The sequence below is a fragment of the Lepidochelys kempii genome, chromosome 2 (assembly GCF_965140265.1).
Source record: "Lepidochelys kempii isolate rLepKem1 chromosome 2, rLepKem1.hap2, whole genome shotgun sequence".
Lineage (NCBI taxonomy): Eukaryota > Metazoa > Chordata > Testudines > Cheloniidae > Lepidochelys > Lepidochelys kempii.
Genome location: NC_133257.1, coordinates 58,291,394 through 58,435,572, shown reverse-complemented (window position 1 = coordinate 58,435,572; position 144,179 = coordinate 58,291,394). Strand labels below are relative to the sequence as shown.

Sequence of the window (144,179 nt, the reverse complement as noted above, 5' to 3'; positions counted from 1 at the left end):
TTCCAGCACAAGCAAGTTTTTAAGAGTGAGCTATAAACTATGAAAGTAAAGGCTTGTAACAGAACCTTAGTTAGAGGGACATGAATGAAAGTGGTAAACATTACAAAAAGGAAAAACTAGGTCCCTGCTCAATGCACTGTGTTGTACAATCACTGCTATGCTATATGTTGCAATACTGTATGCAGGAATGTGACACTTTATTATGTAAGTATACTCAGTACAGGAGGTTGTAAAAGAAAATAATTTTCAACAGGATCTCACAGACACTGGCATTTGCTCCCTATAAGGTACCCTAATTTTCAATATGCTCTTATATGACCGAGCTTCTGATGCAGCCAGAAAAACACATCAAAGCTGGAAGGTATGATCTAAGCCACATAAATATATAACAAAAGAAATCCCATCAACTAATTAAACTATTTTAAAGTTTTTCACTTCATATCTACTTATATGAATGACACAATTCTCAGGATTAATTCTGGGTATCAGATCTCATGAGAGGGACAGACACCATAGAAGGGGTTATGGAGAAGGAAAGGAAGAAGAGAGAATTGGGCGTGGAATGCATTTGGGGTTAGAGAGAAGTCCTACCATGAGTGCGGGGGACTGGACCAGATGACCTCTTGAGGTCCCTTCCAGTCCTATGATTCTATGGTCACAGAATAAATTGATATTTTGGGAGTGAGATGCAGCCAGGATTAAAAAGGAGAGTCATAAGTGAGAGGGGAACATTTGGAGACCAAAGGTATCAAGCATCTCAACAAAGTAGGTGTGCAACAAACCCATATTTTGGGGATTAGAAAAGTAGCAAATACTATTTGAGGTTTTTCTTGATTAGACAATGATGTCATGATCTCTTACTACTCACCAGTGATTCTTGGAGACTACTTTGATCAAGAGGGATGCTGGAGTATAGGAGGCCATTTCATTGACCTGCAAAGACATCCCCTAATTTCATTATGGGCAGTTTGACATTTCCTCAAGTTAAGGAAGGACCCATCCCATCAAAGCAGGAAAAAAAGCTGGTTTTCTAATTCCCTAGCTCTGTTCAAAGATCTGCATAAGCGTCTCCTGGGCTCTTCTTAATTATGGCAATACATTAATGACTGTTGATTCCCTGTAAGGTCTACAGATATTGTGCCTGGGAAATAAAGGGAGAGAGAGTTCATAAAGCCAGAGATGGCAGGCCAGCACTGAGCAACTATTGAAGGTGAGCAAAGGGGCAACATTTCATTTCAGACACAACTCTGAAATGTTACATTTAAAAAATGCATGTTAAATTATCCAAAATGTCACCTACCTAGTTTCCAGGACCCTGAATTTAAATTATATTGGAACTGATCTTTCATACACCATGCCTTAGGTCTTTAATGCACATATTAATACAAGTGAGATGAGGTTTTTTTATATGACTATGCAAATGTTTATTTGAATCTGAAGCTGAAAAATATCATCTAAACCCACATTTACCTCTTGAGAATTCAGCTCAGTTATATCAACTACACTTGGCTACACTAAGCACACCTTTCAAGCAGAGGTCCAGAGACCATGCACATCCAGAGCCATTGTTTTCTATTGAGTTGAGGCCCACACAAAAGGTGGTCCCCCGTAAGTCTCTCTCACCTCAGGTACAGACCATGCACAATCCAGTCCACCTTCACCATGCTAAAGCACCATGCTTTATTATAATGTTCTAGCAGGCGACTGCCTGTAGTGCTATTTACATATAGACACATGCTTGACAGCTCCCGTCTTACTGCTGGGGGAAAAGGGAATGATACTAGCAGCAGCCAGCTCTGCAACCCCTCTTTCCAGGGCATCCTTCCTCTCTATCTGCTCCCAGCTGCTGGAGTTGCATCTCCCTCTTAGCTCTTCAGCTGTGGCCCTACTTGTTAACTGATCTTCCACTTAGATTAATAGAATCATAGAAGATTAGGGTTGGAAGAGACCTCAGGAGGTCATCTAGTCCAACCCCCTGCTCAAAGCAGGACCGACACCATCTAAATCATCCCAGCCAGGGCTTTGTCAAGCTGGGCCTTAAAAACCTCTAAGGATGGAGATTCCACCACCTCCCTAGGTAACCCATTCCAGCGCTTCACCACTCTCCGAGTGAAATATTTTTTCCTAATATCTAGGTTAATTGGAATTAACCTAGATTGGTGGGGGTTTCAGTGGTAAATTGCTGAGTCAGAACCCCCCTGAGTCACAGGGACTGCAAGAAAGGATGGCAGAAATCACTGCAAGAGTGAAAAATGTGTGTGTGAGTCGGGGCGGGGTAGGGGGAAGGCAGACAAACATCTTGCACTAGAGCTGGGTTCCCACAAAAAGACCATTATAAAGAAGGGAACATCCACAGCCCGTCATTCATCATTAAAGCTTTTGGGCTGTACCACAGTGTCATGTGAAGTGGAGATGGTGACAACTCAGCATGGAAATATCTCAAGCCATGCATATTTGATGGCTGGTTTTAAAAATCCAGAGCCCAATCTGCAAGTCTGCCTTACATTCTTACTCACACAGGAAGTCCCATGGCCCCCCTCCCCCGACAGAAGTTAATGGGACTACTCATGTGAGTAGATTACTCACTGTGGGCAAGACTGCCCACACTTGACTGTAGGTAGCTTCACAGGAATGCAAAAGGGTGAAAACTTCCTCACTCCTCCTGGCTTATAGGTAGTCAGTGCTAAGTGAAATATTCACCCTGCCAATGACTACTGTGACAGCCAAATAAGGCATGAATACTTGGATTAATTCAAGAGTAACTTTCCCAGAACAATTAGGCTCATTTTAACAGGTAGAGTCATATTGTAATTAGAGCAGTAGGAACAAGTACTAGAAATACACATGTACAGTAAACTTGTCATTTTCTAAAACTACTTACATGTCTTAAATGGCACTTTTGTTAATATAAAAATGAACACTAAATGTGAGAGCAATAAAACGATATATTAAACAAATACTTGCTTAGTTGGCATAATTCCCAGAATGTACTATGGTGAAATTTTTGATTGGAGATATTAGTAGGTGATAATAATTTTTTGAAAGGTTCATGTATATTTTTTCCACAGTCTCTGAAAAACGGAGGCCAAACTATCACAAAAAGGGAGTATTAAATTTAAATTCCACCCTAAATTAAAGGTGCTTGGCTTATGCTGTCACATAAGATTTTGTTTTTGACAGGGCAATATATCTGGATTTGTTCCGAGAGTGAACTAGAGGTACTGCACATTTCTGAGGGCTGGGTTACCATTAAAAGACTACATACTGTCTCACAACAGTAGATCAGCTCTCAGGAACTCTTTCTGGGATTCATAGATTCTAAGGCCAGAAGGGACCATTGGGATCATCTAGTCTGACCTCTTGCATAACACAGGAAGGTATTTCAAAACCAAAGCCTCAGTCAAGAACATTTTGCATACAAGGTTTCCATTAGAATAAACGTCTGGCAAATACAAATAATCAAAAGTTCCAAGGACTTTCCTCTACACAATTCTTCAAGAGTGTTAGATATAATGTACTCACTGTGGCTCTAGATGAGTGCAAAGTGGGACAGCATATAGAAGAGGGAGGAGTGCCTCAATGGCACGAATGGTGAGTGGCTCCAGAGAATGCCAATGCCCCCCATTGTGGGAAGGGCATGGTTAGGGAAGGCATATGAGGAATATGCCTAGAGGAGTAGAAAGAGCTGGAGTGTCCCTGTCCCTCTCTCTGTTCAGTGTGGATACCCACTGGAAATGTGCACAGTAGTTATTGCTGGTTGCACCAGCAGAAATTCCCAAGCTGCTCCAACTTGCGCTGTGGGCCCAGGTTAGTACAGACTGGCCCAAAGATCTGGGAGCTGTAAGATTTGCCGGACTAGTAGATCTGACCCAATAACGTTTTTATAGACCATCTTCATTGTATATAATGTCAAAGGGCTTTGCAAACACAGATGAATTACACTTAGCCATGCCTTATTCTCAGAGGCTGTGCTAGCCCATTGGGGGCCATAAGCAGAAATATTCCCCTCCCCGCCCCCCCACCAACACATAATAAAAAGTGAATTGGGGCCCCTTGAGCTGCTCGGTGTCCTAAGCATCGGCTCCACTTATTCTTATCCCCATTTTATTGCTGGGAAAACTGTGGCACAGAGATTCCTTATAGTGAGTCAGTGGTAAAGCCAGGGACAGATTATGGAACAAGAGTTCTCCATTCCAGGCCCTTGGTCTAGACTCCTAGACATAATACACGGATAGTTTTTTTTTTATTTTGTAATCTTTAATACCATATAAAAAGGAAAATCCACAAATCTCTTCTTTCAAATTCCTCCTTAAATCATATTTCTTCTAAGATGCTCCAATCCTCTAGCCTACTTAATTTTTGTGATACCTTTTGTACAAAATTAATTAATGAAGGAAGTAAAAGGAGTTAAAAATACTCCAGGAGTCAGGTTTCCTTTAGGTCTCCCATTGCATTTGCACTACCCATCTATTTACATTGCAAGCACCTTGGGACTGGGTGTGATGTTGCACTCCACATGTTTTATGGAAATGTGCTTATGAGTGTGAATATGATGTAACTGGAATATGCTTAATGCAAAAGGTCTCTTGTAAGGTATCATAATAAAGGTTATAACCTACTAAATATGTTCTTCTGATTTGTATGTATGTATCATTCTTGTATCTGAAGCTAGAAATATGAAGTATAACTCTGAGGTCCTATTGTAATTATTCAAAGTGTGGGCCATTAATGGTGGTTTAGAATCTTGATGGCTCCCATTGACTAGGACAATTGGTTGTAAATGGTTTATTTACCTGCAAACTTTTCTGTGTACCTGCGGGCCAACCCAGGAAGAATGAAGACTAGGCATCTTACAGTGACATGTGACCATGTCACATGGTACTGGAATCCATCTTAATCCTTGTACTTTTCCATTGATGAGGCGGGGTGGGGACAAGCTCAGACAAGAGATTCCGGCCTTTGCCAAAGCTATAAAAGGGGTTGGAGCAGGACAAACAGGGCAGCCAGTCATGAGAAAACCCCTGCTTACCACCTGAGATATCTGCTGGATCTAACAAAGGTTGTACTGGGAAAAGGAGTGGGCCAGGACTAGGAAGGAGTCTAGTCTTTGAGAGAAGCTTATTGGAACATCTTTGAGGGTGTTGTATTACCTATAATCAGTTTCTTAGTATATTAGGCTTAGACTTGTGTGTTTTGTTTTATTTTGCTTGGTGACTTACTTTGTTCTGACTGTTATTACTTGAAACCACTTACATCCTACTTGGTATACTTAATAAAATCACTTTTGTTTATTAATAAACCCAGAGTAAGTGATTAATACCTGGAGGAGCAAACAGCTGTGCATCTCTCTCTATCAGTGATATAGAGGGTGAGCAATTTATTAATTTACCCTGTATAAGCTTTATACAGAGTAAAACGGATTTATTTGGGGGTTGGATCCCACTGGGAGCTGGGTGTCTGGATGCTGGTGACAGGTAACCTGCTGAGCTGTTTTTAGTTAAAGTCTGCAGCTTTGGGGGTGTGGCCCAGACCCTGGGTCTCTGTTTGTAGCAGGCTAGCGTGTCTGGCTCAACAAGGCAGGTTCTGGAGTCCCAAGCTGGCAGGAAAACGGGCTCAGAGGTAATTCCAGCACATCAGGTGGCAGTAACCGAGGGTATCTCGGTGACCGAACTCATCACACAGGATTCATTCCTTCTTCAGTGACTTGTACAGGATTAATCACATGGCTTGCACTTGATGATTAATAAAAAATAAGTAATAAACATTGTGAATGTATCCTTGTTTCTAAAATCTCAGGCACAGTTTGGTCCCATTGCTGTAACTCATTCCACATGGGCAGAGTCTTGGGTCTGGGGGTGTACAAGGGAGTAAGTGTCCATCCATGAGGTACGAGTTTCAGGATTGGGTCCTATATTCATAAAACATACATTATTTATGTTTTAAGCACTTTGTGGCTATCCTGATGTTTTTAAGCTAAGACTTTAAAGCGCAAATGCAAGATTTTAGATCACCTTGAAATGTCTTATAGTAATCAGTATTTGTCTACTAAATGTGAATTATTGTTCTGCAACCCACAACCAACCAGTCCCTGACTCAGGTGCAGTTAAAAGAAGAAAGATTAAATGGTGTAGTTTCTGAGGAGGAATGCCTAACAAGGTGACAAAGGCTGTAAGTAATTTTGCAAAAATGAGTTGATTTGTAGCCAAGACCAGATGACCTATAGCCTTGCCTTAATGTGCTTTGGAAGATTCCATAGTCTGTGTTGCCCATCAGGATAAGAGGTTTCTTTTTATGTTGCATATTTCTAATACATTGATTTATCTTCCTGTAAAAAATATAACCCTTAAAAATATGTTTGTTTCACATACGCTGCCCAACCTTCCCATACAGTGTAACATTCAAGATTTCCTAGAAACAGGAGTGCAGATATACAGCCAGGCAGTTGGCATGCGGTTGCAAAACTTAGGCCAAGAAACAATGAGTGGTCTTGGGTCTACACTTCTGGAATGATTGGCCTTTAAAAGTCTGACAAGTTTCAGTTTTATTACAGCTCTGATTCTCAATAAGAGCCTGGTCATGGATGATGTTGAGTGGTGCTGAATCTTACTGGCTTTGTTGGGAATTGAGAGTGCTCAGCACCTCACAGGACCAAGCTTTTAAACAATCATCAAGAACAAAACCATGTAGTTCATTTATTCTTCAAATAATATATAGGCTATACTCAACAATCAATAAAGTTATTTATACAATTGTAAAAACAGCTCTTGGCAGTCAATAAAATAGAATATAAACACATATTCCTGCCTACACAAATCCTGCAGGGACAAGGCAGCCACACCCAAACTGATGTTTTTGCTGTGATTACATCCACTTTTGACTGTTCATTCTCAAAAGTCCCAAATTTAGTAAGAATCTTTTTAGTGCATGATGATATCAATAAACTATTGTAAAAAGAACCAGCTAAGACCTTTGCCTAGATTCAGAATTCAAACTAAGTCAAACCCAACCCTGTCTTTTAACATTTTCTTTTTTAATTTTTCAGAAGTAATAAACCCCCCAAAAGTAAAAAGTAATATGATAAGCAGACATTTAAATTAACAACACTGAATAATAGACATCAGCATAGAGGAATGTAAACAGACCATGTTTTTAGATTCTTTTTTCCCCTCTCTCTTTAAAAAAAAGGCAAAGCAAAGGAACACTACTTTTTCATAAGATCAGTTTACACAAATTAGAAATGCATCCTAACAGTGTTTTAGATATAACATCATATATAACAGTTTCATTAATGCCTCCAAGGGTCACCAAATTTCCATGTATTTTTCCTCAAATTGTTACCAATTTACAGTTATTTTCACCATCAAAGCTATGTCTGACTGTTCTTTCACTCATTCTGAATAAACGGAATGAATGGAGCTAGTAAAAATGTTCAGATTTCCCTTTTTTATGACACCTTTTGTCCAAAGTTCAATTTCCAAACCCACTCTCCTATCCCAGCGCACTGGTTTAGCAGGAATATGGTCCTTTGTACTAAGAAACATATATTTGCTTCAGAGCTTTTACAGTCTGGGCTAGTAGATTTATTTTGTTATCTTTGGCTTTTCATTGCAGGTTGTGCCGATGTCTGCTGAGCAGCAGATAACTCTACGGAAGCTAAAGACAAGCTGAGTAGAGGCTTCAGTGAATCCTGCCTTCTAGAAAAAAAAGATCTTGTGTTCTCACCTTTGTTAGGACAGTTGTTTTCTGTGAAATCACTTGTTGTGTGACAGAGACTGACTCAAAGGTCTGTTGTGTGACAGAGACTGACTCAAAAAGGGCACACACACATTAGTCAAAGGCACACTTTGATGGTCTGAAAACCTTGCTCTTATTTCTACAGTTGAATGAAAATACGAAAGTAGTTTAGGAAAATACTATCAAAAGTCTAATTAAAAAACATAAGAAATTATGTTCAGGAACTGTAAATATATCCAAATTTCAATCAGCTACTTATTGTAAAATGTTAAAACTTGACCTTTAAATGGATTGGGGGCAGGGGGAGGAGAGGGATCACATTTGTAGCAGTTATCTCCAAATGACTGAAAAATGTCTTCCCTAGTACTCAATTACTAGAAATTTGAGTGCCCCTAGTCGAGACTGCAGCTGTTGTAGTTTCAGTTATTTCTTACTTTATCTCCCCCCAGTATGAACCACATGGCTGCAGTGCAATCCAGTCCAGATAACAGTGGGATGCCCACTAAGAAAACCCAACTCCCTGTGTCGAGTTAACATGAGGAGAATCAGAGCTCCTGTACGTTTTTCTAAAACCTGGGGCAAGGTTTAAAAAGATGCTATGGTGCCCCGTTCTCTTACCCATCCACTTGTGGCAACTTAAAAACTTGATTAGCAGCTAAGAAATATAACGGCACTGGTGTACAGCTTTGTGACAAAGAGCTATGGCTCAAGGGTGTGACATTCAGATATCTCCAGGATAGAGAGGCATTCCAATGACACTATGAAGAACACTATCCTTTTTCTTTCTTGGATAAAGAATTGTAGGCTGTGCTATCAGTTCACTGTCACTAATTTAGTGGATAACAATTATGATTTTTTTGTTTTAAGTAGTGATTTTTTAAAATTCAAATTGATTTTTACATTTAAATACGATCTTTTATTTACATGTTGCTAGTTCTCTACTTTCTTCCAGTTTTATAGTCTTAACTTGCAAGTGGATGTTTTGCACTTGTTTTTAAATTGTTTTTGTAATTGTTAGTAGAATTTTAGATTTTCCATAGCGATCTTTTCTACTAAGAAGTTTCACAGTTAAATGACAGGTTTCAGAGTAGCAGCCGTGTTAGTCTGTATTCACAAAAAGAAAAGGAGTACTTGTGGCACCTTAGAGACTAACACATTTATTTGAGCATAAGCTTATGCTCCAATAAATTTGTTAGTCTCTAAGGTGCCACAAGTACTCCTTTTGTTTTTACAGTTAAAATGCTCGTCTAAACTGAAAAAGACAAGCCTAAGGTGTCATTAACATAACCGCAGTGAAAACAACAAGAACTCAGACACAAAGTTCATAAGCAAATGACCCAGGATGCCTTCGCAACCAGCACCCCTTTCCAATATAGTGAACTTCCACACATCAAAAAAGCAAATATGTTTTGACTAGCCTCTACTTTTCCATGAGGGTTTGTAGTTTGACGTCAATGGGACCAGTGCTCTGAAGTCACTTAGATGTTCTGCAAAATCCCACCCTTTAGTGCCTAAAAATGGGTTTAGGAGAACTCTAGGCTCCTATTTTTGAAAAATGTTGGTTTGTGTGTACAAAAACATTCACAATAATTTTGTTAATGTATTAAAAGTTTAAATAATGTGTCATTGCTAATACTGAAGTACTTTTGTTTTGAAGTGACAAAGATTTGATTCCACTAAGAGAAAAGGTTTTAAGAAAAATACAATTTTAGTTATATGGCTGCTTAATGATGCCTAGGATCAGGGCCTTAATTTTCTATATTTTGTTTATTCTTTAGAGCAGTTTTGTAAAATTCAAATTAATTACCTTATTAGTAATGGCATTCAAAAGAAAACCAGCATTTATAACAGTTTATTACAAATTTTAATCTAAACTTGCACTAGCATAAATCTTCCAATTAGTTTTACACAGCCTCAGCTGTGTAAATCAATAAATCAATTATTGAAACTGCCTTGCTTTCAATTAATCCATCACAATCACTAGCCATTTTATCTCCCTTCAGTGGATCTTTTCAATATCAGTTATATCCTTCTTGAGGTTAGGTAACCAAATCTGAATATATTCTACCAGCTGAAGGCACATCATTATTTTACATGGGTATACAGCCTCATTTTCAGAGATGCTGAGAACTCTCAGTGCTTCAGATCAGGTAATTAATATATGACATTATAATGAGAGTTCCTATATCATTTTTCCCGCCTTTTTAACAATCAGGCATCCTATTTGCTGTTTTAGCTGCTGGTGCTTTGTAGTAACTGGAGCTCAACTTTGAACTGAACATGAGAATTTCCTACATCTTATTTCTTGGAGGATCCCAAAAGATCAGTGCCCATCCACTGGGAGAAAAAAAAAGACAGAAATTCATGTTTCAGTCCAGCTGTGGAGGTTGATTGATCCTACCTTAGGAGGTACTACGAGTGGTGTACTAGCTGAGAATTTGATTCTTGAAGTGCAAATACTTTTCTGGTGTGTGAATTCAAAACTCTGTTTTCACAAATTTCACTTTGAAATTCACATTGCGTCAACTTTTGTGCCAGTAAAATTTTGTCAGCCAAATGTTCACAGCAAATGAATACAAAAAAGGTACACATATTGCTGAGGTGATTCATTGTGCATTAAAAATGGTTATAGGAAAGATAAAGGCATCAGCTGAAATGTGGGTAAAGGTAAAGGTTCAAACAAGAACATCAAAAGTTGGACACAAGCCCCCCTATCAGTATAGAAATGCCTTCTTGGTGAAAAGTGAGACATACTTCAAATGGCCTGATGAATGTACACAGCCAGCAAAATGTGGGTTTTTTAATTGATACTTTTAATTGGAATAAAATTAATGGATGAGGGGGGTACAGGGGAAGAATGTGACATGAGTGCATACAGTTCTTTCCCAGCTCGGTGAGAAAATGAAAGTCCGCAGTAGGAAGAACTTTGTAAAATCAAAGCTTTAAAAAGTGAATTCATATGTGAGATTTCCATTCCCAGGATCAAAAACCAATAGTAGTTGTGAATGCATCCATCTGGTACAGAAAGAGTGTTTATGTGACAGTTCTTCTGCTGAATAGATTATGTTTTGGCTGACTCACATGATGCAATGAGCAATTTCGGAAGGCCCAACATATACTTACATCAATTGGCAAAAGATCTTGGCAACTCAACCAGTCTGCTAGGACTTTGGATTTGCCTACAAATTCAACCTCAATTAAAAATTGAGCTGGATCTTAGTACAGCTGCTTAGCAACTGAATTTTTAGACTAGCACATCTGCTGCTTAGATAAGCCATTGAAGCTCAGAATGGTCAGTTACCTACATGTGAGGAGGCACTAAGTTGTTGAGTGTTAGATAGATAGTCTGTAACTCTGATTATACCCACCAGAACCTCCTAGCATATGAAAATTGATGTTTAGAACCATCAGCAGTTGCAGTTCTATCTAAAAGGACAATTACATAGCCTGTTGTTGATGACATTAATAATTCTTCAAATCTATTTGCAAACACCACGACTGGAATATTTGGCAATTTCTTTTGAAATACAGAGAATTTCCTGTGCAAATAGTTTGTATTTGGCACGTGTATTTGATGCGGCTTGGGGTGCAATCCAGACCAGTGAGGGATTGTGTCACCACTTGCCCTGAAGCCCTAGGTGTTTTACAATGATTTCCTACTGTAGCTCCCAGACTGGGATGCTCACAACCAGCCTACCAGCATGTAGTTTCCTGAGTGTCTGTGTGCTAGACAGCCCTGGTTCAGCAGCTCTGACCCCAGCAGCCTGTCTACAACCTCACAGCCCGTCTCTGGCTTTATCAGCTTTGGTTACCACTAGCCAGGTGACCCCAACATGCTCCCACTCCTGAATTTTCCCCAAACCGTGAGCTCTGTAATCTCCAGCCCTCCCCTGGATAGTTCAGAGAAATAATAAGGTTCGTTTGTTCCTCTAAGAACACAAAACCCACCAGCTTGCCACATTAACTGGAGTTAACATTCATTCTAATTCAAACACAGCACTGGTATTTTAGATTAATAGTAAAACAACTTTATTAACAAAAGAAGATAGGATTTTCAGTGAATTCAGGTTTAAGAGATAAAGGTAGAGATGGTTACAAGCAAATAAAAGTGAAAACACGCATCTAAAAGTTTAAAACTTACTCTAGCAAGGTACAGGCTTGTTCAAGATGGTTTCTCACCTATATTCAGTTTCCAGAGACTTGAACGCCACCATGGTTGAAGGACCCATCTTTCTCAGCTTGCAAGCGCTCTATTCCCTTTTGTCTGTCTTGTGACGATGCCAAAGATGGCTTCTGTCCTTGCCCATATTTTCCAAAGTTCAATTAACTTGTTTCAAGAGGCAAGATGACCTCATGCTGTTTCTCCCTTCCTGTGGGCTTCCTATCCCCCTTATGTAAATGGGGTTTCCTTGTTTTGATTCCACCATGCTTCATTTACATAGGAGCTAGATAAATAGCTGCCTTCCCTCCTGTCTGGGAGCAAACCTGTTTCTCCCTGTTTGGCCACAGTCTTTAAACCATAATATTATTAAGTATTCATATTTCCTCATAATATTAATACATACATTTCAGAAGGATATTAATCACCAGTGAGTCATTGGCTTTCAGCAAAGACCTCACTCTATACACTTTTCTAATACAGTATACAATCCATTGATCCAATTGTTTATCACTTGAGATCCAGCCCCCTGTCTTTATAGACCAATAAACTTGAAATGGATTCTTCTGAGGGTTACCCCTCAAAGTGAAGTTTACTCAAAATGGGAGGAAGATGACATGGAGTCTGGTGGAGAAGGAAGCTCCATGCTTTTTCTTCTCCCTCTTGTTAGCTTCATAGCTTTGTTTTCCTAATTTGTAGAAATGGACCTCACTGTCTCTGCCATAAGACTGGGCTGGTCAGAGAATCAAATATACATTCCCTTGTCCTAGGCAGACCTGTCTCCCTTTATACTCCCATGCAGGTTGCATTTCTGTTTTCAAATGTTTTAATTGCCCCCTTCTCTTCTCTCATCCAAAACAGTAGTGATAAATTCCAGTAATAACTCTACCACTGCAGTATCTCAGGCTAGCAGACGCTGATTTCTTTCTCTTTCTCACAAATTGGCCACAAGTCTGGAAAATTAGAAGATCGCAAGTGTGAATTCTGTCATTCCTAATTTCCTCCATTTCACCTCCACTCACACCTTGTTCAGAATGACAGGACTGGGGTTTGAAGCTGGCTGCTTGCCACCTTTAAAGAAGTTCCTATAAACGCTACACAGAATAACCATCTCTAGGAGCCACATGGTGACTAACCTCCACCTTGTTGGCATGCTGCAGTGCTAACCACATACTGTCATATGTAAACAAGCCTAAACGTTGTTTGGTAAAATGTACTTACAACAGTTCTGGTATTATTTAGAATAAGTCAGTACAATTTTGCTCTAACCAAAGTTAATGTTTATCAAAATATGCCTATTCTCACTCCTAATCCCTCCATTCTACATAAAAGGGATTTTCTTGATAGCTCTCAACTGGATTTGAATAGCCAGCTATCAACAATCAGGAGACTGAGTGTCAGGCAAATATTTCAATGCTTTAGCCAATCACATACTGCTGTGAAGGAGCAGGGTGCAAATGCTCACCATTAGCCTTGCTTAATCTGTTACTTTGGGAAGACACCAGTGGCCAAATCCTGAACTCATCCACACTGGGTTCAGCTAGGGAAGTGAACACCTGCACCACCCTCAAATGTAAATCTGGGCAGAGGTGCTGGAACTAGGGGAGCAGGGGCTGCTGCCGCACTCTCTGTCTTGAAGTAGTAATAACAACCCAAATACTTGGTTTCTGCCTTCAGCACCCCTGCTATAAAAATTGTTCCAGCATCACTGAATCTGGGGTAACTGCATGGACTTCAATGGAGATACTTCAGATTTACACCACCCTGACAGAGATCAAAATCTGTTTAAACAGATACATATCTTGCCAATTATCGCTTATAGGCAAATGGTACATGACCCAGTAAGAAAGTATACAAGATATACAGATCAGCCAGCCTTCCTTATTTGCTGATGTAGAAATCCACTATTATTTATAATCTATTTTAGTCTAATAACAGTTATTCTACTATTCTTCAACACTTGCACTACTAAAACCATATACAAATTTAACCAGCATTGAAATAACACTGATACTGGCAAAAGGATGGTAATACGTGCTTTAAATTGCTACTCATTCCATAAATACATGTATGATATGCTGATTATTCCATATGGGAAACCGTGGCCCACATCAGCTCATTCTTAATATATCTGAAACACTTTTTAATGATATATTAAAAATTAACTTGGCCTAAAGGGACAGACCAGTCCAAATTCTCTAAGAAAGTGATTACATGACAATATACTTTGTATATGCTTAATAAGCCATTTTTAGGTAAAAGTGATTCCCATTACACTGCTCTAACTCATAAACGCTCAGCAAACACGGGATATGATACAGTTTTATCTCACCAGCTGACCTCCCTGTATGTGGTTGGACATTTTTTCCTAACTAATTACGTGTGGTTTTGGTAGTGAGTAACCCACATGTTTTAACAGGGAGAAAACAAAGGCTATGTTTTAATGTAATGAACAATTAGGAATTTAAAACAATTTGGTTCATCAATCAGAACATTCAAATGTTCAAAAAAGACCCCCATCTAGTTTAACAGTCTTTTCACCTGGGGCTCATTAGTGCTGGGATTGTTTCTCTCTCCTGCTTCTAACTAATGCACTGCTGGGAGTCCAAGCAGGTGTTCGTTTCAGTGCTGTCTGCTCCCAGCAACTCTATCTGAGAACTCCATCTCTAGTCAGACCACACTAATGGAACCTTCTGCCCTGGTTCTATTAAATTAGAGCACCCTCCAATTCCATATTAGCAAATGGAAATATTAATGCATAGCTTAAGACAACACCACTTGGGTGCCTGAAATATGGCGTTTGATTGGTGTTCTGTCTCTAAGGGAATCAGCCCCATCAACATGTTAAAGATTTCTTAAGGAAACATTTAAAAATGTATAATGGTTTTCTTTTTTCTAATGATGGGGTGTTATCCTAAAAGAAGAAATGGCTTGATTTAGAAATAAAACTGACCTAATTTCTGCTCTCAGTAAAACTGGGGTAAATCTAGAGTAATGCCATTTGAATGAACCTGCAAATGGACTACATGAGTTCAAATTTGTTTAACCTACACAAGCCAGATAATACAAGGCTTTTTCAATTCTACTTCTAACTGTTCACGAGCAATGAATTCAATTGCATTATTCTGGGTCTATAATTTGGCCCATTTTGTAGTACATACAGATTATATTAAGTACCATGTAATCATTTTCCAAGCTGTTGGTTTTATTTACAATTGAATCAATTTTTTTTAGTGACCAAGTTTAATTACATTTGTGCATGTCAGCAAATATATGTAATAAATGTATGGCCAACCCTCGGCCCCCAATATGCCCTTTCCCCTTGTGCCAGAGTATGACATAACAGCTCAGAGTATGACATAATCATATGATTCTTGACCTTTACCATTAATATTTAGTTAAAAATTCATTTGCATTTTCTCTGTTCCAGTACAACTCCTTGGAAGAGGGTTCACATTCTTGTGCACTGCAATTTAATTAAATTAAAATTATGAATTTGTTAATCTCATATTGATGTGTGTGTGTGTGTGTGTGTGTGTGTTTCTATAACATTTAAAGCTTTTCTCAGAGCCTGGGCATGTTAGGGCTTTCCTGCTTCCTTCATTACTTGCAGCTGCTTCATCTTTGACCTGCAGATTTGAGCTAAGGGTTAGTAGAATACCCACATAATCCGTAGTGTCCACGCAGGATGCCTGAGCTTCTTGGTGCCCAATATGGGACATCTCAAGCTGGACATCCAAAAAATGGAGTTACTCAAAATTAATGGACATTTAAAAATTTAAACCTAAGTAGTTTAATTAACCATCAGAATGGATCTACCGTCACAAAGAAGTTAGCTTGGCCAATAGTGAAAACTGTTGAAATGAAAACAAAAACACTAAGAAAGTGAGAAGTATAACTTGCCTATGAATTTCTGAACTGAAATACACTATACACAGGAAACATGATCATGTTGTCATTGAAGCCAATGGGAATGTTACCATTAATTTGAGATGGGAGTTTTGCCTGAGTTAGGAATGTAAGATCAGGATCAATCTGCATTTTCAAATCACAATTGTTGGAACAGCAGCTCTTATACATTCAGAGAACAAATTACCTTCTCTTTTTAGGTTTCATTTTAAACTTTTTCCCTCTGAAATTTCCTAATAAAACCCAAGTTAAACAATAAGGAAACATTTTATGGAGATAATGTGAAGGCTTTCACTAAAACCCATAGAAGAAAGCAAATCAGAGCTGATGTTAAAAATTGGGCTTGATTCTATGAGCCAAATGTTCATAACTGACCACCTAAATTGCATGCACAAATTTCCCATTTTTGTGTGAAAATGGAAAGTTACAGGTCCAATAATTACCACACAAAATTTTGGCGTCCAGTTTTGAAATTGCGCTGTGCCCTTACCATACACTGATGCAGTTTTTTTTTGTTTTTGTTTTTTTTTTTGCACCTGCGTGACCAGAACAGCAGAGCACTATCATTCCAACGATTTGGAAACCACCACGTTGCCAAGGGTTCAGAAGTAGAAACAAAATGATTATAGTGGATCCCAAAGAGGAAGAGTATTTGCTTCAGAGTTCTCCTTTACTGGGGATGGCAGTAGATATGGAAGCTGGATGCCAATGGAAGCTGTTTCTTCCATCATAACAAATAGAGTTTTCTGCCACAAAAACCATGCAAAGCCCAAAGAATGAGCCAGAAGATGCAACAGAACGTTATTATGGGTATGATTTACACATGAAAGGTCATCAAAGATTATTAGATGTATATCTAGAGATGAGCCTGAACAAAAAGTCCAACATTTTGACAGTCTGGATTTGGAGGACATTTTGATTCAAATATACATCTGAACTTTGCTGTTAGTCTTCTCTCTGTAATGGGTCAAATCAAAACCTGCTGAGAGGCAAAATCTCTCAAATTTGAGGAAGCTCAGATCCAGATTCCAAATTTGCAGCTGAGATTCATTGGTACTCATGTCTTAGCTGCCCTAACTTTTGTGGGGTTAAATTAAATCACACATTTAATAATTCTTTTACCAAAGTGTTTGTAGTAATGAGTTTCCTTACTGGTTAATCTGACTGGGACTAAGCAGAAACACTTTGAAAAGCTTAGTTCTCGATTTAATTGTTCATTTCAACATGCTGTTGCTTGTCTTTTCCTCAACTTGCCTAGCAGACTTTAGCAGTAACATACACCACTTGTTATTACAAAGTTCCTGCAAGTGATTTATGGAACTCAGCGTGTATTTTATTTAAGAGGGAAATCACAGCAGGGAAAATATTTCATGCCTGTATGTGGCCCTCTTTTGGCTTGCCTACCTGTTGCCTCCCAATAAATGACACATGTGCAACTCCAATCATTTCCTTCTTTTTATACATGCAAGTGAATGAAACTTCTGGGCACCTTTTGGCTTTAAGGTTTGTACATGTGTGAAACTTAGCTCAGGTGACCATAATAAAAAATATCACTCAATATATTGGAAAATGTCATATGAAAATGGTAAGAATGAGCAAAGTTATTGAGGAAACAATGACTTATTCAGTGATTTATAATAAATCTAACTAACACAAAAGCAAATTTTCAACGTTTTTAACCAGACCTTTTCCTGTGCAGAAGGCTAGAAATGGACATTACTACTCAGAAGCATGCCAAAAGTGAGCAGACTTGAATTCCTGCCATACTGAGTTTATTAAAGTTTAATGTGGAAGGAAAGTACTGAGAAAGCATGAAAAGACATTATTGCAAAGGGCCAGATCTGCTGTCTTTGGCTGTAGAACTAATGCTCACAGCCCGATTGCAATCAATAGGATTAATTAGTTGCATAAGTGATCAACAGCATGGATACCCATGGCTGCAGATCCCATAAAACAGAAACAGTGTGTGTTTGCAAGCTTTTGGAGTTTGTGAGAAGTGGTTAGCTGGAGGAGAGGCTCTCTGTGGAGCACATCTTCCCAGCAAACCCTTTGAAGGGAGCTAAGGGTAGTATAGCTCCTTAGAGGGGCTTAGTTGTTGCTCCAAGACAACTGGTCCGAACTGGGGGTGAAGAGTGAGCTCTGGGAGGCACAAGAGTTTCTGGGAGTGTAACAGTTGTGCATGCTGTCCCCTTCACAGATGTCCTGCTCTGCTGACCAAGAAGGGAGTGGTGATAAGGTCATGGCTCCATTTCTTCCCTTCCTATGCCTTCTGGTGTGGCTAGAGGGAGTGCTCGCAGGGAGCAGTCTATGAGCTCAGTACATTGCAGGGGTAACAGTTGTATCTGGCCCTGCACATGGGGAAGCACTGGACAGTGGGAAAGGAAGAAAGTTTTCTTTTTACTATCCTCAAGCACCCCCATGCAACATCAAGGCATAGTCTGCCCCTAAATTAAAATGGTTTTGCCATATTTCATATGGGCCAAATACACCCCTTGTGTAACTCAGCTGATATTAATGGAATTATACCAGAGCTGAACTTGGCAGGGAATGTATCATACCACGCAAACATAAAGGGCCAAATATTGCTCAATTACACCAGTGTAAATCTGGCATATCACCACTGAATTCAATGGCGATAGCTACAGTAGTGTAAATCCAGAGTGTCCCCACTGACATCAGTGACCTTTCTTTGGACTTACACTATTGTATATGAGAATGAAATCTGGCCCCAAGTTAACAGAAGCAGACCATAACCTGAACAGCAAAGTATTTCGATAGTAAAAAGAAAAGGAGTACTTGTGGCACCTTAGAGACTAACCAATTTATTTGAGCATAAGCTCACGAAAGCTTATGCTCAAATAAATTGGTTAGTCTCTAAGGTGCCACAAGTACTCCTTTTCTTTTTGCGAATACAGACTAACACGGCTGTTACTCTGAAACCTATTTCGATAGTGACTCAGTCCCCCATATATAAGTAACTGAAACTGGTAGTTACTAGGAAGCCTCATTGGTCCACAGCAGGAAGTGGGCAGAAGTGTAGTGCAAGAGTTTTCATAACAATTGCATTCTTACGGTAAAATGTCAGGCCAAGGTCTGTCAGAGCTGAACCTATTTTATTCATTCATGAAATGCTTATGATATTGTTTGTGAACTGTAAGAAATAAAATCTCCCCAAGCAGAAATAAAATCTTGGTCTGGCAGCTAAGTAAAGAGAGTGACCTTTCCCCACTGGAAAGATTGGTAAGCTGCTATCCTTGCAAAATTATTCCCTTCTCAGTGTTACTCAGCATATCATGTCTTCCCTGTGTTTGTCTTTAATTATAAGATCTTTGAGGCAGGGACTGTCTCCCCTGGGTCTTATACAGTGCTCAGCATACTGTTGGTTCTTACTGTAGAATAAAAACTTCATTCTGTACCCAAAATACATGTGATATTAGCACAAAACAGACTGATTATCAGGCAGATAATTCTGTTCATCCCGTCTACATTTGGCCTGAAGTCCATGAGCCAGGTTGCATCCTCTCATGGAGAAACCAGCCGGGAGGGGGAAAGGAGACTCAAATATTTCCAAGAGGTTTCACCATATGCTTCTGTGAGGGTGGAAGGGTTTTCAGCTCAAGTGCAATCTGCTGACAACTGTTGACTTTTCTAATAGTGATCTGTCTACCATGTACAATGGAATTTGGTTCAGAGCATTATCTTCAAGTAGCTTCAGTTACATTACATTATTATATGGAACTCTGATTCTTTGCTGGTGTCAATTGGTTCTTTGATTTCAGTGATGTAGTGCTAGTTTACACCAACAGAGAATGTGGGCTTAGGGGTAGATAGAAAAGGGATTTAGGCACCTAATTGTCACTTAAGCTTCGTGGTGCCACTTCAGGTGCCTATGTCCAACATTTAAGTGTCACTGAGAGCCTCAAAACTCACTGCTTAGCTGCCACTTAACCATGTAGGCACCTAAGTTTCTGCTGGTAAAGGCCCCAAGCAGCCTAAGTCATTGCAGGTGGGCATGTGCAGAACTGCCTAAGTCCTGGTGCTGACAAGTTGGGTGGGAGGGATAGCTCAGTGGTTTGAGCATTGGCCTGCTAAACCCAGGGTTGTGAATTCAATCCTTGAGGGGGCCATTTAGGAATCTGGGGCAAAAATTGGGGATTGTCCTGCTTTGAGCAGGGGGCTGGACTAGATGACCTCCTGAAGTCCCTTCCAACCCTCATATTCTATGATTCTATGATTGGCACTCTAGGTCATGCCTGCCCCATCAGGATTCTCAGACCAAGCATTCTTCCTCCTGGACCACCTGTGGGGCCTGATCTGGTAAACTTGCTCAGAGCAGACCTGCTGGATTGGGCCCCACACACAGCTAGCCAGAGATGAGCAGACTGGGACTATGGCTGGCTGCCATGCCCAGGTGTATCTCCGTGCCAATAGCTCAATGGTGAGGGCATTCACTGGTGTATCCCCTAGCACAAATCAAGCAGAGAAGTGCTTTGTAATCAGGTCTCCCACGTCCCAGCTGGGCCATTGGCTATAATGGGGGGGGTGTCATCTCTTGTTATTCACAAGAAAGGGCTGAGGTGACTTAGGTGCCTAACTTCAAGAGAGGATTCACAGCTGTGAAACCCAAATGACAGGAGGCACGTCCCTCTGGCCTGGATTTAGGCACCTAACTACTTTGTGGCTTAAGACCCAGTCCTCTCCTGGCCATTTCCCATTGGCTAGCTCAGGTAACTCCCCTTTTGGCTTGCTGGCTTCTTTGTATCCCTTTCTTAGGCATCTAACTCTCCCCAGGCACTGTATGGAGAGCGTGGGAGACAAACTTGGAACAGTGAATTCCACAGGGTGGTAGGGTGGCTAGGAGTTAGGCATTACAATGCCTTTTGTGGGTCTATCCCTTAGGTCTTTAAGAAAATGCATGTATTTAGTTCAAATATACCTTTCATATAAGGTATCTCACTATGGTTAGGCTAAACTAGTTTGCAGAAATCTCACTTGCCTTGGTATACAGAGATATTTTTAGGTAACAAGACAGTGAATACATTTTGCTGTTAGCTCCTTATCTTAGCTAGCTGGGTGTTCCATTTCATTCCCAGAAGTGCATCTGGGAATAACAGTGTAGTACTGGGAGTACTGATTCATTGGTGCTATAAGGTCACATTTCTCACAGGGAACCAGAGTTCAGAAACCCTTCATCATACTGAATAGTATCTTACTCCATGAAAAGTCTTCCTGAGACCAATGAGACAACGCATGGAGTACAGTTCTACTCAACATGAATTAGCATGGCAGAATCTGCAACTGAGTGACTGCAACATCTAAGGCCAGGAAGAAATCCCCACCTTTCTCCAGGCAAGATGGAGGAAAAGTCAGGAGTTTGCACATTTTTTTCTGTGTAGCACTGAGCAGTAACTCTCATTGAGGATCAGGTGCATATACCACACAAGATCAGTTTCCTAAAACTTCAGGGACAGATGGTTTTGGATCTCATTCCTTCTAATCATCATCTTCTAAGTTTATGTGAAAGTGCCAGAAGCACCATGTCTAGATGTAAATACTTCTAAAAATATTATCCCTGTGCAATATTTCATTACCCCAAGGATTCACAGATATTTTGACTTCAGACTGTCTCCAGATTTCACTGCCGAAAATTGATCTATTTTGGGGCCATTTTCATTTTATTCCTATCAACAATTATTCATATTCCTATTTAACATACAGTGCTAGTAAATGCTGATAAATTAAGTAGGTGGGACATTGGCTCAACTGATTACTTTCAGATGGTAAAGTCAACACTATTGGTCTTAGCAATATCAACCCCAAACTTATAAACCCCAAGTTTACAAAGTTGTTATTAAATTTTACTGCATTGTTATGACCCTGATGAATGAAAACATTTAAGTTGGGATTTTCAAAAGCCCCTAAGTGAGTTAGGAACACAAGTCCTATTGAATTTCACAGGGGCTTGTGCTCCTAAATCACAGATTCGTTTGAAAATCCTAACCAAATTCTGAGATCCAGTTAAACCTTGGATTGAAGTCTAGCAAGAACAGCTGATTTTGAGAGATTACAGCTGCATTGAAATATGGATCTCATCTGTTAATGGATTTGGATCTCGTGATTCTAATCAAAACCACTGCAGAATGCAAAGAGTTCAGCTGTTGACCTCTCTCTTATCAGAGTCCCTTTAAGACAGAACTGACATCTTAATTATTGTTACTGTAATATTTCACAGAGGCTAAAATACTGGCATAATAAAGACATCAGATAAAACCAAAGAAACCCTGTGGAGATTTTTTAAATAGCTTAAAAATTCTTTGATCTTTTAGACCCATAAACTAAAATAAATGACATACCTCCTTGCTTTGCTCTGTTTATGTTTAGCATTTATCTTGCAGTTAATTAAGGTAAATGTTTCTCTATTTTTAGCAGACCAGTGAATTTTCCTTAAAAGAAAAGAAATCATCCTTCCTTTGCCAGTTATTACTAATCTCTTGAAATGAAGCTCTGCTAATTAATCAAAAACTTCTTACAGGCTCAACAATCCAACCCGAACTGACCCTGAGAGTAAATGAAAACACAGAAGTAAAAACAAGAATCTCTCAGCCAAGGAAAACATCTTTATTCTTTAAATAGGCCTGGGGGAAAGGTTATTTAGTACACGAGACTTCACAAAAAACCATCTTTTTCACCGTTGAGATGGAGCAAATAAGAAATATGCCATTAGGAATGGGGTTTTCAAAAGCACTCAGTGCTGGTTTGCATCCACTCCCATTGAAGTCAACGATAAAATGGTCATTGACTCCAATGGGAGCAGAAGTTAGGCCAGTGTTGAGTGTTTTTGAAAATTGCATCCTAATTGTGCTGTTGTCGTCCCAGGATTTCCTCACGCTGCTGCAAAAGAGGGTAGTTTGGAAAATCAGTTGCCTCAGAAATTCACCCCCATTCATAGGACCAACACTAGGCCTCTGAACCATTGATATCCTTCTGGCAACTATAGCACTTATTCTGCCTTTGCCATAGGGCTTAAATTGTACTTTATTGGAATTTGTCCTCAGAGCTCTTGCAAAGGGGTGTAGGTCACTCAGTGTGCACTGTGGGCATTGGTCTGCAGGAAAGAAAGCTTTTACAAGAAGAACTTTAGTTTTAGTTGCTGCTATTTTAGCAAATGTATATGCCCAGTCAAAGAATGCTTCTGGTTGTGGTTTGAAGCAGGCAGTGTAGGAAGTCAAAGGGCTGAAGTAATTCAGGGATTTGGTTAAGAGGTCATAAAAAAGGATCAAAAAGCCACTTAGGAAAGTGTCATAAAAATTTCAAGATGAGGAGAAGACTAGTCTGCAATAAACTTGCACTTTCTTTCCATTGTGCCTTGCCAACACCTCAGATGAAGGACCTTTCAAAGAGCTGTCTGGATGTGACACCTTGTTACTGCTTTAAACATTGCATTAAAGAAGGTGTGGTACTACGCTGCATGTGTTGCTTTAAGGGGATGCCGGGTAGCTGTTCAGCAACACATGTTCCCCATGGTTCACTGGGCTGGATTCAGTTACTCTCACTCCTGCCATATGGACCTTTCCCCATAAAGCCTTCCATTGACTTCAGTTGGGCCATTTGAGGAGTATTGTACTACTCAACAGAAGTAAGAATTTCTTCTTTGGAACACCCCTGGGAGGGTGCCACTGATGTGCTGCCTCTAGCCCATTGTTATTTCCCACCCCTGTTTTCCTGAATGTGACAAAAGCACATGGAGCTCATTGGGAACTACCAATAACCTAAGGCTTTACTTTAAACATTACGACCATTTAAAGTCATAGGAGTCTAAAGCAATTTCTGAAAAAATGTTATTTGCTTTAAAATGCCACATTTTTCACGCTTAAAAAGAGGTGAACAGATTTCCTTCAGCTTTTAAAAACACTCACTCTCGGACTGAGAACAAGGACGGAAAGTTTCATCTCTGAAAGTCCTTTTGTTGCTGTCTTTCTGAAAGAGGCTGACTATTAAGTGCATGGAACAAGCTGTGCGATAGATCCAGAGTCCTCCTATTTTTCCCTACCCCCCACTGCCTCAAAATCTAACAACAACAACAACGCTGCTTAAAGGGTGCACATAGTAATTTAAAATAGATTTCCAAACATTTAGACTTAAAAACTTCTCCTTTTTAAGGAAAAGTTTGCTGGTTATCCTTTGGAAGTACTGTCTTTTAAAAGTTATTTACTGTTATGCAAACACTGCTGCTGTCTTCTCAGTCTTAAATTAGAATATTTATCCTCAGAGGTTCTAAGACCCTAACGTTAAAGATAAACTAAGACTGTTTGTTTCCCTGAGGAATCCCTTCCTCAGTTACAGCGCCAACCACATGCTGAAATGCCAGCAGTTTCACAAGTTCATTTTTATCTTGGGCTTGGATTTTAAACTGCGACGTTAGCAGGAAGCTATTGTATGTATTCTCAGTGTATTCTTACATATAGAGTAAGGGAGTATTTAGCTCATGGTTCTGGATGAGGCTAACCAAATACTTTCAATTTAATTATAAAATAAAGCAAACACTCATTAAATAATGACATACTCTGCAGTTTCAATATTCATATTCAGACAGTCTTTCCAAGATATTACACCAGCAGTGGCGTTAAATCTATCGTTGCAGACTCGCTAACTATTAGAGATCTGCTGTCATAATTTTTAGCTTTCTGTCTTTCTCACTTCTGATGTGGATTAAAGTCTGCAGTCACAACTCTTTCTGATAGTTTAAAGATATTTGATCCTATAGTATTTATCCATTATTGGCTCTGTTTACCCAAGGGAAAATTAAGTGCTGTGCTTTAGAACAGTGAGATCTGTAATCCACTGATGCCTTAACTGATCTCTGACAGATGTTGGTCTTTGGGAAAAAAATGAAAAGCTACGTCATTAGCTTGGGAAGCCAGTTTTACAAACTTACTGTGCTTCTGCAGGTGCACATGCAGTTATTTGTCACAAAAACTATACAAGGGTGAGAACATTTCTGATGAAAATGGTGATTCCATTTTATTTTATTTTTTATTTTTTAAGGTGCCTTTTAACACTGAAAACATGTTTTTTTCATGCACTTAGTTCTGTTTCATCTTCCATGGATAGAAACCTTGACGTAGATACAATTAGTGATTTTTCGGCTTTACTGAATGTGCCTCTAGCTTTTCCAAAGTAAACCATGGAGACATTTTTCTCTATAAAGTTTAGAGGGTTCAGAGGTTGTTTTTATCCTGGTAATAAGAAGAGTATAGATTGAGACCCTGTTCCAACACGACAGTATATACATTTGTCCAAGGAATAATATGCAGTAGGAACTCCCTCTGATGTTGGGGAGCGTGCTTAAGAACATACACAATAATTACTTAGGATCTGATCTCTCACCCTTACCCACACTGTCAATACTCATAAAGGGAAGTGTGTACTCACAATGCATACAAGAGCATCCTAGGTCAGTTAATTTACCTGAATGTTGTCAGTAGGAAATATTTCCTTCCTTACAGACATTGCTTCTCAGTTAGACTGTGGATGGCTAATTTGAGGACCACAGCTAATCTGCAGACCACTCAGATTCCCTTCTGTCTAAGAAAACAGAAAATAGATTTGTCCTCAACTAACTACAAGTCTGAAATGAACCATTCATACCATAACCTATAAGCAATCCCAACACTGGAACAGATTAAAAGCCCAGTCTTGATAGATGTTGACAGCCCTCACCTCCCATTGGCTTCAGTACTAAGGCATGTAGCACTTTGCAGGATAAGATCCAATAGGATTTAAACCTAGATCATCCTGGGGACTCTGACAGCGTCTCTGGCAATCCCCTCTAGATTGGTTCTGGAACAACATAAAACATGGGCTCCACAAAGAGCTGTTCTCATATACTTTGGGTAGGTAGCAACATGGTATATTACTGGTCTGAAACACAAACATGGATGAGCAGAATAAGCACAGAAGGTTAATTAAAAAGAAAAGTCATGACCCACTCTGATTTACCATAGGAGAGTTGCTTTCTGGTATAAATGTGTATAAATTCTGCTTAAAAGACTGAAGTGATTCACAGCAGACTGAGGGAAAAAACATTGAAAATACTATTTCAGAGTATTTGCTTTCAAACCAGCTGAAAGAACAAGGGTTCCAATTCTCCTACCTTTACTCACATCACTACATGACAGGTTTCAGAAGTAGCAGCCGTGTTAGTCTGTATCCGCAAAAAGAAAAGGAGTACTAGTGGCACCTTATAGACTAACACATTTATTTGAGCATAAGCTTTTGTGAGCTACAGCTCACTTCATCATGAGTAATCCCATTGAAACCAAGACAGAGACATAATAAAGCACTAATCTAGGGGCCAGCTCCAGCTCCTATCAATGTCAGTAGAATTATTCCCCCTACATTTAATGGGAGCTGGATCAGGTACAGTGTAAGAAAGAGTGACAGAATAAAGCCCTTAACCCCAGATCCTCAAAGGTATTTAGGTGCCTAATTTCCATTGATTTCAATGGGACTTAGGGCCCTAAATACCTTTGAGGACCTGGACTGTGGGAACCATGTTGTATGTTTCTTAGAAAGATCTCCAGCATCACAGGCAGTTTCTAGACCTTTTCCTCAGTGTTATTATTTATCATTACAAAGGAGGTCAGTATAATTATTTCCATTTTACATATGGGAAAACTGAAACACAGAGATGGGAAGTGATTTGGTTATGGTCATCCAGCAACAGAATCAGGAACAGATCTCAGTTCTCCTGACTCCTAGTCTGCTGTTCCATTCACGAGGCCACACTGCCTCCTCACAGCCTACATGTAATACATGCTTATGTCATATAAAATAGTTTCAAAGGGTTGAACCTTTTGTTCATCCATACTACAGGTATTACCTTGCACCTGCCTGGTTTGCTTAGCTACTGATTCCAAAACGGTTCTCTAGTGGATTTGAGGGGAACTTCAGGCTTTTTGATCATCAGTTCCATACCTTTTGGAAAAAGAGATCATGCTGAAGTATTTGTTTTGAGGGGGGAGGAATGTTACATTTATGGAGACAAAAACGAAGCCATCCACTATACAGTTGGGAAACTCCAGAGGCAAACGAGATCAGAGTCTGGTCACAAGATCTGTTAAAGCTACAACAAACTTTAAAGTTGTATATAACATGGCTGCCACAGCATTTCCAAAACAAGAGCAAAACAATGGTTAGCAGAAGGACTTTTGAGGTAGCCTAGAACAAAAATTAGGCAACAAGAAGCATCCTAATTTTTAAGAAGAATGTTTTACTTTCCCTTGCAAATATAGTTTGAAGTAACATTCGAAAAAAATTGGGGCCAGATCATAGAATCATAGAATATCAGGGTTGGAAGGGACCCCAGTAGGTCATCTAGTCCAACTCCCTGCTCAAAGCAGGACCAATTCCCAGTTAAATCATCCCAGCCAGGGCTTTGTCAAGCCTGACCTTAAAAACCTCTAAGGAAGGAGATTCTACCACCTCCCTAGGTAACGCATTCCAGTGTTTCACCACCCTCTTAGTGAAAAAGTTTTTCCTAATATCCAATCTAAACCTCCCCCACTGCAACTTGAGACCATTACTCCTCGTTCTGTCATCTGCTACCATTGAGAACAGTCTAGAGCCATCCTCTTTGGAACCCCCTTTCAGGTAGTTGAAGGCAGCTATCAAATCCCCCCTCATTCTTCTCTTCTGCAGACTAAACAATCCCAGCTCCCTCAGCCTCTCCTCATAACTCATGTGTTCCAGTCCCCTAATCATTTTTGTTGCCCTTCGCTGGACTCTCTCCAATTTATCCACATCCTTCTTGAAGTGTGGGGCCCAAAACTGGACACAGTACTCCAGATGAGGCCTCACCAATGTCGAATAGAGGGGAACGATCACGTCCCTCGATCTGCTCGCTATGCCCCTACTTATACATCCCAAAATGCCATTGGCCTTCTTGGCAACAAGGGCACACTGTTGACTCATATCCAGCTTCTCATCCACTGTCACCCCTAGGTCCTTTTCTGCAGAACTGCTGCCTAGCCATTCGGTCCCTAGTCTGTAGCTGTGCATTGGGTTCTTCCGTCCTAAGTGCAGGACCCTGCACTTATCCTTATTGAACCTCATCAGATTTCTTTTGGCCCAATCCTCCAATTTGTCTAGGTCCTTCTGTATCCTATCCCTCCCCTCCAGCGTATCTACCACTCCTCCCAGTTTAGTATCATCCTCAAATTTGCTGAGAGTGCAATCCACACCATCCTCCAGATCATTTATGAAGATATTGAACAAAACCGGCCCCAGGACCGACCCTTGGGGCACTCCACTTGATACCGGCTGCCAACTAGACATGGAGCCATTGATCACTACCCGTTGAGCCCAACAATCTAGCCAGCTTTCTACCCACCTTATAGTGCATTCATCCAGCCCATACTTCCTTAACTTGCTGACAAGAATACTGTGGGAGACCGTGTCAAAAGCTTTGCTAAAGTCAAGAAACAATACATCCACTGCTTTCCCTTCATCCACAGAACCAGTAATCTCATCATAAAAGGCGATTAGATTAGTCAGGCATGACCTTCCCTTGGTGAATCCATGCTGGCTGTTCCTGATCACTTTCCTCTCATGCAAGTGCTTCAGGATCAATATATCTCCATTGAAGTCAATGGAACTAACCACTTTCCACCAGCTGATGTTTACAAAAACAGCTGTGTTAAAAAAAAGAGGTTAACAAAACTAGATGCATGTAAAACAAGCACACTTAGAATTCTCTATATTGTCACAGTACTATGGGTCAAATTCGGACACTGTATGAAAGAATGTAATTTTTGTGGCCTTAAATATACAACTTAGATCTTCTATCCCAAGCTCAATGAGATATATGAACGTACATATTTGCAATGAAATATTTTTAATTGTTTTCATAACATGACAATGACAATTATGCAGCTATTGATGGGTTGGGTTATAAATGTTGTCCTTAAACAACTGTCTGTTTTTCAATTGACTGGACTGCAGCTACATTTCTGCGCAGACTGTTACAGTAGGTGGTGGCAGAGGCAAAAAATGGCCATTCAGGTAAAAGGGAAAGTGTAAGTTCCCAGTCCTGAGAAAGGCAAGAACTATAATATATTATCTACTGAAGCCACTGTACCCAGCCCTTTCCAAATATGCAAGAATGATTGATTTAAGACACTATGCAAAACTTCCCTTTTTCAGTAAGTGTACAGTTACTATTGAAACATATGTGCCTTGTTTTAAACAATCTCCATGAAAGAAGGACACAAAAGGCTCATTTGGGCTAAAATTATTTCACAGATTATGGAATTTACTGTGTCTTATTTATATAAGAGGCTACCATCCCAGATGTGAACTGCCCAAACAGACAGAACTGATTGATTACTCCATAGATAAACTCATTTCACACATCATCAAGAAAAATTAACATTTGAAATATGGGAACAAGTAAAGAATCAATTCAGTTCCAAGCAGAATAGTGCAATTAAAATTAGTTTGTTAAATGGAAACTAAAATGATTTAGAAAAACCTTGATATCTAATATTTAATGCTAGTCAGATTTCATTAACAGAATCATTACTTAGTCCAGTTTTTGTTTGCTGTTTGTTTTCCTTCTTAAATAACATTTATAGTCAAGTCTTGCAAGGCTATGTTATCACCACCAAACAAAATATAGGCTATATCGAACGGAGTGTATGACTGACACACAGTAAGCTGAAAGTCTGCTTTTTTGTGTCTTCATGAAAGATATAAATAATAATGTAGTTGTCTATAATACCAATGCCAGCAATAGGATTGTTTACAGTAACATCTGATTTTGACAGTACCCCAAAATATACCTTGTATTAAAAAATATGTTCCCTTTGAACCATCTTTCTAAAAATTCAGGAATGAAATCCTGGCCCCACTGAAGTCAGTGAAAATATTGCTCCTGGCTTCCATGAACTAGAATTTCACCCCAGCAGCCTCTACATATGCAATCCCTGCTTAGTAGTAGTAGTATTTATATTACAATAGTGTCTAGAGGTTTTAACAGAGATCAAGGCCCCATTGTGCTAGGCACTGTACAAACACCTAGTGAGAGACCATCCCTGCCCCAAAAACCTAAATAGAGCAAACAGATAAAGGGTGGGAGAGGAAGCACAGATACCGAGCAGTAGAGTGACAGGCCAAGGGCAAACAGCAGGTTAGTAACAGAGCTACAGATAAAACCCACGTCTCCTGGCTCCCAGTCCAGTGCTTGAACCCCAAGTCAGTGCTCTATCTACTGGGTCACACTGCTTCTCCTCTGTATTTAACCACAAAGTATTACCCCAATGGGCTGGGTAGTTCCGAATTACCTATGCAAACTGTTGCTGGAGTAAATCGATAGTGGAGGGGACAAAAAGCTTTAAAAATCTCAGCAAGCCTCAAAGGTCATTCTCTCTCTCATGGGCTCTGCAGTTTGCACAGTAGCCATTTCAGTGTGTCTCCGACATTCAGGGAGACAAATTTTCCTCTGCAGTGATGTATTGGAAAAGAAATTAAAACCAAATTCCTCACTGAAATTTATACCAAATCACAAGTTGCATTGATAGTAAAGAATCCACATGTCTTGGGCACAAAGTAAAGACAATATCTGTATTTTATATTGTTCCAAAGTTCTGTCTTGGAATATCAGCCACCAATATCATTCTCCTTTCACTATCAGTAGCATCCACAAAGGGATTGTGTGTGGTTCTCCCTGATACTGGGAACTCCTTAAATCCTAGCAATGACATTCAGCTGTATCTATGAGCTCTTTCTGACCTGCAATGTATGAATATTCACACAACACTCACTACATTTCCAAGATCCTCCTATTCCAGCATCCACTTGGCACAGTGTAAAATGTGGGATGGATTTTCTGGGGGAAGTCTTTTGTTAGGTTGTTCTGGTCAGGAACGTAGAGTGGCAATCCCAAAACTATTGCACTGTGCATCACACCAGAAAGTAAACACAATTGCTAGTTTAACAAAGTTTTCCTTTGAACACACTGTATTGGATCCTGAGTGGGGAGAGGTGTGAGGCAAAGACTTTCCACCTTCTCTGGTCCAGTCATTTACTTCTTATGATGATGATGATTACCTGGATAGTGCCACAAGTGTGCTAGGCTAGAGCATCATACAAAAAATATAATACAAATTAACTCCCCCATCCTGCAAGTCTGTCTGTGCAAGGTGGGCCCTGCAGAGCCCCACTGACTTCAATGCAGGGATCTACCCACATGGAGTTACTCATAGGATCAGGGCCTAACTTTTTAATTTGCAACAAGGTCATGGAACTAATTTTAGTGCGAACAGGTTTTCTGGCTTTCAGGTTGGGTATCAAACTATAATGATCACATGAGCTTAGGCAATACAAGGCCTGATGTAAACAATTAGCTTGGAGGACAGGCAAACATAGGTGCAACTGCAGTGTGGAAAGAAAAGGGGATGCGAGGGACATGCATCACCATTTGTCCGTCAAACTTTTGCTAGGGTCCACTTTTTATTTAAAATGCCACATCTCATGTCCACAAGGAAGGAGGAGCTTTCTGTAGGTTTTTGGCTGCCCAGTAAACTAATGAATGAATCCCGTCTTACTTTAAACGTAAAGCAGGCTGGGCTTGGGAGAAAAGCTTTGAACAATGGGGCATAACCAATTTTTCTCAGGAAGCAGCCCCTTGCACTATTTGTGCACTGTTTAATGAACTATGGGAAGCCTGTAGTTTACAAGGCAAAGGAAGCTCCAACTGTAATTGATGAAGCAGGTAATGATATGAGCAAATTCAGCATTCACTCAGCAAAATTATCCATTTTCCTGTCTTGATAAGTTAAAAACATACTTCTGCAGGTCTGTGACACAAAAGCACCTCAACTACTTTGCTATTTTCAGTGCATGTTTGGAAAGATTGGACCTTACTAATCTTTCAGTAGCAAGGGAGTGTGTCCAAAAATGTGACTCACAATGTGGTACTTCTGGAAATGTCCAGTTAGATTTTAAGAGGTGTGTTAGTGTAATCCCAGTCACTGATTTTTTTGCACTGGTTTTGCATTGCCTTTGTATTGTACGACTAGCTGCACTGAATTAGATATTATCCTTTTATATTTGTTTAACAATCAGCCAACCCTGCATAAACCAAGCTCATGTGTGGTCCAAAGTTAGTCATCACAAAGCGAAACAAACATACGTTCAGACACCTTCAGTGTGAGCTTGTATAGCACAGGATGGGTTGTTTTAATGGGAAAAGAGTCAGGCCTACATACACCCTTGCAGTTGCAGGCCTGTATGGTGCAGGGTAAGTCTCATCTACCCTTTGCATGCATAACCTGCTCTTATTTTTCCATAATTTTGTGAAATTGAGTTTCATGTCATTTTTAAATTCCACAGCTAGATCATTTAGTCTAATATGAGGCATACCAAGGACCTGGGCATTCTTTTAGAATACAAGTAGCTATAGATAATAAGATTTAATTGCACCTGAAGAAGTGAGGTTTTTACCCACGAAAGCTTATGCTCAAATAATCTGTTAGTCTTTAAAGTACCTTGAAGATTTAATTTGTTTTTCTGTGCAGGGTTTGATACCCAATTCTGAACAACAAAAACCAGCAGCTGTTTTGACATTATCCAACTTTTAATTAGAGCATGTGTCTAGTTTGTCAACCAATGAAATGATTATCAAATTCTATGGGCAGCAATACCAAAAGGAGATCTATATACTGCTCTTTTCAAGGGAAAAAGGTGCTATTGGGTTGACAGGCTGAAAGTGACATTGAGGGAAAAACCAAATCTTAAAAGAACCCCAGGAAATATTTTCAAGGAGGGCAGTCTTTGGTGAATGTCACTAAAGAGATGCTGCCTTAGTAGAATTTACAGATCTTTTTTAACTACTGCGCAATCTTTCTCTCTCAACTGCAAGGCAAGAAGCCCTGTGATGTTTGCTACTACCCACATCTAATTGCAGTTCACCTAAGATTTTTCAGCAAGATAGAAGTTACAAAAGACAAGCCATAAGATAAATATTTCTGCAGATTTGCTACATTTTAGCCAGCCAAAAATATTCTTTCCACTGCCCAGCATGCAAACACCCGTTCTACTGCTAGGTTTTATGACTGCTCAGGATGGAAGTTGTAAATTATGTGATACTTTTGTGCTATAGCATAAACTGCTTTTCCCCCAACTTCTTTTGGGAAATCTAGCTCAAAAAGCAATTTTTGTGCAGGAAACTTAATTTATTAGCAATATCATTTTTAGGGATACAGTAGAGAACATTACCATAAATATGTTTTACAAATTCTAGACACAGATCACCCCTTATTATTGCCAGAGGCTAGAATCCTGGGATTCGATAGCACCATGCTCCTTCTCCACTTCTAACAGCTCTGCATTAATATGGTGTGAAAAACCTATATATAGAATACTTTTGTTAAAATCAGATTATACTAATTCTATATGAGGTGCTTTAATGAAAAATGTTTAATGGATGAAATACTATAAGACTGCAGTTAGAGTGCAGGTGCAAAAATGATATTCTACACTCCCTGGAGAGCAAACTTGTACATACTGTGAAATATCAATTAAAGTTTATAGTTGCCTGTGCCGGTTAAATGTCTTTGTCATGGGAAATTTTTCTCCTCTCTTATGAAGCAATCATTTTGGGTTAAAATGTGCACTGAATTATGTGGGCATTTTGAGTTATTAAGGAATAGGTTTGTTTTACAAGCAAGCTGTAAGCATTCTTTGCTGTTTTTATGAGGTCATCGACATGACTTTTAAATGGGGCTCTTGGCCAACGCCGATTCTCACATCAGTTCATTAATTCACACAGCTGTCTTTAAAAACTACAAGAATAATATATACTGCAGTCTGAAAGAGAGAGGTGGATTTCAAGGCTGTATTTCAATCAAGGGGTCCTGCTGACATCATAAACTATGAGAAGACAGCTTAAGCTGTTTTGTGAACAGCAGCAACCCCTTGATTGAAATACAGCCTGTTTTAATTGATTTTTTTTTTTTACAGACAATCATTTTCCTGTGAGCACAAATATTACAGAAAAGGACATAGCCATGCGCAACACATGGCCTAGGGCACATACAATACTCAAGGCTGGCAAAAGTCATTCCAAAAAACCTGCCCATGTTATATCATCACATGCCAAGGCAGGTAGTGTGGCCTACAGTAATAGGAAAGGTCCTGTAGATAAGGCACCAGACTGGGATTTAGAAGATCTGGGATTAGTTCCTGGCTATGCCACGGACTTTCTGGTGATGTTCTGTGCCGCAGTTCACAGTTGTCCACTTTTATGTTGTTTCCCTTCCCCCCCCCCCCCGAGCCTTTGTCTGTCTTGTCTAGTTAGCCTATAAGATTTCTGGGTCAGGGATTATCTCTTTCTCTTACCCTAGCACAATGGACCCCCAAGTCTTGGTTGGGGCCTCAGGGCACAACTATAATAAAAATCATAACAAAAAATCAAATGATAAATAACCTAATAAATACTTTGTGTTTGACATACAGAGCAACTATTTTAAAAATACTTTAGAGAATTCATCCTGGGTCAACAGATATGGATAAAAAGAGGACTACAATGTGCCCTCAGGAGCGCTGTCAAAATTTGGTTACCCTGCTATACTCATTTCCACAGGTCTCTAACACATCGTCGTTTTGCTGCGACAAGAAGTGGATGCACCAAAATATCTGAGATGGGGATAGCGGGGGGAGAGGTGTAAATTGTCATAGATCCATTGATAATGCAGCTCTGACAACTTACACCCAATGAGGATCTGCCGCAGGATCATCTTGTGGTATTTCCAGCTTGACTGCAAACAGGAAATTCCCCAAATCTCAATACAAAGCCAATTCTCATGAAATCTTCATCCTGGTATCTACAGTCAGGTGATTTGGATAAATTAAAATAAGCTTCTGATAGGCATATCTGAGCGGAACCTCCTAACCTCTGGAGGATAGTCCTTCACTAATGTTTTTCAACAGTTTCTACACTGTTCTGGTTTCTGAATTGGGGCTTTGGGTGTTGATAATAGGATACAGACCCTCTCCTCTCTAGACCACTAGTTCCAATCCAGTCCTGGTCAGTAGTGACCAAAAGCTAGAACCATCTAATGGCTGTTGTTTCGCCTATGTGGAATGAAATGGTCTCAGACCAGGTCCTTGTTACAAAACCTAGTACAACCGTCATGTGGTTGTGACGCTTCCCAGTGGTACTCAGAGTTGTGAGGCACCTTGCTACCACATGCTCTTAGCATGGGGAAACCTTGTATGGGCCATCCCAACTCCACTGGCCATGGGCAACACAAGCACTCCCCTCTAGGTCTATGCAGGCCCCACTGTCTGTGTAGGGGCTAGCAATATGCACACTCCAACTCCCGAGTGTCTCCCTGGAGTGTCCAGCATCTATTCCACTGCACACTAACAGTAGTCACAGCTCTGCTGTTTCCAAAGAACCAGTACCCCCAGCTTGCCACTTCCTCCCCAGATCACTGATCAGCTTAACACACAGCACTTGGATATGTCTATAGTGAAATTAAGTGTAAGTTACTGAACAAAGCACAGAGATTCAAAATAATAGCAAGCAAAAGTACTGGAAACAAATGGTTACATGAAAAATAAAATTACAACATGAATTCTAGAGCCTAGATCTAATTAACAAGATACTTTCATGTCTAACAAAATATTGCTCACCAGCACTTTACTGCAAGGCTGATTGTGATCTGCTTTTCATGAAACAACCCAGGCTATCAAACAATCCAGAAAAGCTGGACGAGCACAAGTCCATGGGACTAGATGTGCTGCATCCGAGGGAGCTAAAGGAATTGGCAGATGTGAATGCTGAGCCATTGGCCATTATCTTTGAAAACTCATGGTGATCGGGGGAGATCCCGGATGACTGGAAAAAGGCTAATGTAGTGCCCATCTTTAAAAAAGGGAAGAAGGAGGATCCGGCAAACTACAGGCCAGTCGGCCTCACCTCAGTCCCTGGAAAAATCATGGAGCAGGTCTTCAAGGAATCAATTTTAAAGCACTTAGAGGAGAGGAAAGTGATCAGGAACAGTCAGCATGGATTCCGCAAGGCAAGTCATGCCTGACTAACCTAATTGCCTTCTATGACGAGATAACTGGCTCTGTGGATGAGGGGAAAGCAGTGGACGAGTTATTCCTTGACTTTAGCAAAGCTTTTGATATGGTATCTCACAGTACTCTTGCCAGCAAGTTAAAGAAGTATGGGCTGGATGAATGGACTATAAGGTGGATAGAAAGCTGGCTAGATAGTCAGGCTCAACGGGTAGTGATCAATGGCTCCATGTCTAGTTGGCAGTCAGTATCAAGCAGAGTGCCCCAAAGGTCGGTCCTGGGACCAGTTTTGTTCAATATCTTCATTAATGATCTAGAGGATGGCGTGGATTACACCCTCAGCAAGTTTGCAGATGACACTAAACTGGGAGGAGTGGTAGATACGCTGGAGGGTAGGGATAGGATACAGAGGGACCTGGACAAATTAGAGGATTGGGCCAAAAGAAGTCTGATGAGGTTCAACAAGTCCTAAGTGCAGGACTCTGCACTTGTCCAGAAGAATCCTATGCACAGTTACAGACTAGGGACCGAGTGGCTAGGCTGCAGCTCTGCAGAAAAGGACCTAGGGGTTTCAGTGGACAAGAAGCTGGATATGCGTCAACAGTGTGCCATTGTTGCCAAGAAGGCCAATGGCATTTTGGGCTGTATAAGTAGGAGCATTGCCAGCAGATCAAGGGATGTGATCATTCCCCTCTATTTGGCATTGGTGAGGCCTCATCTGGAGTAGTGTGTCCAGTTTTGGGCCCCACACTACAAGAAGGATGTGGAAAAATTGGAGAGAGTCCAGTGGAGAGCAACAAAATGATTAGGGGGCTGGAGCACATGACTTATGAGGAGAGACTGAGGGAACTGGGATTATTTAGTCTGCAGAAGAGAAGAACGAGGGGGGATTTGATAGCTGCTTTCAACTACCTGAAATGGGGTTCCAAAGAGGATGGATCTAGACTGTTCTAAGTGGTACCAGATGACAGAACAAGGAGTAATGGTCTCAAGTTGCGGTGGGGGAGATTTAGGTTGGTTATTACGAAAATCTTTTTCACTAGTAGGGTGGTGTAGTACTGGAATGGGTTACGTAGAGAGGTGGTGGAATTTCCTTCCTTAGAGGTTTGTAAGGTCAGGCTTGACAGAGCCCTGGCTGGGATGATTTAGTTGGGGATTGGTCCTGCTTTGAGCAGGGGGTTGGACTAGATGATCTCCTGAAGTCCCTTCCAACCCTGATATTCTATGATTCTATCAGCTTGTCTCTTTGGTGAAGGATCCTGTGCGTTTCTTTGCATTCCCTGACACACCGGATTAGTTCTTGGATCTCAGTCATAAACAGGACACTCTTCCTCTGATTGTTTTTTCTTGTAGGTTTTCTCTCTTGTAGATTTCGCAATCTTTCAACTGGTATCTGGCTTAGTATGCAAGTAGGCATCAATTATTAGACACACAATACACAAATGGCCATACAGTGAGATAAGTACCTATTACTTCCTGCCTGAAAGGGGTATGTCACCTCTTGATGACCTGCCTTAACTCCAAGACCATAAGAATATAATTTTTATTATAGGTACATAATTCCATAAATATTATCTGTATGTACATTTTGCAATGGTGAGGAGTGGGCTCTTGGCTCTCAGGAGAGACCTCACATGCCACCCTCTGGTGAATGATTATGCATTTATCTGACCTAGGGAATCCCTGTAAAACCATATGCCTACCCTGTGCCTTCTGCCAGTTGGCACCAAGAGATCCCTGAGTCACAGTGGTGGTCAGTGCTCACGGAGTGTTTAAGGTGCTTGCAAGAGGACTGATATATTTAGTGTCCCATTCCAACTGGCAGTACATAACAAGAGCTTCTCAGTGCCCCTCCAGGATCTCTGCCTGGGAAACTCAGCCCTTAAATGCACAGACCTGAATACCACATATTACATATGGTCGTCTCAGCAGACAGGTCCAAGTTCAAATGAGCACATAGACTCATGTTCAGTCTTGCATCATGCAGAGGTCCCTGAATGTCTATTCTGGGAAACACCAGCAAGGCAGTGTGGGAAATCTGGTACTGCTGTTGCCATACCTTACCTGCTGAGTAGACATAGGACTTCAGTGCCCAGGGTTAAATTAAGCCCTTTACACAAACACTTTGAGAAGAATTATAGTTTTGCGTCACAGCAAATATCCCTAAGAGCATGTGTGCATGATAAGAACTGAAGCACTCGGAGTCTGGAAAAAATTATCTGGCCAGTAAGCTTACTTAAAAATACAAAGCACACCAAACCTCTGAGTCTAGAAAGAATTTCATTAGATTTTTTCCATTTGCTAATTGCCCCACCACACTTTGTAGATACACATATATAAATTTAAAACAATGTAAATTAAAACATTATAAAACAAAACTGTCAATGTCACAGCTCAAAACATCCAGCAAATCTTCAGAACTAGAAATTCAACTCTCTCAAGCCAGTCCCTCTGACAAAAGCCTGGATTAGTAGATAGAAGTCACGAATTGCAACTTGGGCTCTCTCAGAGCAACAAGGCTAGTGAATTCCACACAGAGTCCAGGTCCCACACTGAGAATGCCCTACAACTAGCCCCCTCAGAATTGAAATCTGGCACTGACAGCCTCTAGAGCTGCTCCGAATACAAATTTTTCATCCTGTGAAAAACTTCAAGTTATGAAAAAAAAAAATCATCTTGAATCAGGATGAAAAGCCAACATTTTGAAAATTTTTTGCAAGATAAAATTTTGAAAGCATTTTGTCAAATTCATCAAAATTGGTATGATTTTGTGAAAAGTGCTTGGTTTTGGAGAGGAGACAAGAGGAGGACTATGAGAAGAATGGATCTTTTAAAATGATCAGTGGAACTTCTCTCTAAACCCTCCTCCCAATTTACTCTAAATAAAAGTTTCTGGAGTAGGTACTGCAAAGAGGCCAGCAGTGACACAAACATTGTACACTATTGTTGTGTATGCCTTGCACACTAATAATTGATCTTCAATTTGCAAGCTGTTTGGAAGCAGCTTTTGTGGAGATGAGCGACTTATACAAGGAAGGATGACAGTGTGTCCTGACCATAGGCTTCCACTATAGCTCACCAAATGTTTGATTTTCCCCAAGAAGTGTAAAAGGCGTATGTCAATCACCCTCATGATCCTCAGTCTTCGAACTGAGACAAAACAGAACCCAGTGATACTGGACAAGGAGCAAGAAGAGGGTACGTTTACAGAGTGTTTTAAAATGACCTCTCCAGAGCAGGGCAACCTGCAATGGGGAACAAATAGGTTCACTCATTTAATTCATGGTTCAGTTTAATACAAGTGAAGCCAATGCCAAGGTGGATGCTGAACAAAGGGAAGTGGGTTTACAGTTCCAAGTTTGTAGTGTGTGATGTCAGTAACTAGCCTGTAGAGAGACTGTAAGAACGTAGCTCGGGCACTAACTATCTTACCTCCTCCTGTGATACTGTGCACACTAACAAGACTAGACAGCCCATAAATGACAGCATGACAGTATAAATCATCATAGGCCAGATTCAGCCTGGCTCTTAACTGGATGCACAGTAGGAGAGGAAGGAAAGGACACAAGCAATGTAGCCTGCATAAAGGCCAGGCAAAACTGCAGTCCCTCCACTCTGGAGGGTGCAGAGACTGCTCTATCCCTACTCTTTATGGAGCTCATGGCATCCCAAGGGATGTGGGAGGAATGGGAAGGAGGTGGATGACATGCTCCCACCTGCACCAGTCCAGGGACTGGGACTGGAACTCAGGAGAGGAGCAAGCTACAGAAGTGTAGTAGCAGGCACACTCCCCATCCCTATGTGCTGGGGAACTTACAGGGTCATTCCTGTATTACTGCTTCCAGCAGAACCCCAAGTCATGCAGCATGCTCATGAGCTACATGTATTCTACCAAGCAAGCTCAGAAATCCCCACCTAAGTGGGTAAGCTCTCTATGAGTCATCTCTTTGTTTCCCTGCCTATTTTGTCCCATTTCTGCTCATTGTCCTTACACACAGGCAATGCCATGTCCTCTGAGCCAATAGCCAGCATGTAAGTGAATGTATCCCAGTACTGCATGCAATAGCACAGTATAATGTATTGCACCCCTGAACAATGCAGCCAGTTCCAAGGCCACAGTTGCTCCATTCAGACAGTGAAATTGCCTTTTCAGCATTCAAAATGTCTCCTCCATAGCGTTCTTTGTTCATCCAAAGGCAACATTGTGTTTTCTCATGGCCCTCTTCTGGAATGGCCAGATGGGGTTAGCAGATAAGAGGCACGTCTACAACCAAAAGGGAGCCAATCAGAGTCCTTTCAGGCCTATTTGTCCTGTCTAGCCATTCATGCTGCATCCCATATCCCACAAGAAATGGGAGCTTAAAACTCACATCTTGGAGCCTCATATCCACCTGGATGTTCAAGACAGAGGTATGCCCAAGTTGCATCTAGAACATGTCTGTATGTGCTGGAATTAGCAGCACTATAAAAGGTGCACAGCCATATGAATGTAATCCTGGTCATGGTCCCTGATTTACCTGAGAGCCACCCAGAATTAGCAGACATGATCCTCAATTAAGAACATAAGAACAGCAATACTGGGTCAGATCAAAGGTCCATCTAGCCCAGTATCCTGTCTTCCAACAGTGGCCAATGCCAGGTGCCCCAGAGGGAATGAACAGAAGAGGTAATCATCAAGTAATCCACCCCCGTCGTCCATTCCCAGCTTCTGGCAAACAGGCTAGGGATAATGACTAATAGCCATTGATGGACCTATCCTCCATGAAATTATCTAGCTCTTTTTTGAACCCTGTTATAATCTTGGCCTTCACAACATCCTCTGGCAAGGAGTTCCACAGGCTGACTGTGCATTGTGTGAAGAATTACTTCCTTTTGTTTGTCTTAAACCTGCTGCCTATTAATTTTATTTGGTGACCCCTAGTTCTTGTGCTATTTACTTTCTCCACTCCAGTCATGATTTTATAGACTTCTGTCATATCCCCCCATATCCAAGCTGAAAAGTTACAATCTTGTTAAACTTGACTCATACCAAAGCTGTTCCATACCCCTAAACATTTTTGTTGTCCTTTTCTGAACCTTTTCCAATTCCAATATATTTTTTTGAGATGGAGCGACCACATCTGCAGGCAGTATTCAAGATGTGGGCATACCATGGATTTATATAGAGGCAATATGATCATTTCTTTCTTATTATCTATCCCTTTCTTAATGATTCCCAACATTCTGTTTGCTTTTTTGTCATGAGAAGAACCAGGAAAACAGGATGGGACATGAGTGATGACTTTCCATGCACTACAAACTGCATCTTGAAATGGCTTCTTGTTCATTACGAAGTGGAATCTCTGCTGCATGTCTGCAAAAAATAGATTCTCTTTGATGTTGCTGGCAGCTTAAGGAAAACCAATCATACAGTCCACATGATATTTGAATGCTGCAGTAAACTGGGTAAAATTCGGAGACACTGAAAGCTGTGACAACTCAGACTTCTGCAGTTATCGCCCTGGAAAGATCTTTTTGATTCACCATTACTTTCTGTGATCTGGGACAATTTCTAGAGACTGGGGTTAGCTGCTCTGCCAAGTGATAACAGAATGCAGCATGACTCCCTCTTTGGGTCTGAACCCATTTATTTACCTATTGTTTTTTAAGCTCAAACCAAAATTGACTGTGAAGAGCCAATCTGCTTTCCTTGTGGGGCCTGCGTTTTCTTGGGCTGGTGCATGTCATTATAAAGAAGAACATGACTGTCCAATATTACTCAGCTTGTCTACCTGCTAACTGTTCAAATCTACATGATTACTTTATTACATAGATCTGTAATATAGTGCTCAATTGTCTCACCTGGCTTCTCGTAAAGAAAATGTCTATTTATTCTATATAGGTTCTTATACCATGAATTTCCCAAGTGACATTTTTGCATGGATCATAGTATTCCTGAAAGTTTTAAATGACTTTGTCTAGCAGTTTGCATTCTCCTTTATTTTAACATTGGAATTTATTGTAGATCCCCATTATTTCCAACTTTTTCTTCAATACCACTTGCTTCCAGGAACAACTGGCAGCACCAAAATCACCTGCTTCAGTTCTCTCACAGTTTCCCTTCTATACTGAAGGATACAGACACTTTCATTTGTTCCATTTTTGACAAAAGACCTAGTTTCTAACACCATGTAATCAAGACACGACACACAGGAGTCTTTGAAAGAGACCAGTCTGTATTCTCTGGCACCAGTCACATAACATTGGTCATGGTTTCTAAAGGTTACGCCCTGGTGACATGGCAAGGATCAGTATCCACTGACCTGAAGGGATGCTGCTCCACTCAGATGCTCTGATGAGGTGCTGCATGCCCTCCATTTAATTTAAATCAACAGGAATTGAGGGCTCCTGGCTCCAAACAGATAGCGGTCAGTGGGATGATTGAGTCCTATGTGAGTTCTCATTTGCCTATTAGCTAGAAATGCATGGAAAATGCAAAATGGTGATATATTATTGCAATGGTTGTTCTAGCCAGTAGCTGTGTTTAATTAATTAGGTTGATGACTGAGATCTATAGGACAGCATTTGAAAGCAATGTGGGAGAGAAGTGTCTGGAAGCTGGTTGTATTGTTATAGTCATCCTTAGCATGCCTAGGCATTTTTGTTCTCTGATTCAATAACAGTACAGCTTTGGTTAAAGAAATCCAAGGATAATTTTATAAATTTTGAATGTACTGCAGGGAATATTTGGCAAGAAGGATGGGATCTTGTTAAGATTAGCTAAAGGTTTTCCAGTTTGCTCCCAGACAAATCATTTTTGGATCTGATCCCAAGAGAACAGTACATTTCTAGAAAAAAAACCTTCAAATTTTCATTTCTTTTGATGAAAATATTAAGAGCTTTGATGCTTATCTTAACCATTTGGAAAAGTTCTTTATAGCTAATAATAGTGCCAAAGGGGAAAAAAGGTACATAATGTAATGCTGTATTTTTGCCCACTGTGGGAAGAAAAACATACACATGAATATTGACCGACTTAATGATATCCCAGAAGCCAAATTTTGTTTAAGGACATAATAGAGGGCTTTTAAAAGCTCTCATTTTGCCAAAAAAACCTACTTTTATTGCAGAATGTTACAAGTTATGCCTGAGAAACCAGATGCAAGGGGAAACTCTTTCCAAGTACCTGATGAATTTGACGAAAATGACAAGAATATATCATTTTGGGCAGTTCTTCTATACAGTAGAACCTCAGAGTTATGAACACCCCGAGAATGGACATTGTTCATAACTCTGAAATGTTCGTAATTCTGAACAAAACATTATGGTTGTTCTTTCAAAAGTTTACAACTGAACGTTGACTTAATACAGCTTTGAAACTTTACTAAGCAGAAGAAAAATGCTGCTTTCCCTTTATTTTTCTAGTAGTTTACACTTAACACAGTACTGTATTGTATTTGCTTTATGTCTCTCTCTCTCTGCTGCTGTCTGATTGCGTGCTTACGGTTCCAAATGAGGTGTGTGGTTGACTGGTCAGTTTGTAACTCTATTGTTCGTAACTCTGAGGTTCTACTGTAAAATGCTCAGTGCAGATTTGTTTGTGCACAAAGCCCTGAGCTACAAGAGCACTCACTGCAAGCTACTCACACAAAAGACTTAACACTGTAATTTCTGTGGGGCGGAAAGTAGGAAATTCTTCAACTTGTGATTTCAAAAATATTTGAAGGTTTATTCTTTATTATTAACCTATTCAGTGAATCTCAGTGAGCTTGCAAAATGCAGCAGATTGTCCAGGCACAGTCCCCAATGCAAGCCCACAACTGCTCTTGCTCAAAGGGGTTGCCTGCAAACATTCAATCTGAAAATAAACAGCACATGTGCACTTATAAAGGAGATAATTGAAATCAGTTTGCCAGTGAACTTAGAAGCCACCAGAGCCTTTGAGTCTGTACAGCGTCTTTTTACAGGATCATTTTCATTGTAGTCTGTTTACTGAGTTTATAATCTGCCATAAACATTTGATATGAGCCAATACTTTGCTAACTTCTAACTATATGTCAGTTTGTGCGTAAATTTTTCCTACTGACACCAAATGTGCATATGTTAAGTCAGAAATAGTATTCTCTAGAGTATAGTGGGCTTAAATATTAGTGTGGATAAGACAGTAGGTATTAAGAACATAAAATTGAAAACATTGGAAATATTAACACTTTCAACTCAGTTGCTATGATTGGTTAGTGAGAGAAGGTGGATGAAGTAATATATTTTACTGAACTAACTTCTGTTAGTGACAGAGACAAGCTTTTGAGTTTACACAGAGACATTTTAAAGCACAGAATCATAGAAATGTGGGGCTGGAAGGGACCTCAAGAGGTCATCAGGTCCAGCCCCCTGCACTGAGACAGGACCAAATAAACATAGAGCATCCTTGACAGGTGTTTGTTTAACCTTTTTCTTGAACGTATGAAATGATGTGGATTCCACAACCTCTCTTGAAAGCCTGTTCCAGAATTTAACTAGTCTTACAGGTAAAAAGTTTTTCCTAATATCTAACCTAACTCTCCCTTGCTGCAGGTTAATTGCGTTACCTCTTGGTCCTACTTTGGGTGGACATGGAGAACAATTAATCACCATCCTGTTTATAACAGCCCTTAACATATTTGAAGACTGTTATCAGGTTCCCCACTGTCTTCTTTTCTCAAGCCTAAGCAGGACCCGTTTTTTTAACCTTTCCTCTGAGGTCAGGTTTTCTAAACTTTTTATTATTTTGTTGCTCTCCTCTGGACTCTCTCCAATTTTTCCACATCTTTCCTAAAATGTGGCACCCAGAATTGGACAGAGTACTCCAGCTGAGGCCACATCAGTGCCAAGTAGAGAGGGACAATTACCTCCCATATCTGACATACAGCACTCCTGTGAATACCCCCCGGAATGATCATTAGCCTTTTTTGCAACTGCTTCACGTTGTTGATTCATATTCAATTTGTGATCCACTATAATCCCCAGATCTTTTTTTGGCAGTACTACCACCTATCCTCTCTTTGTAGTTATACATTTGATTTTTCCTTCCTACATGTAGTACTTTGCACTTCTCGTATTTGAATTTCATCTTGTTGATTTCAGACCAATTCTCTAATCTGTAAAAGGTATTTTGAATTCTAATCCTGTCCTCCAAAGCACTTACAACCCCTCCTAGGTTGGTGTCATTGGCAAGGTTTATAAGCACTCCATTATCCAAGTCATTAATATTGAATAGTACCAGACACAGGAGTGACCCCTGCAGGACCCCACTGGATACACCCTCTCAGTCTGACAGCAAGCTATTGATAACTACTCTTTAAGTACAGTCTTCCAATCAGTTGTGCACCCACCTTATATGTAAGAACCTACCGGGCTGGAATCTGGGACTATGAGAGTTCTTTACTGCTGCTGCTGCATCACCACAGGAGGCTTAGGCTGGGCTCCTATGGGAGGTCCATGTGAGGCTGGGCTTGGCAGGAAGTACTGCCCAGCAGGACCTAAGTGAAGTCCCCTCAGGCCCACTGATTGGCTGGTACCAGCACTTAAACCAGGAAGCCAGGATGGGAAGCTGCCTGAGCAACAATGCAGACTGTCTACTTGTCTTCACTCTGGACCCTGCTTGTGATGATGCTAGAATCTGGCTTCTGACCCTGGTTTTTTCTTGGTTTTCTTCTTTGATTGCTGTCTGCAACCTGGTGTCTGACCCTGATCTTCTGATAATCTGACCCTGGCTGCCTGCCACTGTCTGAGCTTCAGTCTGCCCTCCGGCCTATCCTGGACTCTAACCTCTTGGTACCTGACTTGGCCTGACTCCCAATTCCTGCTCTGACCACTAGGTCTGACTACACTCATCCCGGTCATTACATCACAGTCATTTCATTTAGACCACATTTTCTTCATTTGCTTATGATAATATCATGTGCTACTGTGTCAATGCCTCACTAAAATCAAGATATATCACGTTTACTGTTTCCCCCCATCCACTATGCCAGTAACCTTGTCAAAGAAGGAAATAGGTTTATTTGGCATGATTTGTTCTTGACAAATCCATGCTATTTCTTATAACCTATTATCATCTAGGTGTTTACATATTGATTGTTTAATAATTTGTTTGAGTATCTTTCCATGTATCAAAGTCAGGCTGACTGGTCTATAACTCCCCAGGTCCTCTTTGCCAGTGATGCAAGTGGAATCCATTTCTTACCTTTACAGGGAAATGTGGGGGGCATGTGACAGCCTCACATGACCCTCCATGTGACTCCTCCCCACTGCACCCGCAGCCAGGGCCCCTACGCTCTCCCTGTCCCTTCCCCATGATCCACCCCCCTTACCTGGTGGGGGAGGCCCTCTGTCCTCCTCCCGCTGCACTGGAGACTTCAGAACCGCAACAGCGAAAGGAGCCAAACGTGGGCCCCACGCCTGCAGCTCCTCCAGTGTGGCTTTACCGCCCCAGTCCTTCCACGCAGGGTCTCCTCCATCTGTATAGCAACCTCGCTAGAGGATGGGGCTGGGGGCAGGGCTGGGGGAGGTACAGCTGCACCAGAGGAGCTGTGCACGTGGGGCCACCCAGTAGCCCTATGTTCTGCTCCTTTCCCTGCTGCAGTTCCCGGGAGAGCCCTGCAGTTCAGGGCTCTCCCAGGAACTGCAGCGGGGAAGGGAGCAGAACTCCAGCCCCGCCCCTGCCCTTCCACGGAGCTGTGTCTCCTCCTGCTCCATCTGAACAGCAGCAGCCCCGCCGGAGGACAGGGCTGGGGGAGCGGGGCTTGGGGCGGTACAGCCGCCGGAGTTGCTGTCGGCAGGGCCGGCCCACAACATTTTGGCACCTGAGACAGGGAGTTCAAATGGACACCCCCATACCCCCTCGCTTGGGCCAAAACTTTGAAACTCTGGGTCCTAGTGGTGCCCCCCCACAGTCTGGCACCTGAGGCGGCCGCCTCAGTTCGCCTCATGGTAAGGCCAGCCCTGGGTCAAAGCACACAGAGCGGTGGAAATTCTGGGCAGAGGTGTGGCCCATAGGGCAATCTGGCAATAGTGCTGCAACTTAAGTCCCCAGGGCTGCGTGTTCTGTGCTGAGCCTCCTAGAGGCAAAGTGCAGAATAGCATCCTGTGTTTATGCATGTGGGCTACAGCATAGATGTTACTCTAAAAGCCTACATTTTTAATGGTTACACAGAGCTCTTCTTCAGCACTCACCCAAAGATGAGCTCTGTTGAAGCTTGAAAGCTTGTCTCTCTCCCCAACAGAAGTTGGTCCAATAAAAGACATTACCTCACCCACCTTGTCTCTCTAATATCCTGGGCCCGACATAGCTACAACACCGCTGCACACATTTAATAGCAGCAGAAAGAGTTTGTGAAAGTCCATATAGGCAGAGCACACTGGTAAACTTACTGCCTAATAGCTTTTGTTTAACAGTTATTCAGTAGTATTTCAAATACCGTTTAATATTGTATTAAATGTAAATATTTGTTTGCTAAGCAAATTGTGTAATTCTGTCTTTCCGAGAGTGAGTGGGAGTTGTTACTAATATCTAAAATCAGAGTTTTGAAAACAATAGCCCTGGGTTTTGTCTCTGTAATGCTTCCTGAAAAGTACTGAAAGAACATAACACTGTCCTGGGCTTTAGCAATGAGTCCAGCTGAAGTGCAGGAAAGGGGAGTGTAATAATAACTGTACATAATTTAACCCGTCCCACCCAACATGATTTTTGCATGAATCCATAATAAAAGTACCAACTGGATTTTGGATCTGATCCATTGTATTAGACTAGCTGCTTTGGAACCATTATATTGATCTTTGTGATGCTTTTTTATCTGGTCATCTGTTAACTTACCATTAATTAAAGCACCAGACATAATTCTAACTTTCTTCTTTGTTAGGTACCCAGAATCTTAAACATTACAGACACAGCCTCTCAGTTCAGCAGCCAAACAAACTATTGAGTGTTTCTCTGACACAACTCCCCACTCATTCCACTAAATGCACTTTTACATTCTTGCATTATATATATTTATTCAGTCTACAGATGGACTATTATAACGTTGATACTTGTGAAGTCAGTCCTGCAAACAATTTCCGCCAGGTATATTGCTTACTACCACTGACCTCAATAGGAATAGCCATGATAATGCTTGCAGTATTGGGCCTTTTGATCGAGTCCATTGAAGCCACCCCATGATATTATATTATCTGGTCTGGAGTTAATATTATGATATACATTTCCATGTCAGATTCCTTAACGACGGGAAGCTGTTCCAGAATGAAGGTCTGCTGGGAAGAGATGGGATCCACCTGATCAAGAACATGAAGAGCATCTTTGAAAAAAGAAAAGGAGTACTTTGGCACCTAAGAGACTATCAAATTCATTTGAGTATAAGCTTTCATTAGCTACAGCTCACTCCATCGATGCATGCAGTGGAAAATACATTGGGTGATTTTATATACACAGAGAACATGAAACAATGGGTATTACCATACACATTGTAATGAGAGTGATCAGGTAAGGTGAGCTATTACCAGCAGGAGAGAAAAAAACACCTTTTATAGTGATAATCAAGGTGGGCCATTTCCAGCAGTTGACAAGAACATCTGAGGAAGAGTGGGGGAGGGGGGGATAAACATAGGGAAATAGTTTTACTTTGTGTAATGACACATCCACTCCCAGTCTTTATTCAAGCCTAATGTAATGGTGTCCAGTTTGCAAATTAATTCCAATTCAGCAGTTTCTCGCTGGAGTCTGTTTTTGAAGTTTTTTTGTTGAAGAATTGCAACTTTTAGGTCTGTAATCGAGTGACCAGAGAGACTGAAGTGTTCTCCGACTGGTTTTTGAATGTTATAATTCCTGACGTCTGATTTGTGTCCATTTATTCTTTTATGTAGAGATTGTACATGGCAGAGGGGCATTGCTGGCACATGATGGCATATATCACATTGGTAGATGTGCAGGTGAATGAGCCTCTGATATTGTGGCTGATGTGATTAGGCCCTATGATGGTGTCCCCTGAATAGATATGTGGACACAATTGGCATCAGGCTTTGTTGCAAGGATAGGTTCCTGGGTTAGTGTTTTTGCTATGTGGTGTGTGATTGCTGGTGAGTATTTGCTTCAGGTTGGGGTCTGTCTATAAGCAAGGACTGGCCTGTCTCCCAAGATCTGTGAGAGTGATGGGTCATCCTTCAGGATAGGTTGTAGATCCTTGATGATGTGCTGGAGAGGTTTTAGTTGGGGGCTGAAGGTGATGGCTAGTGGTGTTCTGTTATTTTCTTTGTTGGGCCTGTCCTGTAGTAGGTGACTTCTGGGTACTTTTCTAGCTCTGACTTACCAATCTGGTCAGGAGGGTTTTACAATAATTTCAAAAGGGGGCAGATGACAAAAGCCCACCAGTAAGCATCAAAAGGAGACCTTAAAAGAGGGCTAGATGTTGGGGGGAAGAGAAGGGATGGAAAATTGCAGTAGGGGCAGAGGAGCAACAAGAATGAAATCTGGGGGATTCTGCTCTACATATGAGAAGTCTATATACAAATGCAAGGTGTATGGGGAATAAGCAGAAGCACAGATGATTTCAAATATCCAGCTTTATTCACCACTGCTGCTCCCCCCTTTTCTGCACTTAAAAACAAAATGGTGCAGTATCAAGCATACGGGTTACAACCATCACACACAGTATTGCAGTTGAATGAATACAAATATCAGTTCAATTTTTCCTCAATGCAAAATTGATGTATGATTTTCATGAAATATTCCCATTGCCAACTATGATGAGAAGCCAACCAACTAGAAATTACAAGTTGTGCCCCCCCCCCCGTCCACAAATTGGTTGCATTGTTTGTCTGGTGTTTTAAAATAAAATGTTTAGTATTATACTGCATAGCCCAAATACTGTTTCAATACATACTTCAGTGAATGATTAATCAGATCAACTATGAATATTCTTTAAAATATCTAAACATATTTTGGGCCTGATTCTAATTTATACAGGGCCCCTTTACACAGCTCTGGTAATGTAAGGGGGGTCTTAAAAAGGGGAAAGCTGTAACTGGGTTACCTTGGGCAAATTGCTTAATCTCCCTGTGCCTCAGTTCCTCATATGTAAAATGGGGATAATCCTACCGGCCTCAGAGGGCTGTAATGAGAGTAAATGTGTGGGAGACGCTCACATACTACTGTGATGGGGGCCCTTGTAAGTAAACACAAAGGATGAAATTCCATTCTCAATTCATTGTGCTCATTCATTGCTGGGGCTCCTGAAAGCAGGGATCATAGGGCACATGCAGAATGACTCTAGAATACTGTGACAGGTTTCAATCAGTCCTCCGAGCCCCAAGGGGGTGAAGGAGAGCTATGGTCCCACTGGCAGGCCTTAGTCACACCTTTCGGGCACTGGGGAATTAGCGGGAAAGGTGTGCTGGCCGGAGTCTGCAGCGCGCCCCTCAGGCAGGGGAGCGCCGGCAGGTTGGCCGGGGTAGGGGAACGCCGGCCCACCCAACTCCACTGCGTTCCAGCCCAGGGCCCTGACAGTGGCAGGAGCCGAAGGTCCCGCCGCTCGGTCAGCAGGGAGCCACCCGCGCCCGCTGACCAAACACACCCACCCCATGGTGCAGTTCTGCCCCTGGGCTATCACCTACCCGGTCTCTCAAGCGGGTCTCTCCGGTCCCTCCAGCTCGTCCGGGTATTCCGCTGCTGGCAGCTCCAGCTCCCTCTCTGTGTCGGACTCACGCTGGCCTGGGCTACAGCCGGGCCCCTCCAGGTCCTCCGGGTACTCAGCGGCTGGCAGTCCTGGTCGCCACAGGCCTTCCTCCCAGTCAGGTTCCTCCTGGCCCAGGGCCTCGCCTAGGTCAGCAGCAGAACCGCGAGGGAGCAGCCAGCAGCCTGTGTCTGTCTCCCTCCCTGGCGCTCTCCCCACTGGGCAAACGGCCCCGCCCTTTGTACTTCCTGTCCCGCCCCTCCCCTTCCGGGGATTGGCATAAGCTTGGTCTGGCCCCGCCCACTCAGGCTGAGAGGGTGGCGCTTTACCCTCTGGTTCGGAGAGGAGCCACCCTGGCTCCCTACATACCCCACCCCTCAAATCCAGCTCCCGAGCTTTGGAGCTGGCGTCCTCACCCTCTCCAAGGCGGGATAGGAAATCCACATTGGCATTGTCTCGTCCCGCCCGATGGTGAATCGTGAAGGCATAGGGCTGCAGAGCGAGATAGCACCGCATCAGCCTGGCAATCTTGTCCTTCATCTTATTAAGCCACTTCAGGGGTGCGTGGTCCGTAACCAGTATAAAGGGGGCCCCGAGGATGTAGTAGTGGAGAGCATCGACTGCCCACTTAACTGCTAGGGCCTCTTTCTCTACGACGGAGTAGTTCCGTTCTCTGGAGAACAGCTTCCGACTGAGGTAAACAATCGGGTGTTCCTCCCCGTCCACCTCCTGTGAGAGGACCGCCCCAAGCCCTATGCCTGAGGCATCAGTCTGAACGATAAAGTCACGATGAAAGTCAGGACTGAAGAGTATTGGACCACTACACAGCCATTCTTTGATAGTTTGAAAGGCCGTCTCTCACTCGTTGGACCAATGCACCCGGCGGGGACTGTCCTTGGTCAAGAGCTCTGTTAGCGGGGCCGTAATGCTTGTGAAGTGGGGTACAAACTGCCGGTAATAACCAGCTAAGCCCAAGAATTGACGCACCTGCCTCTTCGTGGTCAGCACCGGACATTCCTGGAGTGCTTGGACTTTCCCGATGAGGGGGGCGGACCTGTCCCCGGCCCAAGGTGTACCCTAGGTAAGTGGTTTCCTCCCGCCCGATTCGGCATTTTTTTGGATTGGCCGTAAGCCCGGCTGTGCGGAGGTCCCGGAGGACCGCCACTACTTGGTTAAGATGTTCCTCCCAGTTATTGCCATAGATGACCACATCGTCCAGGTAGGCTGCAGCGTTCCTCGTGTGTGGTTGCAACACCCGGTCCATCAAACGCTGGAAGGTTGCCGGGGCCCCATGTAGGCCAAAAGGCATCCGGGTGAAATGGTATAATCCTGAAAGGGTGGCAAACGCGGTCTTCTCCTTGGACCTGGAATCCAAGGGGATCTGCCAGTACCCTTTGGTGAGATCTAAAGTGGTGATATAACAGGCCTCCCTGAGGCGGTCGAGGAGCTCATCGATGCGGGGCATCGGATAGGCATCAAATTTTGAAATGGCATTTACCCTCCGGAAGTCAATGCAAAACCACCAGCTCCCATCTGGCTTTGGTACAAGGATGACGGGGCTCCGCCACTCGCTCTGGGAGCGCTCAATAACACCCAGATCCAACATCACCTGGACTTCCTCTTCCACGGCCTCCCGCATTCACCTAGGCAATGGCCGGGTTGTCTCTCGGACCACCACTCCGGGTTCCATCTGGATCACATAGTAGGTGAGCGTAGTCTGCCCGGGTTTCATGGTGAACGTCTTGGGGAATGCCATTACTAAGCAGAGTGCCTGTTCTTGCTGCTCGACTGTGAGAGTCTCTGCTAGCTAGTCACCATTATCCGACTCCTCGGGCGGTTGGGGCCCCAGGTCCGGTTCGGGGGGATACGGGGCAACCAGGAGCCCTTCCTGGTCCTGCCAGGGTTTTAAGAGGTTTACATGATAAATCTGTTTTTCCTTACGGAGACCAGGTTGCCGAATCTCGTAGATGACAGGCCCTACCTGGCGGAGGACCTCATACGGACCCTGCCAGTGGGCAAAAAGCTTTGATTCCTCCGAGGGGAGCAGGAGGAGTACTCGGTCCCCTGGCCCAAATGATCGAGCCTGGGCGCCCCGATTGTAGTGCTGCTCCTGGGCTCTTTGGGCTGTGTTTAAGTTCTCCCTCGTGAGCTCACCCACGCCAGCCGCCCCTGCAGTTGTAAGACGTATTGCAAGAGACCCTGTGTTGTGGACGGGTTGTGTTCCCAAGTCTCCCTCAAGAGGTCCAACACCCCGCGGGGTCATCGCCCATAGAGGAGCTCAAATGGGGAGAACTTCGTGGATGCCTGTGGGACTTCTTGAATTGCCAGTAGTAAAGGAGGGAGCAGCTGGTCCCACTGGCAGAGATCCTGGGTGGGGAAAAGCCGCAACATTCCCTTCAGGGTCTGGTTAAACCGTTCAACCAATCCATCAGTCTGGGGATGGTAGACCGAGGTCTGCAATTTCTTAATCCCCAATAGGGCACATACCTGACAGAACAGCTTAGATGTGAAGTTGGTCCCTTGATCAGTGAGTATCTCCCGTGGGAGGCCCACCCTTGCGAAGATCTTCATGAGCTCCGCAGTGATAGTGCGGGCGGTGATACTTCTTAAGGGGACAGCCTCGGGAAGCGGTGGCATTGTCCATGAGGATGAGGATGTATTGATGGCCTGCCTTACTTTTTGGAAAAGGCCCGACCAGGTCCATTGCTACCCGCTCAAATGGTACACCTATGACTGGTAATGGGACCAGGGGGGCCTTCCGTACCCCTGCCGGGCCTGCATGTTGGCAGTCCAGGCGCAACGCGCAGTAATCCTTCACCTCACGGTGGACGCCGGGCCAGAAGAACATGGCCAGGACCTTGGCCACAGTTTTTTCCTGCCCTAAATGGCCGGCAGCCGGGATGTCATGTGCCAGCTTCAGGACCGCCCGACGATGAATGCGGGGGACCATGAGTTGGGTCCGGATCTCTTGGGTCTGGGGGTCTCGGTCCAGGCGGTAGAGCCGCTCGTGGTTGAGTTCAAACCTGGGCCATTGGGTGGTGCACCGCGTCTCCATGACCTCACCATCCACCCAGGCTAGCTGCTCATAGGCAAACCGGAGCGTAGGGTCCTCCCTTTGATCCCAGCTAAAGTCCACCAGGTCAGGAGGAGGACCAGCCATTTCCAGGCCATCCTGCCCGGGGGTGAGACCTGGGTCAGCTCCAGGGTTGGACCTCGAGTCAGGTCCTGTCTTCATCTCAGGCAGGGTTCCCTCGAATGCCTCTTTGGTGGGTAGGGATTGGGGCACCTCGACGAAGTCTGGCCAGTCACGGCCCAGGATCACTGGATAGGCGAGGGATGACGCCACCGCCACATTCATTAACTGAGTTGCTCCATTCACTGTGATGAGGATCCGAATCGTGGGGTACGATTTTACGTCTCCGTGGACGCACTGTATCCGTACTTCCCCAATGGTCCGCTTGGTGTCCAAGGAGAGTGCCTGGCGGACAAGGGTCTGTCCACAGCCCGAATCAACTAAACCCACCACGGGGACCCTGGTGACTTCCATGGGAGCTGTCAGTTTGGCCACAGAGGGCGGACGGGCCCGTCGCTCCCCAGTGCACACCAGGCCAAAGTTACAGTCCATCGCAGGACAGCCCCGTTGCAGATGACTGTACTCGCCACATTGGAAACAAGGTCCTACCTCTGGGCGCGCTGGCTGCGTGGGGGCACCAGTGGGGCTGCAGAGTTGGCTGGGGCCCGGTGGTCAGGTTAAGCATCCAGGGCTGGAGAGTGGTGTGGGCTCGGGGCATCGGGAAAACTCGGTCCTGCCGCCATCTGGTCATCGGGTATGGTGGGGTGCGTTGCTTTGGGAAGTGGGCCCCCTCCTTTCAAGTTTTGGTACATTGGATCCAGGTTTTGGGCTGGTCCTATCATAAGTGGTCCTATCATAAGTCCTCCATAAGTGCAACGGCCGTGCTCAGGCTTTGTGGCCGGTGCCACAACACCCAAGCCCTCCCCTGGGGCGGGAGGATGTGCACGAATTGTTCGAGAATGACCTGTTCAGTCACCTCAGCTGCGGTTTGACGCTCGGGTTGGAGCCATCGGGTACCTGTGCCCTTCAGTTCCTGGGCCATGGCCCAGGGTCTGGCACCTGGTGGGTAGACCTTTTCCTGAAACCGTCATCGAAAAGTCTCCGGGGTAATGTCGAAGGCATCCAAGATAGCCGTTTTCACTCAAGCATAAATGCGGGCCTCATCATCTGGGAGCCCACGGTAAGCTTTCTGGGCCAGCCCCATCAGATATGGGGCGAGGAGGGTTGCCCATTGGTCAGGTGCCAACCGGCCACTGAGGCAACCCGCTCGAAGGTCACCAGATAGGCCTCTGGGTCATCCTCCGGCCCCATCTTGGCCAGACAGATCAGTGGGGCGGGACGGGTTGGGGAGGCTGCCCTCTCCGGTTGAGCCCCATCATGGCCTGGCCACAGATTTGCAAGCTGCTGGAAGCATTGGGTTTGTTGTTCATGGTGCTGGGCCCCCAGGGTTTGAAGCAACTGCTGCTGGTGGGCCCCCAGCTGCTGTACGAGTTGGTGCTGCTGCTCTTGCTGGCTCTCAGCCAGGAACTTGATAAGCCTTTCCATCTTCATCTTTCCAGTAGGGGAGCTTCAGAGGCCCCCTCACGCTAACCCCTTTCTGCAGGGATAGGGATCGCCTGCCCACATTCTCCACCACTTGTGACAGGTTTCAATCGGTCCTCCGAGCCCCGAGGGGGTGAAGGAGAGCTATGGTCCCACTGGCAGGCCTTAGTCACACCTTTCGGGCACTGGGGAATTAGCGGGAAAGGTGTGCTGGCCGGAGTCTGCAGCGCACCCCTCAGGCAGGGGAGCGCCGGCAGGTTGGCCGGGGTAGGGGAACGCCGGCCCACCCAACTCCATTGCGTTCCAGCCCAGGGCCCTGACAGTGGCAGGAGTCGAAGGTCCCGCCGCTCGGTCAGCAGGGAGCCACCCGCGCCCGCTGACCAAACACACCCACCCCATGGTGCAGTTCTGCCCCTGGGCTATCACCTACCCGGTCTCTCAAGCGAGTCTCTCCGGTCCCTCCAGCTCGTCCGGGTATTCCACTGCTGGCAGCTCCAGCTCCCCCTCTGTGTCGGACTCACGCTGGCCTGGGCTACAGCCGGGCCCCTCCAGGTCCTCCGGGTACTCAGCGGCTGGCAGTCCTGGTCACCACAGGCCTTCCTCCCGGTCAGGTTCCTCCTGGCCCAGGGCCTTGCCTAGGTCAGAGCAGGACTGCGAGGGAGCAGCCAGCAGCCTGTGTCTGTCTCCCTCCCTGGCGCTCTCCCCACTGGGCAAATGGCCCCGCCCTTTGTACTTCCTGTCCCGCCCCTCCCCTTCCGGGGATTGGCATAAGCTTGGTCTGGCCCCGCCCACTCAGGCTGAGAGGGTGGCTCTTTACCCTCTGGTTCAGAGGGGAGCCACCCTGGCTCCCTACAAATATCCTTTTAGTTGTATTGCAACTCATAGGTGCAATACACAGAGTTAAGCATGGTGTTTCAGACTTTGACATTTCCTAGCTTTTGTAGGCTTACTTTAGAACTTTAATGTTGTCTGAATAGAGTTTCCTGTGCTTTACTAGGAGAGGCATTGTGTAGCTATATAGATGTTAATAATGCAGGTTTCATGAATTAGAAGTAAAGATGGTCAAAGCCTACAGTATAAACTCAAAATTTATAGCTGGAGGAAAGGGGAGGGAGTTACTGTTCAGACATCTTGATTGCAGGCTACAATGAATTCTTGTGTACTTCAGTTTTACAGTGCTCAGGATGATAGTTATGGTAAATACATTCCTGATGGCACATGTTTTTAAGGGTCTTGCCTTCATCTTTTTTTCAATTAAGCTTTTCTGTTAGCTACATATATTTTAAAAGACCATTTTCGCTTGCTTTGTAGTCAGTGACAACATCAACTTAAAGCAAAGCTGGACAGAAAATGAAAATCAGTTCAACTGTTATAAATTAATAATTGAATGGGTGAGATTTTAATGGAAAGAGCTTGCAGTAACTAACACATTAGACAGAACCATTATTCAAATCAAAATGTCTTACCATAACTTCAGATCAGTCTAAAGCCCTTTTTAAAAACACATTCCATAAAATAAGGATGGGGCTAAGACTGAGTTCCCAGACAGATAGCAATAAAGTCTCTGTCATGCCACTTCATTACACATTCCATCAATGCCACTTGTTTTGTTTCAGTTTTGATATCATTTAGTCTGCCTTTACACTTTCCTCCTACAAAGTAGATTACTCACTATGAGGGAGATGTTCAAAGGCACAATTAGCAGTTAGGATCACAACTCCCCACCGGCTTTCAGTGGGAGTTGGGCTCCTAAGTGACATTTGTGCCTTTGAAAATCTGTCTGTATGGATAGACAAGTCCAAACAGAGCAGATGGAACTTCAGTGACTTCAGTGCAGTTCACTGGGGCCCACATCCGTGCACCTGCTATGCACAATGCATACTATTGGGAGACAGGGCCACCAGGGGCAGAGAAGGGATAGTTTGCCTTGCGCCCCCGTTTGAGAGGGGACCAAACCAAGTGGTATTGTGACCTGGAAGGCAGTGTTGCATCACCACTCAGGTGGGGGCTGCCGGGCCAAACCTGAGCGGTGCTGCAACCTTACGTGGCAGGTCGCAGCGCCCACAGTGGGGAGCCAGGGCCAGCCCCAGAAGAAATGAGCCACCACTACAGTCCCAGGATTGAAGTAAGTGCACATTTAAAGTTTCATTGGTATTTTAATTTTATAAATATCCAAGATAAAAATGTATAATACATTTGCCTGATGGCTGACATTACATTAGAAGTTGTAATATAATCATCAACGTTTTAATTTTTTATCTGCCTCTTTTGCCACTAAGTGTATGTGTAGACACTATGCTAAGTTAAAGTGAGAGTGGTTCAGTTGTTCATACCATGTGAAAAATTTCTGGGGGCACCCCTTGTTCTCACTTACACCAGGGTTGACTCTGGTTTAACAACATTTGCCTGCATAAGGAAAGAACTGCAGCTATGGGACCAAAGTCACTTCATTTCTCCTCTCCATCTATTTTAGAGCTTTTCATAGAATGTTTCACCGTATAAAATGAAATTCTGGCCTCAGTGGGAGTTTTGCTGCACAGTTAGATTCAACTTGCATAAATAAGATCTGTAGTGGACTTCGCAATGTTTTGAAATCTAGACTGTGGATTGTGGAATACAGGAATTGATGTGACAGTTACCGTAACACATTACTACAACTAATAATTCCCAACAATGAGCTAAGCACCTCATAAAAATGACTAATAGATTCTATCCTTGCCCTGACGTGCATACAATCTCAGATAACAAATGGTAGTCAAAAGCAAACCAGAAAGAAGAGTGGGGAAATGAAGCTGAGGATGACATGTCCCCAGGGTAACACAGTAAAGAATGTACAAAGCTTGAGGATCCTGTAAAAACTCTTTTAAAAATGTGTTATTTTTATTCTCCATTGTTTCTCATAGTGAGAAGAAGAATTTCCATCCGGTGAAATAATTGTAGTTAATATACTGAACAATGAGACCTTCAGTAAATCAGATAAAAAGAACGAATGGCAGAGCTGGAATTCGCTAGCTAAAACAAGGTAGCTAGCTAATTTGAGATGACCTGCCACCTTGATATTGCTTAAGGTCTACAGTTACGTTCTTAACACCTGGTCCTGTGAAAAATCTATCTCTAAGAAAGGAGAGTCATGGAGCTGCATAATCTCAGATTTAAAAGCTTTATTGTAGATGTGACAATTTTACTCACTGTTAAAATAAAAGCTACTATTGCAGCAAAAATCATGTGTTTGTATTTCAAAAGAGTCATTCCACATCTAAAATCCTCAAATCAATTGGGCATTGTTAAGAACAGAATTGCCAAGAAAGTTCTGGGAAAGTTATGCAATACAATGAATGTAATGGAGCCTCATAAAATCTCTCTCTCCAACATCTGTATATGAGAGAAAATGCTGTGGGGCAAGTCTTTGAAATGTCTGGCTGAGCTTCCTTCCCCATCCCCCGGATCTGAATAAGACTTCGATTCACTGTGCAACTTCTGATCTTGATTTGAACTGTTCCCTCGACAAGATCAGTGCATAGCAGGGACATTCTCTCTGCAGATCTTACTGCTTTATGGCACTGTCCCATCCCCATGGAGGCCGCTCTGCAGGTCTGGGGTTTGCACTGGGAGAGGTGACTGAGAAAGCTGAAGGTGTGTGGGGGGATACACATTGTTCCCCTCCACTCTGGCCCTCCAGAGAATGCCTGGAAAGCATGATACTGTCTGGGGCCACAGCTGAACTGGACAAATATAACTGGTGTGTCCTAAAGACAGAAGTCTTTGTATGACTTTACGAACTTTATCTACAATAATCATACATACTATTTATATATTATACCTATATAATAACTATGATATAATATGTATGCTCTCTAAATACTATGCCTTTATAAATGTACACTATAGTACACTATGTACGCTATAACACTATATTACTGTGTTGATATGACATGTAACAAGGCTTCTCCATTTTTTCCCTGGTGTGGACCACATCTTAATATTGTCTCATGGATCACGGCCCTTTCTATTTTTGATCATATAATGTTTCAGTGGCACCTACAGCATTTGCTTACATGAAAGATTGAAATTAGGGATATATTTTAGCTGTCTTTAAATGCAAATATCAGCTGAAAACAAGGACAGGAACCAGCAGCATATGACCAGCCAGTATGCCGCAGACCATGGGCCACAATCTGATAGCCACTGGCATACATTATATCACTACCATATGAAGAATCTGATACAATGTTTCCCCTGAGACCCTTTCCAGATTTGCCTTTGTAATTAAACAATATCATTTTGGTATTCATGATATTGCCTAAACTTCCCTGTAGTCAGTATAAAGAATAACTACCATAGGGAATACATGTCTGAAGTAATATTTATAGTAATCTCAGGTAACTGAATAAAAAGCCTTTTAAAAAGGTGATCGCTCTGTATTGTATATCTTACATTTATGAATGACCTAATAGCCGAAGAATAGGAAGTACAAATTGTTTTATCAAGTTTTGTTCAGAAAAGAAGTTTTGTTTCTATTGGGATTTAATACAATGAGTACATTGCAGTAGTAGAGTCATAGAAATTAGATCTGGAACTGAACGCTGACAAATTCTTCAGTACCATTAGCTCATCTAATCTATAATTCTAACCAAAACAGGATTGTTCTCGACAATAAATTCCCAAGATTTTTGTCCAATCTACTTTTAAATGACTCAGGTGATGGACTTCTGTCATTTCCCTTAAGACAATTTTCCCATCTAATAAATCTGTTAGGATATTTTTCATGGTATTCAGACTAAGTTTGCCTTCCATTTACATTTCCTTTGTTCTTTCCTTCCAGTTCATTTTTTTAAAAGCATATATTATCATCAAAACAGAAAATAATTTTTCTGTAATCGTTATGTGTACCAATACAATAATATTTTTAAATATTTTTTTCCAGTAAAAAGTCCACTTTTTTAGAGTAGGTCCTAGTCAGTTTGTCTTCCATTTTAATTCAAACACATCACAATATGATCCAAATTTCAGAAATAACATAATAGACAATACACACCGGGCCATCTCTCTGCCTTTGATATTCACAGAGAGAATCGTTTTATAGGACTGACATACTGTAAAAGAGAGGGTATTAGAGGTGAAATTATGAACAAATGAGAGGCCCCAACCCAATGAAATATATCTGATCAACAGTGCAAGATATCTTTATCTTCTAACTCCTTCTAGTCTCCTCTCCCCACCAAGGTCAGCCACTCTGAGGAGCAATTTATAAACTCACAGCTCATATTGTGGTTGCAGTTCCAGAAATGACATGAAATTAAATCAGTCTTGAGTGCAGTAGGATACAAAAGTTACCTTCCTAGTTTAGTGAGCCCTTCACGGCTCCCAATAAATCTTCGAAAGGTAGCATTCCACTACAGGTTGCCTATCTTTCTTTCCTTACAAAAAGGCCTTGAAATGGAAACAGAGGGGGTTTTTTTGAAGTCATATTTCATACCATAGAAAAAGCCATTCACGGAAGCAACTGACTAAGTGGTTCCCCCTTTTTGTTCGAAGCATTTCATGAAAAGTTTTAAATGGGACTTTTCCCTTAATCCCCAGCATTCCTAATTGCTGCAGCCACATTAGGTTAAAAAGTTGCTGAAAAAGCATGAGCTGATGTCAACAAAGACTTCTTTTAAAAAAGATAAAGGCAAAGCTCTTTAAAACATGTGGGCCAGCAGCGAAGTAAGGTACTTAATCTAACTATAGCTGCTCCTGCAGATTGTAAAACTCAAGCAAACATAAATTAACAATTGGCCTGGAATTGATATCGATCACGGATGTGTATGCAGCATATGCATGTATAATTATTAAATACACTAGACCAGATTCATCTCGGATAGAACATCCTTAATTTCAGTAGAATTAGATCTAGGCTGAATCAAATCCAATCAGATTAGATGTTTGCATTTATACTTCATAACACAGAACAAAATAGATCTCTCTCTCTCTGAAGACCACATGTTGGGCTTGATTCACTGAGGGTCTGTAGGCTTTTGTTAGTGCATAGCCTTGCACAGGTCTCCCTGCAATAGTAAGTATGCTTGGATGGGGTATGAGGTGTCCCAAGACACTCATAACCTCCCTTCTACTGGGAGACGTGTAGCCAACCAGCATATCTCCAAAAGTGAGTGGCCAGGGGGATGCACCAATTAATCACATCCACATTGAAGCCTGCAACAGCAGGGCTCTTCTGGAGTTCTCACCTGATATTAACATGCTCCTCCCTTGATGCATCCCCCAGAGGGAGGGTGGCAGTTGAAACACTGGCTCCCTTTCCTTTCCCTGGGGTATTCCCTGGCAAAGAAGCCCTTCCTGGCACACCAGCAAAGGTTAACCTAGTCTACTCTTTAATAAAGTGTTATCCTAATTTCTTTGATATTGGACCAATAAGATTTTCACTAGCTTAAATGGTATATATTAGATAGACTTAAACAAAACCTTGGAACCTAACCCCTTCCAAACTTATATCCCGATCCAAGTCCAAACTTTGTGACATAGGCCCACCTCTATTTTATATACAGAACCATCCCAATCTCTCTCTCTGTGAATGTGCTCTGAAAAGAACTCCCACATGAGAGAGCTGTGAAGACTACATTTTTTGTTATGCTGCCTAAAGTGTTATTGGAAAACTTTGTAGGGCAGCTCAAGGGAGTGAAAATGATTTGCCTAGGATGAATGTAACCACCAGTGCATTACTTCACATAATCTAAACAGAGTTTCAGGCACACTTCATCTATCATTCCTTGAAAGAGAGAGGCTGAGTTAATGCTCTCTGACAAATATTATGTTTCCCAAGCAGCCCTGGTGCTGTCTTCCACATTTCCTGACCTACTTTGATTAGATATATAAACAGAAGGAGTAAAACATAGTTTGAGTTTTGCTGTTAGAAATACAAGATAAGGATTCCATAAAGATTCATCAACACCCTAGTGCTTTCTGAGTGAGATGTGGAGCACTCAGAAAATCACAGATTCTTTCTCAGTGCTGTAAGATGAGTCAGTTGGCTAATAACTATGATTTATAACAGGGTTTTAATAGATCTCTGGGCTTTCTAAGTAAGGCAGGAATGGGTAAGCGGTAGGGTGTCACACCTCAGGATGATTGCCTCCCCTAAGGGAGACTGGAAGGAAGGGAGACATTAAGGTGAAGTGGGACAGTAATCTTGCACCAGTGAGATATCTAATGTCTGACATTGTTAAGGGTGCTGGCAGACCTGCAGCTGCTAATAAGCATCACTCAGAGCACTGTTGATGAAGACACAAAGAAGCTAGAGAAACATGTGAAAGGGAGGGAAGTTGATCAAGTCCTAATGAAGGATTCGCAGATAATGGCATTTTCCCCTAAATCTAAAACTAATGTTTAGGTCACGACATAAAGCTGACAAAAGGCAAGAACATTCCATCTCAAATCCACTGTCTTCTTTACAAAAACAATTCCTGAATAATGAACAATTCTGCATGTTTTATTTATTGCAATGAATGCACAAGAGAATGGGTTAGTCAGCCCCAAAGAACAGTTGTACACAGTTTGTTATTTATTATTATTTATTTTTAAATGGCCTCATCCGAAGCTCTGGGAGCATGTACAAAAAAGTAATCAAAAGAAAAATGGAACGTTATCATGAACATAAAATCGTCCCACACCCACCAAATTAGGATTCCTCCACTATCCAGTGCAATGCGCTCTGTCCACATTCCCAGAAAGAAGCTTTACAGCATAACCTGAAGGTCAGCAAATGATGTACCTGATACAAAAATTAAGATTCTAAACCCTTTGGGTGGAGAACTACCAATAAGAACAGAAACGTTTTTCTTATCTCTGATTTCTATAACACCCTCCCAAAACTTTTGCTCTCCCAAGGAGGAACACTGAATATTGGCGAAAGTACAGAACTACAGAGCATTGATCTGGGTTTTGGTCCCAGCAATGTCCCTGACTTGGGTGACCTTGGACAAGACATGTGTAAGCCACACCCACTCAGCATAGCGCTCTGTCCCCCTTTAGTAGTGGCTGAGCCACACACAGAGGTTGAGGAACCTACTACAGCCTCAGCTAACAGAGCTGGGTCTTTTAGTTCAGACAGTGGAGGCTCATTCTTTAAATCCAGAGGTTCTGGGTTTGATTCCCTCTGCCAACTAGCTGCCCAGGGGTGTCATGGTACACATGCAATTAGAACTGGGTGGGGAATGGTTTTCCCCTCCTTCAAGAATTTTTGAGATTTCAATAGTCTTTCCTGTCCTATCCCAGGACAAAAAGTCAAAATTGCAAAAATCTTTGCAAACTAAAAATGCAACAACAACGAAAAAAAATCCAGACCAGGTCAATGAAAACATTGTTTTTATAAACATCAAGGGTTTCAGCTTGATTTCAGCCTTCTTAATTTACTCTGCTTCCCTATCTGTAAAATGAGAGTAAAGTCAGATACCTCCCCGTGGAGCTCTGAGATGTACAGTTATTCAGTAGTATTTGGAAAGCACTTTTTTAAGATGCTTGGATGAAAGATGAGTGGAAAGCACTTTTTTTTCTGGGAAATGTTTTTACAGCTCCACTTCATGTTTCTATCTAAAATTTTCTGCAAGCTGCTAACGGGATAATTACTATAATGCAAAGTGGCTACGTAATACATAGTAGTGAGGAGTTTAGTTCCTTCATTGAAAAGAGGGAAGATGCTAATTTTATAGATGTCTAACTTAAAGTCTCTTTTGGGAGTGTGAATACAAAGAAGAGCATTCTAGGGTCATTTGTGTTGTCATACTATTCGTTATGTGCTGTCCCAAGGTACTTCCTCAGCTACCAAGGGTGCTGCATGGCCTAGCCAGTTTGCATGGTCTCTTATTCACATCACTCACACACTCTATTTCTTTTCTCCAATTGTACCTTTAATCATTAGATTCCAAGCACTGCAGAATATAGCACAGACATGTATCGGAGGAGCCTTTCACCCAGCTTTCTCTACCACAACCAGCTCACTCTCCCAGGCCTCCCCCTTACTTCCTCTTCCTGCCAATTCTATATCTTCCCTAGGGAGCTAGTTACCTCATTAGCCCAGTCATTGCTCCAAAGTGTCAACAGTCCCCACCACAGCAGGTTAACTGATTCCAATTAGGCCTGTAATCTTCTACAGCTAGCACTCTGTCACCTGCACCTATTTGTATTATGTTTAGTGGAATTGTTGTAAATGATGCATGTTCATATTTTGAAAGAAGGTTTTCAGAAAAATACTTATGAAAATCATTTCTTCTAAGGAAGCAAATCAGCCATTAAGGAATTTCCTTTGTGGGTTTGCTTTTCCTTAGATTGGATGGCTCTTGAGCTACTATCAAGTAACAATATTTCAGGTAACTTTAGGTATCACCATTTATTACAGCGCAGAGTTAGGTTCTATGAATATCCTAGATTTTGTGCCGTAAACCTCCTCATCTAATAAACAAATTACCTAGGTAATAAAATTGCAAATTAAATCCATAAAGCAGTATGCACTAACCAAGGCCCAGAGTCTAAAATTTGCAATGCTACTTGAGAGTTAAGGTGGTACTCAGCATGAGTAAAAGTAGTAGATTTTGGCCCTAATAAGATAGTGGGTCAATGTACCCATACCAGTGTATCTTGTGAGTCATAAAGCAATAGAATATGCATAATCAGCCAAATAACTAGTTACTTAACCCTGCTATTCTAGACATCTAGCTTCCATTCAGCATTCTCTACTAATAAAAGAAAGGGACAGAAGAAAAAGCTGCTCCCTTTAAAACTATAGACTTGGTATATAAAACTATACTATAAAACTTGGTATAGCCAGGGCATCCACAAGTGTCTGTGACTCGGAAAGCCTTTGGAAGGGTCGTCTGGCTTCAGTTTGTGGAAGACCACACGCATTCCAGTAGCGGTGCTCCCTGTTGTGCATTTCTTGCCAGTGACCGCACTGTTCTGTTATGGTGGTGCTTGGACACTGGATGCCCTTAAAAAGATTCCCATGGTGAGGATTAGACAGCAGTACTGCAGTAGTCCTGATATTTTGCTGTGCGCTTATACCTAAGGCATACCACAGACACAGAGTATGCTATTATTTAGCAAAAGCAAAAACAGTTGGTCAAGGTGACCTCTCCAGCAAGCTAAATATTTGCTTGTTTAATAAGGGCACACCCGTGGCTCAACACTGTTTTGGGGGGTTGTCTTTCTTTGACCCTCTTTAAGACAAACAACACGTGTTTCAGCACCTGTTGTTTTGTCCTCCCACTTATTGCTCGGTTGAGTCAACCTCCCCTGAGGCGAGTAACACAGCTCCTAGGACTGCACCCAAGAACTAGCTGTGCTCCCCAGCTGTACGCTTCCTGGCAGCGAGTGCTGTGCTGAGTGCCGTAGTTACGGCTATTGTAACAAAGATGCTCGATGAGCTTTGTGCCACTGCCGTTTTTGAGGGCGTGAGGCTGTGTGGTTCACCCTGTCACTGCCTGCTCTTTAACCTTCAGTCCTTCTGTGCTGTACAGCCCTGACACCAGCCGCCTGCTCACAGCACGATGGCCTCACCCTGGCTTCCACCAGCAGGGTGACGCTAACAACCCCTCCAGTCCCGAGTCTCCCGCAAACCGTCTCCTCTGCAGTGTCCTGTTCCTGTCACTGGCCCCTCACAGAAGTTATTCAGTTGGCTGCCTCCAGAGAAACAGAGCATACACCTTCCGAGTGGTTTAACCGAAGACACACACTTTATTACATAGCACTGAGATAATTTTCTAATAAACAAGAGTAAGTTTATTAACAAAGACCAGAGATTTAAGTGATAACAAATAAGAAGAGAAGGCTCATGTATGGTTACAAGTAAAACAAAACAACGCAGACTTTCCAGTGACTAGAACTTCATTTCAGCAAGTCACATTCTTTGTCTATGCAGGTTTCTCACTTACCTAACATCTCCAGCAACCCTTGTATTCCAGGGTAATAGGATCCAGTTTTCAAAGGCTCAGAGGGTGCTGTACCCTATTGTCCCCTCAGTAATGGATGCCAAAATGGTTTTCTACCTCTGCTTATACTTCCCAAAGTCTATTGTCTCTGTTTAGAACCAGGAAGTTGTCTTGGGGGTGCAGGATCCATACTCATGGTGATCACTAAGCAGTCTCCCCACCCTTAAACCCTCCTCATTTAACTTGATGGCTTTGTTTGCCTTCTATGTAGATGTACTTTTCATTGTCCTTCAAGGAATTACCTGCCTCAATTTACATTGGAGATGCAGGAAAACAGATGAAACAACATGCCTTTGTCTAGGACAGGCTGGGATTATAAATGACTTGCGAAACACCTTTTAACAACATATTTCCAAGCATATATAATGCTTTACACACCGCCAAGGCCAGCGTGTTACCAGTTCACATACAATACTCTCATGACAACTTTTAGATACAAATTATGACGACAGTGTATTTGGGCAATGAGTGTGTCAGGCCAGATGTGAGTTATGATATGGTGTGCCCTCTGTCAGTTGGCATTGAAGGACTCCCTGGGTCACCATGGGTATTGTCTCTCTAGAGCAGTGGTGGGCAACCTGTGGCCTGCAGGCTGCACACGGCCCATCAGGGTAATCCACCGGCAGGCTGCTAGACAGTTTGTTTACACTGACTGTCTGCGGGCACGGCAGCCCGCAGCTCCCAATGGGTGTGGTTCGCCATTCCCGGCCAATGGGAGCTGCGGGAAGCGGCACGTGCTGCAGGGACATGGGTATTTTAGGAAAACAAAATCTAGTGATCTTACTGTTAGAAAACAAGAAACAATTACTGTGATGGTGAAGAAGCCCTTGCACCAGCTTCTACTGTAGCAAACACCCTAGGAATGTGAGATACTGTATTCTCTCATGCTTTGGTAGGGCAAATGGTTTGCTACTATTCTAGATGGAAATTTCGGTAATGAGGAGTAGTGTAACATAGGGCAGGATGTCATTGATGATTCAACTAGGCATGAGTTCAGCAACATTGATGCTGAATACATTTCTGAATCTGAAAATTGGTTTAATATGCCAGAGGTTACATGAATCTCTCAGGGTTTGCAAAGAATGTCTCAGGCTGGAAAGATAGCAACTGAAATAAGGTAGTAGCAAAGAGCTTAGAAGAATTAGCATCTAGCAAACTAATTGCTCTGTCACAGGTAACAGTCTGGCAATACATACATTATTCTAGGGGGAAATCTTGGCCCCATGGAAGTCAAAATAAGTTTTACCACTAACTTCATTGGGGCCAGAATTTCACCTCAGTATTGATCCAATCTGTGCTATTGCTACGAAGATGTTCACCTTGTTTACAGCTTTCTGGGAGGATCACTCTGTGGGAGAGGATGGATAGTCCTGTGGTCAGGGCATGATCTTAGGACTTCAGAGACCTGGAATTCCCTGCTCCACCACAGACTTCCTGTGTGACCTTGGGCAAGTCAATTAGTCTCCGTTTCTCTCAGCTCCCCATACGTAAAATGAGGATAATAGCGCTGCCCTACCTCTCCGGGGTGTTGTGAGGATACATACAATAAAGATGCTAGGCACATACTTGGGACAGATAGTACATTGAAAACAACGCTATGTCAATGAGCGCTAGAGCAGGTATGCCCCCTCCAGCTTGGAATCAAACACGCCAGCTCGAAGTGGAGACGTACCCTAAAAGAGAGATTCTGATGATGCATCATTCAAATATACGCAACATTAAGACATGTCAGGTATATGAGATGGAAGAGAAAATTTATTTTTGCTGAATATAAGATTACAAAATGCTACTTTGCTTTTACCAAAGTATTTTGCCTTCCATGACCTTAGCTAGTCAGATATATTAGAAAACAAAAACAAACAGCCAAGGATTGATAAACACTTAAATGATGTTTTATTTTTATTTTCTTCGGTCTCTCATCTCTCTCCCTGACTGGTCAGATTAACATATATATTTATGACTATGCAGGAAATATGGGAGGGAAGATTTTCCCATGATTACACATGTATTGTTACTCAGTGTAGTAATCCAAGATTCAGCCCATTACCAATCAGTTTGGCTTTACCTAGAGGCCATTGTCCTGTCGCTGATGTAAAATAGATTTGCAGATAAAGAATTAAAAAGCAGTCTTTTAAAACAGAAAATGCTCAGTGCCGCAGTTAGAATTTCATTGTTTATATATGGAGTCATTAATACATGGTTTATGAGTTGCTTAGGACTAATTTGTATATTATTGAATTTATTCAGAAAACTGGATGATGCTTTTATGACTCTGCTGGAGAACAAACAGAGCTAACGGGTGACTCACAGCGCTTGTTCTGGACTGTTGACTCCATTCTTAACTCCCTCAGCACCTCCCTCCTTTTATCTTTCTTCAATGAACATTATGAGAAGTCTGCCCTTTGTTTCTTTTTGAAGAACACAGAGACACATAGCTCCATGGCAGCCCCAAAGCCAGGTACCTGCATTCTCCTCTGATCTACCTGTATTTCATCCCCTCTTCCATCCTATCCGCTCTCCCATTCTCTATGGTTCCAGTTCAGATTAGAGTTAAGCATGTGCTTAAGTGCTTTGCTAAACTGGGGCCTATCTGATTCAAAAACCTGCTTCCTGGATCATGCATTTTCACCCTCAGTTGTCATCTCTTGCCTTCCCCTTCTTTATCCTTATACCACTTTCCTCATCCCAAATAGACTTTTCCTGGTCTCTTGCTGACACCCCCATCTTTGGAAAAATTCCTTGCGTGATTTCTTTTCACTTTCTAACTATCTACATGGTCATTTTCCCTTTTTATAACAAAGTTCTGGAGAAAGTGCTTTCTCTTGCCTCTCTCACCACTATCGCTAGTTTGCTGCAGCACAAACTCCTTGACTACTTTCACGCCGGCTTTCAGTCCTTCCCCAGTACCAGCCTTGCTTCTCCCTGCTTGCTTAATCACCTATGCTTCCGATCATGATTCTTTTGACTCCTTTTATCTGACACCATTTCACTGTGACCTTTATTCCTCCTCCAAAATGTTTATTCAATAATACTATAGGGTAACAGAAAACCTTTAAAGACAAGATACAGTTCATGTGTCTCTGATGAAAGAATGAAGATAGCAGTGCAAAGTGCTATTAGCTACTTGACCATATTAATAAAGAACTCCATAAAATAACAAGATTGTTTTCACATGTTCATGGTTGTGTTAACCACGGAACAAAAAGTATGGTGAAATGTTTGTATTGTGTTCATTGTAATATCATGAAACAAGTGAAAAATTAGAATAGAAAACCTGGAATCATGGGGTGAAATCCTGGCTCTATTCAAGTCAATGGAAGTGTTGCAATTGAGTTTAAAGGGACCAGGATTTCTCATATTCATACTAGACAAGTAGAGAGATGCTTGCCAAAAACAAAATTAAGCAAGCAAACTCAGATCATGTGCAATAAGATGCCCTCATGAACCTTACACATATAATGATAACGTAAGAGTCGTGAAGAATAAGATATGAGCCCATGTGGAGGATTAGCAACAATGTTTTTGACTATGACAAAAGTTTTCTCTGGTGGAATCATCCCATTCTACTGCCAGATAATCAGTCCATTGTGTCTTCATCTTATTTTTCCTTGCCAGATCCATCTTACATAGTGCTTTATACAAATATGGAATAGCTTTCTCATTAAACTATTTTTTTAGAAGAGGAAGCTTCCAAGTAAGTACTTTGGTCAGTTATTTGTGTAATCTTCTGGTGTGTGTTACATATTTAAACTGGTAGTGAAATAGGTCAGAAGGAGGTGAACTGAAGAGGCAGCTTTCTCAAACATAAGTTTTTATCCTTTTATATGTCCCTGTCCCCTCCCTGTATGTATCCCTTTTCCATCTCTGAAATATTACTCTCATGTGATCATCTGGATCTGTGGATGAAACTGGGTTACTATAGCAAATATGGAGATTTTAAACTGATTAGATCTCACTGCATCCAAGCATTTGTCCAAGGTATTATTAATATATCTAATCATATAGCTGTAGATATATATATAGCTGTGGGAGGGGGTTGTCTTCTTCTGCAGCATGGGGCATGGATCATTGGCTGGCTTGAACTTGAGTAAATGGTGGATTCTCTGTAATGTGAAGTTTTTAAATCATAATTTGAGGACTTTAGTAACTCAGTCAGAGGTTATGGGCCTATTACAGGAAGGGGTGGGTGAGGTTCTGTGGCCTGCAATGTGCAGGAGGTCAGACTAGATTATCATGATAGTCCCTTCTTCCCTTAAAGTCCATGAGCCTATGATATCTTGCTTCTAGGACAACATACAGGGCCAGTGCTGCTTTATTAATTAATTATTATTATATTTATTATTTATTCTATCCTGGTTGAATATGAAGTAGTTTCTTCTCCAACTTTGAATCCTTTCCTTTCTAACCATTCATTTGAAATTGCTTATCGAGTCATCACACCATTTCTTCCTGCTTTCCAGTTTACAATGCTTCAAGGGTTTTCTTGGCCTTCTCGCCTTCATTCATTTTCTCTTGCTGCTCATCATCCAATTGCTCATTGTTTGCTCGCTTTCCAGCTTCAAGGCTCTGATTCCTGCTCTCTGTCCTCCCATGTGAGCAAGGATCTGGAAGGCTCTGCCTTGTGAGGGGTGGAGGTCAGAGGGTCAATAAGACCCTCTCCGTATTCCACAGTGTGAACCAAGATCTGGGGGGGTATCAGAGCCCCTCGTCTTCCCTACATAGCGTCCAACAGTGAGAAGGGGCTCAAGACTCACCCTTCCCCCTGATGTAGTTCCTTCTAGGAGGAAGAGGAAAGTCAGAGAAGTGCAGGGGAGTGTGGAAAGGAAAGGAGGTGGGTCAGAACTATTGAATGGGAGATGTCAGGGGGGACTTCAGATCTCCCCAGATCCTCCCCATTTTTGTCTAAAACATGCCCCCACAGTGATGGGGAACTGGAAAAGTCTTGTTCAGTGGACAGCACAGGCACACAGTGCTGAGAGGAGGTGGGGAGTTGAGAACAGGCTTGCTCGGTTCATGGCACAGAGCTATAATGCAGAGACCAGGGTAAGAAGCAAGAAATGGGCATGTTTGCTGCATGGCACAGTACACAGCATTGAAATCTCAGCTGGGAGCTGAGAACAGGCACGCTTGGAGCATGCACCAAGAACATAGTGCTGAGGTTGGGGTAAGAAGCAGAGATCAGGCATACTTGATACACGGCACAGACCCACAAGCCCTGACACCATGAGAGGGGGAGGAGGTACCCACTAAAATGAATGAAGCAGTTGACACTTCTCAGAGCTATTGTTTCAGGCTTCATTCAGCTGCCAACTTCTCATTGAGATGAATGGGCTATTTCAGATGTCTCTGAGCCTCCAGTGCTACAGATGGATGTGCAGAGCCCCTTCCCATATAGATTGGGGCAGGGACTCCGCATCTCCAGTCTCCTGCCTCTTCCTGCCTCCAGCTGGTACTTGCACTCCTCACAGTCCACCACTTTCCCTCTTCCCCAAGCTGGCAAGAGTGTGGAGGATGGAGTGGCAAGTAGGAACTCTGTGTGTGTGTGTGTGTGAGAGAGAGAGAGCATCAGAATTATGCAGTGGGGTATGTTGTGGGTAATCTCTTTCCCCCAGACACCGCACACCCATGTCCCCCCACCCAGAAGTCTGTCTCTCTCTTCAGTAAATGTCTCCACTGTTTCCATGCTAGCCCCTGTGCTGCTCTTGCATCCTCTCCCCAGCTCTTCAACCTCCGAGGCCTGTGCTGCTCCATGGGGAAGGGGGCTGAAGAAGGAGAACCAGGTTGGACAGGCAGATAGAGGGGACGTGAGGAGAAGATGAAGGGGAAGTGAAGGGACTAACATGCAGCCGGGGAAATCATCACCAAGGAGGCAGAAGCAGTGGATGGGGAGAGCTAGAAATTAAATGCCCCAAAGCTTCATTAACACAGTTAGTTTCCCAGCAGTACCTCATGCCCTTTCAGAACATTGAATTAGCTACACTCAAACCTCTAAAAACCATGAGATGAAGAGTTAAGGTAACATAAACTTAATCTTCTCAAAACCAGGAAGTAAAGAATTAAAGTACACATTACCCCTGCAATGTAACCTTAACTCTGCCCTCTTTGGGAGATGCCCCGACACACTAATAATGTACAAAGTAGCACTCCACCCTCACAGCTACTAGTGAACACTGTGAGAACGGAGCCCACGAGCACTGTTGGACACAGTCTAACATATTCTCTTTGCTAAGGCAAAACCTGGGTGTAGCAAATGGGAGCTACTTACACCTACTTATGTTCAAACATTGAGCCCATTACGCACAATCCACCCAGACTTGCTAAATGTTACCACCCTGTCACCTGGGTGCCCCTCAGTGCCACCTGGCAGAGGGCCCTCATTGTACTGTAATGCATATCAGGCCTGATGCACTCATTACCCCCAACACGCTGTCATCATAATATGTATCAAGAAGGTGTCATGTGAGGTATCATAGGTAAATTGGTGACATGCTGGTCCCAAAAATCATTATGTGACATATGTTCGAGTTGAGTACAAAGGATTATAGATGTGTGCTGGAAATATGTTCTTAAAATGGGTTGAGGAGGCAGGGCATACACCCAGCCTGCCCTAGACAAAAGAATGTGTATCTACATGTCTGACCAGCCTGATTACTGGCAGAGGACGATGAAAGGACATTTATATAGAAGGTAAACAAAGCCATTAAGCTAATGAGCTGTAGAGAAGATAGTTTAGAGCTCAAGTTGGGGGGCAGTTTCAAAGAAGCTACATGAATTCTTTACATTAGTCTTCACTGCAGAGGATCATGAGGGAGATTCCCACATCTGAGACATTCTTTTCAGCTGACAAATCTGAGAAACTATCCCAGAGTGAGATGTTGATAGAAGAAGTTTTGGAACAAACTAATACATTAAACAGTAATAAATCCCCAGGACCAGATGGTATTCACCCAAGAGTTCCGAAAGAACTAAAATATGAAATTGCAGAACTACTAACTATGGTATGTAGCCTATCACTTAAATCAGCCTCTCTTACAAATGACTGGAGGATGGCTCACAGTTCTAGGTGCCTTGAGCGGATATCACACAACCTTTCACCCTGGCCCTAAAGATTCCAAGACATTTCCACAACTCACAATGCCCCAGAGTATCCAAATACTGCTCACAACCCATAGGACAAGACCACCTGGGTGCACCACTACTGACACAGTTTATAGCGGTGGTTCTTAAAGCCGGTCCACTGCTTATTCAGGGAAAGCCCCTGGCGGGCCAGACCGGTTTGTTTTCCTGCCATGTCCGCAGATTCGGCCTATCGCAGCTCCCACTGGCCGTGGTTCGCCGCTCCAGACCAATGGGGGCTGCGGGAAGCAGCGTGGGCCAAGGGACATGCTGGCTGCCCTTCCCGCAGCCCCCATTGGCCTGGAGCAGCGAACCGCAACCAGTGGGAGCCGCGATCGGCTGAACCTGTGGACGCAACAGGTAAACAAACCGGTCCGGCCCGCCAGGGGCTTTCCCTGAACAAGCAGCGGACTGGCTTTGAGAACCACTGGTCTATAGAACCCAGCATTAAAATGAGGCTTACATGATCCTTTGAAGTACAAATGAACCTCTCCTCATATCACAGGAAGAATTATGCCACCCCGCGCCAACTAATCCCCCACCACTCAATACAACTAACACAGGGAGTGTAGCTGGAATGCATGCTGATAAAATGCTGGAATTCAAATCTGTGGAACACAGCACAAATAATGGCACATTCTCTTAGAATTTCCTCACGTCTACGTGTTGCGGCACACACATCTCTTATTGAACCGTTCCCAGTGGCTATTGCCAGATCTGAGGGACAGAGTTAAGGTTCTGTTGCAATGGTGGCATGTACTTCTGCTCTGTGTTTCCTGGTTTTCAGAATTTTGAGAGTTGCTGAATTCATTGTTCTGGAATGGCATGGACAATGCTGCACAACTTTAATGCTGTTTTGTCTCTCTCTCCTCCTTCACTCTCCATCCCATTTCTGCCCACATACCTACCTGCTTTGAGTTTCAGAACTTGTCTAAACCATAACTTCCTACTGCTGACTGCTTTAGAGAATGCAATCCTCCTTTTGGGTACATCAATACAATTTCATCTCCCCAAATCATGCTCCCTATCCCAGATTTCAACTTTGCTTCCCAAACTCCTGGGATCAGACTTCAGAGTAACAGTCATGTTAGTCTGTATTCGCAAAAAGAAAAGGAGTACTTGTGGCACCTTGGAGACTAACCAATTTATTTGAGCATAAGCTTTCGTGAGCTACAGCTCAAACTTGACCATGAATCTATTTCACTTCCCATATCTCCTTATCTCTAATACCTCCTTCTCATATCTTCTCTGTGCCCCCTTGTTTACATGACCAGAATTCACCCTTGTCAAGTGAGCTGTAGCTCACAAAAGCTTATGCTCAAATAAATTGGTTAGTCTCTAAGGTGACACAAGTACTCCTTTTCTTTTTGCGAATACAGACTAACACGGCTGTTACTCTGAAACCTTGTCTTGAATCTACCTCTACTGAACTCCTTAGTACACACCTTAATCATTTCCTGACTCAGTTAGTATAACAACTTCTTCTTTGGACTTCCTGAATCCCTATTCTCTACACTACAGGGGATCCCAAATGCTACAACCAGGCAACTCTCTGACTTAGAAGTCAAGATTCTCCCCTCATCCTTCATCACCATGACTGGCTTCTTATCCATTTCAGAATGCAGATCAAAATTACTCTCCTGCTTTTGGAAACTCTCTATGAACTTGCTTTGCCATGCCTCTTTGAGGCTACATTCAGCTACCTGCTTAACAGCTCACTCCATTAGTTTGAACTTGGTCCCTGATTCTCATTTGCATGTTAAAACCCTGTATGGTATGACTGGCATTTCTTCATGAAAGCATCTTTCCATCCTCCTTTCAAGATAAGTAGCCTGAAAGAAGAGGTTCTTCAATCCTTACCTGCTTATACCATTCAGCTGCCTCTTCTCTGACCTTTCTCCCTGCTGTATCTATTTTTCCCTTGCTGCACTCTGCTGGGCACTGGACCCAGTGCTGTAAGACGCACTCTTCCTCTCCATTCTATGTGTTGCTGGGAAGTGTTTTGTGATGCTGTATATGAAGGATGTATTAAAATAAATGGCATTATACATGAGATTAGGGAGAGCATGATGCAGAATGTTTCTTTTCAAACAGGAAGGCAAAATCTCTGTGATTTGCTTACAGTGCAGCTTGTAATTAGTAAAAAGAAAAGGAGTACTTGTGGCACCTTAGAGACTAACCAATTTATTAGAGCATAAGCTTTCGTGAGCTACAGCTCACTTCATCACATGCATATCGTGGAAACTGCAGCAGACTTTATATATACAGAGAGAATATGAACCAATACCTCCTCCCACCCCACTGTCCTGCTGGTAATAGCTTATCTAAAGTGATCATCAGGTGGGCCATTTCCAGCACAAATCCAGGTTTTCTCACCCTCCACCCCCCCACACAAATTCACTCTCCTGCTGGTGATAGCCCATCCAAAGTGACAACTCTTTACACAATGTGCATGACAATCAAGTTGGGCTATTTCCTGCACAAATCCAGGTTTTCTCACATCCCCCCACCCCCATACACACACAAACTCACTCTCCTGCTGGTAATAGCTCATCCAAACTGACCACTCTTCAAGTTTAAATCCAAGTTAAACCAGAACATCGGGGGGGGGGGGGGGTAGGAAAAAACAAGAGGAAACAGGCTACCCTGCATAATGACTTAGCCACTCCAAGTCTCTATTTAAGCCTAAATTAATAGTATCCAATTTGCAAATGAATTCCAATTCAGCAGTTTCTCGCTGGAGTCTGGATTTGAAGTTTTTTTGTTTTAAGATAGCGACCTTCATGTCTGTGATTGCGTGACCAGAGAGATTGAAGTGTTCTCCGACTGGTTTATGAATGTTATAATTCTTGACATCTGATTTGTGTCCATTTATTCTTTTACGTAGAGACTGTCCAGTTTGACCAATGTACATGGCAGAGGGGCATTGTATGGTGCCAGCAACTGCTGAATTGGAATTCATTTGCAAATTGGATACTATTAATTTAGGCTTAAACAGAGACTTGGAGTGGCTAAGTCATTATGCAGGGTAGCCTGTTTCCTCTTGTTTTTTCCTACCTCCCCCCCCCCAGACGTTCTGGTTTAACTTGGATTTAAACTTGAAGAGTGGTCAGTTTGGATGAGCTATTACCAGCAGGAGAGTGAGTTTGTGTGTGTATGGGGGTGGGGGGGATGTGAGAAAACCTGGATTTGTGCAGGAAATAGCCCAACTTGATTGTCATGCACATTGTGTAAAGAGTTGTCACTTTGGATGGGCTATCACCAGCAGGAGAGTGAATTTGTGTGGGGGGGTGGAGGGTGAGAAAACCTGGATTTGTGCTGGAAATGGCCCACCTGATGATCACTTTAGATAAGCTATTACCAGCAGGACAGTGGGGTGGGAGGAGGTATTGGTTCATATTCTCTCTGTATATATAAAGTCTGCTGCAGTTTCCACGATATGCATGTGATGAAGTGAGCTGTAGCTCACGAAAGCTTATGCTCTAATAAATTGGTTAGTCTCTAAGGTGCCACAAGTACTCCTTTTCTTTTTGCGAATACAGACTAACACGGCTGTTACTCTGAAACTTGTAATTAGTGCCATTAGTGTAAGATGGCACTTTATAATGGAATCACCAAGTAGGTGAGCTGAAGCAGGAAATTCTTTGTTTACTGGGCTCTCTGGGCCTAAAATAGTCTCAATCTATTCCACTGCTAAATAAGGGCTCCAGTCTCTGTGGAGGAAGGGAGTGTCACAGCCCTACCATCTCCCAAATTCACCAGGAATTACACCAGTCTCTGCCAGCAGAACTGCGTACAACTCAGGTGGACGGCGATTAGGGTTTCTGCCATTGACCTCCACAGGTTTTCTACCAGATGTGGCCAGCTCTTACTCCTATCAGGGGTCCAAAGGAGCTCCCCTGGCAGGAGGTTGACTGGTGCACTACTGAATCAGCAGGCTCCCCAGATGCCCTGGCCACACAACTTTTCCTGACACCTCCAATCAGTATTGGCTCTTTTTTCCTTAGAACTGAAATTGCTTTTTTTTTTTTTTTGCCACCACATGCTGAGGCCCTGGCAGTTACCACCAGCAAAAAAAAACATCCTCCAAGGATTATTGGGTCATTGGCATCACTGGATCTTAATACTTGTTTAAATACAGATCTGTGTGTAAGGTGCCCAGGTAAACAACATACATTTGATAATTTTCACTAGTCAGGCTTCCAAAAATAGTACGAAACAATTTAAATAATGATTTACAAGTAAGCATGTATATGTGTAAAATGAGTGTATTCATTATATATCATGTTTGCCTTCTCAAACTGTTTTTAAATGTCATAAAAGTGTTTATCTCCTCCCCAAATTACTACTTTTCTCGGCACCCTGATGCACATTGGCTTGGGATTCTGGAGCGAATGGTGGGATTTAGGACCGCCCTGGATTTCCAAGCTGTGTTGTCACCCTCATTTGTGGAAGAGCTGTGGCTATAAATTTCATCTGGCTGTGAACCTGCTATGTCTAGGTCACAGTAAATAAAATAAAATTAAACCACTTGGAGATCGGGGAAGTTGCTAACAACAGCAGTCAAATGGTCTTCTCTGCCAGCCAATCCTCAGAGTGGCTTTGGGGTTAGCCTTGGATGTGTGTATGGGAGGGAGGGATAAGGTTATCCATACTTTCAACCATAATGACAGCTGCTAAGTGAGTACAAGAGGCAAGAACATAAAAGAATGAAAACGAAACATTTCAAATTAAAAGTTAAAACCTTAAGAGCCCCCCGCTGAAAGCCCCATGTGCCAACTCCTCTGAATTCTGCACACGAAAGGTTTACAGAATCAGGCCGTAAAACTCCAGATGGTGATTGCTTCTGTTCTGAAGTAACTGTGTTGCTTCCCTTAAAAGAATATTCTAAAGATCAAAACTTAAGAAATATTAGAGAGACAAGGTGGGTGAGGGAATACCTTTTGTTGGACCAACTTCTATTGGTGAGAGAGACACACTTTTGAGCCATGCAGAGCTCTTCTTCATAGCTTCATGTGGCTCGAAAGCTTGTCTCACTCACCAACAGAAGTTGGTCCAATAAAAGATATTACCGCACACACCTTGTCTCTCTAATATCCTGGGATCAAAACAACTATAACTACACTGAATCTGAAGAACTGCATCTGAAGAAGTGAGCTGTAGCTCACGAAAGCTTATGCTCTAATAAATTGGTTAGTCTCTAAGGTGCCACAAGTCCTCCTTTTCTTTTTGCGAATACAGACTAACACGGCTGTTACTCTGATACACTGCATTCGGAAATATTGTCATTCACTGCCATCTAGTGTTAATCTGAGAGACTGCCAAAAACAGCAAATGACTGTCCTCTGATTTTTATAGATGTAGTGGTTTTTCATTTACAGACCCCTAAAATATTTCGAATGGAGGTGTGGACCCCTTTGGAAATTCAACCTGTGGCCTGAGGATCCCTACCATAGAAGTTTTAGACTGAAAACTGACTGAACAGAATTCAACTATAAAGGTAGCATGTGCTCAGCCTGGCACTTGACACAGCATGAGAAAGGGCATTAAACTGTGGGCTTCTATAGTACTGACACCACTTCTGACTTTTGACCTGTAGGTGGGGGTATTTGCACACTTTTGATGGATCAGAAAATGGAATGCCTTTTCTGGGATCTGAAACTTTATTTTCACGAAAAAAGAAAAGGAGTACTTGTGGCACCTTAGAGACTAACCAATTTATTTGAGCATGAGCTTTCGTGAGCTACAGCTCACTTCATCAGATGTTGAACATCTGATGAAGTGAGCTGTAGCTCACGAAAGCTCATGCTCAAATAAATTGGTTAGTCTCTAAGGTGCCACAAGTACTCCTTTTCTTTTTGCGAATACAGACTAACACGGCTGTTCCTCTGAAACCTGTCTTTATTTTCACGATCACCTTTTGCGCGCCCCTTAGACAGACTGTGGACCCAGAGGGGTCTGCAGGCCACAGGTTGAAAACCACTGGCTTAGGCCAACATTTTCATACATGTGGGGCTGAAGTTAGATACTTAACTTCATAGTTTTAAAAAAGTGGCCTGATTTCCAGAGGTACCGAGCACCCCCATATTTCACTGACAGTAGGAACTGCAGATGCTCAGCAACTCAGTCAGGCCATATGGCAGGACTTCCCTGGAGCCCCAGACCCTGGATGCCCATCTGAGGACTTCTTGGCTTCATAGCAGGGAGCAGAGACTTGATTAGAGCTGGATCTCCCAGAGCTTCCAGGACTTACAGGCTCCTGGCTCGGACTAGCTCTATTTTAAAGTAATAGCTCTGTTTAGTCAGTGGAAGCTGCATGCACTTGGAACCTTTGAAAGCCCTTATTTTGATGCCTAAATATGAACTAAGGTGCCTGACTTTACCCTAGTTTCAAAATCTGACCCACTGCTGCCACAGTTTGTCTGTGAGGTGTCACTCTGGGAGTGAAGAGCCACCTGATGAGCAATCTCAGAAGAGATTCCTGGACATCTTTACAGAAGCAGCTCTTAGGAGAATGGTCACCACTTGAACTTGAAAGCGGGAGGAAAAGGGGAGGGGCAAAGCTGGGAAATGTCCTTCATCTTCAAAAGAAGCGATCAATAGAAGCTGTATCTACTTGCACCTGTGGCTGCATTCAGGCCACAGAACCCAAGAGGCAGCAATGGCTCAGTAAGAGTTGCATTGAAGGGCAGAGGCACAGTGGCCTTCCTGAGCCTTCCTGTTCTCCCATAGGAATCCAGGAATCTTCAGCAATCCAGCAGCTGACTGCACTTCACCTTTGGTAGTCCCAGCAGAATAGCTGTGAGAACAGAGAGAGCCTGTTTCTTTCCCTGCTCTCATTCAGCAGCAGTGTCAGGGAGTATGAAGATGAGCAGATACTAACTAGCTCCAGCTCTGGACTATAGCCAGTTTTGGGTTAGAGTGTTGAGTGAGGTGATATCCTCACTGAAATCATAGTGCGGTGTTATATATGCTACCTCACTCTAGGCAGTTTTAAAGCACAAATGCCATTAACTTGCACTGAGGGTCCCCGCCTTTTGTGTAGATTAGTGAGGTTCTACATAGTATGACATCATTCTCAGTACTTAATTTACCATTACCTGAATAATAAGGTATTCTTTAGAGAATGAGTAAAATGATGTGCAAAAGCTAAAAGTAAAATATGTCTGAACACAAAGGCAGAGCACTAATGGTGACAACCAAATACAGACATAAGCAGTTTATTGTTACCATTTCTGAAACCGAAAATACATTGCAGCATTTCAACAGTGCAGTTTAATTAATGTTTATGGCATACATACATGTATATTATTTTATTGCACATATGCATTTTATATTCTGTAAGTAAATAACAAGACCCAAAGTGCAGATTAAGCTAAAAGATGAGTTCTTATGGTAGAACCCAGAGTAAAGGTATGTCTACAATGCAGCTGGGACCATGCTTCCCAGCACAGGTAAACACATACATGGTAGCTCTGAGAGGCTTTGGATATGTACCCAGTGGGTTGGGCAGGTTTGGACTCGGTTGGCTATCCTGAACCACCACTCATGGTGCCACGGCCACACTGCTATTTCTAGCACACTAGCTGGAGCAGCAGTAGTGTGTGTCTGTTCACCTGTGCTGGAAAGCACCATGCCAGGTTTGTCTACACTGAAACTTAAACATACTACGTATAAAGGACAATAGTTCAAAGTGACTGACAGAACTAAATTCTGCATTGTGCTATTTGTATTTTAGGATGTACTTATCTGATGGCAGAATCTGGCCTTTCAGTTGCACAACAGCTTCACAATCTTACATTTATTTTGTACCTTTCAGGGCCTGATCCTGCAGTCCTTACTCAGTCAAAACTCCCAATGAAATCAGTCTGGCTCAGCTTCTTGTTTTATATTAAATGATTTTTGACATAAAGTGATTCCCTTCCTCATTTTCCCCCCAAAGTCAGGTTATTATAGGAATTAATATACTTTGAATCCATGAAAAAAAGATGTTCATAACAGCAGAACAGGTCAGTAAATACAGAGCTAAGAGGTTTACTGTATTTCTTGTAAACCCTAATTAGGAACCTGTTCTATACTTGTGTACATGATGTGAGTACCATTAACATTACACATGGGCACTAGAGGAGAGGAGACCCTAAAGTAAAGCAATTTTACAGATAATATATGATGTGACAGTCATGTTCAGAAAGAGTTGTCATTTTCAGCTGTGCTAGAGCTAGGGACATTTTGATTTTACAGCTTTTAACACAGTATCCCATTTACTGTTCATGCGTTCTAACTGCTGTTTCCTAAACTTATGCTGAAATAAATCATTACTGTCTTCATCCTCAGCCTCTGATACTATCTCCATTTTTTGTATGATCAATTTAATGAGCTCATGCTGTTTTTCCAAGAGCGTTGACATATCCTTAAGCCTAAAACAAAATAAGTATATACATAGAGAAAATTTTAAAATCTAGTTTTACAGCAGATTTCATAGAATCATGAACATTAAAGATGCAAAAAACCTATTAGATCATCAAGTTCACACCTCTGCCAAGAAAAAAAAAAGTTCCCTAGAGTATATTTAATATCTCATGCCATGGTGCTTCCCCCATTTCAGGAATACTGGGTTGGAAAATGAGCTGCATGGTCCTTAAGAAAAGTGATATATAACTATACATTTTAAATATAAGAGCAGGGGTCTGTCCCATCCTGAAGTAGAATTATCACTTGCAGGGCATGATCCTGCAAAACCCTTTCTATCCACAATAGTTACTCATTTGTATAGTCCCAATGATGTAAAAAGGGCCAGATTTTTAAAAGTATTTAGGTGCCTAAAGAGGCAGATTGGTGTCCAGAGGATTTTCAAAAGTGCTTTGGCACCTGCCTAACTAAATCTGGCCCAAAGGGACTACTGACATTTCTGAGGATTTAGTATTAGTCCTATAGAATGCAATTTGACATGTACATCTTTTTGTTATCTTTTACAAAAGAAATTAATTACAAAAATGGAAACCATCCCCAGAAACTGTCTACCATGAGTTATTGAATGAGTGTTTTGAAAACTCCAGTGGTGGTCCAGTGGTAGAACAATGATACTCAGACTGAGGCTCGGGAATTGCAAGGGGCTCCTTAAGGCGTTGCCTCTGGCTCTTTGCAGCACATGATATTAAAACACTCAGATTTAATTATTAACCAATCAGGATCCTTTTACTACGTTATTAATCAATTGTAGAATACTTGGTTAGTCATTCTGCTGTGAGAATTATATATATATACACACACACACACATACATACACATACAAACTCACACATACATACAGCAAAATGACTGACCAAGTATATGGTAAATGAAACAATAAATTCACACTTCTGTGGCTCTTTTGGGCAATGTTGATCGCTAATTTGGCTCCTGAACCACTGAGATCTATCACTGGCCTAGAACATGGAAGACCTGTGTTCAAGTCCCTGCCCTGTCACAGATGTCCGGTGTGACCTTTGGCAAGTCATTTAGGCCCAAATTTTTTTAATAAGATTTAGGCTCCTAAATCAGTTATGGGTTACAACGCTGAATGCAGCAACACCTAAATATATTTAAAAATCTGGACCTTAGTGTCTCTGTGCCATAGTTCTTCATCTGTTAAATGAGGACAATAAGACTTCACTACCTCACAAGGCTGTTGTGCATCTAATACATTAAATATTGTGAAATATTCAGATATTATGTGATGAGGGCCATCTGAGTACCTTAGATAGATTTAATTTCACTTTATGAGTACAACACTAAGTGCTATGACACTGGCATTAACTGAAAATATATTCGCAATGCTGATTCTGCTTATTAGTGCAGAAATAAAACAAAAAAATTAAATACCTGTATTTCTGCTTCAAAATTTCCAGTTCTAAAGTTGTGTCAGCACTCTGAGCATCTGTGACAGAGTCTTCAAAACCAAAGCAATAATTGAACACGCTCTAAACAAGAAATTGTTTAGACATTACAATTCAGACATAACAGTGACGCACAAAACCCTAGGGAGATAAATGCAGCAATTTCTCCTCCCTAGAGTGAAGGTTGCAGCTTCTATCATAAAGCTATATTTTAGCACCCTTATAACTTTGGTTTAGAAAATGTATTTGGCTTGAAAACAGCTAGATTCACTTTGTCAGCACAATAACATGTTCCCTCAAAGTCTGGAAAAAAATATTCTGTGCTGCAGGTCATTAAACTATTACCCTTGTTTGTACTATATTAGTTTATCTCATATTTCTTTGACTTTCTCTGCCAAGCTTCTCACATGGTTATACTTCCTTGAAAACTCATGACCAACTATAGATGCTTAATCACAACTTGTTTCTTCAAAGTTATGTTATTTTTGTTGTGGATAGTTTGAGGCCTAATCCTGTGCCCAGTGATGTCAATGGAAGATTTTGCCATTAACTTTAATGAGGGCAACATTGTATCTTCTGGTCCCACTCCTGCACACTGAAAAATTAATGACAACATTCCTATTGACTTCAGTCCGTGAAAAAGAGAGCCCCAAGTGTGTGTCAGCATTTTACTCTAGGATACATCAACTTACCATAAATCCACAGTATCTTGGCCTATTAGGATACACAGTGATTGATTCCTGGTCCACCCGACTTAGGAACCAATATGGCAGCTTCTTCTCTAAATTTGTGTGAAGATTGACCTAAACATATTTTTGCATTTAGAGTAGTAGTTAACATAGCATAACACAATTCTCTTTAGATCAAAATACATGATTCAGATGATGTAAATGCCCTTCATCTCACCAATGTCCTACATTCTGGTAATAGGTTAAAAAAAACCATTTGCTTCATTGTTTTGAAATGTAGACCTTCATCCAATGTATAATATGTAAGTCTGGTTGTTATGGCCAAAAAGAGGAAAAGTCATGTGTTAGTCATAGCAAGATAATGCAAATGTAAAATATTTATAGAGAAAGAACACAAAAAGTCACTGGAGACACTTGTTTAGTGGATGCTGGGTGGGCTGGGAAACATCTGGAGTCCAGCATGGTTTGTAAAGCTCAGCCTCAGAGCTCAGGATGGGTGGCTTTGTGCTTAAGGCTCTGGATGCAGACTTCAGAGACTTGAATGTCCTGCTCTACCATAGATATAATGTGTCACCTTGGCCAGTCACTTACTGTCTCTGTGCCTCCGCTCTCCATCAGCAGAATAGGAATACTAGTAATTCCTTGCTTTTCAGCAGTATTGTAAGAGTAAATACATCAATAATTATGAGGCTCTCAGATACTCTGCTGATGAGGGCTATGTAAGCAGCTGAGATAGAGAGACTGGTATTGAGGGTTTCAGTGGGATTTGGGGAGGATTGTGCAGTTGTCAGAAGGTTAGATCAGAGAGGATTTCCATCACTTGAAGAGGTTGGGTTTGCAGGACTATTAATAGGATTAGTAATAATAGGAGAAATTAGGAGAGATTCTGCAATAGGGTGATGGTTGGATTCTTGTCAGCGTGGTAGGATCTGAGACAATTCAGCAGTCGGAGTGGGTATTATGATGCCCTGACATGCAGGGGGCATGGGTCTACGGTAGGGCCGCTGTAGGGTAGCCTAAGCTGCCTTGTGTAAAACCGGTTCCAGTAGGAATTCTCCCCTGGCTTGATTTAGGGCTCCACTGGCCTTTTTACACTGCTGCTGCTGAGTGATGAATCCTTCTGTGATGGGGTGTACAAACTCCATCTTGTGCCCACAGGGGTTAACGGACAATACTGGACCCAGGTAGCCTGCCTGCAGCACATGCTCCAGCTTGAGAGGAAGCTTAAATGGGAGCCACTCGGCTCAGAAGGGAAGAGGCTGGCGAGAAGACAGACCTACCCTGAGGGCTCCTGAACAAGGGCACTAAAGAAGCCTCACTGTGAGGAAGAGGACTACCTGCTGAGCTGGGGCTGAAGTTGTCTTTTCTTTTGCTATCTTATATTTAACTTGGAGACTTTGGGGGAGACGGATGGTAGGAAGTGACTTAGGGAGGCAAGCTCTAGGCACTCCAAATTGTCCCACATTTTATAGGGCCAGAGGTCTGAGCCTGGTGGAGTGGTAGGGCCAAGGATCCGCTGCCAACTGCTCTTGTTGCAGGAGGGGCATAAATCTCATTCCCCCACTCCCCCAAGTAATGAGAGACTAAGGATGTTGAAAATGCTGAGGCAAGGATAAGCCACATACAAGAGTTAAGAACTGGATGGAAAGTCCTTGCTGCTGGGAGGTGAGAGATTGCAAACTGGGTTCTGGCCCTTTGAGGACTCTACTACACCCTCCATCCATTGAAACTGTTAAGGAAATACTGAACATGTATACTTATTTCTTTAAACATGAAATACTAGATCAGCTCATTTCCATTATTCATAGCATTAGTATTTCATGTATTTGTCAAACATGGAAAAGATCACATAGGTCATTTGAAGTTTCAAAACACAGATATTTGAGTTTTCTGATAGCCACCTGTGCTCTACATCACTGGATGACTCCTAGTGACCATGCCTGGGGAATAGCATTCAACCAGTCTGATGCCCCATCCTTCAGTTTCTCATCTGTGGTCTCGCTCTCTCTGGAGTCAGGTTACTCTTTATCTTCTCTTTCCTGGTTCTGGGTTTACCACTGGAGCCTACTCAACTCCTGTGGCTACTTCACCCCTCCTGGCCTTTTACCAGACTCCTTAATCCAGTACAGGATCCCAGGGCTTGCTCTCCCACTGGACTTCCTCTTTGTTCCTGGAGGCCGACTTCCTCCCAGGAAGCAACTGCAGACTCCTTCCCCTGCAGCCCTCTTCTGCTTTCAGCCTCGTGGTTTTATAGTGCTGGCCCTGCCGTTCCCCATCTGGGCTTCACTCTCAATTAACCTCAGCCCTCCTTTTTTCAGGTGATGCAAAGTGAACTAATTGGCCTTTTAGACCTTCATTATCCCTATCAGAGCTGGTGTGGGGTGCACACTCCATCACACCAACCAATAACTAAATAAGTGCAAAACATGCATTTCTTCTTCAAGAATTGCCTCTGTAGTCCATCTCAAACCCCTGCTTTCAGTCATTTGTATCTCTAGCAAAAGAAATTCCTTTTGAGATGAAATTTCTCATTCTGTAAGCTAAAAGCAAATTTTTAAAAGAAGTTTGAACATAGTCAGTTCAGCTAATTGTGAGTTTTGTGAGCATCAAAAGAGAAAGGTTACTCACCAGTAAGTGTAGTTCTTTGAGTGTATTGCCTCTGCACACTTCTGGGATATATGCTGCAGCATTGTGAAGCTCTGGGAACGTTCTAGAAAGCAGTGCAAACCAGGGCCACATACGCACCCCCTCTTGACATTGAGTTCCTGAACGTTCAAAGCTGGAACTACAAAACAGCTGTATTCTCCCAATCACCTCGGTTCCTTCCACCAAACTTTGGAGCCCTAGAGAAGTAGAACTCCAAGGTAGTGTGAGGATGCAGAAGCAATACATTCTAAGAACTATAATTAATGATAAGTAACCTTTATTTCTTATTTGACAATTGCATATTCTTCACGTTTCCACTCATGGAAGTCTAGTGGTCATACAACCTACAGGTAGGTGGGCTGAGTTCTAAATAAATGTGTGTATAGAACTCCAAGCAGCACACCTGCAGATTTCTTAAGTGAAAACATTACAAAGTCATGTCACCTAAGCTGCCTTACTCCAGTAAGCAAGCCCCAAGGCCTAGATTTTTAAAGGATTTGGGGCACCATAAATGCAGATAGGTTCCTAATCAGGTTTCCAGAAGTGCATAAATGAGTTGGGTGCTCATATACTTTTGAAAACCCCACCATCTGCATCTTTAGGCACCTAAATACCTTTGAATTAAGTTCCTTAATTACTGTCATTGGCTACCATATAACACGTTTCAATACATAGCCTCTGCCCAACTGAGTGAGCCTCTAATATGTTGCAGTGGATCTGGTATCCTTCACATTTTCATGTATCTTCATCATTTTTAGGCTAAATAGATTCTCCCTTCAAAGGGAAAGCAATAAATCCCCAAAATTACACATACTATTTTTGGCTTTTATGCTCACATAACTAAAATTGGCTGAATTGACTGTTCAAACTTACTTTAACAATTTATTTTTAGCTAAAAGCATGAAAAATTTCATACTATAAGGAATTTTTGTATAGTTATACAAATGACCAAAAGCTGGGATTTAGGATGGAATGCACTTGTCAACCTACCTAGCTTACAAAGATATTTGAATACAAGTTTACCATAGTGATAAAAATTATATTTAAAACGACACTAGAGACCAATAATATTAATGCTAAATAAACCAGTTCTTTCAAAGTGATGTTTAAGCAATTATATCTTCTACTTACACCCTAAAACCTAACATACACTACGAACCTGCATTGCAATCCTTTTCAGTGCAGCATATTTTTGCACCTCAGCAATGTCTCCAACAGCCAAACCAATCTAAAAATACAACAACATAGAATCAAACAAGTATTTTTAATTACCTGATTTTTTACATTGCGTGGTTTAAATTATATTCCTCACTGGTATTATGATCTGAAAAGCCTTTTGCTAAATCATATTGTATCAGCAGAACATTACCCACTAAACACAGAAGATTTGTGCATGCCTAAAATCCATAATCAAGAAAGTTAATTGTTTGTTTAATTATATTTTCATTTTCTTAGCAAATTATATTTGGCAGACCTGATGCTCTTTTTAACTACTTCTAAGAACTGTTCAAAAACTAATACAGCTTCTTTAAGGCCCTTTATTGCTTTCATTGACTTCAACTGAAGCAGGATCAGGCCAACATCCTGTAAAATAAAAATCTTTGTATCATTTCTTCTCAAACATGTTGTTTAACGGGGCATAGGCAAAGATGATGCATAAAATATTTTCTCTCTCTCGCTCTCTTTGCTACAGTTCCAGTTTGCTGATCCTTTTTATTTACATCAGTCCTACCATTTAGTGTTCAACAATACTTCCAAGGGGATAAGTGGTTCATTTATTTAATACAACCCACTGAGATTTACTTAAGCAATTTGTTTAAATATGGCTCCAAGAACATCAACCTGTAAATTACGACAGTTAGGTCTAGATATTGGCTTTTATGTCCTGGATGGCGGCACTGTTAAGCCACATCAGTTCAGGAGAAGCACTGGAGAAATTATGCCTCAGACAGTCACAGTCTCTGCTATGGCTTCTCCATGGACATGGGTAGGGGACACAAACTGCTCCAGCCATTAGGCTGGTACAAGGTTGCTCTCCATGATGTGCCACCCTTGCTCTGTCAGCTGGTGTGGGGCCATGATCTTGCTTCCTTCCCTGTCCCTTTTTGGGTTCATTGCTTCCTAAGGGAGGGGGAGGAACCAGTAATCTCTGGACTCCATGGAGCATAGGGGTTAATATTGAGGGAGGGCAACATAAGGGTCTGGATTCTTGCATGCCCACCTTATACTTTGCAGTTGCACAAGGGCCATCACAATCTGGCTCTAAATACATAAATACTTAAACTTGTTCTGCAACAATGACAGAAAAACACTTGTTTTAGGTAGTAAAATGAAGGAAGAATGGAGAAAAGAGAACCAGAAAAAGGCAAAAGGGAACACCTCAATGTCTTATTTAAAAAAAAAAGTCACGTTGCTAACTAATGAACAAAGGTTTCTGCAAATCAGCGTGCATATACACAAATTATCCTATCCAATAATGATGTGTATAAACAGTTATGTTCCCAAATCTCCATATTTTACTATGTGAAATACTTACCAGCAAGTTCATAAGAAGAATTGGAATAAGCAAGGTGAAGACAATGAGAACTGTATAACTCAGGAATGGATAGGGCAAATTATCACTTAGCAGCGGATCAAGGAAAGCTTCATGATAATTAATATCTCCCAGCATCATAGCAAATGTCTGCATTACAGAAAGGAGCGGAGTCTTGTAATGTTGCTGAAAAAAGAAATAAGGCAGGCAATGTAAACAGGTACATTTTTAAAATCTGTAATGTCCCCTCTTTTTTTTTTCTTCCAGATTCTCAATTCATGAATATTGGTTGTGGTGTATTTAAAACTTGCACATAGATCCATACAATTTACAAATACAAGATAGAGTGGACCAGATCTTCTGCTGGTGTAAACTGGTGCAACCCCATTGACTGTTCAGCCTTGCAAAAACTATTGTCCTAAATACCATACCGAGTGATTCAAACTGGAGTGATGCATTTCTGAAGTGGATTAACTTCTGACTGGAGAGAAATGAGGGGACACAGAATCAGGATATTCTCTCCTATTCTATTTTTATTTACAATGTTCATGTAGGGACAAATTGGGTTCCCATCTGCGCTACTGTAAAAGGGCTTCTGACAGTTGAATTTGACAATTTCTCTGATGCACAGGGCACTAAGTCAAATACTTTACAGAAGTCTAAGTATATTATATCAACACATACCCCTTTATCAACCAAACATAATCTCATTCAAAAATGATTCCAAGTTCATTTAACAAGACCTATAGTATTTTCCATACAACCTTGTTGACTGGTATTGATCATGTTGCCATTCTTCAATTCTTAATTGACAGAGTCAAGTGTCAGCCTTTCCATTATTTTACCTAAGATCAATGTCAAGGTACAATTATCTAGATACAGTAACCTAGGTTATCTAGGTTTTTTCCTTTTTTAAATACTGACACCCTGTTAGTACCCTTCCAGTCCTCTGGAACTTCCCCAGCATTCCAACATTTATTAAAAATTAACACCAATGGTCCAGAGAACTTCTTGTCCAATTTTTTTTTTAAATCTTGGGGAAGATCTATGCAAGAAGAGCTCCAACAACTCTGGGGTTCTTATGGGGCAATCTATCTTTCTATATTTTCTTTTATAGGGAAAAACAACAGTAGCACCTTTTGGATTGGTTTCTGAATTATTATAGATATGTTATTTTTTCAAAGATAGAAATTATTTTTCACTACATTATAAATTGTCCTAATTTTAGACTATTAAAGTACCTCATCAATTGTATCTATCAAATATCTGAATATAGGAAACATACAAACAGGATTATTAACAATGACAACAAATAACTATGCCATTAATCTAACCTGTGAACACAGAAGGACAAAGAAGCTGAGTCCAAAGGCCAATATCAGGAAAAAGAACACAACAGCAATCCGAATCAAAGTCCTCAGAATTTCCCAGAACATTACAATGTAGATTCCATAGTTTTCAAATCTAAGAAAATGTTTGTAGGTAAAAATTAACCACCATCAAATACTATAACAGGTTACTTTTCCTGCCATATCTGTAAAGCAGAGCACAACCCTAATGCAAGCTGCCTGGTTGTCATTTTGCTTCTAGGAAAGATTTTTAAATGGTCAGTACATTTTTCTAATTTCATGCACACAAAAGTGGAAAAAGTCCAGTTTGTTACAAGTTTAGAATAGGGGTTCTCAGATTTTTTAATATGGTGCATCACATTTTAATTGAAAGATGATTGTCTCATGGCTGGCTTCTCTCCCATTCATGATCCCACCTCCTCTTCCATCTAAAAATGCCTAACCCCCCTGTACCATGTACAGCAACTGATTACATGTAAAAGTAATATTAGAAAACCAGTCCATCTATTATAGCAGTCTTTTAATGTGACTTAGCCACTAGAAACAAAGAGAGCTGGTACCATGAGATAAGCCAACTCTCCAATTTATAAGATCTTCCTTCTTCCGCAACGAGGGATAAAATGTGCTATACCTCTAAAAGCTGCAGCAAAAAGCTCACAGTTGAGGTCAAGAGGCAAGCTACCACAGCTTTAAGACACCTTTGTAGCCTCCTGATTTTGTGCTACAGAGGGCTGCCTATGTAACAGTTGTTTCAAGCTGGCCTATGCACAGAAGTGCTACCCACAATCCCTGCAGCACTATGTCTCAAGTCACCACCGCCTCCTGCCTGTGATATTCCCCTCCCACTCTCTACTCACCCCCAAAGCTGCCCCAACACCAGGGATTACAGTGGGGTTCTCACAGGGCACTAGAGATGCCTTATAGAAAGCTTGTACTGGGTGAATTCCCACATTCCCTCCCCCAGCCACATTTAGGGCTTTCACAGCTCTTTGACATGCCGCAGCAGCATAAAAGGGCCATAGCAGATGGAAAAATCCCAACTTTAGCGTTTCTCCAATGATATATTATGCGTTAGTTCAGAGGAGCAGTTTTAGGAATAGAGGAGCTAATCTTTTTCTGTTTTACATTGTGTATATCAGGAGTTTTACATTGTGTATATCAGGAGTAACTCCACTGAAGGCAAAGGAGTCATACCAGCGTAAAATGATGTAATTGAGAAAAGAGTCAGGCCTACTAGGTTAGAAAACCAATGTATATGGTACCTAAAAGTTTCTGCTGGCATACAGAACTAAAAGTGCTTTGGGAAGAGGAAACATTTCACCAGGACAAAGAAGGATGGTCGAGTAGTTAGGGTATCAGCCTTAGACTTAGGAGACCCTGGTTCAAGTCCCTGCTTTACCATGTTGCTCAGTGCTGTGAAAAAATTTGTAAGCTGTGCAAGATAGTTAGATAGAGTTAATCCCTGTGTAGCTGCGGGTAAGTTGACAGAAGAATTCTTCTGTCTACCTAGCTACTGCCTCTCAAAGAGATGGACTAAACTACATGAATGGGGAAAAAAATCTTCTATTAATGTAGGAAGCATCTACACTATGGTGCTGCAGTGCCATAGTTGTGTTGCTGCAGCAGCTGTAGTGTAAAAGACCCTTAGAGTATGTCTACACTGCAAACTAAAGGTATCAGTTCCAGTTGGAGGCAATGTACCTACATTAGCTCTTATTGGGCTACCATGCTAAAAATAGAGTGTAGCTGCAGCAATGGGAGGGCTAGCTACCCTGAGTACATGGGTTATGTGCTTAGGGCTGCTACTCCTTTCCACCACTGCAGTCATATTGTATTTTTAACATGCTAACTTGATCAGTGCTAACGCAGGTACATCTTCTCAAGCTCAAATTTATACCATCAGCTCAAAGTCTAGAGGTACCCTAAGGGGATACACTGCACACCAAACCCAGGCTCTGACTGAGATTTGAGCCCAAGCTCCCCTTCCATCCATCAACAAATCAATCTGACTTGGGTCAGCAAGCACCTAGGAGCCTGGCGCTGAGATCTTGCTGGGGGGACATGGGTCAGAGCACAAGTGCCCCTGTGACGCAGGTCCCCAAGCCCTGTCATTTTGCAGTGTGGACAGAGCTCAAGCTGTAGACCTGAGTCAGAAGATTTGCGCGGATCAGTATGGCCATGTTAGCACAGCTGAGAGACCCAGGTTGAGCAATTGTAAACCCAGGTTTACAATGCAGTGTGACTGTTCAAACACAGGCTTGGAAACACCAAGTCCACAAGCCAATGTCCCACAGACCCGGGTTTATAAAGCAGAGTAGACATACCCTTAATAGCTCCGTGTCTTGGGTTCCCAATTAGTTAAATAGATGTAACTACTTCCATAGCTCACAGGGATGTTGTGAGGGTAAGTACACTACCAATTATGAGGTGTCCTGACGCTATGGTCAGGGCCGGCTCCAGGCACCAGCGTTCCAAGCAGGTGCTTGGGGCGGCAGTTAGAAAGGGGCGGCAGTTCCTTCATCCACGGCAGCAATTCGGCGGCAGCCTCTCTGTTCCACCCGCAGCAGCCTCTCCCCTTTGCCGGCCGCGGCGGCAAATCGGTAGCAGCTTCTTCCTTTTGCCATCCGCGGCGGCAGTTTTTTTCACTGCTTGGGGCGGCAAAAACTGTAGAGCTGGCCCTGACTATGGTAATGAGGACCATATTAGTACCTGATAGGACTATCAGTCAGCCATGGAAAAATCTTTCCCATCCCAGCTCCTTGTTCAAATACGAGGGTGGAAAATTTTTTGTTTTTTTATTTAATCGATGAAATGATACTACAAAGCTGCTCTGGAGTAAAAAACAAAGAAAAAAAACCACCTTTTCCTCAGTTGCGGGGCAGTCTCCATAGGTAAAAACTAAAGGGCAGGCTTTCTTAGGCTAGTGGAGGCTGCTTTCTTCTGGATATAACGCAAAACAAGAAACATTTCCTTTTATTAGGCGTAACTAATCTTTCTCTTCAGACCTTTTTTCTTTTTAAGATTTTTCAAATGATAGCAAAAAAAAAATCCTGTTTTCTGAAGCTGAAAGGATATACAAGATAACATTTTAACTATTTTGTATTTAGGCCACTAAAAAAACTAAAGATCCTTTGTTTTCTTACAAAGTGACATGGAGAGTGCTAGTCACATTATCTATTATTTCTTCAATTGGTGTTATGTGCTTTGAAGTTTTCATTATGAAAAACAATGAATCACAATTCAAAATTCCTTAGGGAAAACAGAAACAGAGCAAAGGCCTAATCCATGCATGTGTTATAATTTTACCCATGAAATTATTCCTAATGAATTAAATGTTTGTATTCTAAGTGTTTGGAGAATCAGGACCTAAATTTTACCTTTGAAGATAAAGCAAGAAGTTCATCCAAGATAAATATACAGAAATTGCTCCACATTCCCACTGCAGGTGAGCTGGGATATTAATAAATAAGGAAGACACAAAAATGATGCTTGAGGTATAAATTATCCAGTCTAATAGATTAGAGTAATCCAACAGGTACTTCAATTTCTAGGATTTGAAAGAGAGAAAAAATTAGCATACTGACAAGTATGAAACCATTAAAAATAATAAATTATATAATATTTTTCTGTCCTCTTAAGTTTTAGTGTATCTTGAGTACAACCCTAAGTTAGCATTTCACTTATAATAAAAGAAAAATCTAGCAGTGTTTTTAATATCAAACAAAATTATTAAGACAAATAGAGTATGATAAATTATATACATATACCTGTTGAAAGAGCTGAAATATCTCTTTGCAGATTCCAAATAAACTCATGGTAAAAACTAAACACATACATACTCTTATGAAGTATGAATCCTGTAACAGAAACCAGAAAGGACAACAAAATGGTAAATATAATAGAAACTTTGGCTGAAATTCTAATTAGGACACTCATGTTGCATTGACAAGTCTGACAATTCACAGGACAAAATTTTCCAGGAGAATATCATTAAAAATAGTAATAAAAATGTTCTATTAACATTTATGGTGAAATCCACTCCACCTGCATTGAGTTCAGACAATGAGGCTCTATACTGATAATGAGGCTCTATACTGGAGGGGTTGCAGAGGTGAAATTCAGCCTTACAACTCAGAGTCTTCGACCAGGACTGCTGTGCAGCCTCCCTAGAGTGGCTATTCAAGCCTATGAGCTGAAATGGTAACCACTTCCCATCTATACCACTTGCACAGGGTGTTGCACTGGATGTGTGTAATCACTGAACCTGTGGCCCATCATCTCTGCACCATTATGATCTTCCATGCTGGCCTACAGTATTCATGCCTAGCAAAGGGATCCTTTCCATGGTACTTAAAGGGTGTGCAGGCACCCTTAACTGGCTACTCTCCCTTGATGTCTCCCAATGCAGCCACTATGGAAGACATTAGTGACATGGAATTCCTCATACTGACCCCCACACCACTGGTGAATTTCATACTCACTAAATAAATTCAGACTATGTCTTAGTCATATCTTTTCTCAGACACATTCACATGCCAGCAGCAGAGCTGCTCTCACCTCCTTGCCATTAACCATTATCTGTCAACCATTATCTGTCAACCATCAATGGTGTCAACCATTATCTGAAATGAACAAATTAGTTTTAAATCTACACCATAGGTCAAGCTCTGCCTCACATACACTGTGCTCCCTCAAGTACTTGGCTCACACCTGGTCATATCTTGACTTCAGAGTTACTGCATGGTTTTAAGCAAGGCAAGGCGAGGGCAAAACTTGGCCACATATTCCAGCAATTTCCACAAGATGCATAAGCCTTGACTGCAAAGTCACACGCAGAGTTACTGTATGTCTTGTTTCTGGATGTTTTTGTCACTGATCTCGCCAGTACACCGTGTGTTGTGGATTTTCCTCCTAGGCCCGAGGCACATTTAATCATTTATAATTATATTAACCATGTGTATATAACTGACACACTGAAATTAACATTATTTTCAATATTTTGGGGTTTTTGTGGGGAGGAGATATTGCAATATCATTTAGATTTCCTTTCCCCTTTTCTCTGTTCCATTCGTTGATTTATATTCACCTTAATATTCATTTTGAACATCATGATATCACAAAAGACAACAAACATGCAGTATTTTAAAATCATTGTTTGAGTGTTCTTGGAAACCTGAAAGGAAAAAGAATCAATACCACCACCACCACACCAAACATTAAAGTTGCATATGTGTGATATTGCTATTGTAAACTTCAACACTATTTTTTAGTTTTCAGGTTCTTATCTCACCACAGGATATCAACATCTATCTTTCTCTCTAATTTCCTCTGCCCATTAGCTTATTTCTTTTTATTTGTGTGTAAAGTACAATGCTGACTCATGGTGCTGTATAAATAATGAATTCCTATCTATATCAACAGAATATTGAGGATACCGGGTTAAGCAGATGACAAAGTTACGGCTGCGTACACAACCTTTACTTGTGTGTATGTATTTTGATTAAGTCTTTTATATGTAATAGTATTCTATTTCCCAAGTAGGATATCATAAATATTGTCGCACAGCAGCCCTTCTTCAACACTTTTACAATTTAAAAGTGCCTGGGGGTTGTGGGAAGAATCCTGAAAAAGAATCTTGAAAATCCTTGAAATATGTGCAGGAGCCTTTCTTTAACCCCTTACAAGATGAACACAGGCTGAGGCAATGGCTTAGCAGTATTCCTACGCTACATTTTTCACTATAGCTACAGCAGAGTTAGTCATGCACAGTACAACCCTTCTTAGCTGCATACTTTTTTGAGCTTAGTGCAAAATGTACTGTGCTTGTGTGGCCTCTGAACGTCAAAGACACAAAACATGGCCAAGTAAAACCCAATGTTCACTGGAATATTCAAAAGCACTATCCATGCCAGATTTCAAACTTGCAACTTTGGACATTACCCATTTTGCTGCTTTTTATTTTTAAGAAAAAGACAGAAAGTGTATTTTTTTCAGACACTTCATACTAAAAAGCAGCTTAATCCCTTTTGTTCATCCCTGTTTTAAAATTATAAATTGTAACTAATTAAAAATAGTACCTCATACTCTAATGGTCCTGTTTGATGGGATTCTGTTGCATTGGAAGATATTCCTGGTCGTATGCGGGTGATCAGAAGAGTCAGAGGAATGAGACCAAGAGAATACACACTGAGGTTCATAATATGTGCTCGGAACCCATAGGCCATCCTGGAAGATGAAAAAAAGTTATATTTGTGAGATTGTATTTCCAATTGTCCTTTTGTGATCATGGGGAAATGCACTTTAAGGTTGCAACCATGCAATTACAAGTGTATAAATACTCTTAGTGACTGGCCTTGCCCCAGGAGTTCAAGGTGAACAAAGGCTTAATGGCTGACTTTAGGGTCTCTGGGCCCAACTCTGCTCTTGTTTCCTTTGAAGTTAATGAAGTTACACCAGATTTTCTGTAATGGAACAGAAAATAAAACTTGTGCCAATATAGATGGGGGTGAGTTTCTGCCTCTTGTAAGTTCAAAAGAATCTGCAAGAATCTTTGCTAACATTCAAGCAACCTTTTTATTTTATCTGCTAATGGTTGAGATATTTAAATATTCTTATCAGGGTGACTGGATGGGAGTGAAACTGACTTAAATTCTACAGTTAAAATTATCTTTCTTTGTAACAAATCTTTTCCATAGGACATATAAACGTTTTTATAGCAATGGGTTTCTTTGTATATTCCATTTTATTGAAAATCTGATTAAGAGATTAAAAAATACAGTTTACTCTAATATCTGTTTTGGCGGTCCAATTAACAGATACATACCACTTCATGAGCAAATATTCTTTACATACAGGATGATTGAGAAGCTCCATGCGATTATGACGTACCATAGCCTACAAAATGTGTAAGCAAATGTATCAAACATACAGTATATCCAATTCAGTTGAGTGACCCAGTTACAAACCAATTGTTTAGATTACCTATTTCAGTACACTAGAACCCCCTTTATCTGAGCCTCAATTATCTGGCTCTCCATATCAGCCAAACCACCGACTGCCCGGGGCTGACAGTGGGCAGTCCCACTGTCCATTCTCCGGTTTATCCAGATGTTTTATTATCCCATTTGGCCCAGGTCCCAGTTAGATCAGGATCCCACTGTACTTTACATGAATTCTAGCCTACTGAAAGGTACAGTACATTTGAAGTGATCTTATTTATCTAATTTTATTATGACTGAATTGGAAAGAACAGAATATTCTTTGAGGCTAATGTTGTGTGAGAACATTGGTATTTGTTTTAGATCAATAAAACATTTTGCAATCTGCATGTGAAGAAAGGAAATGGTGAATACATCATGGCCACTTGTACCCTGGCCAAATCCCTCCCTTAAAAATGCTTTTTCTGCAATTCTGTTTACATTTCAGGATGTGGTCACAAGTGATGAAGGATGAGTTTGCTTAGATACATGTACATCCACACACACTGTACCCTTTCAAAGTATCTGAAGTGCAGGCCCACCTTGATTATCACTACAAAAGGTATTTTCCCCCCCGCTCTCTTGCTGGTAATAGCTCACCTTACCTGATCACTCTTGTTACAGTGTGTATGGTAACACCCATTGTTTCAAGTTCTCTGTGTATATAAATCTCCCCACTGTATTTTCCACTGAATGCATCAGATGAAGTGAACTGTAGCTCACAAAAGCTTATGCTCAGATAAATTTGTTAGTCTCTAAGGTGCCACAAGTCCTCCTTTTCTTTTTAAGTTCATAACGTCTATCTATACCTAATAACTGATTAAAATATTTATTATATAAACTATAAGAACTTCCACTGGCAAATTAATGCTCAAGTTTCAGCCCAATGTGCTTTAAAACTGCTGAGTTACAACCCCTGGAAAAGAGGGTTTACAATGAAAAAAACCGTACCTTTAGCTCCAACAATACCAATGTACAATATTTTGATAGTTAAAAAACAGAACTTACATTTAGAGTGGTAAGCGGTTCATAGTCAATTTCTTCATCTGCCTTTACTTTTTTGTTAAGTATTAGTGGACACTGGAGATACCTGAAGTTATATTCAATCTGTACAGTAAATACACATATTAGTGTGTGTTTATGACAATATTGATGTAGCAGTTCAGTCTTGGTACATCAAAGCAAACAAAACAAAAAATAAATTAAATATTCTTCAGAAAAAATATGACGGTTGTGGCAGAATATCTATCAACATGGACACTTTGTACTTATCAATCACTCAGTAAAACTATGCAATCTATACGACCAGCTATGATTATTATGGATTTTCATCACTATCAGTAAAATAAATGGGATCTTAAAATACTCTTAAAGAGTATTTCCCCTAAAATATTATAATTTTAAATAATTGTTCTAGATTTTTATTTTATTTTAGCATTGACTACAAGGTAAACGTTATATAGGTAATATAAGAAAGAAACCTGATAGTATTATATTAATTTTCCAAATGATCTCTTAATGTTGTGGACACAATCCAATGAAAATCTACATGAGATGTTTTAATATAAATCCAAAATTAGCACAATTGTAAAAGCAACAAAGACTTAAAAATATGTCCTGCTTCCTTGGATATCTGTAAGGTGACTGTCTGTTCTTTTAGATTTTGGAAGTGATAATAAGATGTGCCAATTTATATTCAGAAGCCATTTTCAGGTTTGGAATAAGCACATCCTGGTTAAAAAAACAACCTCGTTTACAGGGGATGTGAAGGCATTTATAAAAATTAATGTCTAACAAATGGAAGAAAGGGGAAGTTGATAGTTATTAATATAAATCAGAAGTTATTAATGTAGAAAATTGATATGGGAAGCCAAGGACGTAAGAAGAAAGCTATGGCCTGCAGAGTTTTTTAAAATATAGTAGGAACAAAAAGAATTCTGACAATTGCATTGGTCCATTACAAGATGGAAATGGTAGAATTATCAACAACAACAGAGAAAAGGCAGAAGTGTTCAATAAACATTTCTGTTCTGTCTTTGGGGAAAAAAACAGATGATATAGTCTCATAATATGGTGATAACACTCCTTCCATTCCATTAGTATCTCTGAAGGATGTTAAACAGCAGCTATTAAGGTTATACATTTTAAAATCAGCGGGTCCAGATAACTTGCATCCAAGACTTTTAAAAGAGTTTGCTGAGGAGCTCGCTGGACCATCAATACTGATTTTCAAACAGTCTTGGAGCTCTGGAAAAGTTCCTGAAGACTGGAAGAAAGCTAATGTTGTTGTGCCAATATTTAGAAAGGATAAACAGGATTACTCTGTTAATTATAGGCCTTACATCAATCCCAAGCAAGATAACTGAGTGGTTGATAAGGGACTCAAGTAATAAAGAATTAAAGGACGGTATAGTAATTAATGTATATCAACATGAGTTTATGGAAAATAGATCCTATCAAACTAACTTGATATATTTTTTGATGAGATTACAGGTTTGGTTGATAAAGGTAATATTGTTGACGTAATCTATTTACCTTAGCCTTCTCTAAGGCGTTGCACTTGGTATCATATGGCATGCTGATTAAAAACTAGAATGATATAAAATTAATATGGCACACATTGAATGGATTAAAAACTGACTAACTGCTATATCTCAAAATGTAATTGTAAATGGGGAATCATCACAGAGCGGGTGTTTTTCTAGTGGTGTTCTGGAGGGATCAGTTCTTGGCCCTATGCTATTAACCATTTTTTTATCAATGATGTGGAAGAAAACATAAAATCATCACTGAGACAGTATGTCGATGAAACAAAAATTGAGGGAGTGGTACATAATGAAGAGGAGAGGTCACTGATTCAGAGTGATCTGGGTACCTTGGTAAAAGGAGTGCAAGCAAACACTATACGTTTTAATATGGCTAAATGGAAATGTATATGTATCAGAACAAAGAATGGAAGCCATGCTTATAGGATGGAGGGGTCTATCTTAGGAAACAGTGATTCTGAAAAAGATTTGGGGGTCATGGTGGATAATCAGCTGAACATAAGCTTTCTGTGGCCAAAAGAACTAATGTAATCCTAGGATGCATAAACAGGGGGATCTCAAGTAATAGTCGAGAGGTTATTTTATCTTTGTATTTGGCACTGGTGTGACTGCTGCTGGAATACTGTGTCCAGTTGTGGTGCCCACAATTCAAGAAAGATGTTAAAAAATTGGAGAGGTTTCAGGAAGAGTCACAGAATAATTAGACGATTAGAAAACATGCCTTATAGCAAGACTCAAAAAGCTCAATCTATTGACCTCAAAAGAGAAGTTTAAGGGGGTGACTTGCTTAGTCTATAAGTCATGGGGAACAAATATTTGATAATGGACTCATCAATCTAGCAGAGAAAGGTTTAACATGATCCAATGACTGGAAGTAGCAGCTAGACAAATTCAGATTGGAAATATGGTGTAATTTTTAACAGTGAGAGTAATTAACCATGGGAACAATTTACCAAGGGTCATGATGGATTTTCCATCACTGACCATTTTAAAATCAAGACAGAATATTCTTTTAAAAGATCTGCTCTAGGAATTCTTTTGGGGAAGTTCTGTGGCCTGTGTTATACAGGACATCATACTAGATCATAGAATCATAGAATATCAGGGTTGGAAGGGACCTCAGGAGGTCATCTAGTCCAACCCCCTGCTCAAAGCAGGGCCAATCCCCAATTTTTGCCCCAAATCCCTAAATGGCCCCCTCAAGGATTGAACTCACAACCCTGGGTTTAGCAGGCCAATGCTCAAACCACTGAGCTATCCCTCCCCCCCAAAGATCAAAATGATCCCTTCAGGCCTTGGAATCTATATGCAACTCTATGAACACTGAAGACAGCTGCACCACTTAAACCAGGTCTGTGTTTGACTCAAAAAATGAACATTTCGCCTGTTCTCCTGGTTAAGAAATTAGCATATATTCTGGAAAATTTATAACCTTTGATTCCAGATTAATTTTAAGAGGTATCTTAGCAAAGTTGAAGACCTATAAATTGCTAAAGTTTAAATTATAGTTATAACAATTTCTAAACATGAAAATCACAGCAACTGACCTTCAAAACAGTTTGCAGGACAAAGAGGAAAATAAGACAACATACCTGGAAGCATATATTTACGTTATGTGTATGTGATGTATCTGTACGTGTATATATCATTTTGTGTGTGTGTGTGTGTGGGTGGGTGTACACACACACACACACACACAAAATTATATACACAATTATATATACACAGACACAATTATATACATCCACTGAACTGCTAAGCCAATTGTGAATGTGTCCATTTCAATCTCAACTACTATAAAAAAAATGATCAAGGGTATGGAACACATTCCATACAAGGAGAGACTAAAAAAATTAGGGCTATTCAGCTTAAAAAAAGGAGAGAGATGACTAAGGGGGATCTGATAGAGGTCTATAAAATCATGAATGGTGTGGAAAAAGTGAATAGAGAAGTGTTATTCACCCATTATCCAATATAAAAATGAGGAGTCACCAAATGAATTTAATAAACCTCAGGCTTAATACAAACAAGAGGAAGTATTTTTTTCACACAGTGCACAACTAACCTGTGGAACTCGTTTCCATGGGATGCTGTGATGGCCAAAAGTATACTATATTCAAAAAAGAACTGGATGAGTTCATGGAGGATAGGTCCATCAATGGCTATTAGTCAAGATGGTTAGGAATGCAACCCCATGCTTGGGGCAACTCTAAACCTCTGAAAGAAGACTGGGTGAATCACTCCATAATCACTCTATTCTGTCCACTCCCAGTGAAGCTTTGACAACTACTAAGCAAATGGATCACAGTCTGTCTCGGTATGGCAGCTATTATATTCTTATGTTCTAATCTCATGCAGAAGGTGAAAAGGGCATATCAGGGACATCTCTTGGTACAAGATATTTCTTCCCTTGTCAATATACAAAGTTGACAGCATCTTTTGTATACATATTTCACCAACTGGCCCATATACTCAATAGATGACTATAGTATCAGATTTGAAAGGGCCTTCAGTTCAAGGAACTACATAATATCAATACTGTAGCCTTTTGTGGGTTCCTGATTAAGTAGAATGGCTTTAGCAGTGCTCTCCTCCACAAGCGAAGTGTGGAGCTGTCTCCTCCCCTTGTCTCCAGACAGATGTGTAGATTTTAAGGATATTCTTCTATTGCCTTTAAATGGCAATTCTGATTTCATTAATCCTCTTTCTTTTTCTTCTTATCCCAGTTTGGCTCATGTTACTGAACCATCTGGGGAGGAACATGCATCAACACTTTAAGTATGACATCAACACAACTTGCGCTGAAGTTGCTGGAGTCAAGGATGCTGACTGTACTGAATATTATGAAATTGTGTGATGACAGGTTCAAAGGTTAGAGAACAGGGATGTTAAATACACACTTCATGATTTTAGCACCAAAACAATCTAAGGTCTAACCCTGCAATTCTTGAAGTCAATGGAAATTTTTCCATTAAGTTTAATTGGAGGACACTGAATCAGTTTGGTAGGGCGAAGTACTGGGAAACTGTTTTCACCAGTTGATACATGTACACAGATTGACAGAGGTGAAGTCAAGTGATAACAAGTATTCACCAGGCTAGTCAACATGTCTGGCTGTAGCTTAGATACTGGAGTACTAAGAAAGACACTGAGGACTTGAAAGATCAGAGTTCTCAAGGAGTTTGAAACAGACATCAAAAGCACCCAAGGTATCTGTGGTAGCAAAAGATCACCACAGTGTAGCCTTAACTTGAGCTTTGTAGGACACTCATTTTCAGTTGAGTTCTCCTGGGAAAGGATTTTTTAACACCTACTCCTTTGAAGCCAAAGTGGGTCCTCCCATCTTGTATTTACAATAGATGAAGGAACAATTTATGGTGTGGTAGTGTTTCTGTAAAGTCTGTCTCAGCTGACCTATGCAAAAGCAGGTAGTAAAAGGAACACCATTACAGACTGCAATGAAAAAGGGACTGATAATGACTGCACTGCATCTTAAGATGGGGGGGCTGTTGTCTGGCTTGCTGGGGGAAGGAGTATACCTCTTTAAGAGGCAGAGAAGCACTAATGCTGGTGCAGCCGAAGAGCAGCTCAATGTGGGGACACTGAATCATCCCTCCAGGTGACCAGACCCAGAAGGAAGGGGAAAGTATATAGAGTAAGTCAGGTGAGGAAAACCCTCTCTCACCTGGACCAAGGCCAGGACCTTAACCCTAATTCGAGGGTGGGGGGATGGTAAGGACCCAGCAGTGGACTGGCTGGGAACCAGGATGGAAAAGGGGTAGGGCTAATGGAAGCCCCCTGGGTAGATAGTGAAATGATCATGGATTTACCTGCACTGTACACTGTTATCTGCCAGGTACTCCCAGACAGTTGCAGTCTAATTAAACCATATCCAGTGTCTCCTGTCCTTCATCTGGTATAGCTGGACAATTAGAGGCAGTTGGTACCGCTGAACTGCATGACCAGGTAAATTCATGCTACCAACTGATGAGGTGATTTAAATGATTTATTCTAAACTAAAGGGATTATTGCTAATCACACACTGGGAGCACAGACCCACGAGTTTACTCAGCTTACCTTTGGTGAATTTCAGTTGGACAATGATCCAGATATAAACTATCTAAAACATGTTAAAAAGGGATTAAACTTTACAGAGTAAGCAAGTTTAAGCAGATATAAACTACATTGATGATTTGCCAAAGTTCAAAAAGTGCCAAGTTCACTCAATTTACTACGATCCAAATTTCTAACAAATGATTTATCACTACTAATATATTGCAGGTACATTATGACATATCTTACTGTAATAAGAGTTTTAATAATTAAAAGGTACTAGTTTTAATTACTTTTTTTCTTCCACTTACACAGAAGCCTTGACTTGTCTTTTCCTCTGAAGACTCAATCATACAGTTGTCCAAAACCAACTTTCAGGGTAGAAAGAAAAACAATTAATTTGCATAAATTAATTATGATGATTGCTGAAAATTAGGACTCTTCAGAAAAAAGGAAGACTTCCATACTTTAGAAAAAAAAGTTTCCATGGTCTTCAACAATACAGCAGCCCTTCTAACAAAAATAATGATTCAATCCACATTTACAGCATACACAGAGATGTGCACAACTTATACTTGTGCATATATGTTAACAAACGAGAAATTTTACCTTGTTTACATGGATGTATGACAATTTGCACTTGCATGTGCCAAGTCTTTATAAATACTCACACTTGCAGATTTACTTGAAAATTTCACAGAATTTTTAGAATGAAGTAAATTCTTAATGTGTAGTCTAAACAATCTTACCTTTAACGATTCAGGTACATATTCAACCATTTCCAACAAAGGACACTTATTGGCAGTAGAAGAGTGAGAAAATGTTGTCACAGCTTCTTCCCATCTGCAACAATAAGTTGAAATAGTGGAGAATGAATTCTATGCTTCTCAGCAAAGGATATGAAGTTAAACATCAACTTTATAATGAAAGAAAAAATGGATTATGTTATTTTGAAATCTAATCATTTTTAGACCGGATGAGCTATTATTTCAGAAATTATTCTACAGATTGCAATGTATAACAAATTTATATGCCACGAAGTGAAAATCAGCAGTTGAGGCCAATGTTTAATCTGGTTTTCAGATAAGCAGTGATGTTTTGCAAATCACAGGATATACTGAGCTCTTCTTAAAAGCTTGGACTCATTATGAGCCCTACACTGATACTGAAGTCTGTATCTTGGGCTCACAAAATTCTGAAGGTAATAAAAAAATACTGGGTGTCATCCTGCTCCTCTTAGCATGATTGGTGGTCACTCATGGTTACATTCCCATCGGTCCTGAAATGGGCCCATCAGACTCAGCAAACTGATGGCATATAGAACACAGCCCATCTAAACTTCAACAAAACTCTCATAAGAGCATAAGAATGAACAGAAGAAGATAACAACAGACACACTGCGTGAGACCAAAGGTCCTTCTAGCCCAGGATTCTGTCTTCCGACAGTGGCCAATGCCAGGTGCCCCAGAGGGAATGAACAGAGCAGGTAATCATCAAGTGATCTATCCCCTGTTGCCCATTCCCAGCTTCTGGCAAACAGAGGCTAGGGACACCATTCCTGCCCATCCTGGCTAATAGCCACTGATGGACCTATCCTCCATGAACTTACCTAGTTGTCTTTTGAACCCTGTTATAATCTTGTCCTTCTCAACATTCTCTGACAAGGAGTTGCACAGGTTGACTGTGCTTTGTCTGAAAAATACTTCCTTTTGTTTGTTTTAAACCTGCTGCCTATTAATTTTATTTGGTGCCCCCTAGTTCTTGTGTTATGAGAAGGAGTAAATAACACTTCCTTATTTACTTTCTCCACACCAGTCATGATTTTATAGACCTCAATCAGATCCCCCCCCCTTAGTTGTCTCTTTTCCAAGCTGAAAAGTCCCAGACTTATTAATCTCTCCTCATATGGAAGCCATTCCAAACCCCTAATCATTTTTGAACCTTTTCTGAACCTTTTCCAATTCCAATATATCTTTTCTGAGATGGGACAACCACATCTGCATGCAGTATTGGAGCAAGTTAACAGGGGACTTTTGTGAGGGAGTTCTCTGGATAAAGGAGGAGCGTTTACATGACCCTTGGGGTAAGACTATTGTCTGTATTGTGTGTGTTTGTGTTTGTGGTATGCTTGCTGCTTTACTGAAATTTACTATGTGGTCTGTTTATTTTGGGGACCGTTTGCTGAGCCTAGCCCATCAACCCTTAACGAAGGGGCGGAGCTACTCAGGAAGACTAGGGCTTTAAAAAGCCTGCTCCTAAACAACCAGAGGAGCTAGTGGCTAATGGGAGTTTTGCAAGGGAGTTTAGAGAGGGAGTGGGAGGGGGGACTAGATACACTTAACATTCTTTAAACTTAAAGCCAAAACAACCGCCTGATAAAAACAAAACATCAATAAAGGAACGAGCTGCAGGAGTAAAAAAAGAATGCAGGCACAAGTCCAGCAACAGAGTGGGGGCTATGCAGTGTATTGTATCCAGTGCAGCATGTATGATTACCTGCTCTATGGGCAGGTGGCATATGTGTGCATTCGGTGCAAGGAGCTCCTGGCCCTCAGAGACTGTGTAGACCAGAATGGCTGAACTGTAGGAGCTAAGGGAGACAAAGAGGTACATAGATGAGACTTTCCAGGACACAGCAGAACAGTCCCACCCCTGGTCTGACAGCCTCTGAGCTGTTGAGGAGAATGAAAGTCTCAGGGAAGGAGAACATCCAAATGGAGCAGAGGGAAATGATCCCATAGCTGGGACCCTCCTTCCAGATGATGTCGTGGTATCCTCTCATAATGACGATACCTCTCCAGGGGTAGGAACTCCAGTTATTAGGAAGAGACAGGTAATAGTTATGGGGCATTCGATCATTAGAAACATAGATAGCTAGGTTTGCAATGACTGGGAGAACCGCATGGTGATTTGCTTTCCTGGTGCAATCTATTAATGGAGATTCTCTATGTTCTAGTAAGGAGGAGAGGATGGAAGATGATAAAATACAGGTAGAATCTGATGAGAAACAGTCAAATGAAAAAGTGCTATTCAAGTTTCAGAGTAGCAGCCATGTTAGTCTGTATTCGCAAAAAGAAAAGGAGCACTTGTGGCACCTTAGAGACTAACCAATTTATTTGAGCATAAGCTTTCGTGATGCAACCAATGAAGTGAGCTGTAGCTCACGAAAGCTTATGCTCAAATAAATTGGTTAGTCTCTAAGGTGCCACAAGTGCTATTCAACTATATCATGTAATGTCAGACAGCTAAAAAGTGAAAAGTGCTTATACACAAATGCTAGAAGTCTAAATAATAAGACGGATGAACTAGAGTGCCTCGTATTAAATGATGACATTGATATAACAGGCATCACAGAGACTTGGTGGCATGAGGATAATCAATGGCACTCAGTAATACCAGGACACAAAATATATCAAGGACAGAACAGGTTGTGCTGGTGGAGGAGTGGCACTATATGTGAAAAAAGCATAGAATCAAATGAAGTAAAAATCTTAAAATGAACCAAACTGTACCATAGAATCTCTATAGATAGTAATTCCATGCTCTAATAATAAGACTATAGCAGTAGGGATATATTACAGACCATCTAACCAGGATGGTGATAGTGACTGTGAAATGTTCAGGGAGGTTAGAGAGGCTCTAAAAATAAAAAACTCAATAATAATGGGGGATTTCAACTATCCCCATATTGACTGGGTACCTGTCACCTCAGGACGGGATGCAGAAATAAAGTTTTCTGACACCTTAAATGACTGCTTCTTGGAGCAGCTAGTCCTGGAACCCACATGAGGCAATTCTTGAATGGCCATACTGGGTCAAACCAATAGTCCATCTAGCCCAGTATCCTGTTGTCTGACAGTGGCCAATGCCAAATACGGACAGAATGAAAAGAACAAGGAACTTATCTATTGATCCATCCCTTGTCGTCCAGTCCCAGCTTCTGGCAGTCAGAGGTTTAGGGATACCCAGAGCATGGGGTTGTGTCCCTGCCCATCTTGGACAATAGCCACTGATGGTTCTGTCCTCCATGAACTTATCTAATTCTGTTTTGAACCCAGTTATACCTTTGGCCTTCACAACATCCCCTGGCAAATTGTTCCACAGGTTGACTGTGCATTTTGTGAAGAAGTACGTCCTTATGTTTGTTTTAAACCTATTGCCTATTAATTTCATTGGGTGACCAATAGTTTGCATGTTATGTGAAGGGGGAAAATTACACTTCCTTATTCTCTTTCTCCACACCATTCATGATTTTCTAGACATCTATCATATCCCCCCTTAGTTGTCTTTTTTGTGTAAGAGCCTTTGGTGAGGGACCTTGCCAAAGGCTTTCTGAAAGTCCAAGTACACTATATCCACCGAATCACTCTTGTCCACGTTTGTTGACTCTCTCAAAGAATTCTAATAGATTGGTGAGAGATGATTTCCCTTTAGAAAAGCCATGTTGACTCTTTCCCAACAAACCTTTTTCATCTATGAGTCTGATAATTCTGTTCTTCACTATAATTTCAACCAATTTGCCTGGTACTGAGATTAGGTTTATTGGCCTGTAATTGCCAGGCTTGTCTCTGGAGTATTTTTCCTAAAAATCAACATTACATTAGTTATCCACCAGTCATCTGATACAGAGGCTGATTTAAGTGATAAATTACATACCACAATTAGTAGTTCTGCAAGTTCATTTCTGAGTTCCTTCAGAACTCTTGGGTGCTGGTGACTTGTCACTGTTTAATTTATCAATTTGTTCCAAATCCTTTTCTAATGACACCTCAGTCTGGGATAGTTCCTCAGATTTGTCACCAAAAAAGAATGGCTTAGGTGTGGGATTCTCCCTCACATCCTCTGCAGTGAAGATCAATGCAAAGAATTCATTTAGCTTCTCTGCAACAGCCTTTTCTTCCTTGAGTCTTCCTCATGTACTTAAACATTTGCAACAGTTTTACACAGCAATTTTAAATTAAATCCCTGGAATTATGTGACTTGTGCTCAGGCTTTGATAAAAAACCTGCATCCTTGTACCATTACAGTATCATATTGTAGGGCAAGAACTACTCATTCTCTTGGTTTCTTGCCATGTTTCTTGTGGTTCTTGAAGAATTGCCCTGACATGGAGAGGATTTCCTTCCTATAGCTGGTTATTATTTATTTACCATTTCTTCCCGATTCTCATTATACATATTATATCAATATTAATCTTTTGAATACGGAAAATACGTATCTGATCAACCATAGTATATTACATGCTCAGTACTTTAACTGCCAGCGAAGAAGGAGAAGACAATGGACACTAAACACCTGAAACTATTAAAAAGTGTTGTATAGGCTGCTCACCTTTTATTCAGAATGACAGCAGACACTACATCTTTATGCCTCTTGTGTATCGCTTCATGGAAAAAAGAGGCTGATGCTTTGTTCAAGATTATTTTGGCACCATCATCAAGAAGCAGTCTCACTGCTTTCGCGTGTCCTTCTTTTGCAGCAAGATGAAGAGCTGTGTTCTTTTCAGAAAGACAACATACCAAAACATTATTAGGAATCACTATGCTTAAAAGAAATGTACAACCCTTTCCCCCTCCCCTTCCACTCCTCAAGGGCAAGATTCTGCTCTCAATTCATAGAGCCACAGGACTGGAAGAGACCTTGAGAGGTCATCTAGTCCAGTCCCTTGCACTAATGGCAGGACTAAGTATTGACCATCCAAATCACTTCAGTGGTGGTATAAAAAAAAAAAGAGACTTTTGTTCCAAGTGCTTACTTGTATATGCCTGAACCATTACAGAGAAAACAAACTGCACATAGGAAAGGGCAAAGCGTATACAAGGGATACTAATTATTAATATCTCATAGTTTTGCAATTAATAAAAGCAAGATGTTAAAAATAAAACTGTCCTGTGTCAACAGATCCACAGAATCTATATTTAGGGTCAGAAAGAGAAGAATCCGAAATTAGTTTCCACCAGTATGGTACTACACATATGTCTGCAGGGAATTATTTGCAAGCAACTCTCTGGAAGGAGGATTTTGCCCTCAGTGACTTGCACAAAACCAAGGTAAACAGTTGTGACTTTCAAAGCACTAAAAGGCCTTAGAAGCACAAGTCCCATTGCAAGTTAGTGGGCAGGAAGAGACGTGCTTCTAGATATCTTTGGCACTTTTGTGAATCTCCCCAAATATCAAACCATCCAGTCTTCTCTGAGCAATGTACAAATAAGGGACTACACAATGGCTTCTGATTAGCTTCTAGTGGAATCTGAAGTGCTGTTTTTAATCTGGCAGGTCCTAAATGCTTTGAGCCCTGACTACCTAAAAGATTGTCTCTCTCCCATTTTGGTAAAACAACAGTTGCTGGAGCTGAACATCCCCTGGTTTCTGAAAAGGGGCTGTTAATGCATCATTTTCTATAAGAGGTCTTCAGCTCTGGAACTAGATTCCTCTCCTGGCCAAAAGATCTTAGTTTTGACAAACTTCAGAGCAAGCTGTAAGCGTAGCTACTAGGCTTTGCTAGGGGGAGTAGACTGAGAGGTTTGAAGAGGTTTGTTGGTGAGTCATTATTTATGGTGGGTTTCCTTTCATTGTTATGAGCTGTTCATATCGTGAGCTTATTATGTTATTATATTCTGCTATATTGTTATGTGGGTCATGTGGCATAGTTAGTAGAGTCTAAAGTGCTTTGTACTTTATGTTTTGTGTTAATGATGTTGGTTTTCTGTTGTGTACAGCTCCTAGAACTTGGATGGGCATTTCACTAATTATAAATAAACCTAAACAGTATATGTTAACAAGAACAAAACAGTTAGGGTTTTATAACTGGCAAAAGAAATATATTATCATAAACACAGTCTCTCATAACCTTCAACAGTGAAACAAGTTTGCTAATAGGGATTACCTGTTTGATTGCAATGAGACAATAGAGTGGAAACAAACAAAAATTATACATATACATACCCCTTCTTCATCCACTCTGTCTGTAGATTTTACATTAGTATCCAAAATTATCTGCATTGTGCGAGTGTATCCTCCGAAGGCAGCATGGTGCAGGGCTGTCCAGCCTTTATAATCACTTTTGAAACAGCAGATATGATGTTATTCACATATTTTTACAAGTATAACCTACAACCTTGAGCTCATGGGCCTGATTCTCCCCTCCCTCACAATAGTTTCTCCACTGTTGTTCTCCATCAATGTCAATGTCTTTTTGCTGAGTAAAGTACAATAGTCTCCTACTAGCATTACACTCAACCATGTAAGGATAATCTCAACTGTGTAGAAGTAATTGGGTCTCAAAGGCAGATATGTGATCTTGTGGGATCCTGCCTGTTTCACGGGATTCGCCTCTGAAATGAGTGAAAAACTTACAAGACCCTGGTATAGAATCATAGAAACATAGAATATCAGGGTTGGAAGGGACCTCAGGAGGTCATCTAGTCCAACCCCCTGCTCGAAGCAAGACCAATCCCCATTTAAATCATCCCAGCCAGGGCTTTGTCAAGCCTGACCTTAAAAACTTCTAAGGAAGGAGATTCCACCACCTCCCTAGGCAATGCATTCCAGTGTTTCATCAGCCTCCTAGTGAAAAAGTTTTTCCTAATATCCAACCTAAACCTCTCCCACTGCAACTTGAGACCATTACTCCTTGTCCTGTCCTCTTCTACCACTGGGAATAGTCTAGAACCATCCTCTCTGGAACCACCTCTCAGGTAGTTGAAAGCAGCTATCAAATCCCCCCTCATTCTTCTCTTCTGCAGACTAAACAATCCCAGTTCCCTCAGCCTCTCCTCATAAGTCATGTGTTCCAGACCCCTAATCATTTTTGTTGCCCTTCGCTGGATTCTTTCCAATTTATCCACATCCTTCTTGTAGTGTGGGGCCCAAAACTGGACACAGTACTCCAGATGAGGCCTCACCAATGTCGAATAGAGGGGGACAATCACGTCCCTCGATCTGCTCGCTATGCCCCTACTTATACATCCCAAAATGCCATTGGCCTTCTTGGCAACAAGGGCACACTGCTGACTCATATCCAGTTTCTCGTCCACTATAACCCCTAGGTCCTTTTCCACAGAACTGCTGCCTAGCCTTTCGGTCCCTAGTCTGTAGCGGTGCATTGGGTTCTTCCGTCCTAAGTGCAGGACCCTGCACTTATCCTTATTGAACCTCATCAGATTTCTTTTGGCCCAATCCTCTAATTTGTCTAGGTCCCTCTGTATCCTATCCCTGCCCTCCAGCGTATCTACCACTCCTCCCAGTTTAGTATCATCCGCAAATTTGCTGAGAGTGCAATCCACACCATCCTCCAGATCATTTATGAAGATATTGAACAAAACCGGCCCCAGGACCGACCCCTGGGGCACTCCGCTGGACACCGGCTGCCAGCTAGACATGGAGCCATTGATCACTACCCGTTGAGCCCGACAATCTAGCCAACTTTCTACCCACCTTATAGTGCATTCATCCAGACTGTACTTCCTTAACTTGCTGACAAGAATACTGTGGGAGACCGTGTTATAAGCTTTGCTAAAGTCAAGAAACAATACATCCACTGCTTTCCCTTCATCCACAGAACCAGTAGTCTCATCATAGAAGGCGATTAGATTAGTCAGGCATGACCTTCCCTTGGTGAATCCATGCTGACTGTTCCTGATCACTTTCCTCTCCTCTAAGTGCTTCAGGATTGATTCTTTGAGGACCTGCTCCATGACTTTTCCGGGGACTGAAGTGAGGCTGACTGGCCTGTAGTTCCCAGGATCCTCCTTCTTCCCTTTTTTAAAGATTGGCACTACATTAGCCTTTTTCCAGTCATCCGGGACTTCCCCCATTCGCCACGAGTTTTCAAAGATAATGGCCAATGGCTCTGCAATCACAGCCGCCAGTTCCTTTAGCACTCACGGATGCAACTCGTCCAGCCCCATGGACTTGTGCACGTCCAGCTTTTCTAAATAGTCCCTAACCACCTCTTTCTCCACAGAGGGCTGGCCATCTATTCCCCATATTGTGATGCCCAGCGCAGCAGTCTGGGAGCTGACCTTGTTAGTGAAGACAGAGGCAAAAAAACCATTGAGTACATTAGCTTTTCCCACATCCTCTGTCACTAGGTTGCCTCCCTCATTCATTAAGGGGCCCACACTTTCCTTGGCTTTCTTCTTGTTGCCAACATACCTGAAGAAACCCTTCTTGTTACTCTTGACATCTCTCGCTAGCTGCAGCTCCAGGTGCGATTTGGCCCTCCTGATTTCATTCCTACATGCCCGAGCAATATTTTTATACTCTTCCCTGGTCATATGTCCAACCTTCCACTTCTTGTAAGCTTCTTTTTTATGTTTAAGATCCGCTAGGATTTCACTGTTAAGCCAAGCTGGTCGCCTGCCATATTTACTATTCTTTCGACACATCAGGATAGTTTGTCCCTGTAACCTCAACAGGGATTCCTTGAAATACAGCCAGCTCTCCTGGACTCCTTTCCCCTTCATGTTAGCCCCCCAGGGGATCCTACCCATCCGTTCCCTGACGGAGTCGAAGTCTGCTTTTCTGAAGTCCAGGGTCCGTATCCTGCTGCTTACCTTTCTTCTCTGTGTCAGGATCCTGAACTCAACCAACTCATGGTCACTGCCTCCCAGATTCCCATCCACCTTTGCTTCCCCTACTAATTCTTCCCGGTTTGTGAACAGCAGGTCAAGAAAAGCTCCCCCCCTAGTTGGCTCCTCTAGCACTTGCACCAGGAAATTGTCCCCTACGCTTTCCAAAAACTTCCTGGATTGTCTATACACCCCTGTATTGCTCTCCCAGCAGATATCAGGAAAATTAAAGTCACCCATGAGAACCAGGGCATGTGATCTAGTAGCTTCCGCAAGCTGCTGGAAGAAAGCCTCATCCACCTCATTCCCCTGGTCCGGTGGTCTATAGCAGACTCCCACCACTACATCACTCTTGTTACTCACACTTCTAAACTTAATCCAGAGACACTCAGGTTTTTCTGCAGTTTCATACCGGAGCTCTGAGCAGTCATACTGCTCCCTTACATACAGTGCTACTCCCCCACCTTTTCTGCCCTGCCTGTCCTTCCTGAACAGTTTATAACCATCCATGACAGTACTCCAGTCATGTGAGTTATCCCACCAAGTCTCTGTTATTCCAATCATGTCATAATTCCTTGACATCACCAGGACCTCCAGTTCTCCCTGCTTGTTTCCAAGGCTTTGTGCATTCGTATATAAGCACTTGAGATAACCTGCTGATCGCCCCTCATTCTCAGTATGAGGCAGGAGCCCTCCCCTCACAGACATTCCTGCCTGTGCTTCCTTCCGGTATCCCACTTTCCCACTTACCTCAGGGCTTTGGTCTCCTTCCCCCGGTGAACCTAGTTTAAAGCCCTCCTCACTAGGTTAGCCAGCCTGCTCGCAAAGATGCTCTTCCCTCTCTTCGTAAGGTGGAGCCCGTCTCTGCCCAGCACTCCTCCTTCATGGAACACCATCCCATGGTCAAAGAATCTAAAGCCTTCTCTCCGACACCACCTGCGTAGCCATTCATTGACTTCCACAATTTGACAGTCCCTACCCAGGCCTTTTCCTTCCACGGGGAGGATGGACGAGAACACCACTTGTGCCTCAAACTCCTTTATCCTTCTTCCCAGAGCCATGTAGTCCGCAGTGATCCGCTCAAGGTCATGTGGTACTAACACTTAACAGCTGATGCTGCCTACAACACTGTAGTACTGTTGAATTGTACATTTAAGGCAACTGACAAACATTAAATGCACACAATTTTATTTCTATTAAAATTATTTCATGTTAATATTGTGACATCCTATGTGTTAGTGAATTGTCCCGGACTAATAACGCATTATATGAAAAGCCCCCTGAATCAGGTTCATTGTAGAATATTCTTAATGACTTAAACAAAAGTGTAATATACATGTTAATGTACATGTGATAATTCATACCTTAGCTTTAATGCAAACTTGTGTGGACAATCCAGCACAACTTTAGAGATGAATACAAAATGTAAGTAATAAAGTAGCTCAGTAACTCTAATTATTTTAAAGAAAGAAAACCCATACACTTACCACAGGAAGAGGGCACCCTTCTTCAGTAGAAATTGGACAACCTTTTCATGACCATTTTGGGCTGCCAAGTGAAGGGGAGTCATTCCCTTCTTATCACCTTCATTCAAAAGCCTTGTGTCATTCATGTCTCTGAGAAGTCGCTGACAGGTGTTGATGCGCCCATAGCTTTAAAAGATTAACGTACAAGTTAATGCTGAGAAAATCTGGATGGATAAAATGGCATTGATACATTGTGTAGACTGCATCACTTACCTGGCTGCAAAATGCAATGGAGACTTCTTGTCTCTACTTTTAGAATAGACAGAAACATTCAAGTCGAGCAAGCTATTTACAGAGAAGGGCACTCCTTGTCTGCATGCATAATGTAGTGGAGTGCACCCCTCGTCATCTTCTTCCACTACAAAATCTTTAATATGTTTCATCTGTTGACAAATGGAAATGGTTGTATACATATTACCAATGTTACTAGTTAGTTAGCAGTAATTTTCTGAAGCTACATTTAAAAAAAATCTTTATGGAACTTTAAGAAAGGTAAAATTAAAACAACAAAAACAAGAGAGCGTTTTAAAAATATGTATGCTGATTGATGGTTTTCAGTGAATTCACACTTCACAAGAAGAACTCAGCAACTTGCAGTATTGGGCCCTCAAGCTCTGTATTTATCCACAGAACAGGTACATACAGGAAGTACAAGATTCTCTTACACTGCCACACCATGCACCTCAACCACATTAGGGAGGAAAATGAAGGCATGTCAGCCTACATGCCTCCTGAATATTTGGTCTCTCTGTGGGGCCATTAAGAAGGAGGCCAGTGAGGATGTTGGTAATTTTGCAGTGTGGACACCTGCAAAGCCATCAGCAGGTGAAAAAATTTGGTCATAAATTACCTGAGGCTAAATTTGCCCACAGTAATACAGAGAGGCAGAAACTGAACTCCTGTGCAAGTGGGAGCAGCTGCACTACAGCGGAGATTCAATCTCAGGAGGTGGGAGACAGCATTTGCCAACACCGTCCTCCGGGGAATTCAAATGGAAGTGAAGACCTTTACAGAAGACGTGTCAAACTTATTCAGAGGAATAAATTCTGTTTAATTGTGTTCCATGGGCTGGGGTATAAATTTAGGAGTATGTATTCCCCACAGTATACAGTGGAATGCCCACTGATGTCAGTAGGTTTGCACAGAGAGCAATAGGAGAATAGAGCCTTTAGGTAGTAATGAAACATTTAGTTATTTATTCAATGCCTCATTGTCACATTCACTACTCAGTGAGGGAATATGCTTCCCTTGAGGCATCACAATTTCTGCTTTGTTTCAGAGTAACAGCCATGTTAGTCTGTATTCGCAAAAAGAAAAGGAGTACTTGTGGCACCTTAGAGACTAACCAATTTATTTGAGCATGAGCTTTTGTGAGCTACAGCTCACTTCATCAGAGCTGTAGCTCACGAAAGCTCATGCTCAAATAAATTGGTTAGTCTCTAAGGTGCCACAAGTCCTCCTTTGATTTCTGCTTTGTGTTTCTCTTCCTTCCCGTCCTTTCTCTTTCCCTCCTCTAATTTTGTGAGTTTCCTCTTTTCTCTGCATTTCCCTTCCTGCGGCAACTTCCAATTCCCAGTCCAGTGTACTTCACTCCCAGCTCCTAACCCCATTCCATCCACTGAAATAATCAGTGATTAAATAATTTTAAAAGTTGACAATGTGACATGCAAGTATCATCATTGTTCTTTAAAGTTGATTCTCCAATCAGATTAATATGGGGAGTTCACACCTCTGACTCATGGTTTCAAGCTGTCTGCACATTCAGGCAGATATAACTGCAGCAGTTATACTCGGCTCACATCTGAAAAGTTATCTCTGCAGCTATGAGGGCTAGAAACTTACTATATTTTCTTTAAATGAAAGCTTAGATTCCAGAGAATCTGAATATTTCATGTGGCCCATATAAATACATCAAACAGGCCAAATGCAGAATTATGTTTGATACTCCTGTTTTAAAATATGGCTGGGGATTTACTGAAATCCAGGCAATGGAGACTTCCTTAAGAATTTGCTGCAGCATATCCCAAGGTTTGAGTGCCTCTTAATGGGCAAAGTAGGAGAAAAGGTTCTATAATATATTGCTAATCTCCTGAGCCATTCAATCCCCTGGCAGCAAATAACTTTATTCCTTTGCCTGCCAGAGAGATCCGTATTATTGGCTTGGTCATGTTTATTTTTATATTTGTATCTATTTAAATTAACCTGTGGGGACAGTGAGGTGAGTTTACAAATAAAATGAATTTCCATAAATGTTCTGGAAGAAAAGAGAATCCTTAAACTGTTGGACAAAGATATTGAATTCACCAAAGATACAAATAGATCCTCACTGTACCTGCAGAAATTTCTCATCCAGATGTTGTAATCCTCCAGGCTGCAGTACTGTCAAGTGCAAGAAATTCCGACCAAGCTGATCTTTTAGAGAGATATTTGCTCCTAAATAAATATGGAGATAAATACTAGCAATTCAAAACTACTGGCCTCTGATAACTAGCCATGTTTGATTAAAATACACACGCTAAAATGAAATTAAAAATACAATTATTTCAGCCAATACAACAACAAATATCACACCAAGACTTCGACTGACTCTAAGCTTTCAATTTCCAGTAACGTATGAATTTCATTTGTTCCACTGCAGCACTCAGATTTATAGGAGTCTAATATTTGGAAACGTTGAGCCTCCACAACTGCTGGTGTGAATGGAGGCTGCATGATCAACACCTCTAAATATATCAGGTTCATAGTGTACTGCTGCCATAGTCATATTGTTTCAACTGGAAATCTATGTTTTAATATCAGTTTACTTCCGTGCTGTTATATGAATAATCTATTATAACATAATAATAGCTGGGCAACACGGAAATGGAGTGTCTTGCTTATTGGAAGCAAGAGAGTGTCTTTCTAAAGTCCATAATAGTTTTACTATAAGCTTTCTATTTAAAAAAAAAGAATTGTTGTTAATAAAAATTAATGTTATAAATACTAATGAGAGAAATACTCATAAGAATATTTACAGTAGCTTACTCTTAAAAATGTGGCAACTGACAATTAAAGATGAACCTTCATTAACGGTGCAGTAGTTAGTAAAGTTTCAGGTGACACTACACTGTGACCACTTACTGCAGTTTAGGTTTAATACTTAAAATCCATTAATGGTCAGAAACTTGACCATGTCAAAGTGGTATCTTCATGTTCAATAATTCTGTTCCCTCTCTGTGTAGTCAGTAGTGCAGAGCTGCCTTGAGCTTGTGGAGAGTGCAGGGGGAGTGCACACCAACCCTTAGGAGGGTGCAGCATGTGCTTTCCTTCCACAGCCCACACACTCTGTAGGTTGATGTGGAGGGGCAGGGACATGGCCCTGCCTCCTCCTTTCCCTTTCTGAGGATTTAGCACTGTAGAGGGTGCTAGCATGGAGCAGTTCATGTGTTCACTTGTGCCTGCTATCTAGGTAGGGGGCTTGAAGAGGAGTCCCTTGGGAAAGAATCTTAACTTGTATGGACCCTTCTCAGAACCCGCCCCCCCAACCCCCATGTAATACTTGTTTGTTCCTTTGTACCTTTTGAGAGTAGTAAATTCACAATTTTCCATGATGCACAGGAAGTAGCCAGCAGAAGTGGTGACCGACCCTCAATGTCAACACTATCAATATTTGCTCCCTGCAATGAAAAAACCCAGGTTTATCATGGATTCATGAACAAATTCTGTTTAGCAATAAATTGTAAACTGAGCAGAATTACAGGCATGGTTAGACACTTTCACATGCTTTAAATTATGTAAGTTCAATAAACAAATTCCTTCTTAATTTAAATGAATTTAGGTCAAAGTTTTCAAACTCGAGTGGCTAAGGTTAGGAATCTAAATCCATATTTAGTCATCTAAATAACAGCATCTTGATTTTAAGAGGTGCTGAGCTGGGGAATATCAGGTCCTTTGTGTGGAGTTAGGCAAGGCCGGATTTAGGGGCAGGTGACCAGCTAGGTTGCTGGGCTTGGGGGATGCCAAGCTTGGAGTGCTGTTTTTGTTGTTAGTGACAAAAGGGAAAATAGAATGTTTGAAGTAAAATGTTTCAGGTATTCTGTATCTGGATTCATTTTTCATTAACATCCTAGAAAGTTCTGGACCGTTGTAGAATCTTGTGGAACCTTCCAGACTTTCTGAGAACTATATTTTCCTTGAACCTCCTAGAATGTTGTCAGCCATGCCCTCGTGGTACATAAGGGGCAGGGCGTCGCCAATCAGTCAGTTAGTGAGATATAAGCGTGAAGTGAAGTGAATGTCCAGCCGCAATAATGTGAACCTTGCTTTATTGTGTAACTGTGAAAGTGTACTTGTGTTTTAAGATTTGAAGAGTGTAAGTAGCAATTAATAAAGGACATATTTAATGATGATAGATATCTACCAAACCCCTACGCAATAACATAAAAGAAATACTGTTACCTCTTCTGACATGCTTAACACGTAATGTTTGATGACTTTCTAAGACTGTGGAACATAGAATTTTGCTCTCCCTAATACTGTCTCTTTTCCCCCCGTAGAAAATAAAAGATGCCCCTGAAGAAGCCTTCAGGAGCTCAGTATAGGAAGCAAAAAGCTCAATTGCAATCTAGTTTGCAGCAAGGGGCAAATTTGATAGGAAAATATCTGAAACAGAACAATATAGACTGGTTTTTAGGTAGAAGCAATCGTCCCAGTGCAGAAGAAATTGAAGAGTGAAGTATAAATGATGGAAGTCATATTAATAAGGAATTAGCAGATTTACATGAAGATAAGTAATGGAAATGTGAGGAAAGTTATGGAGAATCGTCCAGTTTTCCTGACAAGCTAAAGGAGAGTGATGATAAAGAAGAATGTGGCTCACATGAAAAGGAGAGTAATAACAAAGAAAAATCTGGTTTACATGAAAAGAAGAGAAAATATAAAGAAGAATCAACCTCACATGACTACAGAAACAGTAGTGAGAAAAATTGCACACTGCAAATCGATACATCAGATCCTGCTTTATGGCCAGCGATCCTAAACTCTGCTGATATTGATCGTAAAATTTTGAACGGGCCAGGCAAAACTGAAGATATGACGCTTCTAGTAAATGAGCGGAAGTGACATTTCTCAAAGTCACCTTGCGAAAGAGTGCTCGAGAATGGTGAGAAACTGAATTGACAATGGCTAGCTTATTCAAAATCAACTGAGAAAGTGCTCCAGTTTTGTTGCAAAATATTTGACAAGAATGTCAAATCATTGCTTGCACTTTCCAGCTAAAATTACTGACATAACTCAGCTGATGCTCTGAAGCAACATGAAAAGTCACCCAGCCATTTTACAGCCTACTCCAAATGGATGGAGGTTAAGTCCAGGCTCAAGCTGAATAAATGAGTAGATGCAGAAAACCAGTATGTTAATAATGTAGAAACTCATTATTGGAGGAATGTGTTCAAGTGTCTGATCTCAACTGCCCTCTTCCTTGCAAAGAATAATTTGTCTCTCCCGGGCTCGTTGGATAAATTGTTCACTAAACATAACTGTAATTTCCTCGGTTTGGTAGAGCTCCTTGGGAAATATGACACTGTCACGCATGAATACCTACATTGAGTAGTTCGTAAAGAAGCTATGACCCATTCCTGTAGTAAAACAATTCAAAATGAATCGATTGACCTTATGGCAAGGAAGGTGTTTGACAACATATTTATGCGACTCAGCAAAGCAAAGTACTATGCCGTAATAATAGACTGCACTCCTGATATTAGTCACAGTGAAAAGATGTCATTTACAGTAAAATTTGTTGATGACAAGGATGGCTGTATCCAAGTAAAGGAACACTATCTATTTTCCAGTCTGTGGACGACTCTACTGGAAAAGGCCTAACAGAACTATTTATGAAAGTTTTGAAGGAGAATAAAATAAAGCTTTAGGACTGCCATGGCCAAGGCTAGGACAACAGCATGAACATGAAGGGAAGAAACAGTGGTGCTGAGGCAAGGATCTTTGCACTGAATCCAAGAGCTTTCTTCATGACTTGTGGCTACCATTTCCTCAACCTGGTGGTGTCAGATGTAGCATCATCTTCTTCAGATTCAGTATCTCTCTTCGGAGTACTGCAAATAATACACGTCCTATTTTCAGCATGAACTATCAGGTGGAAGATCCTCATGGACAGTGTTACAAATCAGACCCCAAAGCCACTAAGGGACACTTGCTGGGAGAGCCACATTGACAGCGTGAGGCCAGTGAAGTACCAAATGACTGATGCGCTGATGGCAGTGGCACAGTCAAGTAAAGCCAAGGCTGGAATGCAATACGAGGCTCAAAGCCCTGGCAAACCAGATCACTAACTTCAAAGTTCTGGTCTCAGTTGTGGTTTGGCAAGATATCCTGTTCCAAGTAAACGTTGTAAGCAAGGCGTTACAAACTCACTTGATGGACATCGTGACCGCGACTACTTTGATGAGAAGCTGCCTTGATTTCATTGTGGCCTACAGAGACAATGAATTTGAGGATGCCATCACTGCTGTCAAAGAAATGGCAGAAAACTTAGGATTTGAGCCTGTCTTCACGGAAACTTGTATTCATCCGAAGAAGAGACAGTTTGGTTCTGAGGGCAGAGATGAGGTGATGGGAAGCTCGGAATAAAAATTCAAGAGTGTTTTTTTGCTCAGTCATTGACATTTTTTTGCTCAGTCATTGACATTGTCCATCAAAGAAAAGTGTGGATAAATGAAACACCATGAAAAGACCTGGGTTTTTTTGTATGACCTTAGTAAGCTATCAGTGGACAGGAAACCACTCTTGAACAACTGTACAGACCTTCACCAGACACTGACATGTGGGGAATATTCGGAAGTCAATGATAAAACCCTCTATGGTGAATTGGACAATATTTGTCACATTTTGCGACATGAGACACACTCTCCACTCCAAGTTCTCCAATTCATTTCTGAAGCAGAGCTGAAGGACACTTTTTCTAATGTGTGGATTCTGCTCATGCTGCTGGTCATAGCTGCGAGCAGTGAGCGCAGTTTTTTGATGTTTGGGCTCATTAAAACATATCTTCGATTGATGACAGCTGATGTGAAACTGACATCACTTGCTATTTTATCATTTGAAAGTGGCATTGGCTAGTATTTGGATCTCTCTGATGCTGTGCTTCAGTCCATGAGGGCAAAGGTGAGAAAAGTAACCTTTTGAACTCAAGGAGTAGGATTAACGTTCTAAGACTGTCACCTACTGTAATACTATTGAATACTGGTCCACCCAATGTTGGTACACAGTTCAATATCTTGATGTTAGTACATTTCAGTTATTCTTAAAATTAAAAAGTTTCTATAAGCTTAGAGAAAATCTTTTTGATTTGTGTACATGTGGCATACAGATTTACAGATCCTAGTGTGCAAATTTATCAACTTATATGACATGGATAAATCATACATGCAAATTGTGCATCAAAGTTATGAAATGGGCTAGAAATGCCATAAAAATAAGGTATTCAAAAGTTTAACAAATGGGGGGGCACCAAAGAGACTCTTCACCTGGGGCGCCATTTGGTCTAGGGTCAGCCCTGGAGTTAGGTGCCTATTTTAATGGACCCAAGTTTGAAAATAATAGACTTAGTGGTCTGGAAAAGTACCAAAATTACAGCCCTGATTAATAAGGTTCCCTACCTATCCACATAATAGGCAGCAACTGTGCAAGCCTCTTCCGAACCACCATACCACTGCATTTTACACCTGTCCTGGAGGAATCACATCCAGAAATTAATGTAGTTTGATCTCTATGCCCATTAAATCATTGTCTTCTCTGCTCAGACTGCCAGGGAGTGCAAGTAAAGGGCCAATACATGGCAGCTTCGATGGTGGATTTTGTGATGTGGACGTTTCTAGAGTTGAGAGATGAACTAATCTAACATCTAATGCAAGTCTGATCTAAAGTCAATTGAAGTGAATGGGAGTCTTTCCATTAATTTCAACTATCTTTGGATCAGGCCCTAAATCACAAGAGAATTATTAACCAAAGCCTGAATCAATATTTAACTTGAGGAATAATAAATCTTGTTGTTCATAGAAAAGTGGTAAGTTGATTGTTATATACATAACGACCAGAAACACCAGGAAGTTATCCAGCAAGGCCATGAATTTCTTAAGGATAACAAATAATTCCCTGCCCCCTGCCTTTCAGTTACTATTCATTCAATAACTTAAGAGGGCAACTGAAAAAAAGTGTTCATTTCTGATAAGCCAATCAAACAGAGATTTTCCTATCCGATTGTCAATCAGAGATTAAATATAGTTTCACATGACACAGCTGCAGCGAGTCATGAGTAGCCATTTACATAAACATTCTGAGTGGTTACCTTTACTCCAGACATTACTATTGTTGACCTCTCAGGAACATGAATTCAACAATATTGTACATCATATATGTTTTAATGTATTTAACAAGATTAAGAGCAGTATATTAAAATATATATTTAACAAGGACATCAGGAATAGAAGATAATGTATATTTATAACATGCTCAAGTTATCAGTGCTCTACAAACCTTGAATTTTCTGACTTTTGTGTAATTTAGTTCTCCTTAACATTACTTTAATGTTATTCCTGCATTTAATATAGTTTTTTTTAATTGAAAAGGGTGACAACGAAAATATGAAAGAAAAGAAGATGAAAAAAAGAATAAAGGGCTAATAAAGAAGCCCCTTAGTGATATAAAATCACTTCAGGGAGAGAAACTTTAATTAAAATGTTCTTAACTCAAGATGCCTTAACTGAGGCAGTCCTTAAGAGAGACATCCTTAACTCAGGAGGTCTTGAGCATGTAAAGAGATCTCAAAGCTAACTTGTCCAGTATACAAACAGAATTCTAAATCATGATAGCCTGAAGTCCTAATGGAAAATGATACAACCAATTCTAAAGCACATTTGTGAACATTTTGACTTTGCTGTTCTGATTTTTTTAAATTACTCACACACAACTGAATGCCTAATATGTGTATGCAATTACATCATTTGTGTGCACAAATCAGATGCTTTCCAATACAGTAGAGACAAAGAACTGTCTATGTGCATATGCAAACACCATAGTTGTGAATATAATTGCACAAGTATTGGATACACAATTGACCACAATTTGCAAATACCCTTTTTAAAGTTAGATACATAAAGTTCAAAACATTTAAAATAATGACCTAGATTTTCTTTTTCAAGCTTAATTTGTTTTGCTTCTTAAGGCCCTGATTTAGCAAAACCCTAAGGCATATCAATTTCTGTTCAAGAAATAACTTAAGCAGATGCTTTAACTTGAGTGGGACTTAAGCATATGCATAAGTGTTATGCTGAATCAGGGCCTACATGAGGACGACAAAACAAACCATTAGTTCAATTTTTAGCTGCAGGGCTTGATTCTCCACTGCTTTGCATCTTGTGCAGTCATTCACATTGGGCACGAGTACAAAGTGGGTGTATAATGCTACAGGCGAATTCTGCTTTTGTGGGGATGAACAGGCTCTCATTGTCTAAAACACGACGTATAACTTTATACCTGTTAAGAATGTTTTGACAGCTGCCATTTTTATTTCCAAGTAGAAAAAGCACTTACAATAAGATAAACGTTTATACAAGCTAACATGCCTTAAATGAGATGCGGATTATTAAAGGATACAAGTGATAATCAAACCCAAAGTCAATATTTCTCTCTTTTTACTATGGAGACAATGGGCAGGATCCTTAGCCATGTTGTGGCAGGAAAGCTGCACTAAACTGGGAGCTCATGAGTCCCATAGAGCAGTGAAATCTCTGACTGACACAATCAGCTCTATACCACCCTTTCCCATTTAACCCTGCTCATATCCAGTGTAGAAGATGCCACAGAAGTATGCAAAGAGAGAGGAAACAGAGGTAACAGCTGAAATGTGCAGTGTTTTGTTGATCTTAGGTGGTACTTTGGGGGTTATTAGAAGACACTGCAAATTACAGGCATCCTGAGATGGTCTTAATTAAGCTCCAAACTGCATCAGGGAGCAAGAAGCGCAAAGACAGCACATAGTCACTGTAATAGAATGCTAAACTGTATTATACTGTTCATCCACTAACCAGCGATGAGTGTATAAATACCTTATGTAAATGACCCTCAGCCATACCTGGAAGACCACTGAAGGATCTTATGATGAACATATCTGGTGTGTATAAGCAAACTCTGAGCCCTGTCGATACCAGATACAGAAACATTACATGGTGTCAGGAGTAAGATAAGAACAGAAACAGAAAGAAAACAGCTATAAAGGTTGCAGACAGATGGAACACAGCAACAAAGGTTGCAGGATCTCATCAACATGCCAGTTGTCAATGCTCCAGAGAACTTCAGTTTGGATAAACCTTCAGAATGGACAGACTGGAAAAATATTGTGAAAAATTTTGCATTGCTACCAAGCTGCACAAAGAAACTGAAGATATACAGGTATCATCTTTAATTTATGCTATGGGGAAGCAAGCAGATCATATCTTTCAATCCTTTAAAATTACTGAAGACAGTCACAAATATGACTATGAAAGGGTTTTGGCTATGTTTGATGAATACTTCATACCTCAGAGAAACGTTGTTTATGAAAGAGCATGTTTTTACCAGAGAACTCCGAACCAAGGAAAAAGGTTGAATGTTTTATAAGAGCTCTACATATAGAGCTCTACATATTTGGCTGAAAACTGATTTGGGGAATGCAAAACATAAATATATCAGAGACACATTGGTTATTGGGCTAACAGTTAAAAACCTTTCACAGCAGCTATAACTGAAGATAGATTTCATTCTAGCCATAGCTATTCAAATAGCAAAATAGTGGTGAAACAGGAAAACCTAGAGAAACTTGACAAACTTAAAAACCTGAAACTAGCTTAGCAACTGCAGACACTTGAGTCTTAAAAATCACGATCATAAAACCCCAATGCAAGAAGAGAGGGACACATTCCAGCCTACATGCACGAGGTGTGGAAAAAGTCATATCCCAAGAGATGATGAATGTCCAGTTAGAGGCACAGGTTGTAATAAGCATGAAATATGGACATTTTACAGCTGGGAGTTAACTCAGATTACAAACAATCAAGAGCCTTTGTTTTGGGGACCTATCACTTACAATGACATAGAACATACCTGGACAGTGAAACTGAATATTCATGGCATGACTATTGACTTTAAAATTGACTCAGAAGCTGATGTCTCAGTCACCTCAGACAGCCCTTACAATCACCTTCAACCCCTCCCAGAGCTGAAGACACCTGACACAGCTCTGACTAGCCCTGGAGATACTCTGAAATGCACAGGCCAATTCATCAAGAAACAACTTACAAACGCAAAAGCTTTGCATTCAGAGTGTATGTGATTAGGGGATCTAAGACCAACAACCTTCTCAGCACCCATGATGGGCCTAGTGAAAAATATGGAGGAAGCTGATGATATCAGACTTTGGGGCAGAGATTGAGCACAAAAGAGATAATGCTGAACCACAGTATACAAACACCCTGTACCAGAAAGACCTTGGAAGAGGCTATGGCAGATTTATGCAAATTCAGAGGATATCATTACCTGGTCATTGTGGACTATTTTTTCAGGCATATAGAAATAATGTACTTGAAAGACCTAACACGTTGCAGTATTATCGAGAAACTGAAGAGCACTTTTGCTTACTTTGGTATTCCAGAACAATTAGTGATGTACAATGGATTGCAATTCATTGCAGCAGAATTTAAGTCATTCCAAATGAAATATGATTTTGGTCTGGAGGCTGACAGCTCGCGATCCCCTATGTAATAACCTCGTGACCCCCTGAGGGGTCCCAAGCCCCAGTTTGAGAACCCCTGGTATAAATACTGTAAATGGTAAGAATGTAGAACTTAAAGGGGGAGATGTAATGGAATGCAAAAGCTAAACTGTATTATACTGTTCAGACATAGGTGGCACTTTATGCAAAATATCTTATTTCAATGAACCTCAGCCAGACTGGCAGAGCATTAACAGATCTAATGATGAACACATCTGGTGTGTATAAGCCAGTTTTGAGACCAGTCCATATTGGGTACAGGAACATGATAGTCACCTTCACTTTCCAGCATGGATCCTACGTTGAGCATAGCTCAGCCAGACCTCAGGAATGCAACAAAAACATTCTAGAGAACATCAGAAAGGAATGCAAGTTCATTCTTAACAAATACAGTGTTAAATACTGGATTTTCATCCTTTAGGCTCTAATTGTTTGTGCACATGGACTTCCACATTCACAAACTAGTACCTACCCTTCACAGGTGAAAACATATATGTGCCTGTTACTACTCAAGGATAAGTTTAAATATTCTAATGCCAAGTGTCAGCATTTGCTGATATTTAAAAAAAAAAAAAAAAAGAACTGGTTCCATAGCTCACTTTTACTAAAGTTCCTAAGACAAGGACAACTACTTGTATGGACTAAAACATTTCTAACATTTACTGTCTATTGACACAACATTAAGGGCAAAATCTTCAGCTAGTATAAATTGGCATAGCTCTACTGACTCCTGACAATTTGCTCAGCACTGTACTAACACAGAGGATATAGTAATATAGTAGAGCATACAGTGAATATAAAAATCTTATAATCTACATCGGTGTCAATGTGCACCCACATTCTAGCCAGCAGCAGCCTCAACTATGTTTCCCCTTTTTCTTTCCCAATTATTCCATGAACAAACCCAATAAATCTCGTGTGTGTGTGTGTACAAGATATTGCTGGACCACACATGAACCCTTTTCCCCACCTAGAAACATCTGTGTGATGCCTGTCACATACACACACACACACACACACACACACACGGTGGGTGTGAGATTTCACTTCTGAAAAAAGCAAATGAATTAAATTAAATGTATATTTAAGTTTTATTTCCTTTCCTTGTTAATTACTTTAAAAGTGAGGCCAACTGAATCATTCTGGCATATTCTACAAACACTTCTGCATGTTAAAACTCTGTCTGAATAACTCAAATACAAATACAGAATCAGTTTTGCAGCATCATTATGAACCCCTACAGAACGCTACAGTGGAATCATAACTACAGCAGTACTGTAATTTGCAGCTGTGTATTATGAAATATATTTAAACAAAAAAACCTGTTCCTGAAGAAACATCCCTCTTTGTAATTTCCTGTACTTGCTAAACAGGAAATTATTTTTTAAGTAAAAGTCTTTAATAGATGTTTCTACACAACCTGCATTAGTAGCTAGCAACAATCTTTGTTAATATATTCCTTGATTAAATATTTACCATTGAAATTAAATACTCTGCCAGTTCATAGTGATCAAATAATGCAGTCCTGTGGGGGGAAAAACATATAGTTATTTTAGAAAGATCAATGAACTTTAAAAGTAAAGCCCAATGCTTTTCTACATCTGCTGCCTTCTTTCAGTGCTTTCAAATGATTTTCTTTATATAAACAAGAGAGAAAGAGAGAGACCAAAAATGCTTCCTCTATAATAAGCTCATAGAATAAATTATTGTGGACCTTGTGGACTCCCTGTATTGTGGGCCTTGGATTTTTAACCATGTTCAATTATACAGATATGCTAAAAACTCATTGAGTGAAATCCTGGCCTCCCCCGTAAAGTCAACGGTAAAACTCCTATTGACTGCAATACAGCCAGAAATTAGTACTTTTTATAATACCACAAAATGTTGATACAAAGTATTATGCACCAGGAGCTCAACTTATTCTGTGTACACCTGAAACTCCAAATGATTTCAATGGGATATGGCACCCAGAACTCCCACTGACCCTACTGGAAGCTTTGGATGTGTACAGAATGCCAGATCAGGCCCTGCAATTGCATTGACCCTGCTCAGGGAATATTCTGACCATGGTAATCAATTCCATACCAAAACTAGAGAATGAATTAAAACATACCTCAGGGCGAACTTTTGTAGTGATAATCAAGATGGTCCATTTAGACAGTTGACAAGGTGTGAGGATACTTAACATGGGGAAATAAATTCAATATGTGTAATGACCCAGCCACTCCCAGTCTCTATTCAAACCCAAGTTAATGGTATTGCATATTAATTCAAGCTCAGCAGTTTCTCATTGGAGTCTGTTTTTGAAGCTTTTCTGTTGCAAAATTGCCACCCTTAAGTCTTTTACTGAGTGGCCAGAGAGGTTGAAGTGTTCTCCTACCAGTTTTTGAATGTTATGATTCCTGATGTCTAAATGGGCCATCTTGATTATTACTACAAAAGTTTTTTTCTCCTGCTGATAATAGTTCATCTTAATTAATTAGCCTCTTACAGTTTGTATGGCAACTTCCACCTTCTATGTATGTGTGTGTATATATCTTCTTACTATATGTTCCATTCTATGCATCCGATAAAGTGGGCTGTAGCCCACGAAAGCTTATGCTCTAAAAAATTTGTTAGTCTTTAAGGTGCCAAAAGTACTCCTGTTCTTTTTGCGGATACAGACTAACACGGCTGCTACTCTATATACAGGAGATATCTCCTGCCAGGAAGATCAAATATTTAGCATATGGACAAAAGAAACTCCAAGATGACAGGACATAGGCTTTGTAAAATATTCAAACTGAAGCCTTAACCCAGGACTCTAACTGGGTCTCATCCCACACACGCTTGCTGCCCTTAACAGATTAGAGCTCCTACCTACCTTATGGAGTCTTCTGAGGAATCCTGTTAACAATGAACTCTTCTTGTGATGCCTGGTGGCACATTCCTCAGCCAAAATTCATTGGGTGGTGACAAAAATCATCTGCTGTTGTGCAGAATGCCTGCTTTTCTATTTTCCTGCCTTTCTTCAACAGCAAAATCCTGATCTTGCTACTGCTGCTGCTTTAATTTACTCCAGGCTGAGATGCCATTACATGTAAAAATGGCCATTTACAAATGCGTGATTTGCATAAGCAGGCATAGAAACTGTGCATGGATGTGCAGTTGCACCGTGATTTTTCTGAAAATCAGGCACTAAATGGCTTTGTTACAGAACAGTGAAATAGACTCCAGTGCGTTTTTAACATTCCTTGTTCATTCATTTGTTTGGGAAGGTCCACTGAATCCTGGTAAACCAAGTTTAGCATTTATTTGGCCTGGTGCCTCAAAAGGCTTTTGATAGTTCCAAAATGTCATCTTCTATCTTCCCATGAGTATCCCTTTTCCAGTACTGCAATTTCTTTCAGCTTGTCTGCCCACTGACCCTACACTAGAGTAGTTTTCCAGTTCAAAGAGGCAGTGTACATTGCTGAATGTACCATTTGAGATGCCAGAATCTCGATCTCTCTCTGGTCTTGACCCTAGGCACAGGACACCAGGCATCCAGTAGCTTGACCAATCAACCAATTACAGTGTATCCTTGTGAGATCACCTACCTACTGAATCCCCATATCAGTGAGAAACCCCTCCAGATGTGGATGCTCATCCCCTGTTTTCTCTCATCAGTTGAAGTTATACTGTTGGATATTGTTGGAACTGAAACAGGGATTATGAATATAATGTTAGAGGATTCTCTTACCTGTGAAGCAGTGTTTCCTTATTCCCATCTACTGCATCAATAATAGATTCATCACCAGAATAGGATGACATCATTAATTTAACAATCTCAGTTGCTCCTTGGGTGGCAGCAAAATGAAGAGCTGTGCATTTTTCATTCTGCAAACAGGATTATACGGCACAATTTAAAATCAAATGATTTTTCAATCAATTCTATCTGCTTAAAAGATGAGTCGTAGCCTGACTTCAGTGATATGAATTGCCATGCAGGAGACCACACTTCAGTTCGTACACTTGGACTCTTACATATTAGGCCACAGAAGTCTAGGAATAATGCAGTGTTAATTAGATAATTTTTAAGGTCTACCAGTTACTCTTAGTCATTGAACAGCAGCCCCTTGAACTGAATGACATAGATGGACTGTGAAAAAGTCCAAGCTGTCCTTTGTAGCTAGAATAATAATGGCCACAGTGAGTAGCTTTGAAGGTTGGATGCTAAAGCAGAGGAAATCATCTATAGGTAGTCATTTTTGTCATGTTAATTATTATATTTGATTTATTTCCTGAGGTACATTTTCCAATTTCTTCATTTTATAAACAGTAATTGTTTGCTTGTTAGCCCTTATTTATATGTGATCTGTTTGACTGGGTGAATCATATCCACCCTTGATAGATGTCTGAGTGGTCCTGTGTTTTTCCTTTTGGCTACACATGTATAACTTTTAATGATCAGAAAGTCTCATTGAATTGAAATAGTCTTTTTCATGATGCCATATCGGTGGAAGAAACGTAGATTACATGGGTAAATATTGAGGTTTATTTCAGTGGACTAAAGGATGGGAAAAAAGTATTCAGTAGATTAATGCTTTGATTAATGGAATTCAATGTGGTTTGCTGCAGAACTAAAAACAGAACTCAAAACACAATGCCACCTCTGAGTTTAAGAAAACAATATATCTCTAAGCCCCAAATAAAACTTTTCATTTGAATAAACAGTTTACTCTTGTAGACTTAGAACTATTAGCCTATAAATGTTTACATTAAATAATTGGGCCACATCATTTGCAGTGCATACACTCAATTTAATCCTTTTCTCCTGTTTTTGTTTTTTTAAAACTTTCAAATACTTCCTTATGTTCTGAAACTTATTCTGATACAGATTTTCATTATCTTCCCATTTTAGGATGTCAAATCTTTAAACTGTTATCTGCTAACAGCTTGAAACCTGCACGCAATGGGTGTGAGATTCATCAGTAGGTTCAGATGCGCACGCACGTCAGAGCTTGCATGCTTGCCTGTTTGTTTATTGTGCGTATCTTCTAGACTAAAACATAGCCTGACTTCAACAGGCAGCTTTTCATATACACACAGACTGATGTTTTATTGTAATACATATATCTCATGCAAGACATTGTATTTTCCTAATAAAACAAGTTATCTTTATATATTTGAATAATACAAAAATAGGGTAAAATCGGAAAAAAATGAACATTACTTTCTGTAAAACCTGTGATTTTTTCGACAAAATTAGTTAAAACTGAAAACGAAGGGGATTATGCATTGTATTATATTATATTACCTGCTTCAGATCAATCTGTGCTCCAAATTCGATGCACATTTTAATCATTTCCAAGTCTCCACTCTGAACTGCCAGATGGAGAGGACTGCACTTTCCATTATTGGTAAAATTGATGTGACTTTCAGTAGAATGACCTAATTCTTCACCTGAGAAAGAAAATAAAATGCAAACATATTAAATAAAGATAACACAAGAAATCAAGATTTAAAAAACAAACAAATATAGGGATATATTTTCCCCCTAAATACCAACATGTAACTCCTGTTAACACTCATGGAGTTCTGTGAATGCACTGAGCATATGAGTTATGGCCCTCGTTGTACACGCACTTAGCCATATCTGTAACTTTACTCATTGGAGCATGCTCATTGAACTTGTAGAGAGTTATAGTGTGTAAATGTTTGCAGGATCAAAACTTTTGCATAGCCCTTTGAGAAGCAAAGTACTAAATACGCACTAAGTGTCACTACAGGTATGTCTATATTTGAATTGGGAGATGTGATTCCCAGCCCGCTTAAGACTTACCCGCATTAGCTCTGCTCAAGCTAGTGTCTAAAAATGGCAGTGTGTCTCAGCAGGACAGGCGGCCACTTGGGCTAGCTGCCGCAAGTATAATCCCACCTGACCCCTGGGTACGTACTCAGGTGGCTAGCCTGAGCCACCGCCTGTGCCACCATGGACACATTCTTTTTTAGGCACTAGCACAAGCAGAACTCATGGATGTACATCTACACAAGCCTCCCAGCTCAACTATAGACATACCTGTAACAGGATAGGTGGCCCATTTAATGAAACTGGGTTCAGTTCTCCTGTCCCAGTCTAGGTGCTCCCAGTTGGGCCAATTAAGAGGATGGGGCAGCACCTGGGGGCCTATAAAAGGTCAGTTAAATGTCAGAGCAGGGTGAGTCAGACAGGAGAAGGGAGAGAGAAAGCTGCCATAGAGAGAAGACAGTCCCTGGGAGAAGTCTGAAGGCAGGAGAGCAGCAAGAAGGGTTTGCTGGCTGGCTGGCATCCTCAAGTCAGAAAGCCAAGGATGGAGAGGGCTAAAGGTAGTAATAATAGGAGGAGGAGGAGCAGCAGCAGCAGAGAGAGGGATTCCTCCTGGCTCTAAGCCAGAGCCAACAGCCAGAAAAGGCTGAAGGAAGGGGGAGCAGCAGAGGGGCTTACCAGCTGATGTCTCCTTGCTGGAGAGCTGGATCCAGAGAAAGAACAAAAGGAGGATACTCCCAGAAGAGAGGCTTTGGGAGTTCCCATGAGGAGAGCGGGGTTGCCCCCCAAAAGGAAGGCCTGGAGTAGCTGTCATAGCTGAGGAACAGAGGACTGACAAAGAGTCCAGGTACAGCGGAAGATGCCAGAATGTGGTTGGTGTTATGTCAGTGGCCAAAAGGATAATGTGCTTTTTAAGGACTACTTGTACTGGCATGATATGGACTATGTTTTGGAACTTTTACTGTGGACTATTTGCACTACGTTTTACTAATGAACTGTGTGTGGATTAGAAGATAAGCCTCCATGGAGATACTGGGGACTCAGAAGGGAAAATGAGGCGAGGGGCCAACTGAAGGGCTGCCTTGAGGCCACGAGAGCGCAGCTGGGAGGAGGCTACTCATTTACAGTACCTATAACTAATAAGGATGAAACAAAAGAGATTTGGAACATTTATTTACCTTTTTTTAAAATAATTTCCATGCATGCTTTTGCACCTGAAAAGGCAGCTGCATGGACAGGCATACATCCAGTTTTGTTTGATTTACATAACTTTCCTCCATTTTCAAGCTGAAAAATAGCGTTCACATATAGTTAAATGGCATGCTGCAAATTATGACCAAATAACACGTTATCATAGATGTACTTTCTCACTTGTAATGTCTGTGTCTATTCTATGTTTTGATGATCTTTAAAATACATGATTCATTTGAAAAAAAAAAATAGAATAGCAGGCTAGACTTATATATATATAAATCCAATAAACAGTGAAGTATAATTCCTCAAGGAGCATGCTTGAAGTTTACCCAATGGTTTTCTAAAATTCACATTTCCAAAATCACATTTCATTTGGGGTTTCCTGGGGTTTTTTAAATATACTGGACCAAAGTGGAGTGAGTTTTTTCACCTTTCTCACAGCAGACTGGAGACCCAGTGGGGAAGCTTAGTAGATAGTAGGTGTAGCAGCTGTCCAGTGTAGGCACAAGGTACAGAGGGAATACAGTTCCCTGATAAACTCGATTTGGAAAGGGATTTAGGGGAAGACACCCCCAAGGAAGCTGGGAAAATGGGGCTGGGACTCCTAACGTCTGGTACAGTGGGGAGACAACCCCTAATCCCCTTTTTCCAGTCCCCCATAACCATCATTCAATGTTGCTGGGGTCCCAGCAACAGACTGGGACCAAGTTGGGAAGGGGGAGGGCACACAGAAGTTCTCCCAAATAGGAGAAAACAATTAAGGAAATAATGATGACCCACACTGTATGATTTATTGGTGGGTATTCCCAGATATTTTAAGTGAATAAAGTTGCAGCCTAATTAAACTACATCCATTGCCTCTTCTCTTTCTTCCAGCTTGGCCAGGACAAGCTATTTTTCTCAGGAATGGGCATTGTTTTAACATAATGCACTCAAGAATCTTGTTAACACATTTTTTCATAGTGCTGCTGTAGGTACAAAGAGATTTAAAAGATTCCCAAGGAAAGACAGGCATATGCTGGCAGATAAAACACACTGCATTTCAGAAAAAATAAAAAAAAATATACCTCATGCAAGATGTTAAAATGTCTTTTTTCTAGCTTAAGACACCAATTTTGCAAATAGATGCACCCTTACATGTAATGGAACTATATGAGAGCACTAGGATGTGACACACTTATTTGCAGTATTATAAGAGGCCATTGAAGTGAACAGGGCTCCACTCAGGCTCATGCAACTTGCCGTACTGGGGCTTTAATTTATGCTTACACTTCTTTGGTTAAGCAGAGCTATACAAAGTAGAAAAACAGACAACACATTGTATTAAGATAAGCAGAAGAACATTAGGGGAAATCAAATCATTCTACGTACCAGAAGCGTCAGTGCCTCAGGATTTTCTTTGTAACATGCTACTATTATAGGTGTGTTGCCAGTTTCTCCTTCCAGATTAACATCTGTACTGCTGTGTTGGACCAACACCTAGAAAGTAAACATAAGAACGGCCATACTGGGTCAGACCAATGGTCCATCTAGCCCATTATCCTGTCTTCCAACAGTGGCCAAAACCAGGTGCTTCAGAGGGAATGAACAGAATAGGTAATCATCAAATGATCCACCCCATCACCCATTCCCAGCTTCTGGCAAACAGAGGATAGGGACACCATTCTTGCCCATCGTGGCTAATAATCACAAAAGAGAACCTTTAAAATTTTGAACTAATTTAATTGCTTATCATGCATCATTTCTTATTATTAGTGTTCTGTTTGAGGCGCACCAACAGCATGCAGAGTAATAGAAGGAGAGGAAAGGAGTTCCAGATATATGTACCACAGTGCAAGAAGATACAGGTGAGAGTAGGCCAGGGAAAGAAAGCTTATGTTTACAGTAGAGAGTCACTAGTAATTGAACTAGTGGGACAATACTGCTGTAAGCACCAACAGTAAAGTGACTACACACTAGCGATACTATTTTGGGCCAAGTTCTGATTCAGTTTTGCCCTGTGTTTACACTGGCACTGAACTATATACCACTGAATTTCTACTGCTGTCTGGATATCTAACAAAGTTACCAGAACAGGTCTAAGAAGCAATGGATTCTGGGAGATCTGAGAAAAATTAAATGTCTCTAGATATTATCTATATTTCTCTGTGTTTTCTCTTGCTAAATAAACTTTACTTTATTTCCCTTTCAAATAGCTCCCATATGCCTTGTCGGCACTGGAGAATTTGGCATATTAACTAGCTTTTGGAAAGGGAAACAAAGGGAGAGTTAGGTTAAATAGAGGAAAGTGCGGGGGAAGACATGAGAGCATATATGTAAGCATGAGCAGACTTGTGCAGAGTCTTGAAGGTGAATTTAGGCCCATATCCAGAATTTAATTTTCAAATTCCGTGTTCCACATTTATTTTTAACAGACAATGCATATGTGCAAAATTGTGAGGAGGAAGCTGGAGGTTTTGGCAGCTGTTTAGGGGAATCTCTGACATCTTACAGAACTTTAGTTACATTATGGACCACAGTGGTGTTTTCTTCCTTTTTGTGTTTGAGAAAACTATCAGAAGAGTTTGGATGCAATTTAGAAAAGTTCTTTTCTGGTGATGTTATAACAAATGCATGAGCTAGTAACTTCCAGAATTCTACTTACACAACATATGCCTCGTCAACAAATGGGGAAATAGTTTTGCTAAAAATTTCAAAGTTGTTTCTGCAAAAAGAAAAGGAGTACTTGTGGCTTCTTAGAGACTAACAAATTTATTTGAGTGTAAGCTTTCATGAGCTACAGCTCACTTCATTGGATGCATGCAGTGGAAAATACAGTGGAGAGATTTTATATACACCGAGAACATGAAACAATGGGTGTTTCCATACACACTGTAACAAGAGTGATCAGGAATGGTTAGCTATTACCAGCAGGAGAGAATAAAAAAACCCTTTAGTAGTGATAATCAAGGTGGGCCATTTCCAGCAGTTGACAAGAACTTGTGAGGAACAGTAGGGGGGGGAATAGCTTTACTTTGTGTAATGACACATCCACTCCCAGTCTTTATTCAAGCCTAATGTAATGGTGTCCAGTTTGCAAATTAATTCCAAATCAGCAGTCTCTCATTGGAGTCTGTTTTTGAAGTTTTTTTGTTGAAGAATTGCGACTTTTAGGTCTGTAATCGAGTGACCAGAGAGACTGAAGTGTTCTCCAACTGGTTTTTGAATGTTCTAATTCTTGACATCTGATTTGTGTCCATTTATTCTTTTACGTAGAGACTGTCCAGTTTGACCAATGTACATGGCAGAGGGGCATTGCTGGCACATATCACATTGGTAGATGTGCAGGTGAATGAGCCTCTAATAAATTGGTTAGTCTCTAAGGTGCCACAAGTACTCCTTTTCTTTTTGCAAATACAGACTAACACGGCTGTTACTCTGAAACCTCTGATAGTGTGGCTGATGTGATTAGGCCCTATGATGGTGTCCCCTGAATAGATATGTGGAAACAGTTGGCAATGGGCTTTGTTGCAAGGACAGGTTCCTGGGTTAGTGGTTTTGTTGTGTGGTGTGTGATTGCTGGTAATTGCTTCAGGTTGGGGGGCTTTCTGTAAGCAAGGACTGGCCTTCTCCCAAGATCTGTGAGAATGATGGGTCATCCTTAAGGATAGGTTGTAGAGCCTTGATGATGCGCTGGAGTGGTTTTAGTTGGGGGCTGAAAGTGATGGCTAGTGGCGTTCTGTTATTTTCTTTGTTGGGCCTGTCCTGTAGTAGGTGACTTCTGGGAACTCTTCTGGCTCTGTCAATATGTTTCTTCACTTCAGCAGGTGGGTACTGTTGTTGTAAGTTGTAAGAACGCTTGATAGAGATCTTGTAGGCGTTTGTCTCTGTCTGAGGGGTTGGAGCAAATGCGGTTGTATCGTAGAGCTTGGCTGTAGACAATGGATCGTTTGATGTGGTCCGGATGAAAGCTGGAGGCATGTAGGTAAGTATAGCGGTCAGTAGGTTTCCAGTATAGGGTGGTGTTTATGTGACCATCGCTTATTAGCACTGTAGTGTCCAGGAAGTGGATCTCTTGTGTGGACTGGTCCAAGCTGAGGTTGATGGTGGGATGGAAATTGTTGAAATCATGGTGGAATTCCTTAAGGAATTCTTTTCCATGGGTCCAGATGATGATGATATCATCAATGTAGCACAAGGAGAGTAGGGGCATTAGGGGACGAGAGCTGAGGAAGCGTTGTTCTAAGTCAGCCATAAAAATGTTGGCATACCGTGGGGCCATGCAGGTACCCATAGCAGTGCCACTGATTTGAAGGTATACATTGTCCCCAAATGTGCAATAGTTATGGGTGAGGACAAAGTCACAAAGTTCAGCCACCAGGTTTGCCGTGACATTATTGGGGATACTGTTCCTGACGGCTTGTAGTCCATCTTTGTGTGGAATGTTGGTGTAGAGGGCTTCTACATCCATAGTGGCCAGGAAGGTGTTTTCAGGAAGATCAGGATGGTGTAGTTTCCTCAGGAAGTCAGTGGTGTCTCAAAGATAGCTAGGAGTGCTGGTAGAGTAGGGCCTGAGAAGGGAGTCTACATAGCCAGACAATCCTGCTGTCAGGGTGCAAATGCCTGAGATGATGCGGCGTCCAGGATTTCCAGGTTTATGGATTTTGGGTAGCAGATAGAATACCCCTGCTCAGGGTTCTAGGGGTGTGTCTGTGCAGATTTGTTCTTGTGCTTTTTCAGGGAGTTTCTTGAGCAGATGGTGTAGTTTCTTTTGGTAACCCTCAGTGGGATCAGAGGGAAATGGCTTGTAGAATGTGGTGTTGGAGAGCTACCTAGCAGCCTCTTGTTCATATTCCGACCTATTCATGATGACAACAGCACCTCCTTTGTCAGCCTTTTTGATTATGATGTCAGAATTGTTTCTGAGGCTATGGATGGCATTGTGTTCTGCACGGCTGAGGTTATGAGGCAAGCGATGTTGTTTTCCACAATTTCAGCCCATGCACGTCGGCAGAAGCACTCTATGTACAAGTCCAGTCTGTTGTTTCGACCTTCAAGAGGAGTCCACCCAGAATCCTTCTTTTTGTAGTGTTGGTAGGAAGATCTCTGTGGGTTAGTATGCTGTTCAGAGGTGTGTTGGAAATATTCCTTGAGTCAGAGACATCGAAAATAGGATTCTAGGTCACCACAGAACTGTATCATGTTCGTGGGAGTGGAGGGGCAGAACGAGAGACCCCAAGATAGCCCAGCAGAAGAATCTTTCCTAAGAGTATAGCTGGATAGATTAACAATATTGCTGGGTGGGTTAAAGGAACCACTGTTGTGGCCCCTTGTGGCATGTAGTAGTTTAGATAGTTTAGTGTCCTTTTTCTTTTGTAAAGAAGCAAAGTGTGTGTTGTAAATGTCTTGTCTAGTTTTTGTAAAGTCCAGCCACAAGGAAGTTTGTGTGGAGGGTTGGTTTTTTATGAGAGTATCCAGTTTTGAGAGCTCATTCTTAATCTTTCCCTGTTTGCTATATTGGATGCTGATCAGGTGGTTCTGCAGTTTCTTTGGGAGTGTGTGGCACAATCTGTCAGCATAGTCTGTGTGGTATGTAGATTGTAATGGATTTTTTACCTTCAGCCCTTTTGGTATGATGTCCATCTGTTTGCATTTAGAAAGGAAGATGATGTCTATCTGTATCTGTACGAGTTTTTTCATGAAGTTGATAGATTTCCACTCCATACTGCTAAATTCAGTGCCTTGCATAATGACAGGTTTCAGAATAGCAGCCGTGTTAGCCTGTATCCGCAAAAAGAAAAGGAGTACTTGTGGCACCTTAGAGACTAACAAATTTATCTGAGCATAAGCTACGAAAGCTTACGTGCAAATAAATTTGTTAGTCTCTAAGGAGTACTTGTGGCACCCCTTTTCTTTTTGCGGATACAGACTAACACGGCTACTACTCTGAAAGTTGTTTCTGTTTCTCAGGATTTGGAACAGTCCCATTTGCTTAATTTGCTTAATTTCAGCTTTATCAATATTTGTATTGAAATTGTTTTCAACGTGGTTATAAAATGTTTTACTAAAAACCAAGTTTTCTTACTAAAAACCATGGTCAGAACAAATCTTAATGGATAACTTTGTTGGTAAGTCACTTTTGCTTAGCAACTTTTGAGTACAGTTTATCTCTTTTGTGAGTACCTGCCATCTGAAGAACTTAAAGGGCTATATTTTCAGTGGGTATAAGCTTCTTGTGTGTGAATTTGTACACTTGGAATTTTGCATACAACTAGTGAAATTGTGTGCCCAGGGGGCTCTTGAGCCCTTTATGCATGTATATTTACTTGGACTATAATCTTACCTTAACTATTTCATTGTGAAGGCACTGCACAGCTAGATGAAGAGGTGCCATCATACTGGAGTTTAGAATGTTTGGGTTAGCGCCTCTGCTGAGAAGTAATTTAACACTTTCAACCTGGTTTTTTTTTGTGGCCCAGTGCAATGGGGTGTTTCCAGAGGAGTCCATCACATTTAGCGCTAGGTCAAAAGGTAAAAAAACAAAGTATACTACAATAAACATGTAGCTGGCAAATGTTCTGATGCAGTTAATAGACAACTGATTTTCCTGTGAAATATATTTTCAGTAGAGGTTCTCTGTCACTGGGTTTGTTTGTAGGTTTGTTTAAATAAATCATCAACTGTGAAAGACTCTTGCTGCTATTACTAAGGTGCCAGTTACATTATAAATGAATTACAATTAATTAATTATGTCCTATGCTGAATCCACAATGTTATGATTGAGAGGTAATATTACATTAAAAATGTCATCATACAACAACAGAGGAGAGCAAGGATGAACATGTAACAAAGATACCAAAACAATGTTAAGAAAATCGTGATTCCTCTGTGAAGATGGCAGTAATAAATCCGAACACCAATCTACACCATTGAAGTAATGGATGCTTTTATTTAAACTATTTTTATTTAATGATACAGAAGATAATTTAATCAAGTATTACCTTCATTGGAAGAATCATCTAAAATCATCTCCATTAATTCTATGTGACCTCCTCCTGCAGCATGATGCAATGGAGTGGCCTTCAGTTCATCCAATTTGCTAAGCCCAGAACGATTTTTCTTAATTAAACTCCGCAATCTGCAAGCACTTCCATCTGAAATCACCTAATTTTGGGTGCAAATATTGTAAATTGCTTTATTTTTTTCCACTAAACAAGACTTTAGTAACACCATATGCTAAAAAGTAGATCAGAATAAAATTTCTCTCTGTCTTGTTTGCCTATCAGTTTCAAAAGCAGTTGGACTACATTACTTTTACTTAGGACCTTGCACACGTTTTTCATTATGTGACATATAAATGTGTGATTTGTTCCTGGCCTTACCATTCAATTAGTTTCTAAAAGTAAAAGCAGTTATTTCTGAAAATGTTCAACTTTTTCATTGATTTATCATATAAAATCTTATAATTGATTTGAGCTTTCAATATATCAAAGACAAACTAAATGGATCAACCAAATATATAAACCAGCTGGCAACAGAAAATTAAAAAACAGACACTTTCACACCAATCCAAACATGAAATACAATATTTAAAAGTATAAGTGTAATTCAACATCCTTACTCCAACTTCTTCTAATTTTCCCTTTTGCTAAAAAGAATGGCAAAGAATAAGAATCAGAAAGTACCACATGAATTGCGTATATTTTTCATATTATTGCTCCTGTCTTACAGCCTGATAATGCATGTAAATAGCTGTATTCAAATACTGAAATGAGTATGTGCTCTTTGCAGTTGGTATAACCAGAAACCTCCATAGCTCATCAACTGCACAACTCCATGCTGAAGGAATCAAATCCTGCTCCACTGAAGTCAATGGCAAAACTCCCATTGACTTCAATGAGTGCAAAATCAAACTCAAGACAAGCAGCAAAAAGAAATTAACAAAAATGTAAGTAATCTAGACTCAACTGTTTTCCCTTCTGCATAAAGTCAAAGATCTTCCCACCCACCAGCCTCTATTCTGTTCCCCTGTGTCCAGGAGGGGAAGAGGTTAACGATGAAGGAAAATAAACAATCTTGACCCTTTCCCTGAACAGAACTTTACACTGAGATTGAGAATGATTCGGGGCTGCACCTCCAAGTCACAGTTCAAGGAGAGGGGGCTTGTGCCCTCAGGATTCTGGACTGCTTTGGAGAAAAAAAATCCATTAAAATGTTCACAGCTGCAGGAAATTATGCAGATGCATGTCAGACAATAGAAGGGGTCAGACAATCATTACTTAATGAGAATAAACACTGAGATTCAAAACGTTAAAGCTTTCGCACCATTAACATCTAAATTGTCAATATCCCACCCCCAAATATACCAAGTAACCTTAGATCAAACTCTGGTAAGTTCTCAAGGGACACAAGGTGGGTGAGGCAACGTCTTGTATCGGGCCAAACTCTGTGGGTGAGAGAGACAAGCCTTCAAGCCACACACAGCTCTTCTTCATGTCATACTAGCTAATAATAATCTAGGGATACCCAATATCACAGTAGCGAACATCTGAGGACCAACAGGGCTCACCATCACTGCAGGCAAGTTCTCAAGCGGCATTTTCCTTTCCTTCCCCCCCCCCCCCGGGCTGTGCATTTGGACTGTTATCCGTGGAAATACAGTGTGTGGGGGCGCGGGGCGTTAGTGGGTGTAGGGGGAAACAGAGGGTTGCTGACATTGACCCTTCCAAGCCTCCTCCCGCCCCACGCCCTCTGCTGCCTCCAGCCTCTCCCATCCCCTCCCCCACACCTTAGACAACTCAGCCCCCCATCTTCCCCCCTTAGACACCTCTCCCCCCCCCCGGCAGAACCTTCCCCGCGCCCTCAGCGCCTGCCCAGCCCCGTCCTTGCCCCATTCGCCAGCCCGTCTGCCCCGCTTCTCGCCGCACCGACCTTAAAGACGTCCTGCGAGGCGAGGGAGGCGGCATCGGCCTCGCACACGACCCCCTCGTAGGAGCCGCACGCCGCCTTGTCCCGCGGCGGGAACATCCTCAGCAGGGCGCGCTTCATGGCTCTGTCCGCCGCCCGCCCCGGCCACCTGGAAGGGAGCGAGAGCAGCGAGTGAGTCCCGCGCCGGCGGGGGGGGGGGGGGGGGAGGCGCCGGCGGCAGGGCGCGGAGCGCGGCCGGCTAGGGACACGCCTCATGCCGCGCACCTCAGCTCCCCCACGGGCGGCCCCCGCCGGGAGCCCGACGAGGCTGGGGGACCCGCAGCGGGAAGAGGCTCTAGGGACGCGAAGCGCTGGGGGCACTCAGGAAACGTCTCCCCGCCTGGCCAAGGAGACCAACCCTTGCCCGCCGCCTTTCCACCAGCCGGCAGCCCCGGCCGGCACGACTCAGGGAACCCTTTCCCGAGCTGCGCCAGGGAGGCTGAGCCCGGGGTCTTTCCCCTGCCGGCCAGGAGCGAAGCACTGTGCTGAGGGGGCGAGGAGAGCGTTCGGGGAGGGAGGGAGGGAAGGAAGGGGGTGAATTTTGCGCCCTCCCAGGGGCCTGTGAGAGGGAGATTCACAGCTGCCAGTCCTAGAGGGGCCAGGTGGGTGAGGTACATGGGACCAACTTCTGTTGGTGAGAGAGGCAAGCTTTTGAGCCACACAGGGCTCTCCTTCAGGTCTGGATAAAGGCTCTCCCAGCCTCATGCAAGGTGGAACAGCTTATTTTAGCATGAAACCTTGAAAATTGCCCTGGTGTTCTTGTTGATCAAATAACTGGACAAGCTCTGAGTCAAAAGAACAAGGAAAACCCATATTTACTCAGATCGCCAGCAAAAGCTTTGAAAACGTTTGAAATGTCAAATTCTGATATTTCCTTCAGGTCAAGCAAGATTTCCCTACTGACACTGAGGGACCTGAACAGCCCCATCTTGAAATCCCAATTTTAGCCCCAGTAAAATTGTGTATTATTATGATCACTCAGAATGAAATTATGAAAATGTTCATAATCTTTAAATCAAATCAAATCAAATCTTTAAGTGTTTTGTGGGGCGCCCGTTACAAAAATATAACCATAGTGATGTCAGTATGGTTACACAGTTGTAAATTAATTAGGGTGTTAACTAATAAATTCATTTCTTGAGTGCTTTAGGATTTCCAGCATGTCAACAAGTATGAGGTATTTATAGAGCTTTGGGTCATGCACTAAGTATAATATTAAATGAAAAAACTCCAGTGCAGTTAACTGAAATGAAAAAAAATGCAAAACTTAATGCATTGTTGCAACCTAACTGCTGAAGAATCAAATCCTCAAATCAGAAAAATTCTACAACAATGTTGTCTTTGCCATAGTGCACTGCTGGCAATGCTGAGCCCTGGGCACTCTGTGGGAAGGGGGGCAATCCTGGCTCTACTAGGCTCCCA

General features: G+C 41.4%; 1 protein-coding gene across 1 annotated transcript; it reads right to left on the bottom strand.

Moving 5' to 3' along the window:
* Positions 1–81,404: 81,404 nt before the first annotated feature.
* On the bottom strand, positions 81,405–142,838 carry TRPA1 (transient receptor potential cation channel subfamily A member 1). The gene is made up of 27 exons (XM_073329391.1): positions 142,722–142,838; positions 140,792–140,954; positions 140,134–140,309; positions 135,183–135,290; positions 133,796–133,904; positions 132,129–132,274; positions 130,572–130,708; positions 128,327–128,375; positions 118,607–118,706; positions 117,383–117,483; positions 115,264–115,433; positions 115,012–115,176; positions 110,898–111,012; positions 109,284–109,450; positions 104,702–104,795; positions 104,264–104,323; positions 98,362–98,460; positions 97,200–97,270; positions 96,454–96,601; positions 94,144–94,233; positions 93,754–93,923; positions 90,362–90,491; positions 89,031–89,213; positions 87,654–87,722; positions 83,852–83,962; positions 83,146–83,243; positions 81,405–81,701 (listed from the first exon to the last, which is right to left on the bottom strand). Exons 1-27 carry the CDS (start codon positions 142,836–142,838, stop codon positions 81,503–81,505), a joined length of 3,345 nt encoding a protein of 1,114 aa, XP_073185492.1. The 3' UTR covers positions 81,405–81,502.
* Between the last annotated feature and the right edge of the window lie 1,341 nt (positions 142,839–144,179).

Excerpts from the sequence above, each read along its gene's own strand:
- TRPA1 (XM_073329391.1), bottom strand. The coding sequence starts at position 142,838 with ATGAAGCGCGCCCTGCTGAGGATGTTCCCGCCGCGGGACAAGGCGGCG. Across the intron at positions 128,376-130,571 it reads AAGGAAACACTGCTTCACAG|GACTGCATTATTTGATCACT; the intron begins GTAAGAGAATCC and ends TTCCCCCCACAG. Across the intron at positions 81,702-83,145 it reads ATTTTGAAGCAGAAATACAG|GCTTAAGGATATGTCAACGC; the intron begins GTATTTAATTTT and ends ATTTTGTTTTAG.